At 39.5% G+C, this 144179-nt stretch overlaps 1 protein-coding gene across 1 annotated transcript; it reads left to right on the top strand.

Moving 5' to 3' along the window:
- Positions 1-60682: 60682 nt before the first annotated feature.
- Positions 60683-124076, top strand: RASSF6 (Ras association domain family member 6). The gene is made up of 11 exons (XM_055140015.1): positions 60683-60756; positions 83651-83743; positions 100152-100230; positions 104329-104459; positions 109005-109099; positions 111695-111879; positions 116113-116214; positions 116492-116543; positions 123600-123718; positions 123813-123910; positions 124001-124076. The coding sequence occupies exons 1-11, from the start codon at positions 60683-60685 to the stop codon at positions 124074-124076; spliced, it is 1104 nt and encodes a 367-aa protein (XP_054995990.1).
- The last annotated feature ends 20103 nt before the right edge of the window (positions 124077-144179 follow it).

Here is a 144179-nt window from a genome sequence, read left to right as displayed (position 1 = left end):
GATTTTAAAGGGAATTGTAGACACCAGTCATCGGATAAAAGAAGTTATTTTTGTCATATGGCATCCTCAGTTCTCTCATGGGACATTACAAAGACAATTACATATTTCAATGACTTTTCAGGCCAGGCTTGATTAATCAAATGTTGAATCACAGTGACTCAGAGTAAAAACTTTTAAATAATTCCCCAAAACATGAAGTGAAATCCCAAATGATCAGTCAATAGTAGATCACATCACACACAGTAGAATTCATTGAAACCAATTATTTGGACATAAACTTATGATAGATTAAATTTTATTCTCTAAAATTTTAGGAAACCCACTTGATCCTAAAGAGTTTCACTTTCTGTAGCTATTAAATGAGAATCTTGTGCCATTACAGCACAGAATACTGAAGTATAATATCTATGTGACAAAAATGGTCCTCAGTGCTTTCACGTGCTAAGTTATTCACTCAGTCCTCACAACCCTAAGAAATAATTTTTCTTCAAATTAGGACACTGAATAGAAGAGGTTTAAAAATATTTTAATTAGGGAAATGGCTATTGGGGATTTAATACAAGGCCTAACTATTTGCTATGTTACTGAATCATATTTTGGCCCCAAAACCAGTTTTGTTAACAGTGAATCATGAATTCAAGAGCTTCTTCAGAACTATCAATCTGCAAGTGTCTTCCATTTCTCTCTGATGCACATCTGATTTGAAAGCATTAGCTCATAAAAAGCACCATAATAAAGAAAATAAACAATATACAACACCTGCCTTAATGAAGAAATTATTATTATTATTATTATTATTAATAATATTATTAGTTCTTGGGCCACACATGGCAATGCTCAGGGTGTACTTCTGGCTTTGCACTCAGGAATTACTGAGAGGAGCTCAGGGGACCATACAGGATGCTGGAGATCAAAGCCACACAAGGTAAATGCCCTACTTGCTATACTATCATGCCAGATCTCTAATGAACAAATTATAAAGATGAAAATATGTCTTGTTTGCCCGACTTTCTCATTGTTTTAACAGGTATTTGATGTATATTTTAAACTTTTCTAAACCTACTTTTTCGGGTTTTTTTTTTGTGTGGGGGGCCCACATCTGTTGTTCTTCCTTCCAGATATCTCTCTGGCTTCTAAATCTGTTTTCAGGCATTGTTCAAGTTCTACAGTATTTGGACTCTGGAATGCTGAAAACACTAGTTAATCACCATCAGTGCCTAATTTTTCCCCTGCATTTTTCTAATGCCAGCAAAATAGATACATTGATCATATAGAACCTCATTGCTTAAAAATGGTAACAGTGACTGGCTTACTCACCTTCATAAATTGTTTTGTATCCATAGAAATCATGTAGCCTAGATTCTGTATTATGGACTTTATTTCTCACTTTTAGTTTGGGCAAGGCTTTATTATACATTTGAGGCCAAAAAATGAATCTATAATTCAAAGGGTTCAAAATAGGGGGTTCCTATTTACCAACAGAGGTAAAGACTCTATACAGTAAAAGGGACAACAGTATTAGTGGCATAAGAGCTAAAGTCTATTTTAAGATCTCTATAAATCCTTATCTGGTAACTTGACAGATTTTAATTTTTATCATTAGAATTTAGCAAAATATTTCCTTTCTTTCTCTGTAACTGAGAGTTGGATCACTTTTACACAATAAAATATTTATTGAATTATCCATTTCTAAAATAATCTCACTGCATGCTTATCACACAAAATAATCCTCAGTGATAAACTTCTCTCCTACAATGTTAAAGGTATTAAATATTTTTCTCAAACTGTCCTTTTCATAAAGCACTTTTCAGGATAACTGAAATCTCTTGCCCCCGCGCTTGACTGTCTTCACCAGGGCTCCTCGGAGAAGGGCATGTTGAGTTTCCCTCCCTGCCCCAGGCAAAGCCCCAGTAGCCGAAGACCTCCGGAACCCAGCCACAGCCATGCTCAAGGCCACTCTCCACACTTTCCAACGAATCTCACGCATGAAGGAACCGGCAGAGGAACCAAGGTGTGCCGGACCCAGGGCTGGGATCTCCAAGCCTGCTCAGATTGGGATTGGGCCTCCTCAACCCAGATCCCCCATTTCCCAGTAGCTTGGCAGCCACACCCACAAACTGCCCCTGGTGCCATGTAATCCCATCATCGGCCAACATTCAGAGGCCATAAAACAAAGTTTCTGGAAGTGCATGACCACAAATGCAGCCATGTGAGCTCTTGTAGCCGAGTTCTCCCTCTCAGAGAACCTGGCAAAGTACCGAGAGCATCCTGCCCATATGGCAGAGTCTGGCAAGCTCTCCGTGGCATATTCGATATGCCAAATACAGTAACAATGATGGGTCTCATTCCCCTTAACCTAAAAGAGCCTCCAATGCGGCACCACTGGAAGAAGAAGCTGCTAAAAATCTCAGGGCTAGGATGAATGGAGACATTACTGGTACCCACTTGAGCAAATCGATGATCAACGGGATGACAGTGATACACTGATACAGTGATTTAGTCTCTTTCTCTGTAACTGAGAGTTGGGTCACTTTTACATAATAAAATACTTATAGAATTTTTCAGTTCTAAAATGATCTCACTGCGACTTCCCGCTGCCGTCTGCGTCCCCCGACTTTCTGAAGCCACTCCCCGCCCGCCCTGTGCACCCCGTCTCCCGAACCGGCTTTGTAACTGCGCACGTCCTTCAGGTACGAGGACCATCCCTCGGCCACGCCCTCCCGTCCCCCCCATCAACAGGAAGACACTGGGGGCATGGCCTGTGTCTTTGTGGGCGTGGTCTCAAAGTGGGCGTGGCTTACGTTCGGAGCGGTGGCCGCTAACGCGGCTGCAGTTATCCTTTGCTACCTCAGCTCCATCGGTACTGTGTATTTCTTTGAAAATTCACTTTTGCGATCTCAAACACTTACGCAAAATAGCCATTAGCTTAGGCTGACACTATAAAAGCTATCAGTGAATAAGGGAAGTTTAGCACAATCGGAGCCCCTTCTTCCCACAAAAAGGAAGAGGAATAAATAACTACAAGGTTCCAACTCTATACTTCCCTGACAATATGAAGAAGCAACGAAAATCCCCTCCGTGAAGAGAGGGGGAAGAAAAGATACCAGAAACCTCAACAGGGGCTTCTCACATCTACGACCTCTCAGATAAACAATTCAGAGAGGAAATATGGAGGAGAGTCGACCTACTCCAAGCAAATATGGAACAGACATCCAATAAATTAAGGGAGGAGATGAATCAAGCACTGGAACGGTCTACCAAGAAAATACAGGAAGAAATGAGAGCAGAAATGAGAGCAGAAATTTCAAACCTTCGAACGGAAGTCTCACAAATAAAGGAATTGGTAGATGAAATAAAAATCTCACTAGATGCCCTCAACAGTAGAATGACTGCAGCCGAAGACAGAATCAGTGATCTGGAAGATGAGCTGCAGAAAGCTTATAGACAACAACAAATCATGGCCAAAGACCTCAAAATGGCTATAGAGCGAATCAGAGCCCTGGGGGATGACTTCAAGAGGAACAACATAAGAATCATTGGAGTACCAGAACCGCAGGGAAGTAACCCCAATGAAAAAAACACAGTCAAAGATATCATTGCTAAGAAATTCCCAGAGCTGGAGAAGGCAGGCATCCAGATACAAGGAGTCCGAAGAATACCAGCAAAAAGAGATCCGAATAAAAAGACCCCAAGGCATATCATAGTCAGAATGACGGATACCATGGATAGAGACACAATTCTGCAAGCAGCAAGGTCAAGGAAGGAAATCACATACAAAGGAGCACCCCTCAGATTTACAGCCGATCTGTCAGAAGAAACCCTCCGAGCCCGAAGACAATGGTGGGACATAGTGAAAAAACTCAACGAAATGAATGCCTCACCAAGAATACTTTATCCGGCTAAACTCTCACTCAAACTCGAAGGAACCATACACTATTTCTCGGATAAACAACAGCTCAGGAACTTCATAGACTCAAAATCAATCTTGAAAGAAGGTCTAAAGGGGCTACTGTAAGACAAGGAGGAGCCCCATAAGAACAACAAATCCCACAGAAAGATGACACAAAACCACATCACAATAATCTCTCTCAATGTCAATGGCCTAAATGCACCTATCAAGAGACACAGAGTGGCTAAATGGATCCGGAAATTAAACCCAACATTCTGTTGCCTGCAAGAAACACACCTGAACAAACAGAGTAAACATAGACTCAAAGTCAAAGGATGGAAAACAATCCTCCAAGCAAACAACCCCCTTAAAAAAGCTGGAGTGGCCATCCTGGTATCCGACAACATAGATTTCAGGATGAAAAAGATCAAAAGGGACAGCAAAGGTCATTTTCTGTTTATCAAGGGATATGTACGACAGGAAGAAATCACACTCTTAAACGTATACGCTCCTAACGAACGACCGGTTAAATATTTAAAACAACTCCTAACAGACTTCAAAGAGGACATCACTAACAGCACAATTGTAGTCGGAGACTTCAATACGGCCTTATCGCCTCTAGATAGATCCACAAGAACAAAACTCAACAAGGAAACACTGACTCTGAAAGAAGAAATTGAAGAGAGAGGCCAAATAGACCTATACAGGGCCTTACACCCTAAAAAGAAAGAATACACATTCTTTTCCAGTGCACACGGAACATTTTCTAAAATAGACCATGTACTGGGCCCCAGAACATACCTCAATAGAATCGGAAAAATAGAAATTGTATCAACCATCTTTTCAGACCACGATGCGCTGAAGATAGAAGCTAACCACTCACAAACACGGAAAATCAAATCAAACACCTGGAAATTAAACAATTCAATGTTGAACAATGAGTGGGTCAGGAAGGAAGTCAAGGAAGAAATCAAAAGATACTTAGAAACAAATGAGAATGAAGACACGAGCTACCAAAACCTATGGGACGCAGCTAAAGCCGTGTTAAGGGGAAAATTTATAGCTCTCCAAGCATTCCTCAGGAAGGAAGAAAGGACCCACATAGATAGCTTGACTTCACGACTCAAGACCTTAGAAAAGGACCAGAAAAAGGACTCCAAACCAGACCGAAGGAAAGAAATAATAAAAATTAGAGCAGAAATTAATGACATTGAAACCAAAAAAACAATCCGAAAGATCAATGAAACAAAGAGTTGGTTCTTTGAGAAAATAAATAAGATTGATAAACCGCTAGCAAGACTCACAAAGAAAGAAAGAGAGAAAACTCTAATAAATCGAATCAGAAATGAAAAGGGGGATATCATAACAGAAACCAGTGAGATTCAAAAGATCATTAGAGACTACTTTGAAGGTCTCTACGCCACAAAAAAGGAGAACCTAAAAGAAATGGATGGATTCCTTGATTCCTACAATCTCCCAACACTGAAGAAAGAAGACCTGGAATACCTGAATAGACCCATCAATGTTAAGGAAATTGAAACTGTAATCAAAAACCTCCCCAAAAATAAAAACCCAGGCCCAGATGGTTTCACTGGTGAATTCTTCCAAACATTTAAAGAAGACCTATTGCCTGTTTTCCTCAAACTTTTCCAGGAAATTGAAAAAAACAGGAACTCTCCCAAACAGCTTCTATGAAGCACATATCTCCCTAATACCAAAAGCAAACAAAGACACCACTAAGAAAGAAAATTACAGACCAATTTCCCTGATGAACACCGATGCGAAAATCCTCAACAAAATACTAGCAAATAGGATCCAACAACTCATCAAAAAGATCATACATCACAACCAAGTGGGATTCATCCCAGGGATGCAAGGATGGTTTAACATTCGGAATTCAATCAACATAATCCAGCATATCAACAAAAGTAAAGATAAAAACCATATGATCATATCAATAGATGCAGAGAAAGCATTTGACAAGATCCAACATCCTTTCATGATGAAAACCCTTGCCAAAATGGGGTTTGGAGGAACTTTCCTCAAGATAGTCGAAACCATCTATCACAAGCCTACGGCAAGCATTATCCTCAACGGGGAAAAACCAAGGGCCTTTCCTCTGAGATCAGGCACAAGACAAGGATGCCCACTCTCACCACTCCTCTTCAATATAGTACTGGAAGTACTTGCGATAGCTATTAGACAAGAAAAAGAGATTAAGGGCATCCAGATAGGAAAGGAAGAAATCAAACTGTCACTATTTGCAGACGACATGATACTATATCTAGAGAAGCCTAAAGCCTCTACTAAGAAACTCTTAGAAACAATAGACTTATACAGTAAAGTTGCAGGCTACAAAATCAATACCCAAAAATCCATGGCCTTCATATATGCAAACAATGAGGCAGAGGAAAGGGACATGAAAAAAGCAATCCCATTCACAATCATGCCCCAGAAAATCAAGTACCTCGGAATCAGCTTAACCAAGGAAGTTAAAGACCTTTACAAAGAAAACTACAAAACGCTACTCCATAAAATCAAAGAGGACATGAGGAAATGGAAACATATACCCTGCTCGTGGATAGGGAAAATCAATGTTGTCAAAATGTCAATACTCCCCAAAGCATTATACAGATTCAACGCGATCCCTATAAGTATACCCATGATATTCTTCAAAGAAATGGATCAAGCAATCCTAAAATTCATATGGAATAAGAAACGTCGAAGGATAGCTAAAACAATTCTTGGGAAAAAGATGATGGGAGGCATCACCCTCCCCAACCTCAAACTTTACTACAAAGCAGTAACAATTAAAACAACATGGTACTGGAACAAAGGCAGAGCCGTAGACCAATGGAACAGGGTGGAATATCCCTACACACAACCCCAAATGTATGATCATCTAATCTTTGATAAGGGAGCAAGAGATGTGAAGTGGAGCAAGGAAAGCCTCTTTAACAAATGGTGCTGGCACAACTGGACAACCACATGCAAAAAAATGGGTTTAGACCTTGACCTGACACCATGCACAAAAGTCAGATCAAAATGGATTAAAGACCTCAACATTAGACCACAAACCATAAGGTACATTGAAGACAAGGTCGGCAAAACCCTCCACGATATTGAAGATAAAGGTATCTTCAAAGGTGACACGGAACTAAGCAACCTAGTGAAAACAGAGATCAACAAATGGGACTACATTAAACTAAAAAGCTTCTGCACCGCAAAAGATACAGTGACCAGAATACAAAGACTATCCACAGATTGGGAAAGGATATTCACACAATACCCATCAGATAAGGGGTTGATATCAATGGTACATAAAGCACTGGTTGAACTCTACAAGAAGAAAACATCCAACCCCATCAAAAAATGGGGCGAAGAAATGAACAGAAACTTTACCAAGGAAGAAATACGAATGGCCAAAAGGCACATAAAAAAGTCTCTACATCACTAATCATCAGAGAGATGCAGATCAAAACAACCATGAGATACCACCTCACACCACAGAGACTAGCACACATCCAAAAGAACAAAAGCAACCGCTGATGGAGAGGATGTGGGGAGAAAGGGACCCTTCTTCACTGCTGGTGGGAATGCCGACTGGTTCAGCCCTTCTGGAAAACAATTTGGACGATTCTCAAAAAATTAGATATTGAATTCCCATTTGACCCAGCAATACCACTTCTGGGAATATATCCCAGAGAGGCAAAAAAGTACAATGGAAACAACATCTGCACATGTATGTTCATCGCAGCACTGTTTACAATAGCCAGAATCTGGAAAAAACCCGAATGCCCCAGAACGGATGACTGGTTGAGGAAACTTTGGTACATCTATACAATGGAATACTACGCAGCAGTTAGAAAAAAGGAGGTCAAGAATTTTGTAGTTAAGTGGATGGGCATGAAAAGTTTCATGCTGAGTGAAATGAGTCAGAAAGAGAGAGACAGACATAGAAAGATTGCACTCATCTATGGTATATAGAATAACAGAGTGGGAGACTAACACCCAAGAACTGTAGAAATAAGTACCAGGAGGTTGACTCCATGGCTTCGAGGCTGGCCTCACGTCCTGGGGAAAGGGCAACTCAGAGAAGCAATCACCAACTATATTGTAGTCGAAGGCCATGTGGGGGAAGGGAGTTGCGGGCTGAATGAGGGCTAGAGACTGAGCACAGCGGCCACTCAACACCTTTATTGCGGGCCGTAGAAGCTAAATAGAGAGAGAGAACAGAAGGGAATGCCCTGCCACAGTGGCAGGGTGGGGTGGGGGGGAGATGGGATTGGGGAGGGTGGGAGGGACGCTGGGTTTACGGGTGGTGGAGAATGGGCACTGGTGAAGGGATGGGTTCCCGAACTTTGTATGAGGGATGTATAAGCACAAAAGTGTATAAACCTGTAACTGTACCCTCACGGTGATTCTCTAATTAAAAATAAAAAAAAGAATAGAAAAGGAAACAATATTAAATGTATTCTATACTTTAAAAAAACAAAAAACAAAAAAAAAATAAAATGATCTCACTGCATGCCTAACAGACAAAATAATCCTCAGTGTTAAACCTCTGTCCTACAATGTTAAAGGTATTAAATATTTTTCTCAAACTGTCCTTTTCATAAAGTACTTTTCAGGATATCTAAAATGTCAGGGAGCTCAGGGAATTGAATTCTGGTTTTACTCTCCACTCACCTACTATTTGACATTGTAAGTACCACTCAGTCTCTTAGGACATCAGGTTCTGTATCTACTAAGTTAGAAGTTAGACTCTTCTTCATCATACCTTTCAGGAGATGTCCTAGTGATGAATTTAAATATGGAATCTCAATAGTGTTGATCTCTTTTAAGGGAAATGCCAGAAAAACTTAGTACCTTATCACTATAAATATTAAAGTTCCTCACCAAAAAAAAAATACATTTTTCTCAAAGAATAGCTAAGCAAGAGCATACCATGGCTTGCTTTTGTATCATCTCCTTACATTTTTTGAAGGTTTTTATCACTTGTATCACTTGTCATCCTGTTGATCTTCGATTTGCTCAAGCGGGCACCAGTAACGTCTCCGTTTTTCCCTATTGCTTGCAAGTGTAGCCCAATGATATCTGCTTGCTCAAGGAAGAGGAAGAGCCTCAAATCATTCATTCAGAGTTTTGATGAAGAAGTCTGACCATCTTGTTGGTGGGCGGCCACGTGGTCTTTTGACATCCCGTGGAATCCAGTTGGTAACAGCCCTAGTCCAGGGGTTGTCTCTGAATTACATTACGTGTCTGGCCCATCTGATTTTCGATAACTTGGCAAATCAGACACCGTTCTTTTTTTTTATAATTTATTTATTTTTAATTAGAGAATCACCGTGAGGGTACAGTTACAGATTTATACACTTTTGTGCTTATACGTCCCTCATACAAAGTTCGGGAACCCATCCCTTCACCAGTGCCCATTCTCCACCACCCATAAACCCAGCGTCCCTCCCACCCTCCCCAATCCCATCTCCCCCCCACCCCACCCTGCCACTGTGGCAGGGCATTCCCTTCTGTTCTCTCTCTCTAATTAGCTGTTGTGGTTTGCAATAAAGGTGTTGAGTGGCCGCTGTGCTCAGTCTCTAGCCCTCATTCAGCCCGCAACTCCCTTCCCCCACATGGCCTTCGACTACAATGTAGTTGGTGATCGCTTCTCTGAGTTGCCCTTTCCCCGGAACGTGAGGCCAGCCTCGAAGCCATGGGGTCAACCTCCTGGTACTTATTTCTACAGTTCTTGGGTATTAGTCTCCCACTCTGATATTCTATATACCATAGATGAGTGCAGTCTTTCTATGTCTGTCTCTCTCTTTCTGACTCATTTCACTCAGCATGAAACTTCTCATGCCCATCCACTTAACTACAAAATTCTTGACTTCCTTTTTTAAACAGCTGCATAGTATTCCATTGTATAGATGTACCAAAGTTTCCTCAACCAGTCATCCGTTCTGGGGCATTCGGGTTTTTTCCAGATTCTGGCTATTGTAAACAGTGCTGCGATGAACATACATGTGCAGATGTTGTTTCGATTGTACTTTTTTGCCTCTCTGGGATATATTCCCAGAAGTGGTATTGCTGGGTCAAATGGGAATTCAATATCTAATTTTTTGAGAATCGTCCAAATTGTTTTCCAGAAGGGCTGAACCAGTCGGCATTCCCACCAGCAGTGAAGAAGGGTCCCTTTCTCCCCACATCCTCTCCAACAGCGGTTGCTTTTGTTCTTTTGGATGTGTGCTAGTCTCTGTGGTGTGAGGTGGTATCTCATGGTTGTTTTGATCTGCATCTCTCTGATGATTAGTGATGCAGAGCACTTTTTCATGTGCCTTTTGGCCATTCGTATTTCTTCCTTGGTAAAGTTTCTGTTCATTTCTTCGCCCCATTTTTTGATGGGGTTGGATGTTTTCTTCTTGTAGAGTTCAACCAGTGCTTTATATACCATTGATATCAACCCCTTATCTGATGGGTATTGTGTAAATATCCTTTCCCATTCTGTGGATAGTCTTTGTATTCTGGTCACTGTATCTCTTGCGGTGCAGAAGCTTTTTAGTTTAATGTAGTCCCATTTGTTGATCTCTGTTTTCACTAGGTTGCTTAGTTCCGTGTCACCTTTGAAAATACCTTTATCTTCAATATCGTGGAGGGTTTTGCCGACCTTGTCTTCAATGTACCTTATGGTTTGTGGTCTAATGTTGAGGTCTTTAATCCATTTTGATCTGACTTTTGTGCATGGTGTCAGGTCAAGGTCTAAACCCATTTTTTTGCATGTGGTTGTCCAGTTGTGCCAGCACCATTTGTTAAAGAGGCTTTCCTTGCTCCACTTCACATCTCTTGCTCCCTTATCAAAGATTAGATGATCATACATTTGGGGTTGTGTGTAGGGATATTCCACCCTGTTCCATTGGTCTACGGCTCTGCCTTTGTTCCAGTACCATGTTGTTTTAATTGTTACTGCTTTGTAGTAAAGTTTGAGGTTGGGGATGGTGATGCCTCCCATCATCTTTTTCCCAAGAATTGTTTTAGCTATCCTTCGACGTTTCTTATTCCATATGAATTTTAGGATTGCTTGATCCATTTCTTTGAAGAATGTCATCCTCCAAGCAAACAACCCCCTTAAAAAAGCTGGAGTGGCCATCCTGGTATCCGACAACATAGACTTCAGGATGAAAAAGATCAAAAGGGACAGCAAAGGTCATTTTCTGTTTATCAAGGGATATGTACAACAGGAAGAAATCACACTCTTAAAGGTATATGCTCCTAACGAACGACCGGCTAAATATTTAAAACAACTCCTAACAGACTTCAAAGAGGACATCACTAACAGCACAATTGTAGTCGGAGACTTCAATACGGCCTTATCGCCTCTAGATAGATCCACAAGAACAAAACTCAACAAGGAAACACTGACTCTGAAAGAAGAAATTGAAGAGAGAGGCCAAATAGACCTATACAGGGCCTTACACCCTAAAAAGAAAGAATACACATTCTTTTCCAGTGCACATGGAACATTTTCTAAAATAGACCATGTACTGGGCCCCAGAACATACCTCAATAGAATCGGAAAAATAGAAATTGTATCAACCATCTTTTCAGACCACGATGCGCTGAAGATAGAAGCTAACCACTCACAAACATGGAAAATCAAATCAAACACCTGGAAATTAAACAATTCAATGTTGAACAATGAGTGGGTCAGGAAGGAAGTCAAGGAAGAAATCAAAAGATACTTAGAAACAAATGAGAATGAAGACACGAGCTACCAAAACCTATGGGACGCAGCTAAAGCCGTGTTAAGGGGAAAATTTATAGCTCTCCAAGCATTCCTCAGGAAGGAAGAAAGGACCCACATAGATAGCTTGACTTCACGACTCAAGACCTTAGAAAAGGACCAGAAAAAGGACTCCAAACCAGACCGAAGGAAAGAAATAATAAAAATTAGAGCAGAAATTAATGACATTGAAACCAAAAAAACAATCCGAAAGATCAATGAAACAAAGAGTTGGTTCTTTGAGAAAATAAATAAGATTGATAAACCGCTAGCAAGACTCACAAAGAAAGAAAGAGAGAAAACTCTAATAAATCGAATCAGAAATGAAAAGGGGGACATCATAACAGAAACTAGTGAGATTCAAAAGATCATTAGAGAGACACCGTTCTTAATTCTTAGTCATCAACAGAGGTCGGAACCCCAGATTTCTTCTCTCACTTGAGTGAATGGTGATACTTCTAGCATGGCTCTTTCGATTCCTCTTTGAGATACCCGAATAGCGTTCTCATCCTGTTTACATAGGGCCCAGGTCTCTGAGGCATATGGTAGTGCAGGAAGAGCGGTGGAGTCGAAAAGATGTGCCTGGAGCCGGTGTTTCTTCATCCTCTTAACCACTTCTTTCACACTCTTGAAGGCATTCCACGCTGCTCTCTTCCTCCTGTGCAGTTCTGGCATGAAGTCATTCCTCATGTTGAGTTCTTGACCCAGGTACACATAGCTGCTGCATTCAGAGATGTTTGTTCCATTGAGAGCAAATGGAACATCAAGAACTAGTTTGTTTTTCATGAACACTGTGTTTGTGAGATTCAACTGAAGTTCGACCTTTCCACACTCATGATTGAAGTCGGACAGCATTCTTTCTACTTGGCTAATATTTGGTGTTATTAGAATGATGTCATCAGAGAAGCAGAGGTGGTGTAGTTGCCGACTATCTATCTTTACTCCCATTCCTTCCCATTCCAATCGTCGCATGAAGAGTTTTGTTGAAATGGTATCACCCTGCCTAACACCTCTCTTTACATCGATGATCACTTCCTTGTAGAATGGTGATATCCTGGTGGTGAATCAGTAATACAGTTCGCAGAGGATCTTGATGTATTGAGTTTGAACACCCTGTTTGGCTAGGGCTTCTATGACCGCTTCAGTCTCAACAGAATCGAAGACCTTCTTTAAATCGATGAACGTTAGACAGGATGGCATCTTGAACTCTCCTGAAACTTCAACGAGCTTGGTCACTGTGTGAATATGGTCAATCATGCTGAATCCTTTTCAGAACCTGGCTTGCTAGCAGGGTTGTCCTTCATCTAGTGTTCTGCCTATTCTATTCAGTATGACTCGAGTGAACAACTTGTAGATGACAGATAACAGGCAGATTGGGTGATAGTTGCCGATGTCGTGGATGTCTCCCTTCTTGTACAACAGAACGGTCCTGCTGGTTTTCCACTGGGATGGAAACCCCATTGCATTCGGACAGGTAGCGTGTGAAGAGCCGAGCCAGTGTATTGATAAGTTCTGGCAGCAGATAATTCAAGTGTTTGGGTCTGACCTTGTCTGGACCGTGTGCTGTATGCATCATCATAAAATTTTGAGCATTTGTTAAACAGACAATCAATATAACTGCAAGGTAAATTTTTATGAGTCATGTATTGGTAGCAGTGAAATGTGTTTTCAAAATAGATTTACATTAGCAGTAGCATATTGTTTGAGCACTATCCTTAAGGGAGAGATTAGTTGAAACTTGTAACTCAAACAGCAATCAACTTTGGAGAACATTTGATGAAGAAGGAGGTAATACCAAAAGCATTGCGTGGAAGAAATAAAATGTTTCTTGCTTAGCTATAACAGTTTTTACTTAGTTTCTTTACCTCAAGCTTGAACCCATTCTTGGTAGCTGTTGTTTGTTTTTTGCTGCCACATGACTGCCAAAAGTATGTATGTACCTATGTACCTCATCTTCCCCCTTCAACCTTATGCCCACAGTGACAGTAAAAAGTTGAGAAATCCAGCACCCAGAATCAGAAAGATGTTATTCTGTAAGCCGTGAAATATGTTAATATAAAGGAGCCCCTCATGTTGACTGTGTAATCACAAAAAAAGGCACGCACAGGGCAGCGGTGCTCCATGTCTGCCGCCACCCGCGTTCAGTAGTCTCACACTGCTTCCCCCACCCAGGGGAGGTCGATGGTGTCGGGCAGATGAAGGAATGAGGACCAAGCTGGTTGCTGATTAGTTACCGTTTATTCAATCTTCCATCTCTCTCATCTCTCGCACTCTTCCTTCCTAGATCCTCATTCCTCCATCCGCGCTCTCCGATTCTCCTTTCTCTCTCTCTCTCTCTCTCTGGATTCTGCTTTTCTCCAGTCTCTTCCCCTACTTGTCTCTCTCCATCTCCACCCTGGGCTATGCCCAGTATGGTAGCAAAATCAACATGAGGAAGCCCTTCCTGAGGGCCCACCAGGCTCACAGGAAACCCACCTAGGGGTGTTCCAAAGCCCTTCATGACTGCCTGCAGGCAAAATACCTCTTAAGGTGTTTTTCTCTTTTCCTCAGTCCAAGAACTCCATCAACATCTTAATACTAGTTATTTTGTATGGACATAGTAAGAAATATATTGAGGCTTGTAGAGCAGTTCTCCCGGCAACATCTTGCCACAGACTCGGACTGCAACGCTCAGGCCAGATTAATCATTCCTAACCCTAGCAGGGTCTGAATCTAGTTATTACTTTTTGGTACACGACAGCATTTGTCCATGACCAAGCTCTTAATTTATAGTTAAGCATTAGGCACTTTGGCCAGGCCCATCTCGATGCCAGGGTAGCACACCACTCACCGCTTGCCCTGGGTCCTTCCCATCCCTTGTTGGGACCCTGCCTTTGGGATCCTAGGAAGTAAGGGCAGATGAGGCTTAGGTCGAGAGAATAGATGCCCAGGAGCAAAATATCATCTAGAGTCAAAGGACTCCCAGGTTACAAAAGCATAGCATTTCCTACTATCTTCCTGTGCCCATAAAAAAGGACATGACTCTGGATAAACTATGCAAAGGACTCAAGGAGAAGAGAAAAACTATTTACAAGTCAACAGAACACAAAGAAAGAAGTTACAAATAAACACAGAGAAATGAGGCCACTGTGATGGGAGTAACACAATAAACCTAAACTACCTGAGGCTATGTTATCCTACAGTTGACTTCCATCCTCAAAGGTTTTAAAAATGATTGTACTCCCTGATTCCTAATTAGTGACTCACCAATAAATGAGAGTTAATAATTCTTTTGATTGTTGTTTATAAATATCTGAGTCAAGTGGATTTCATGCCCCAATTCTAACCTTCTAGTGTTTGGGCCTGGGTCACTGTCGCTGTCACTGTCATCCCGTTGCTCATCAATTTGTTCAAATAGGCACTAGTAACGTCTCTCATTGAGAGACTTATTGTTACTGTTTTGGGCATATTCAATACACCATGGGCAGCTTGCCAGTTTCTGCAACATGGGCTTGATACTCTTGGTAGCTTGCCGGGCTCTCCAAGAGAGGTGGAGGAATCGAACACCAATCGGCCGTGTGAAAGGCGAATGCCCTACCACTGTGCTATAGCTCCAGCCTGGGTCATGAAATAAATATGTGTAATAAATATGTGTATAGGTACCTATCTTGCACAGATTCACAGAGAAGCACATACTGTATAGACAGACACACTTGCCTTCCAGTTCTGAGTTTGGCATAGCTACCAATAGTGTCCCTTTGAGGAAATTATTATATAATCAAGTCTCTGGTTCTTGTCCAGATCTGGGAGAATTATAGCAACCTGAAGTATTAGCCAACAGGATTAGTGTTTGCATAGCAATAAACATAATAGGCATTCATTAGATAATGAGATTACTGTTAGTATTATTCACTGAGAGAATTACTCTCAGTATTTTAAAGATATTAGTCAACGAAAACGTAAATCAGCTTCCAATGGGATAAAAGAAACCGAATAAAGAGTTCTGTTTATTGTGGAGGCCAACGAGAGAGAACATGGGGTTAAGATGCATGCCTTGCATGAAGCTGAGCCTAGTTTGATTTATCTCAGCACCAGATGTATCCCTCACCCCAATCAGCATTCAGCACCAATGAGTGTGGACCACCAAGCACTGCCTGGGTGGACAGAGTGGCTCTCATGCTTTGAGTCCCTTGAAGCACTGCATCCTGGGGCCCTGACCTTGAACTTCTGGCCCAGTTGACAGAGATTCAGTAGAAGAGGCCCCCAACCTCCTGAACACTGAACATAAAAATTGCTTCTTACTTGAAAGCATAAGTAATTGCATTTTCCAGGAAGTTGTTGAGGAAATTAGACTGACATGGATGACAACATCTTCTTTTCTCAGCATGTTATTGACACTACATGAGATAGCATTTTTTCCTAATGATTCAGAAAGCTTGCCTCAGGTATGAGAATATATGTATAGTCACTGAGATGTGGCAACCATTCTACCCAGAATTCTATCTAGAAGTGTCACAGTGGCACTTCTAGGTAGAAAATCTACGCTGGCAGGACTCCAACCTTGCAGACTAGCAATGTGCTTACTTTCTTCTTCTACTTTTAACTTTTAGCAATTACGTTAGACATTCTAAAGGGTTGTTTTCTTATTTTATCCTAACAACTCTGGAAAACAGATATGACTATTGCCCATCATTGATGCTAGTTATTGGCTGTTAACCCCTCCTTCCCCCGCCCCATACACACGGAGCTGTGTAAACATCTTTGCTCAGGGATTACTCGTTAACAGATATTCTCAGGCTCTCGGGGCAGCTCTCTCTCACTGCCCGCATTTGGTGCACTCGAACTCCTTCCTCACCAGGGGTGGTTTGTTGCCTTGGATGGATGAAGGAAGAACGAGGGCCAAGCTGGTTGCTGATTAGTTGCCATTTATCCAATCTCATCTCTCCCAGCTCTCTCCAACACTCTCTCTAATTCGCTCTACAATGCTCTCTGTGACTCCTCTCCAATCTCCCCAGCCACTCTTACTCTCAGCTCTCAGCTCTCTCTAACTCACAACTTTCTCTTCTAAGTCTGTGTCTCCTTCAATTTTCTTGCCTCTTCTGTCTTTCTCCTTTGTAACGGTCTCCTCTCTCCCTCTAGCCGCTCCTATTCCTTTCTCTCTCCCCAGGCCTCCCCACTGGAAGCGCAATCAAAACATTTTTCTAGTCTTCCCGACCACCTGCAGCCCTGAGGGCAAAACAGCCCTTAAGGTGTGTTTCTCCTCTCCTTAAACCAACAACTTAAGTAACATCTTTAATTCTACTTCCTAACATTTACTATTCGATATGTACCCAGTAATAGACACTTTTAGGCTTATAGGGTGATTATTCTGGGGACATCGTACCACAAACTCAGACTACAGTGTTCAGGACAGATCCATCATTCCTAACCCCAGCAGGGTCCAAATCTAGTTATTACTTTTTGGATCATGATAGAATTTGTCCATGACCAAACTCTTAACTTATAGTTAAGCATTAGGGCACTTTGCCCATTTCCATTCCAGGGTAGCTCATAACTCACCACTTGCCCTGGGTCCATCCAGTCCCTCATCAGGACCCTGCTTTGGGAGATCTAGGAAGTAAGGGAACTGAGGCTTAAGTTGAGAGAGCAGATGTCCGAGAGATAATATTATCTGGAGTCAATCAACTCCCAAGCCATAGGCTTGTCTTTTTAACCGTCTTCCTATATCCACACAAAAAGCAATTGCTCGGAAATAGCTAACCATGCAAAGGACATTAAGGAGAAGAGAAAGACAATATTTACAAGTCAGAGTCTGATCAGAAGACAAAGGAAATTGACAGGTTGTGGGAGCAATCAACAAACACAAGCTCCCAGCAGCCAGGGAGGCAGGGCAAACCAATGTTATCTTACAGTTGGTTGTGAGCAATCAAGAAGGAGGGGGTGATGTATAGGATCACCACATACAGGAGAATTGCTCCAGGCAGGGAACAGCTAAGAATGACCATTAATTAGCACTCCTGGTGGGTACAAGGTTGATGCACTGCTCTAGGGGGGAGGGGTAGGGAAAAGCACCAGAAGGATCAGTTTTATCCCCATTGTCCAGCAGGGAAGGGGAAATGAGAAAAACAACATCCAAGTGATTTTTTTTATTAAGGTAAATCATTTAGAAAATTATTCATAGTTGAGCTTTAGGGATACAATATCCCAACAGCAATCCCATCACCAGTGTCAGCTTCCCTCTACCATTATTCCCAGCTTCCTGCCAGCCTCCAACCTGCCTCCTTGACAGGCACATTTTCGAGTGTCACTGATGGGGTTTCAATCTCGTGCTTTCAGTTTAGCTGGTCCTGTGGTTCAGATACACAGATAAATCGAACCTCTACTTTGCTAATGTGTCCAAGGCCCTTGACTTCTGCCTGTTAAGAAGAAGTCCAACCATTCACCACCTCTTCTTGATTTCCACCTTCATTTCTTTCGTTTCCTATCATGTTGGGGATGGACTGAGCTATCAGGGCGAGCCCACAGAGACTGTGCTACAGACAGGAATATTTTCCCCCTTCAAGCTGCCTTCAGAAAATAATTTCAGTATATTGAAAGGGGCAGTTTTCCTTTTCTCACAGAAGCCTGGCTGATCTTTGACATGCAGATCTCAGGTGCTAGCCAGGCCTGATCTTTGACATTGTAGACTCTGGGCTCTGGCCCAGCCCAGTCTTTGGGATATAGATTTCAGGTGCTGCCTAGTTTGTAATTGACATGTAGATTTCATGCGGCAGCCCAGCCTTGTCTTTGGGATGTAAATCCAAGTGTTTTTAGCCCAAGAAAGGTTTTGGTTTTGGTTTTGTATCTTCTTTCTGGAGGCCAAGATTACTGGCCTGCAGATGCAAGGAAATAATGCATATTCTACTGCCTCAATGTTCTTCCTGTAACATCTTTTGATGCCTTTGATGATGTCACTGTATTGCGCCCTCTAGAGGTACCATAATCAATAAAAGGAGACTACAGGGCTCTCTACCTTTGTCTAAGAGTCAGAGAGAACCTAGGCCCTCCATGAAATACATTTCTTCCACGTTCCTTGTCTCAGCGCCTCCCGGCTGCACGAATATTCACGCAACACTATCCTCCTCCATTATGTAATCTAAGGACCAAGGAAATCTAGGTATTGTCCTTTGATCACCTTGCACTACTTGGATATTACTCTATATACCCGACAGTTAAGTAAGATAATCCTGTATTTGTCTTGCTTTATCTGACTTACTTTGCTCAGCAGAATATCCTGGCTCTGTACCCTGGAATTATTCCACGTGATGCTTGGGGAAGCACATGGGTGCTGAGGAGCAACCTGGGTCTGCAACATGCAAGGCAATGGCGCTACCACTATCCAATACCTCCAGCCACCTCTATAAGATGACTTTCCTTTCCTCTGTCCTCCCTCCTTCCCTGATATCTTTATTTAGATTACATGAGGGAGCAAACACTTTTCTAAGTGAAAATTTTTATGAAACATAGAGGAAATTCTGACTTACTATAAGCAGTTTGGGCTAAATTTCAGCATTGATTTACTGTGGTTGTTCCTCCAATGACTGGCTTGCTCACATGGCCTCAAGTAACCACCGTCATCTGGCTGTGATTATTATGACACCACTTCAAGACAAGAAAGAAGCTAGTGATCACTATCTGTGTGTTCCCACAGCAATAATGCTTTAAATTAGAAAGGTCACAGAAGATAAACATCCCCAGACTTTCTTAAAACAATGTTGCAGCTGGCTGTTTTCACTGAAACTGGTCTTGTTATGCAATAAAAGTTCAGAAAGGTCATAACAATAATGTGAATGCTGTCTTTCTTGCAATTATTCTCCGGTAATTGTAAAGTACAGGAAAACAACAGAAACTTGTAGGACCAACCAACATCCAGATCAGTGATAGCATGCAGAAAAATGGAATAGTAGAGGATGGGACAGTTAGCAATGATTTGTTGGAGTGAATGCACCTTATTTACAATAATATTAACATTGCAACAACATGAACAAAACAAGCATCGGGTATAGCTAACAATGCACAGAAGCAGAACTTGGGAACTTGACTCTCACCTGCAGTGTTAAAGGCACAATTTCTCTGAACTTCTGTTAGCACATCAGAAAATTACAAGCTTTGGGCTATATTATTCTTTAAATTCTTTATGCTTGAAAATTCTGTATCTCTCTCTCTTCACCTGGGATAACTTAACACACTTATTCTATGTAATGTTTTCTACTTTTCGGTCATTGTTTGGGACATAGTATCTCTCAGCAAAGAGGGAACAAGGGAAAAAGTGTGGGCTCTGGTCTGTTTATTGAGAATTGTTACTTGGGACCCAGAAATTCAGGATGCCTTCCCAGTCCAGGAAAGTTGGAAAGGGATGTCTAACCCATAAGGAATAATTTTTTAATCTCACTTCTATTGGTCATTGTCATTCTATCAACTATTATCGATTTTAGTGTTTTTCAAAAATTTTTTCACACTGTGGCCCCCATTTACTTTGTTTCTTGTGGACCCCCTTTCTTACCAGTTAATCCTAGTCTTGGGCTGTGTTCACCATTAATGTGAGCTCCTTGGAATATCCTGGTGGTCCACAGGAACCCTATGGCCTCCAGGTGAGAAAAACTGGCTCATTTTATTGTTAATTCTTTGATTTCATTGAAAAGAACTTTCCTCAATTGGACCAATGAGGACAAAGTCCTAGGACAAACATTTTCTGGCACTGAGTTCCCTAGGAAAATCTCATAACTGAAGCAGGGAATGGAGCCATTCCTTAAGGACAGGCAGTTGGAGGATCAATTTTGAAGTGGTGAGCGGTGGCTTCGTGTAGTAGGGCAGTGAAATTTCCAGGGACTATAAATGACGTTTGACCATTACTGAGAACCACTAGATCTTATTGGACTGAAGGTGGTAATTCTCTTATTGTAGAATCCTTACTCTTTAAGATATTCATCTTATTTTAATGAAATTCTTCAGATGTATTCATGACCCTGCATTTGTTTGTTTGAGGAGTTGGTGTCATATCCTGTTAGTGAAGAGGAACATGGTTTTCAAGTGGGAGTTTAAATCGAAGTGGTTTTCCCCAGGTCCCAGCCTCCTCTGATCCTTTCCTGCACTCTATCACTCCGGGGCGTGAGGAGGTGTGAGAGAGAGGAGTGAAGAGTCAAGGAAACCACCTGGCTGTCTCACACTCTCAGGCGTCTCACACTCCCAGGCCCTGGTGGTAAAATCCCGCCTTATCCCTTCTTGTAGGAAAACTGGAAGAAATAGACTATAAGGCAAGCTAATGTCATTTATTGTCAAGCCGAAGGAAAGTCAGGAAACTCTTGGATCAAATTGCCTTTGAGTAATTATCTTCATGGCTGACTCTGTTTAAATTTTGCCATGGGCCTGGCATTTGCACGGAAGCCAGGACACAGCTGGACTTGTTTGGATCGGTCAGGCTGTTTCTCTGCTCTGGGAGCAGAGAAGCGGGTGCCCCGGTCAGCTGTGCAGGGGCTCCATGATTCAGAGGTGCTTGGCGGACAGAGCTGTGACAGGAATCTGACCCAGGCCGTCTGCTTGCGATGTTGCTCATGTGATCTGTCTGGGCCCACTTATGTGTACCTCGGAGGACTCAAGATAAAAACCGTCTCAGGCTTGAGATGATTATATTAAAAATTGATTGTGCTATGACAGTCTTGTCTTGTAAAGCATTTCTATTTGGCTAGTATTTCAGTTTCCTGAGTCATAAACCTGACAAGTAGTTACAGCCCATGAGGCAGCATTTGCTGAGTCAGTGTGTGGAAAGAACTTAGAACATTTAAACATTGCAGACAGTTCTGGGAAATGCCACAGTTTTATTCTAGGATACAGATAAGTTTTGTATATATATACACATACATATATATAATATGTGCATATACACTATGTATGTGTCATATATATAAAACCTATATACTAACACATATGTATATGTAACCTGTACAAGCATATATATGTTAATATATGTTATATATAGGCTATTTATATATATTAATGATGACTCCACTTGAATTTTAAGGAGTTAAGTTTCATATCCTGTTATATATAGTGTACATATGCATACACATATGTATATATATATATTTCTATATGGGATATAGAACTTCCCACAGTTTTACTCAAGGATATATATTTCCTCTACTTAGTTCAATAACAGTAATTTCTATAAATTCAGTGTAAACTTCAGACCTTTGAGAACATATCACAAGACACATGATTAACACCACCTCTTAATCAGTCTCTTTGTTCTGTCCTAACTGTGAAAGTCTCCCACAAAACCATCATCATTTCCCATCAGGAAATGATAAAAAAGTTGTCAGCATATTAATTCATAAGCAAGTTGATATCCCTCAAGAGCTTAAGTGTAAGTTGGGAAATGAATTTCCAGCTATTAAAGTTTCAATACTTTAACAAAATTCAATGAACAAATACACTTTTTTTCTTTACATTAATAACGAAAAAAACTTTTAAACCCAAATTGTCTTGTCAAACAACAGTGTAAAGGATTTGGTTTCTAAGCCATCAAGAATCCATCTCATAGTAGTTTTAAGGATTTTTAAAAGACAATATCGTTTCACTTTCTTTATTATGATTCTTGTTTTGTACTATTATAAAATTACTTTATTTAAAAATGTATTCGTGGGTCTGAGAGATGGTACAGTAGGCAGGGCACTAGTCTTGCATGGAGTCGACCTGGGTTCTACCTCTGGCACTCACCTGGTTCAGAAATATGCCTCTGGGCACCACCAGGTGTGGCTCTCCCCACAAAAAAATTATTCCACTATTTCACTTCCCCAAAACACCCATACTTGAAAGAAATATATATGCATTCCTCGGTATACATAAAATGGTACCCAGTAGCACTGTAGCACTGCTGTCTGGTTGTTCATCGATTTGCTTGAGCGGGCACCAGTGACATCTCCATTGTGAGACTTGTTGTTACTGTTTTTGACATACCAAATATGCCACAGGTAGCTTCATTTTTTTAAAAAATTTTTTATTAGTTCATCACCGTGAGGTATAGTTACAGACTTATAAACTTTTATATTTGCATTTCAGTTATACAGTGGTCGAGCACCCATTTCCTTTCCCCAAAATGTTCTCCCTAAGTTAATTATGCCTTTGTTAAGTTCAAGGCACTATATTATCAAAGTTGTGGGGGGAAAATATAAACCATAAAATCACATTTTAATCATAGTAACACTTTAGCACTGTAGCACTGTCGGCCCGTTGTTCATCAATTTGCTCAAGCGGGCACCAGTAACATATCCATTGTGAGACTTGTTGTTACTGTTTTTGGCGTGTCAAATATGCCATGGGTAGCTTGCCAGCTCTGCCATGCTGGCGGGATACTCTTGGTATCTTGCTGGGCTCACTGAGAGGGATTGAGGAATCAAACCCGGGTCAGCCGAGTGCAAGGCAAACGCCCTACCTGCTGTGCTATCAGTCCAGTCCATTGTAACTATTTTAAAATCTTAGTTCTTTCATTTTTTTCATTTAGAATTGTTTTCCGAAATTTTCCTAAAGTATGACACCCACTATCCTGTCCTCATGAAGAATTGTACATAACAGACAATACTATTTCTGTATTGGTTACTTATTTTCAATTTGAGGTACACTCCTTAAACACAGGAGTCATGTTTGCTCTTTTACTTGAAGAGCTTGAGTGAAGTCTGGTACCATTCTTATCTACATCATCCTCTTTCTGTCATGATCTTCTTTATAATGTATATTGACAGACTTCTACTCCTCCATGAACCAGTCTTTATTTTGAGGTCACACCCAGCAATGCTCAGAGTTACTCCTGGCAGTGCATGGGGTGGGGTGGGGGGAACCATATAAGATGCTGGGGATAGAACCCACATCAGACACGTGCAATGCAAACACACCACCTGCTGGACTATCGCTCCAGCCCCCTGTCCTCTTCTTTAGCTGCAGTGTGAGTGTGTTTTTTTAGAGAAGGAAACAATCATCTGTGCCTCTCAGAGCTCTACCCAGAAGAAAGAAGCTTAATAAATGCTTACACGGTGTGGAGATTTACAGAACTATGTACCGAGAACAAGTACAAACAGCAGTCTTTGTCCCACAGTGGCTAAATGTAGTCTGATAAATAGCAGAAAAATTATATAATGAGTGATAGCACAGTGGTTGGGCGTTCACCTTTCACTCAGCCTATCCAAGTTCGATTCCTCCGCCCCTCTCGGAGAGCCCGGCCAGCTACAGAGAGTACTGAGCCCGCATGGCAGAGCCTGGCAAGCTACCCGTGCGTATTGGATATGCCAAAAACAGTAACAATAAGTCTCTCAATGGGAGACGTTACTGGTGCCTGCTAGAACAAATCGATGAGCAACGGGATGACAATGATATGCACACATGTATATGTGCATATATTGTATTTATACACACATATACACAAGGTGGGAATGGCTTCAGGAGCTTCACCTTCTATTCCACTTCCTCGTTACACATTTTCTTACTGTTGCCATGTCACAGTTGTTGACCTTCAGTTTATCTGGCTGATCTTCCCCATGAATTTAATTGAGGAAGCTCAAGTTCAGCATTCTTTGCTTTGTTCTATCTCAGTAATCTTTGGCCTCTACACTTCTTTCTTGGGACATAGAGTGGACCTCTTCTTTTCTCCCTCATTACCTCTCCTTCATCTCCAACTCTTGCTGTGCTAAATGAAAGACATGCCCCCATACATGGAGGAGAATAATCTGTCCAGACAGATTAGGTCATGGGCCTCACCTGTTCAAAGGTATGTACTTTGTCCATTGTTCCATGGATACAGAGGAAAAGACACCAGAACTAGAATCTCTTTGTCTAGACCATGAACCCCAGAGGTCCTTGATCAATAACAACATGAGATTGCATCTCCCAGATGTCACGGATGATGGCTACAAGGCACATTTACATGGAAGTGTGAAATTCTCTGTCTCTGACACCTTGTAGGACTCATCCTTGAGCTCTGTCACTTCCTCTTTCACCATGACTTTCAAACTTGCTGTATTTTAAAATATCTTGGGCAGCGTTAGGCACAAAATAATTGAAGAATATGTATTTATCTTTTAAAATATCACTATAAGTTAACAAACATCCTATGCTCCTAGAGCCTCATTTCCAATTCCAGTCTTGCCCTTAAGTAATTACTTCCTAATTTTTCGGGTAATAATTCCCTTGCCTTTCATCATACCTTTATATATTTCCATTCCTAAACAATATAGCCCATTTTTTTCAGGTTTTGTACTCCACATAAATTAAATCATAACATTCACATTTTGGTGCTCTGTCCCTCTTGCACGGAACATTTGTGTAGTACTAGTTGATTTTTTTTTTATCATTAGTGATTAAGGGCCAGGACTCCACAGCCAGACTGCACTGCATGTTGAAATCACTTTCATTACTTTTCAAATAAGTGAGCTTGTGCAAATTGTCCCATCTCTCTATGTCTTCATCTTATGTTATCTAGACTTGAGTTTGGTGGATAGTACACAGGAGTTTCTCATAGGTAAAGCTCCTTGGGAGATCTTGAGATAGTGATCTATATGCATGCAGTTACTAGTGAATGTTCTCAGATATAATTCCCAGCAGGGAGTGGAGAAAACAGGAGTAGACAGGGGGAGAACTTGCATTTGAATGGTGACTCAGCAGACACCACAGAAGCTGTGGAGCTGGACAATGCTCCCTCATATTGACAGACTTCTACTCCTCCATGAACCAGTCTTTAGAAGGAAATGCCTTAGGAGAAGTGCACAGGCGTGTGCAAGAATTTCCTTAGCCCAAGGGAAATGCCTGAAGAGAAATTCCACGAAGAACTGTCAGCTAGAAATATGCCCTGGGTCCCGGGAAATTCCTAGCATCATTCTAAAAAGGAAGACGCAGGCACCACAGCATCCGATGCACGGCCCACTTTAATATTTTTTCCCATACAGACACTCGTCCAGAGCCTTTCTCCATGAATATGCAATACAACCTTTTTCATATTGAGTAAATTTATGCAGAAATCCATTTTTGAGACTTCTGCTTCCTGGGACAATTATATAATTATAACAGATTGATATCTACACATGTACTGGTAATTGACCACGTAGAGCCAAAACCCGAAGAGATAACTTATTAAATGTTGAGTTTCTATGTTGTTATTGGCCCTTTGATAATCGTTCTTTGTTTCCCATGAATCAGACTAACCTTTTTGTTGATCTGAGTTTTTTAATCATCAAATGATAACAAATTACAGGGTTATTGCAGAGTCATTCCAATAAGACAGACATAAGAAATAGGACCTTCATCCACTCTCCTTTCTCTGGTGGTAGCTACTGCTCAGAGGGTGACAGCATCATTGATTCTTCTACTCTGTATATTTACTAAAGAAGATACTTACATCATTTATTATAATGTTATCATGTCAAGTGTTGATGATAAAAATGTCAAAAATATGTTTTCTAGAATAAGAATGGAATCAACTAATTTTCCTTCTTATTTCCAAAAATGTCCCTGAGAAAGTAGATGTGCGTGGCCAGAGTGATAGCACAGTGGGTAGGATATCTGCCTTGCAATGGCCAGCCTGGTTTTGATCTCTGGCATTCCATATGGTCCACCCATGCACCGCCAAGAGTAATTCCTGAGTGCAGAGCCAGGAGTAACCTCTGAGCATGACCAGGTGTGACACAAAAAGTGAAAAAAGAAGAAAAAGAAAAAGAGAAAAAGAGAAGAAAGTAGATGTGAACTAAAGCCAATAAAAATTGTCTTTTCCTAAGTCCTGGGAAAGGACCTAGAGGAAAAAGTGACTGGTTCGTGGAATAAAATATAATCAAAGAAGTCTAAGAGCCAAGGATATAATAGGCTGTACTCACAAAGGTAAAGAATCTCCTCCCTGTTGTTATGAGTTAGGTTGTGAGTGCCATATTCAGAAATTTTTCTTATCCAGAACTACCTTTGTCTTCATTCAAAATACCATTACACTGAGATCACAACGCAGCTTATTGAAGTAGAGACATGTTTCCTTTGGAGATTAATCTCCTGGCATGCGGTGATTACAGAGATCATATGACACAACTTAGAACCTCAGGAATGTTAGTAGGTTAGTAGGACAGAGTCAAACAGGCCATATTGGAATAGTCAAGTGAAAACATGCTTGGGAGTTCACTATGGCTTCCTCTAGGCTCAAGTGAAGCAGTGCATTATTAATTCTGCCACATGCAAAAGGGAAATATTATGAGCTTCAGTGGCAAAACTCTAATTACGTAAGCTATTGCACAGCCGATAACTAAGGCTATGGAGGACTTTAGTATGAGTTAGATTTACTGAACTCTCTTAGCACAGGACTAAGAGAGAATGTAGGTAGGTCAGAATCAAATTTCCAATTAGCATGGTGAAGGTTTTTTCAAGACTGTTGTGTTACTTATGGGGCTAGTTCTCTATGTTTTATGCTCCCTGCGTCCTTCGTATTATCTGTACCAATGGAACTTCAAAATTATTTGGTCTAAGACAGAAGATATCTATAGAATTGCATTTTCTTCTTTTTGTAAAAGCCTAAAATAATCGAGAACATTACTCTAGGACTGGAACGACAGTACAGCAGGTAGGGCATTTGCCTTGCACACGGCCGACCTGGGTTCGATTCCTCCGTCCCTCTTGGAGAGCCCGGCAAGCTACTGAGAGTATCCTGCCCACATGGCAGAGCCTGGCAAACTCCCGTGGAGTATTCGATATGCCAAAAACAGTAACAATAAGTCTTACAATGGTGACATTACTGGTGTCCGCTCGAGCAAATCGATGAGCAACGGGATGACAGTGACAGTGATGAATTATAAATTAAATTAAATCATATGTGTAAATGTGAATTTTACCGTAAAATTAATCTTTCAGTGTGTGATTCATACTTGCCATATAAAGGCTGAAAATAAAGTCCTAGATTAAGAGCAATAAATGTTTGAGAGACAATTGGTAATAGATGAATTTATTATGAATAAGCTAGTGATTTAGAATTTTAAGCTATACTATTGATTTTACTATGGGTCCTAATTTTAAATGTCAATGAACATGTAAAAGAACTAATGTTTCTTCTTATCATATATATTTATATGTGTGTTAAGATCTTTGTATGTTTTCACAGTGCAAAAAATCAAAGATAGAGAAATTTCCTACATAAGAAAGTATCAGAAAAGACTTGTACTCCAGAAACATATGTAAAAAGTTATTTTAAATCTTAGTAATGAGGGGCTGGAGCGATAGCACAGCGGGTAGGGCGTTTGCCTTGCACGCGGCCGACCCAGGTTCTAATCCCAGCATCCCATATGGTCCCCTGAGCACCGCCAGGGGTAATTCCTGAGTGAAGAGCCAGGAGTAACCCCTGTGCATTGCCGGGTGTGACCCAAAAACCAAAAAAAAAATAAATAAATAAATCTTAGTAATGACCCATTTAAGCAATATAATGTTAATAAAAAAATAATTTATGAAAGGATGTGAATATTCCTTGTTAATATGTAAAACTAATATTTAAAGTATAGGATTTTGACTAAAAACAAGTAAAACCCTTTCAAATGATAAGGCATAGCATGGAATGCTGACTGTCATATGGAAACTAAAGAATAATCATTCTTCTTGTGTTTAATTTTATTTGGGGGTCCTCCAAGTTGTGCTTCGGTGATATTCCTGCCATAGTGCATGGGATCACTTCTACAGGTGCTTGGGAGACCACTTGGTACCAAGGATCAAACCTGAATTCCCACATGCAAAGCAGGTCCTCCAGTCAATCCTTTGAGTCGAGTCTCCAGCCCTCTGTAATTTTCATATTGGATAAAGTTTGTCTGGTGTGGTATACAAATTTTAAATCCCAAACAACCACATAGGAAATGGAGAAAAAATTCCCCAAAACTGTTACAGTAAGAAAAGACAGACTGAAGAAAATTATTGAGGTCTGTTGAGACATTTTTCAAGGCAGCAGCCTCAACCCGTGGAACCACATGATCCTCTGAGCCCTGCTAGGAGCCACATCTAAGCACTTGACTGGCCTAGCCCTTTAGCACCATGTAACAACTTTAAAAATAGGAAGGAAAAATTATGGAGTCATAAATGAAATACCTAAATACCTAGATTTTTATCTTTAAAAGTTCCAATAAGATCATTTAGTCAGTTCTAAATACTATATAGTTTATTGATCTTTAGCCTTTTTTCACTCTTCTTTACTATCTCATTCTCACTTTATTCCTTATCTAGTTTGGAATCCATATGATTTTAATCTTGCTCTGTCTGCCTTTCCTTTTATTAGGTTACCTAACAAAGCTCTAACTCCAGGTAAATTAAACTGCATCTTATTTGGCAGAACTTGAATATATATGGATGAGGAGAAACACAAAACCATGCCAATACTGTTTCTTTAAACTCTAGGCCACTAATTTAATTGAGCATTAGGGAAATATATGCAACTATTCCCTGCTTTCTCCTTCTCTTATACCTCCAATATTGCTCCCATTCTTTCTTATTTTTTTCCCCATGCCTTCTTTTTTTAAAAAAAACTTTTATTTATTTTTATTTATTTATTTATTTTTGGTTTTTGGGTCACACCTGGCGATGCACAGGGGTTACTCCTGGCTCTGCACTCAGGAATTACTCCTGGCAGTGCTCAGGAGACCATATGGGATGCTGGGATTTGAACCCGGGTCAGCCGCGTGCAAGGCAAACGCCCTACCCGCTATGCTATCACTCCAGCCCCTCCCATGCCTTCTTAATGGCCTAGTTTTTTATTTTACTGAACACGAAGAAACAAAAAGGGAAAGTCACCATTAACCCATCTACCAACATACTTTTCACATGCCACAACTTCTTTTTTCTAAGCTATGAATTTGAATCCATAATTTATTATTATTAGAGTTTGTGCAATAATTTGTCAATGTTTATGATTTTTATGTACACAGTTAAAATGCTTCGACAACAAGAGAGGGTTCAAGACCCTCCATCATTGTCCTGGTATACTTTCAGCCCACCTCTGCCGTCTCCCCACCATCTCCTTCTAATCTCAGTTTTTTAATCTGAAAGGATTTGTCATTGCTAGCACTGTCTATTTCCTTGTTTCTCTGTATGCCACAAATAAGTGAGATGATTCAGTATTTAATATTCTCCCTCCTACTTACTTGCTTAAACATCCAAGTGACAGAAACCTGCAAGATTTCATCTTTTCATACAGTCAGCAGTATTTCACTGTGTTTAGATGCTAATACTTATTTATCCATTATCTTTCTTTGGAAGTGTAGGTTGTTTCCAAATCCTTAATTTTCTCTAACTTCTGTTACGATGACTCAGCTGCTCATGCCCATATCCCTGCCAATGGTTTTGCCTCCCTAGTAAGGTCCCATCCACCTTCAGCTACTCAAGTTTCTCACTGTAGCAACTGACCTCTCATTTCACCAATGTTACATGTTCTAGAGCAATGCTGCCCAATTCATTAACTATTAACACTTGTGACCATGTAAATCAAACTCAAATAAAATTTGGAATTCGATTTCTCTTTCACGGTAATCATTCTGAAAGTGTTTCATGGTCACCTGCTACAATTGGTTATAGTATAAGGCAACACAAATCTAGATGATGTAAGTTGTCTATTGGAAGTGCTAGAAGGAAATGCTGTTCTACAAGATCATTCATATCCTCATAGAACATGCAGAAAAGTTACACACTAATAAATAATAATACAGCCTCCCTCCTTCCCCCCTCCCCGCCCCCAGAGCAGAGCAACACTGAAGTGTAGTGCTGGGCTATGGAAAGCGGTGATGCTAACAAGCCCTCGTCAGAAAAAAGTGAACAGAGCAGAACTCAAACTCAGGTCTTGTCAGGTCCCAGTGGTGGGCTGGTAAAAGAATTTCCCAAGAGCTAGTAAAAACAGCATGGTGGAGGCCAAGATCTCCTAGCACAGTCTTAGGCATTCTTTGTGTGAGAAGTTGTTTTCTCTAGATGAGTCAATTTTGGGAATGGAGTGACTTGTATGTAAAAGGTTCTGAGTCAATTATGAGAAGGAAGGAAGGATATATATATATATATATATATATATATATATACATATATATATATATAACTTTTAAGCCAATCCTGGAAGAAAGTGACTGGTCCAATTCCAGAAATTGATGATCAGCAAAATACATAAAGTGTCTTGCCAAGCTAACTTTGGGAAGGGACCACTCTCCATGTGCTTAGACGAGCATCACGCATGAGGGAACCGGCAGAGAAAACCAGGTGTGTGGGACCCGGGACTGAGATCTCCAAGCCTGCTTGGATTAGATCGGATCGAGACTGGGCCTTCTCCACCCAGATCCCCCATTTTCCAATAGCTAGGCAGTCACACCCAGAAACTGCCCCGGTGCCTTGTAATGCCATCAACGGCCAACATCCAGAGACTATAAAACCAAGCTCCTGGAAGCACATGGCCAACATCTTATAGCTTAGTTCTCCCTCTCTGGGAACCTGGTAAGCTATCGAGAGTTTCCTGCCCACCTGGGAGAGCCTGGCAAGATTCCTGTGGAGTATTCATATGCCAAAAACAGTAACAATGATGGATCTCATTCCCCTGACTCTGAAAGTGCCTCCAATGCATCACCGTTGGGAAGGACGAGTAAAGGGAGACTGCTAAAATCTCAGGGCTAGGAGTAATGGAGATGCTACTGGTGCCCGCTCCAGCAAATCAATGAACAAATGAACAACAGGATGACAGTGATACAGTGATGGTGGATGTGTAGACATATCTATCATCTTTCTCTTTCTTTTTTTTTAAATTTACTCACGGTTATATATATTTACAAAGTTTTTATGTACTTATTTCTTTCTTTCCAAAAGTCTGCTCATATTCATTTGGCTCATGTGCATTTGGCCCTGTTGCTGAAAAGAACATTCTTCCTTCACATCTATGTTCAGTGCAGCACTATTTACTATACCCAACTTTAGAAATCAACTCAAGAGTGCAATGACAGCTATTCAAAATAAGCAGTATCTATGCACAATGAGTTACTATTCAGCCATCTGTGAAAATGAAAGATTGCTTTTTGCAATGACATAGGCAGAATTGAGGAGAGACAAATAAGTCAGAAGGAGAAACAAACATCAGCACTCCTATGTGGGATACAGAAAGCAAAGCATCCAAAGAACAAAACCATTGGATGCAGACCTGTGGAATCAGACTACAGAACAGTGGCCAGTGCAGGGAGAGAAGAGAAGGATAAAGCAGATGTTAAGTCCAGTGTGGGCTGGAGCGACAGCACAGCGGTAGGGCATTTGCCTTTCACGTCGCCGACCTGTGTTCAATTCCTTCCACCCCTCTCGGAGAGCCTGGCAAGCTACATGTGGCATATTGGATATGCCAAAAACAGTAACAATAAGTCTCTCAATGAGAGATGTTACTGGTGCCCGCTCGAACAAATCGATGAGCAACAGGATGACAGTGACAGTGACAGTGAAGTCCAGTGTACTTTGGCAGCATATTCTTTGAAGAAGAATGAAATTATACCCCTAAACAGCTTATGCCATCTTGTAGGTAAATGTTATCTCAAAAAGGATGACAAGGCTCTTGTTTTCCCTCACATCACACAATTCTGGTTCCCCTATTTTCTCTGTGGTTCTACCACATCAGTTTGTTTTATAATTTCTTTTTCTCTTTTTCTTCGATGGTTGAAATAGCTGTTTTTCTTTTCTTTCCTTTTTTTCCCTTTGTTTTTGTTATTTACTTTGTAAACTGAGATTCTGTGACTTACAATATCGTTAATGATGGTTTCTCATGCATATAATTCCAACACCACACCCATTACCACTGTACCCACCTCCTGCCCCTCAAACTCAAAGTTCCAATGCCCTTCTTTTCAAACCAACGCCCCAACTTAATTGCTTAGATCAGTTCTTTCAGTGTGTCTTTAAGTTCCACATATGAGAGAGATTGTTCTGTATCTGTCCCTTTCTTTCTGACTGATTTCATGTCTTACCCAAGTAACCATTTTTTGCTGATAGTTCTCAATCTGCATTTTCAGCCTGGGACCTCTATCTCAGTTAAAGAACTTGGTGTTTAATGTTTCCTGGGCACACCCATTTGGACGGCTGTGGTTCAGACTAATGAAGCAAATCCAAAACTAACTCATCACCTCCCTCTTGACTCAGAAGCTCTTCTTTTGCTTCTGAATGGAACGACTAACTTTTTAGCTGTCCAGGCAACTGGACTTTCTTTAGACTTGTCACTCACTTAATCTTTCAAGTCCTTTCAATTACCTAGACAGTCCAATCACTCTTTTCCTGGATTACCAGAAACTCTTATTTCTTCCTTCAAGTCTGGCTATACTCTCCGTACTTCAGGAATGACCATTCTAAGACATAAAAGGGGTGATGCTATTTCCACTAAAATATTGTAATGAATTTTTCATTGACTTTAGAACTTATTCTAACTTAGTCTGGGTTTATAAAGCCTCCTGAGTTCTCCATAGTTTTCTCCCACACTGCCTACTTTTTATCTAAAATCCAATCAAATTGAACCACCTTCACTTTATATTAATTACTAAGCAAGTTTATCTCTCTTCCTAGAATGATCTTTCCTCACCCACACTGGAGATTTTTACATGCAATTTTTCATTGCATTTATCTTAGTTCTTGGGTTACAGTTCTTTATTTCTTTTCTTTTGGGGGGGTGGGGGAGGTTAGACCATACCTAGTTGTGCTCAGGGTTAATCCTAGAGCTCTGGGTTGCTCAAGGGACCATGTGTGCCCTTTAGGACTGAACTCAGGGCTCTCACATGCAAAGCATATGAGAAAAAAAAGCACATGCAAAGCATAGCCCCTTCTTCATTCTTTACTATTTCACTGTCATCCCGTTGCTCATCGATTTGTTTGAGCGGGCACCAGTAATGGCTCTCATTGAGAGTCTTATTGTTACTGTTTTTGGCATATCCAATACGCATGGGTAGCTTGCCAGGCTCTGCCACACGGGCTCAATACTCTCGGTAGCTTGCCGGGCTCTCCTAGAGGGATGGAGGAATCGAACTCCTGTCGGCCACATGAAAGGCTAATGCCCAACCGCTGTGCTATCGCTCCCACCCATCCATTCTTTACTATTGTATTTAAAATGCTATACAAAGAGCATGTTTTATTTTTAAATTAAGGGATCAGAAAGATAGTACAGCAGGTAAGTCACTTGCCTTATGTGCTACTGACTTGAGCTCAATCTCTGGCACCACATATAGTCCCTAAAACACCATCAAAAGAGATCCCTCAACACAGTGCCAGAAGTAAACCCTGAGCACAGCTGGACGTGTACCAAGAAACAAAAGCACATATATAAATATGTATATATACAAAAGTATATGTAGCACTGTAGCACTATCTTCCCATTGTTCATCGATTTGTTGAGCAGTCGCCAGTAACATCTCCATTGTGACACTTGTTACTGGTTTTGGCATATCGAATACACCACAAGTGGCTTGCCAGGCTGTGTCATGCAGGAGGGATACTCTGGGTAGCTCACCGGGATCCCCAAGAGGGATGGAGGAATCGAACCCGGGTGGGCCGTGTGCAAGGCAAATGCCCTACCCGCTATGCTATTGCTAACAAATATATATAAATAAAGTATATTAAAATATATGCTAATCTGTGGCCCAGGTATCTTATTTATATGTATGCAAAAATGTAAATGCATACATTTAATTTACATATATATCTGTCCATACTTTTTATATGTATATACAACATATTCAGTCACTTATAAAAGAATATTTGCTCATTCTGATTAACTAAAGGCAAGTACATATTAGAATTTATCAAACAATAATTACTATGAAGGGTATAGTGAACTTCTCTATAATGTTTGTGTAATTTATTACTAAGCTATTTTATAATAAAAGATTAAAAATATAACATTAATAATTAGTTAAACATTATCTAGCCTAGAATGTATCTTTAATATTCCTCTGAAACCATGAAGCAATGACAAAATCTGTTATCAATGCAAATTACCATTTTAAAAATTTTATCTTAAATGAATCATTTGAGTTATTTGTGATTATTTAAATACAAATGTAAAAGAACATAAGTACTGAACTATTGCACAACATGAATAAATATTTTCTTTTCCTGATTGTTAGAGCTCAGTGAACCCAGAAGTTCATAGATTAGGAAGCATTAACATGACAAGTAGAGAATAGCAAATAAATCTAGAAAAGCCTGATAGAGTTTCAAAGACAATTAAGAATTGCAAAATACAGAATACTTAAGTCAATCACTACTTTGTTTTCTTGGGAACTGCCTCATCTCAGCACCCAGAAGGATGTACTAAAGAAGGCAAGAGAGAGGAAGAAATAACTGAACTTCTCTGAGGCACGATGGCTGGGACAAGACTGCATTACCTATGTGGCAGCAAAAACAGTAGCCACGGGCTAGAGAAATAGTTCACCAGGCGAAGCACATGCTTTGCATGCAGGAGATCTGGGATCAAGCGCCTAATGGTCCCTGAGTCCAAATGGTTGTGGGTCCCATGCCCACCAAACAACAGCAGAAATAGCATCTCATCATCCAGCTCTCTTCCACTCCGTGACCCTCCTCTTTGCACTCAGGCTTCTCCCCATCTGCCCATGCGATCAAATCACTGGCTGTTCAAATAAAACAATGTTGCAGATGTATTATGTACTTTATAAATTGAAAGTACCCTTAGCATTTATGCTCCCTTTGAAAGACTGAAAGAATTTCCTAGGAATTTTAGGTCAAACAGAGCTCTAGATATTTCCTCCCAAACTAGCTCAACCCTAAGACATCCTAAATTTGGTAAATGGTTTCATTATCCACCTCGTTGCTCAACTCAAAAACCAAAAACTCATCTTCAACTCCATTGTCTCTGCAGACTGCTCTTTAATCCCCCAGTTACTTCTCTTAATTGTACGTTGTAATGGGTCTCACACCAGTCAGTTTATATCTTATCTGCTGCTACCTTCGTCCAAAGGTATCTTATCTAGATACAACACCCAACCCGGGGTGATGACTTAAAAAATCTAATCACATCACTTCCTTGCTTAAATTCCGATCATCCCCCATTGTTATTAGGACAAAATGCTGACCACTCCCTCATCCTAGCCTGTTCGGATGCTCAGACTCAGTTCAGCTCTTCCTCCCAGGTGCCACTCATTCTCACTAGGTGGCCCATGTCTTTTTCTGATCCTTAAATGTGCCAAGTTCAGTTCTGGCTTAGGATTTTTGAGTTGTGCCTCTGAAGGTCTCCTGAAACTGTGCAAAGCTACAAATAATTGCTCAAATCTCCTCACTGTCTCACGGAGTCCTTTTCTGAAAACCCAGTAAGATTAACCTTTTCAATGTACAAATTATTCTGTTATGTGCATTTTTTAATTACGTTGTACCTTCCCAATGCCATGCAAGGTCCAGGTGAGCAGAGATCATTGGAATAAGGGACTCATGAAAGTCCCTGTAAAAGAATGTGTTGGTGGTTTTTGGCCTCTTTTCTCTCATCTTTCATCAGAATGACAGAAATATGTGAAAAAGGAGCAGGAAAAGAAGAGGAGGAAAGGAGAGGAAAGTGATCAACAGGTAACAATCTCAAGAGAAGAGTTCCCTCAGATTCAAGTGTTCACAAAATCAAGTGACAGGATATGTACATGACTGAATCAGATTCACGCACATAATGTCCAGCCAAGGTTCAATCGAGTTGCCTGTTGATTATGGCTACCATGACGATTAGGCAAATATTTTTGTTTACTTGGAGTACTGAACATTACTTTCTGCCATTTGCAAAGATAGTCTTGTCTTGAGGTGAAAAAATTATCAAAATATTGTTCACTCTGTACTGTCTTATTCAACATCCCTCGGTTGCTGTAAGTATCAAAACTTCTTTTAATTTAATTTTAAAATTTATTTATTTTTATTTGTTTTGGGACCACACCCAGCAGTGCTTTGGGTTTACTCCTGGCATTTGGCTCAGGGGTCACTCCTGATGGTGGTTGGGGGATCTTATGGGATCCTGAGAATCAAACCTGGATCAGCTGAGTGCAAGACATACAACCTACTAGCTATACTATCTCTCTGACCCCAAAACTTTTAATTTTAAAAGAGAGTATGAGAGAAGGAAATGGGAGGTTTAGATAATCATTCATTGCTTTTGTATGCAAAATAGTGTGCGTATCTTAAACCGAATAATGAACAGCTTTGTAAGGGTATATCTCACAATGATTCAATTAAAAGTAATCGTATCTTTAAAAAAAAGAAATGAATACTAGAAAAAAAAACAGAGTACATATCTTATACGTGTGTATGATCAAGGACCCCTAAGTATGAGGGATTACTCATTCTTATTCTTAATGAATATTTATTCTTTATGCATCAGATTTAGTAAAAGTCACCCATGATAAGGACTCCATTCAAAGTGAATCAAACATTTTTATTTTCTTCCTCCCTCCCTCCCTCCCTCCCTCCCTCCCTTCCTTCCTTCCTTCCTTCCTTCCTTCCTTCCTTCCTTCCTTCCTTCCTTCCTTCCTTCCTTCCTTCCTTCCTTCCTTCCTTCCTTCCTTTTTTTCTTTCTTTCTTTTCTTGCCTAGAGAGGTTTCTGTTTACAAAAGATGTGCCCTTCTGTCATAGATAAGCAACTAACTGACATGAATAACAGCTTGTTAGTTCATAGTCACAGCATGCAAAAAAATAATGAACTCCACCTGAAATCACTCTGTGATGAGAAGGAAGTCAGCTGCTGGGCTTAAGTACTAATTGGTATTATTCTATGATGCCACAGGACTATGAACCAAGTGTTGAAAATCTCCAGTAAGATTATTCTCAAGCTATAAAAAAGTTGATAGAATTTTGCTGACAAAACAAGTTCAATGAAAAAAAAAATGCAGTCATCTTCTCTTTGTCTGAAATGACTATTTGAAATACCAGTATCCATTCTCACATCCAGCCCCAGCCTGGGGCTAAATTATGAACCACAGGCCTAATAGAATTCCCAATTTTCTTGCAGTGCCTTTTATCTCTATATTGGCGGATTGAAAAAAAGGGAAAGACGCTTTAGAATATGAAACAATAATGGCAAACCACAAAGAGCAAAATGTTGCAATAGAAAAGAATATCAAATTGCAAGTCAGAAACCATATTTTAACCCTATATAGTTTTTATGGGTCTCCTATCCCAGAATCTAATATACACATTTTGGTTCTATTAAACTCAAAAACAGTAAGATATTGGATTGAAGCTCTTCTTGTGCAGTAAGATATTGAGATTTTTAACAGCACTAAGCTATCAGTAAGACAAATATTATTAAAGAAAATATTATTAAAGATAATCTCTTTGGAAAAGTCTCCCCTAAAGAAATTTTTATGGAGATATTTATTAGAAATGTTATTTACCAAGGATGATTTTAATGTCATGAGAAGTGTATTTCTCACAAGTTTTCTTAATGAGTTTTTCCTAGTTAGTCTCAACCAATATTTATTGAGTTTCTAATTTGTAGAAAGTATTAGCTTGGTCTTGGACTACATTTATATTTTAAAATATAAATAGAGATTTATATTTCAGCATTGTGAATCTGTACTTTTTAGAAAATTTTATTTTGATGAATCACCGTGAGATATAGTTTTAGACTTACAAACTTTCATGATTACATTTGAGTCATCATGGTAGATGAATTTGTACATTTCACATTGCCTTTTATAAGTAAAGCTTTTTCATGCTTTAGCATGAGTGAAAATGGCGGAACGTTCCATAAGCCACACTTTGCAAATTCTTACCTTGAAGTCAAGAACATAGGCATTCATCAGTTCACTCTTAAGGACACTTACATGTTTAGAACAGGAGGAAGCCCGGGAGAAACAGATGTAGTTCAAGGAGAGAAAGAGAGAGACAGAGACAGACAGACAGACGACAGAGATAGAGAGACAGAGAGAGACAGAAACAGAGAGAAACAGTGAGAGAAACAGAGAGAGAAAGAGACACTGTATCTCTCAACTGAAAGGAAACAGCAACAGAATAGGAATCTGCACCGAAACTAATCAGTGACAATGGGAAATATTTGACTATTATGAAGTAGTCAAAGCATAATTTGAACAGGATCAGATTCTGATCCTCAGAAATCTGATATAGCACAGAAGCTCCCGGTGATGAAGCGAATTGGGGAAATAGCAATTTTGTTGTATTTGCAATTGACCATTCTAAAATTTACATACTTACATTAATTATTTAAAATATCCTAGTTTTTTTTTCTTTTTTATTTCACCTAGGTTTCCGCTCAGTGTCTGCCTTGATAAACTCTGTTCAAAACTCTGAATAATCTCACTAGACTGTCATCAGCCACCACTTCTTAGTAGAAATAAGCCTAATTTCTGGGTTTCACTTTTAAAATCATCTTGAAAAAAGGTCTGAAAGCTCTTGATGTTCACTAGTCAATTTATTCATTTATCTATTATTTACAATAAACTATACCCACCTCTCCATGCTTTCCTTTTCCTTGCCCTCTTCTTTTATTTATAATGTCATGTTTGTCTTTTTATTTTATCCTTTCGTCAGCTTTATATCCTTATATTTCACACACAGGTGATATCACATTATGCATACCTTTTTCCTTTAGACATATATGCTTTGCATAAGTCTCTTGAGCTTCCATTTATTGTCACTTGCCAAGTGACAACAATACTTACAACAGAGTCTAACATATAGTAAGTGCATGTAATAAGTTATTAAATGTGCCCAAAGTATTTCATCATTTTTTAAAACAAGTCAAAAGATTGAACAATTGTACCAAGAAACTTTTGAGATCATTTTCTACCTTCTGTGTTTTCCTCTGTTATGATAACAGCTTTCTCAGAAAACAGAGTAGATCATAGGCAATATGAATAATAATTTGCTTGCCCTTTCTAAATGTGACTATAAAGATGTTCATTTTCCTAAAGGGAATATTTGTGAAACATTTTTATACATCTAATAGCACGGTAGTGGAATAATAGTCAATAGGCCATGGTGAGGATATTACTGATAATATAAGGAAACTTATGCCATATACAAGCATTCTTACTAAAAAATATATTTCCATTCATGGTTTGGCTAATATAGATTAACTTACCAGGTTTGGGAAACTAATTTAACTTACAAGAAAACTTGCTTAAATTAAGATAGAATTAGTACTTTTAAGATACCAATAGCCTCTAGAAATTATTAAAGATGTTTCTCTTTTTCTGTTATTGTTTAGGAAACATCACAATAATATTAATGCCTACAGTTTTGGTGTACATTACTATTACCTTTATCTGGAGGCCACACACACAAAACTGTATCAAGTAATCTGCTAGTTTGACAGATTCTAGAGAGAACAAAGACAGGAAGGAGAAGAAACGTTCACTTTCTCCTTCCCACTTGCATTCAGATGGCCAGACACTCATGTGTAAGAAGCATTTATGAGTTTTAGTTTGCTGAGTGATCGTGGGTAGAAGACATCCTTGAAGGAAGTTTGTCTAGTATTTTATTGAATTCCTGCTTTGCATCAGATAGTATGATCAGTTCAGATGACTCCTCTTATTCCATTACACCTGCAATTTCTAGACAGCCTGTTGGACTTGTCTACTTGAATTTCCCAGGTTGAGAACTCTCTGACCCTGTAGTAAACAACAGTGGAAGTGCACAGGCTTACTGGGTCTCTAGATTAAACAATGCTGGTGCCAAGAGAAACAATGTCTCTTCTTGACCCAGGGAATAATATTAGTTCCTGGAAGTTGAAACCATGAATCAATTAGAGTTTATTCATCAAGACAACAGTTTCTCAGCAAGGATTGCCTTGGAGCAATATTAAGGTGCTTGCCTTGACCTGGATCATGCCTAGTACCTCAGGACCTGACTGGGCACCCTTGGGGAGTACCCCCCAACACTGCAAAAGAACTAGAGTTGCACATCCCTTTCCTTGCTAAGTCTTAAAATTTCTCACTCCAGGATTTGAAATGCTAGAGCTCCTCTGCCTTAACCTAACATTTTGAGATAGCGTGAAAATTGGGTAATATTCTAGTAAATGTAGTATAGCTTTGATCAACAGGTTTCCCTGGAAGCATTTTGGTGACTTCACAGCCAACACCTAAGAGCAATGTTTGTTAACTTGGCCTCACTATTTTCTTTTTATGTTCTTTTTCCTTTGATGACACTAGAATTCGCTCAATATTCTCAGATAGAAACCGAATTACCCTTGTATACTCCCTCTCACTCCTAGTAACAAATCCATTCTAAGTCCTAATAATTCTGTCCCTTAAATATTTCTTCCTTGCACTGCCTCCCCCCTCTTCTAATTCACAGCCTCTGTCTTACCACTCTCTTCCATCTCAACTCTTGATATTCCAAGAAGTCAAATTCACCTATCTGGCCAGAATGGCTGTAGTTTGGCATCATGTATTATGCACCCTAAATCCCACAGCTGCTGTCTAAATCCAATTCTTTCAGGATAAGAGTTTGGAGGAATTTCCATCAGTTTATCTTCTTCTGCAAATCAAAATTTGAGGTCTCTTTTCTAACTAAACAAAGGATCTCCTTTCTTGTATAAGAATATCACCTCACAATTATTATTACTACTGGTTGTTAAATTGATCATAGCACAAGAAATTTTGCCTGAACCATCTTAAAAGAAATATATTTGAAGCTGTGAAGATGATATGGAAGGAAGATGATTTTAGTGGAGAGTGATTTTGTCTTTGAGTCCAGAATTCCTTCGAAGAAAGCAGCAGCTTTTTTCCCCCATGCTATCAGCTCCGTAGTGACGTCCAAAGGACTGAAAAAGGAAGAAGTGATTTGCTCTAGTTATCATTTCCATGTCTCTCCCATTACTTCCTTGACTATAATTTTCCTTTGTTAGTTAAAACTATTTTATTTAAACACTTTATAATGCCGTTAATAATAGAGTTTTAACCATACAATGTTCCAACTTCAAACCTACCACAAATGCCAATGTCCCTCCAACAAAGCTCAAAGCTCTACCCACCACTCATCGGTTGTTCAGAAAACTCACTGTTCTGATTTCATTGTATTTAAATCAAATTTGGGGCCACATGTTTACATTAGTATTTACTCTTATGGTTTTGCTGTGGGCACAGCGGTACGGCGTTCTCTTTTCACGAGGCCGACCGGTGTTCAATTCCTCCGCCCCTCTCAGAGAGCCCGGCAAGCTACGAGAGTATCGCGTTCACACGGCAGAGAGGAGATACAATGAGTTCAAATAACCCATCCTGGGACTGGAGTGACAGCACAGCGGGTAAGGCGTTTGCCTCGCACGTGGCCAACCCAGGTTCGATTCCCAGCATCCCATATTTGGGTCACATTGCCGGGTGTGACCCAAAAAGCAAAAAACAATCAAAAAACTAAATAATCCATCCAAAAATCACATAAAACCTATATGGTAGAGTTTAAACTTTTTCCTAAAGCTATAGGTTTAACCATTTTTATCAGTTTTTCAAAATATGTTCCATAGGAAAGTATTTCCACATGATTCTCTATAATATAAACTAAAGTCATTTAGGCTACTTTAACTGATGCCAATTCATCACAAACATTGTCAAATACAGAAAATAATATTCAGCAAATGTTCATTTTTCCCTTCCAAAAATATATGTATTCTACAGTTTCAGAAGGATAATAAATTTCAGACCTAAATATCTGGTATTCTTCACAGTATAGCATTCAGAACACACCTTGGCACTTGGGAATCGTGGAGATTTGAACAAATTACACACCTCTTTCTTTCTTTCTTTTTATTTATTTATTTATTTACTTATATTGATCACTGTGAGGTACAGGTGCAGACTTACAAACTTTCGTGCTTATGTTTCAGTCATACAATGATCAAGTACCCATCCCTCCACCAGTGCCCATTCTCCACCACTCATGATCCCAATATCCCTCCCACCACCCTTAGCCCCTCCTGCCCACCCCCCACCCCCGCCCCCGTCACTGTGGCAGGCGCATCCCATTTTGCTCTCTCTCTCTCCTTTTGGTGCACACCTCTTTCTTATTTCATTTTCCTCATAAGAAAATGGGATCATTAAAGTCCCATTCCGAAAGGTTGTTAATGTATATTAAGCATTATGATGCAATTAAAGTGCTTACCTAAATGACAGAACAAAGTAGATGCTCGTTAAGATTTATTATTATTTAGACAGCCTCAGTTAGTTCCCCAGAAATATGACCTCAGGGCAAGTCAGTTCCTCCTTCCAGAAAAACTAGTCTCTCTGTTGACAGTTTTCTCATACCTCCTGGGCCCATCGAAAGAGGCGCTGGTAAAGGCTGTCACCTGGAAACAGGTGAAGGATGTAGAAACTGGTTTCATCCTGACTCACAGGTTCTGACAGAAACAGGGTGGGAATCCAATCCCAGAACCTCCTGATCTCACCAGTATTAAAAACATGTATCTATACACATGTTAGAGTTCCCGGAGTATGCAGCTTTCCTACCAATAAGCAAGAGCTTCCTGTTCATATTAAGTACTTGATGCAGAAACAAGACGGGAAGTCTCTTGAAATCCTACTATAAAGGAAATAAAATGCTAAGAGCCCTTGTCATATATTCTCAAATTTGACACAAATCACAGTAATCAAATTATATAGACACTTTTTAAATTAGTTATTGGGGTTTGTGACCACATCCAGCAGTGCTTGGGGCTGACTACTGGTTCTGTGTTCAGGGATCACTCATGGCAGTGCTTGGGGGACAATATGCAGTGCCAGGGACTCAACCCCAGGTCAGTTGCATGCAAAGCAAGTGCCTTACCCTTTGGACTATCTCTCCAAGTGTGTAATTACTATTTTACGGCAATTTATCTAACAGGAAAAGAAATCCTTAGAAAGTTCAAGGAACCAAACTGAGGTCACACATCAGCTAAGTTTGAGGTGACAAATCATACAATCTGCTCTCAGGTGTTCAATTCTTATTTATTTAATTTTTTAAAAAACTGTTTATGAAAGAGCCATGATTTAAAAAGTTACCGATAACTTGAGTTTTAGGCATACAAGAAGTCAACATCAATTTCTCCACCGCTGTCAACTTCCCTTCACCAGAGACAGGGTATTCAATTCTAAAACCAGTACTCTCAACAATTTGAGTGCATGTTTACTTGGGTCAAATCTATTTCCTTGCTTAAATAATCTACATTGCTTATAGGATGCTGTGTGCATGCAATGTCAATGCAGATTCTTAGTGAACAGAGAAATAGCCAAAATGATATGTTTCAGACCAGGACACAGTGTCAAGTTTCCTCAATACTTTGTCCATAGTGTATGGTTTCTGATCATTAGACAAAGTCTTGTGTTACTTGAGTAAGGCCAACTGGATATTTCATTGCCTAAACATCATCCTTGAGCGCATATGACTTGTTCAAGAGTCTTTCTAGTCTCCAAATATGGATGATTCCTCAATACCACAACCTCTGTTTGCAGTTAGGCCATTAATCCTGGCATGCAATCTTCTTGAAGATGAAAGGCGATGATGATATCCAGGTGTCTGAAAGTCATGTGGATATTAGGTGAAAGGTCTTATAATAAAGCAACAGAACCTCATACTGAAAATAAAGAAATCAGTCCTAAAATTTAATTCTTCTGAAATTGGGAGCTGTGTGATTGAATTTCTTAGTTATTTGTTTTGACATTTTAAAGGCTTTCCTCACAATGCATTTTCTTAAATTTTGAAAAGAGTTCATTTTTCTTTTACCATGTAAGTAACACTTCTGCATTATCTTTGTGAAAATACTGATAAATAAAACTCAAGCCCATGAAAAATTTAAATTTTAACATAAGAATACAGAAAATATAAGAAGCATTCTTATGAGATTTTGAAATATTTTTGTTGAAAAATTTGATCACAACTAAGTTGCTATAAAGATTATTTCGACACCTCTATTGCATAGCACTTCATCTCTCAAAGTTGAGTTGCTTGGGATGGGAGATGTGTGTTGAAAGTAAACAAAGGGTCAAACATGACAGCCTCTCAGTATCTATATCGCAAACCATAATGCCCAAACGTAGAGAGAGAAAGAGTGTGGGGGAAATTTTCTGCTCTAGAGGCAGAGGGAGGGTTGGGAAGGGCGGGGTATACTGGGGACATCGGTGGTGGAGAATGTGCACTGGTGGAGGGATAGGTGTTAGATCATTGTATGACTGAGACTCAAACATGAAGATTTTGTGACTGTATCTCACAGTGATTCCGTCAAACAAACAAACAAAAGTTGATTCCAGCCATATGCAGCTTCCATGTAGAATTATTAAAGTTAGTAATAATTTAGTATATATATATATATCTGAATTAAGATGGATATAAATAAGGATAATCTTACTTAACTTCACGGTATTTTCTCTGTGGTAGGCAGTGTTCTCACTTATTGTTCATTGCACATAATCATAGAGTTGAGGAAAGTGAAGCAATAAGGCAAGTAAAGGTACATAAATTCACCTGGGATCATTTAGGCTGCAAGTGCCAGAACTGAGATTTGAACCCGGAAAGTATGGCTCCAGAATCTGAGATCACCACTGCCGTACTCTGACTCAGTGTGACTCCCAACGTGTCAGCCTGAAGCTTAAGCCAACTTCTAGACATAGGAGCCCTTAGTAAGGAAGTTCATGCTCTGGTCTGCTATTCAAGGAGGGTTGCAAGATCTGCAGAGACTATGATGGGAAACAGCCAACTAACTGCGCTAGCCAGGACTGGCAGATAGGAAACCGTCAAAGAGCTGCTTTTTAACAAGGAAGTTCAAGGCCCAGTGACTTCCACAGGCACTGATATATGCAAATCCTGTTGGGCAGGCAGCATCCCTGTTCAGGAGAGAAGGGTCTCTGGCACACAGAAGCCTGAACAGAGTAGAGCATTGAAGACTGAGGAGTTAGTGCCCAGTGCTTTCTGGAAAAGTCCGTTCTAAAATTCTCTATTTGCTTTCTTGTCTCTCACTTCCCTCACATTTTCCTCAGAGAGTTGCTTTGTTTTCAAGAAATGCCTAATGTTCACATTCCTGTCTTTTCCAAACTGAGAGATGAGTCCATGTCGTAGTTCATTGGTCAACTCATGAGAAACAGCCACATAAGGTATAGAGAGTCCTGCATTCTCAAGCCTTACTCTGGTTCAGAGATAGGTATCACTGTGGCTTAGGATGTTCCTCAGATGTGGACTCTGAGACTTAAAGCTTGGGGCAGATGAAGATGTTATGAAAGCACCCTAACTCCCATCTACTCTCTACCTGCCAAGGAATGTCGATGACTGGATTACACTGCTCAGCCACCTGATGCATGCACAATACTGAGAGGTCACTGCCGTACACTGCCCGTTGTATAACAGGGAAATTGGGAGAGATTCATTAATTATAGGACAGTAGCTTTGTATTTCAATACCCAACTGAATGAATTTGTGTTTTTTTAAATATTATTTTCAACAAACTTATTGAACATTTAAAGAGCCAGAAAACCTGTTACCTCAGAATACTAAGATAAATGAGACACAGAAATTTCTAGTGAATTGGTAGTCCTGTGTTGATAGAAGTGACAAATACCTGTCCTATTTGAGAAACAATTTTGACCTCGAGATATTTATTTTGATATTAATATAATGTGCTTGTTTACAAGTATGTAGTCTTTCCTTCGTAGTCCACTGTTTTTTTTCCCCCTATGCAGTACAATAGATTGAACTCAGAGCCTCACAAATGCAAGGTGCATATTCTGACACTAGACCTCACTCCAGGTCCTTTATTTTTAGATTTTTGAATAAGGCAACAAAGATCATATTACTCTCAATTGCTATGTGAAACCTGTTAAAAATTTTCTGATGGTGATGAGGTAAAAATAACTCTTGTTACTAGGAACAAGATTACTGGTACAAATTCAAACACTCTCAAGTAAATAAAAAAATAAGTTGAGTGGCACAATCTGCTGACACTTCTGTGAGGACTCAAGTGCCCAACTGCCTAATTCAAACTTTGAGCTGTGAAGAAGGGCATCTTTTCTAAATGGTGGAGTAGAGATGTGGTAGTTACCACTCCAGTTCCTTGTACCCCTTTTCCCTGCAAAGATCCTGATTTGACCAGGTGTGCTCCACAATGCAATAAAGTGAATTGTCACCTGCTAATGAATTATCACTGACCTAGTCCATCATAATAGCCCCAATCTCTTTGCCAGTGATTGGTTTAGAGGTTAACTTATGACTTATTTCTGGAAAATTAGATGACTGGGAAGTTTGCTGGGGAGTTTCCTGGGCAGGATTTTCTTCCCTGATAAGCTAGAGACACATGACAGGTAGACATGGGCTCTTTCCCCCAATAATATTGTTTCCCACAGCTGAGATGTTTGGTTTTTCCACTGCTATCTTGTATCAGGATGAAATACATAGCTAATGTGATAGCATTGGAAGAACTTTGATAACATGATCAAGCTGTTGAACCACTCTTCAGACTAACCATTTGTGATTCCTTATCATATGAGAGCATAATGAATAATTATTTATGCAAATGAGACAAGTAACTTGTTTCTGGTTTAAAGATAGAAACAGGAACGGTTGAAATTTCAAACTTAGATATGTCTGATTAAAAGAATCAATTAGTTTGGAACCTGATGTGGCTCCCCCAAGCCTGCCCGGAGTGATTCCTGAATGCAAAGCCAAGGCTAAGCACTAAGCATCACCAGTTGTTGCCCACAAACGAACAAATACTTCAAAAAAATAAAGTTTCAAATTTCTTTTTTTGTTGTTTAGAAATCTTTATATAGGGACTGGAGAAATAGTTTCATGGGAAGGGTATTTGTCTTGTACATGGTTGACCTGGATTTGATCCCTGGCATCCTATAAGGTTCCCAGAGCACTGCCAGGGATAATTACTGAACAGAAAACTAGGAATAACCCCTGAGTACCACTGGGTGTGCTGCACAAAATTAATTAATTAACTAATTAATTAAAATCTATATCATTAACTTCCTCTTTTTATTCCCACTGTTAGTGAGGCTTTCCTCTTAGTCTTTCCCAGAATTTATTTATTTTATTAGTTATTTGTTTTATTGATCTTAATTTTCCTGTTTTTTTTTCTGTTTGTCATATTTCCCGCTCCTCAGGAAATATGAAGGTTATGGAGTTGTGGTGTTGCCTTTCTATAATTACCAAGTTAGATAACTAAATGTGTAATCTATTAGTGTGAAATATTAATGTACATACTTAAGGGTATAGATATTCTTTCAAGGATTGTTTTATATGCATTTAGATTCAAAATGTAATATTTTTATTTCCATCCAATTTCAGAATCTCCTGACCCCACACCAGGCTGTCTTCACAGTGGTCCCCTCAAAGGGGTGGGGGTTGAGTTTCCCTCCCTGCCCCAAGCAGAGCCCAGGCAGCCGAAAACCTCCAGAACCCAGCCACAGTCATGCTCAAGGCCACTCTACATGTTCAGAAGAGCCTCACACATGAAGGAACTGGCAGAGTAACCCAAGTATGCGGGACCTGTGGCTGAGAACTCCGAGCCTGCTCAGATAGGGACTGGGCCTCCTCCACCCAGATCCCCAGTTTTCCAGTAACTTAGCAGTCACACCCACAAATTCCCTTGCCCACCCCTACACCCCTTGCTATGTAATCTCATCAACGGCCAAGATCCAGAGACTATAAAATGAAGCTCCCAGAAGAGAACCATGCAGAATCTCGCATGGCAGAGCCTGGCAAGCTCCCCATGGCGTATTTGATATGCCAAAAGCAGTAACAATAATGGACCTCATTCCTCTGACCCTGAACGCCACAGGGACAAAGGAGACTTACTAATATCCGCTCGAGCAAATCAATGAACAACAGGACGACAGTGATACAGTGATACCAATTTCAAATAATTTTTCTTATTAAATACTAAAAGGCATTGTTGTAGTTTTTCTGGATAAAAATAGGTCTAGAAAGGACCAAGCTGATCATATATGACAATTTCCTGCAAAAGTAAAACCTAACGCTTTGTAAAGAAAAATATTCAGATATTCAGATCACAATATTCACTGTAAAATAAAAAAAAATACCAGATTTTTACTGAAAGAAATAAAGAAACTATTCTCCCTTTGTCATAAAATTTGCATTTTGTTCATTTCACATCCAGTTATTGTTTGGTTCCAGTTACTGTTTGGTTCTTTAGTGTTGACCCTTTGTCTTAATATTATACAGTGATGCTGATTCTAGAACTAATAATTAAAACAAATGCAAATACATATACAAAGAAAATTTTCCTGTAACTGATGGTGTGCAAGTCACAAATCAACTCAAGAGTTCCTGCTTCTTACACCATAAGTCAACTGTGGAGTAACAACTATCATTTTGACCTGTGGAGGTTAACCAAGTAAGCCTGCGCAAGACCATTCCTTTTAAAACTGTTTTACAGGTCAGTGAGACAGTACAGAGGTTAAAGCACTGGCCTTACACATGGCCAACCCCGAGTTGACCCCCTGCACCACGTATGGTCCCCTCTCTCCCAAGCAGGAGTGATTCCTGAGCAGAATCAGGAGTAAGCCCCAAACATAGCTGTGTGTGGCCCTCAAACCAAATAAAAAACAACTAATTTTTTTTTAAGAATTCAGATCCAAACATAGACAATTTCTGATCATTTTCAATCTAAACAAGCACTACCTATGCATTCTCTTCAGTTTTTAGACAGACAGCTAGGTAGGCATATCATGGAATATTATTCGGCCACAATAAAGGAGGGCCAAGGATGTGACTCAACAGTAAAGCTCATGTCTAGCACATATGAAACCTGAATTCAATCCTCATCATGACAAAACAAAGGAAATCTTACATCATAGGATATTTCCGTATTTTTTTTTCACTTGTGTGGCAAGTGAAAAAAAAAAAAACAGCTGGGTCTCATTCCCCTGACCTGAAAGAGCCTCCAGAACGGCATCGTTGAAAGGATGAGTAGAGAGAGTCTTCTAAAATCTCAGGGCTTGAACAGATGGAGATGTTTCTGAGACCGCTCGAGAAATTTGATAATCAACTGGATAATGATGATGATGATGATGATGATGATGATGTGGGGCAAGTTAGTTTTTATTTTAGCTTACTTAGAAAGACATGAGAGAAAAAGAGGAAGTTTGTGTTCCTAGGCTTCTCAAGAGTGGAAAAAGCAAAAAGACATAAAGACAAGCAAGTGGCATACTTATTAAAGGGAGAACATGGGCTTGAATTGCGTGTTCAAGAATGTTTTTTAAATGACTTTCCTCACCATTTTCCATAAATGTCATGATATATCTTAAATGTATAAAGTGCTATGTGTCAAGTGTATCCTTAAGAAACTGAAAAGAATATGCCTGGAGAAAACAAATACCTTCTATCAGATTTTGACTCTTTTTTTCCCCTATCCAAATAAAAATGAATAAAAATATGGGTGGTAAAGGGTAAGAGATAACTAAGTACTTAAGAACTTGGCTATATCCAAAGTATGTTCCAGGGGGCTGGAGTGATAGTACAGCGGGTAGGGTGTTTGCCTTGCATGCAGCCAACCTGGGATCAATTCCCAGCATCCCATATGGTCCCTGAGCACCACCAGGAGTAATTCCTGAGTGCAAAGCCAGAAGTAACCCCAGTGCATTGAGGGTGTGACCCCCAAAGCAAAAAAAAAAAAGTATGTTTTAGAAACCAAATTTTTAAAGTATGTTCTAGAAACCAATTAAGAGCATGTTGGAAATGCAGACACTTTGGCCCCATCCTAATCCATCAGGCTCAAAACCTGCAAAGCAATCAGATCTCTGGGTTATTAGGATGTGCAGTATTTGAAAAGGAAGGCAGAGCAGTGATTTTTCTATCTTGGCTACACTTGACTTTTCTGCAGAGCTAACAAAAACGCCGAGACCTGAATCTATCCCTCGGACTTTGATTTAATTACTCTGGGGGTATTCTCAGTTAGGGCACTGAGACTTTTTAAAGTCCCCCAAGTGATTCCAAGTTGTAGTGCTGGGTGAGATTGAGATAGATTGAGCTGGTGGTGGCAGTTCTGGTTTACCTGTTTTAAGTGATAAGGTCATTTCTCAGTTTTAAACAGGAAGTCATGAAATCTTCTCGTTAGGAAAGGGACAGGCTGAAACGTGCTCTCGGGGCTCATGAGAAAAGAATTTATAAACTCAAGTCATCACACAATCACTCAACATGAGTGAGTTGGTTGAAATGAGGAGAAACACTCCATGGCCTCAGGATAGGCAACTGCAGAAGATGGTGGCTTCTCCCTGTCCTTTCCCTCCGTAAGGAAAAGGTGGCCTAGTTGGTTTAAGGGGTGGTTTGTTGGTCTTTCTCTGGAAAGCTCCACCCCCTCTCTGTTTTATCGCGAATACAGAACTGTCCTGGTATTCTGTACTACCTCCAGAAAAGGGGCAGGGCTGTGTCCTTCCCCTGGCTGAGGCCTGGGAGCAGGAAAGATTCACAGTGGGGGATCTGGGTGGAAGAAGCCCAGTCCTGATCCGAGCAGGCTTGGAGATTTCAGCCCCAGGTCCCACACACCTGGGTTCCTCTGCCAGTTCCTTCATGCGTGAGGCTTGTCCGAGTAATGTATGTGAAGTAATATAGTATTTGCCAATGTATATGTATATATAGTATATTTGTAAAGAAAGCATCATTGAATGGATTATCTAGGCACCCTTTCTACTTGCTTGGATATTTGAGTGCAGCACAATATGTTCTGGAGGCTGTCTCCCTTCTTGGGGGAATTTTCGCCAGTTATCCATTTCATTTTATGCAGAGTCAGTATTTGATCCAGAAGACCATGCTCTGATATTGAAGAAGTGACATACCATGGCACATTATATACAAATGTTCAAAATAAATCTATTATGCTTTCCTACTGAAAAATTTTATTTGCGGTATGAATGCCAGTAAGTGGTCTGAGAAGAGTGTGCTCACAGCATCTTACCTGGCATCCACCATCTCCTGTTAGGAAAATTATACTGCAAGACCTACATAAAGGATATGCAGACTGCTATGGGCTTGATTATTATTTACTTACTTCTTTTAGTTTAAATAGTTGGGAAATTGAATATACCTATGTGCCCATAGTGAAGTGGTTTTCCTTTTGGCCTGTAACTCTTGTATTTCATTGTAATTCTTGTATTTCATTGTTTGGGTTTTATCTGCAAAATATGTAAAGGGGACAAGAGACAGAGTGTGGGAAGGAATCAAGGAGAATAATTCACTCTCGTTATTTTATTTTATTTTTTTTGCTTTTTGGGTCACACCCAGCGATGCTCAGAGGTTACTCCTGGCTTTGCACTCAGGAATTACTCTTGGCAGTTCTTCGGGGACCATATGGGATGCCGGGGATTGAACCCAGGTCGGCCAAGTGCAAGGCAAATGCCCTACCCGCTGTGCTATCACTCCGGCCCCTTCACTCTTGTTATTTTTAAAATTCAAATGAGTCCTTGTGAGGACTATCATTGAAGCTTGAATTATACTCCTTTCAGAAAATTTAAGTAAACTTTCATAATATCTACAGTAAATAATTTAGGGAGATTGCATTAACTTTTTAAAAAGTGGCTTAACTTCTTTGCAAAAATGATGAAATTGGTGAATTTGAAATATGATTTTTGTTTCTAGAGAAGCAATCAGATAGGGGAAAGAACATCCACTTGGAGACAGAAAGACTTTCCTTCCAAGCCTGGCATCACTGCACAGTGTCCATGCAACCCTGGAAGAAATCTCATCCTCTCTGGGCCTCAGTTTTCAAACCCATGAAAGAAGAATAGTGATACTTCCTTTGTGCAACTTATGAAAATATTAGAAAAATTATACCATTATTGAAGAGGTCAACACTATTCTTAATTGTAAAGGTTCATGGAATATTGATAATTATTAAGATGAGTCTATTTTGTTATTTAACGTTTTTCTTTTCATCTGGGAGAAGCCCTGCTGGCAATGCTTGGGCTGAAGCTCCCTGCGGGGCCGTATTCAGGGCTGCCATGCTCTCTGCGGAGATTACTGGAGATGGTTTTGGCCGCCCCAGGAGTGCTTGGAGGCTTTCAGGGTCACACCAGATTGTGCCAGAGCACCATGTGGTATCACAGGGAACTGAATCCGGGCTGCCCACACGCCAGGCAATCTCCTCCACCCCGCTGCCATCTCTCCGTTCCTCCCGGGACTACAGCACACCGACTTTATCAAACTTGCTTCCGTCAGAGACAAGGACAGAGAAGTCTTGTTCAGCGAAAAAGGCACCGAGCCATTTAGTCACGGAGAGGCTACAGGGTCTATCTCCAGCAAAATGCTAAGTAGCAAAAGCACCAATAGGATCAAAGGCCCAGGTTCTCCTGGCCCCGACCAAGCTGCTCAGGACCAAGGTCAGCTGTTCCGACCAAGGTCAGGAACACAATGAAGCTCCCGACGTCTTCTAGCCTAGTTCTCCCCTAGGAGAACCTGGCAAGCTATCGAGAGTTTCCTGCCCGCATGGGAGAATCTGGCAAGCTCCCCATGGCGTATTCATATGCCAAAACCAGTAACAATGATGGGTCTCAGTCCCCTGACCCTGAAAGAGCCTCTAATGCGGCACTAGTGGGAAGGACAAGTAAAGAGAGGCTTCTAAAATCTCAGGGCTAGGACGAATGGAGACGTTACTGAGACCTCTAGAGAAAATTCATGGGATGATGATGATGATGATGATGACGATGATGATGATGATGATGACATCATTCCTCTGAATCCTCAGAATGTCTTTACTGGGAAGATTCTCGTTCTAGTTCAGTGAATTTTACAAATGCTGTCATGAAGAAGTTAAATGATTTCCATGTAAGCATGCTACTTGTAATTAGCATAACGAAGAATTAACCATGTTCTTAGCTCAATACTGCCACTTAATGGTCAAATGTGATATAACATCCCATAACGACTGCTGAAGTGGCCGGATCTGGACAGGACTGGCTAGCATGCTGAAACAGTTCCTCTGTAGTCTGCCCCCAACGGATCACAGACATTTTATTGTTGCTATTTATTCTGGGTCACACATAGTGTTGTGGCTTATATATGCAGAGGATGCGCTTCAGTCCTTGAATATAGGACTGAATATGGGACAATACCTTGTCCCATAAAAATACTTTTTTCTTTTCTTTTTTTGTTAGCTTTTGGTGATGCTAAAACTTGAACCCAGAGCGCCCATAAAACCCATTCACAATCATGCTATAGAAAATCAAGCATCTAGGAATCAGTTTAATTAAAGAGGTGAAGGACCGATACAAAGAAAACTACAAAACACTACTTCAAGTAATAAAAAGGACATGAGAAAATGGAAACACATCCCCTGCTCATGGATTGGCAGGACTGACATTATCAAAATAGCAATACTTCCCAAGCATTATACAGATTCAATGTAGTCTCTTTTAAGATACCCATGACATTTTTCAGAGGAATAGATTAAAGATTCCTGAAATTCGTACAGAACAATAAACCCCCACAAATAGCTAAAGCAATAGTTGGGAAAGAAGATCTGAGGCATCACCTTCCCCAACTTCAAATTGGGCTACAAAGCAGTAGCAATTAGTACAGCATGCTAGTGGAATAAAGACAGACCCGCAGATCAGTGGAATAGAGTTGAATATCCTGGCACCGACCTTCAGATATATGATCACCTAATCTTTGATAAGGGAGCAAAAAGTATAAAGCAGAGCAAGAAAATCCTCTTCAACAAGTGGTGCTGGGAAAACTGGACAGCTACAAATTAAAAAATGAACTCAGACATCTATCTAACTCAAGGCACAAAATTCAGATTAAAATGGATTAAAGATCTCAATATCAGACCTGAATCCTTAAGGTACATGAGGAAAACATTGGCAAAACCCTCCATGACACTGAAGCTAAAGGCATCTTCAAATGCCTTTAAAACATCACTGACCAAGCAAGTAAGAAGCAAAGATAAACAAATGGGATTACAATAAACTAAGAAACTTCTCCACCTCAAAGGAAATAGTGATTAAGATACAAAGGACACTAATAAGTTTTTTTAAAAAAAGATACAAAGGACATTCCACAGACTGGGGAAAATTTTTTACCCAATACCCATCTTATAAGGGGTTAATGTCCAAGATATATAAGACATTGGTAGAATTTTACAAGAAAAAAACCTTCAACTCCATCAGAAAACTCCATCAAAAAACAAAACAAAACAAAACAAAAAATCCTCCATCAAAACACTCCAAAAAAAAAGAGGAGAAGAAATCAATAGAAACTTCCTCAAAGAATAAATACAAATGGCCAAAAGACTCATGAAACATTGATCTCCATGGTTAATCATCAGGGAGATGCAAATCAAAACAACAATTAGATATTGTCTCATGTCATGGAGACTGGCACATATCCAAAAGAATAAGAGTAACCAGTGCTGGCGTGGATGCAGGTTGAAAGGGACTCTCCTTCATTGTTGGTGGGAATAATGACTGGTCCAGCCTTTCTGGAAAACTATATGGCCATTTCTCTAAAAGCTAGAAAGCATCCATACGATCCTGCAATACCAGTTCTGGGAATATACCCCGGAGACCAAAAAAATGCACAGTAGAAATGCCATCTGCATTTCTATGTTTATTGCAGCACAATTCACAATAGCCAGAATCTGGAAATAATACTAATTATTTCAATCTCTGAACACAATATCTTGCCATTCCTTTGTGTCTTCTTCCTTTCAACAGTGATAAATTTCACATGGTTCCACGTTAAATTGATAATATTCTCTCACCTCCTTTTCTTAAGTATCCTGCCAGTTATTTTTCCAGTCTTTTGTTGATATTATAAATGAGATCTCACTTATCTGTACTAAGAGGGAAAAACTGGACGAGGGAATACAAGGCAGGAAAGAGCGAGATGCCTCAATTACCCCTGACCCCACAGAATATGAAGGAGAAGGGCAGAAAAGGAAGGAAATTGAAAGGGGTGTAAAAAGATGAGAAAGGGAAGTTAACGAAGGTGCAGAAGTTGGGGCCCTGAGTTGCACTGGTAATGTGGGGACGTGGTGCAGTGAGATATCCAACCCCTAGAGCCAACAGCACTGAACATGAATCCAAGCTTCTATGATCAAACTTACAAATGTGCCTGTCAAGGTGGCAGGCGGGACACACAGGAGGGAACCTGGGAACACGGGTGGAGGGCAGTTGGCGTGGTGGTGGCATTGGTGCTAGAACATTTATGTGTATAAATAACTCAGCTATCAGGGCTGGAGCGATAGCACAGCGGGTAGGGCACTTGCCTTGCACGCGGCTGACCCGGGTTCGATTCCCAGGATCCCATATGGTCCCCTGAGCACTGCCAGGAGTAATTCCTGAGTGCAGAGTCAGGAGTAACCCCTGTGCATCGCCAGGTGTGACCCAAAAAGCAAAAACAAACAAAAAACCCTCAACTATCATTAACTTTATCAATCACTATTCCTTAATACAATTTTTAAAACTAAAAAAAAAAAGTATAAAGGGATTGGAGCAATAGCACAGTGGGTAGGGTGTTTGCCTTGCACGCGAACAATCCGGGTTTGATTCCCAGCATCCCATATGGTCCTCTGAGCACCGCCAGGAGTAATTGCTGAGTGCAGAGCCAGGAGTAACCTCAGTGCATTGCCAGGTGTGATCCAAAAAGAAAAGAAAGAATACAATGAAATAAAGTAAAATAAAACAGTGGGTTGGACCTCCCTTCTTTCCATTTAATACATGGGAAAGCGCGGTGGAGTCGTCACCAAAAAAAAAAAAAAAAAAAGAGTGGGTTCGTTATCTACCACAGGAGGGCGCCAAAACCCCACACCTGAAATGAGGTTGTCGTTCACCCTCCGCACTGCAGCTGCAGAGACCACGTTGCATTGCACTGCGTTTCTGTTTGCTCCTTTTGTTTTGTTGTTTTGTGGTATTGAGTTACATTAGACTAAATAATGGTGCGTGAGATGGATCAGTATGTTTCTAATTGGATTGACGAAAATGTTCTGTATCTGCTGTTAGATTTGAATTGATGCCTATAATTCTGCATTAGTCATTTTCTTAAAGTAACAGTAGCTGAAACTTAGAAAATCCCCAAGACTCCACAAATAAAGCTCCTAGAAACAATCTTGTACTTTAAAGTGGCAGGTTACAAAATCAATACCAATACTGTTCACAATTTGGCCTCAGAATATCAAGCCATGCAATCACCTTAACAAAGTAAAAGATTTATACAAAGAAAACTATAAAACACTACTAAAAGAAATAAAAGAGGACACAAGGAAATGGAAACACATCCCCTGTTCATGGATTGGAGTGACTAATATTGTCAAAATGACAATTTTTACCCAAAGAGCCATACGAATTCAATGTAAAATGCCCATGACATTTTAAAGTAGATCAAATGTTCTAAGTTTTACATAAAAATAATAACGATCATAACTCCCCACTACCTAACCCCAACAGCAATTCTAGGGATAAAAAGAACATGAGAGGTTTCTCTTTCTGCAAATTCAAACTATAAAGCTGTGATAATCAAAACAGTGTGAAATAAAGATAGACTTTCAGACCAATGGAATAGAATTGAAAGCCCATAGTCACTTCCCCAAATATACAGGCAGTTAATCTTTGATAAAGGAGCAAAAAACTATAAGTGGAATGATGTAGTCTCTTCAACAAATGGTGCTAGGAAAATTGGTCAAAAAAGAAATTAGATCCCTTTCCAACACATTGTACAATAGTCAAATAAAAACAGATAGAAGACCTCGATATCAGACCTGAATCCATAAATGATAACATGATGTGGGAGAACAGAATATAAGTCCCCGGGGAAATCTAGAATATCTCAGAAAGAATTTTGCTGGAACCAAATTCCACGGCTACAGAGTTCAGAAGCAAATGTGAGTGACACAGGGCAGTTTCCACTTGTCCCAGGTTGAGCCAAGTTCCATGGCCACATGAGAGGCCACCTCTCCTTCTCCAGTAGTTTCTGGGTCAAATCAACTGATCAGAGCAAAGAAAGTGAGGAACATGGCAACCGTGGGTGGCAGCAGAGCAAACGTGTTGATGTTTGCATCGTGAGGAGCCATGTTCGGGGCAAACAGTGATGAAACACCTGTGACCAGCTCCAGATCTGCAGTTTCACCTGCACCGGGCAGGGTTTCGGCAGGCGCCGAGTTCCCCGGCTTCATAAAGTGGCCAAAGGAACCAGAGACTGGGGGGAAGTTGGAAGGCCAAGGGAATCCTGTGACGATAAAACCGCAGGGAAATATAAGCCTTGTATGGAAAAAGTTTCTGTGGAGCTTGGTGGGAAGTCAGACGTATGCCTTTCCGGTTTTGCGCAGGGTGGGCTTGCCGTAGGACCCACCTCAATGCCAGACCAAAAGGAGCTGTTCGATGTTCAACCTGGTCAACGTGTTGGTGTGAGATTGGTGCAGTGTCTTCCAAGTTCAGCACACGGTAGACTAGAAGCCCCTAGCGCTTCCAGGCACTGGTCCCTAGCAGAAGCCTGAAGTTGAGATGACCTGGTTGAGGTTTGGGAAGAGGGTAGGGCCTCAGAGGGACGGCGGGCTTGGAATGACGTGGGAAACTGTGACGGAAGCTGTTGGGCGTTTTAGGACGTGCAATTACTTTGTACATCAAGAGCATAGACATTAATATTCCTGTAAGCCATGTTGCCTTAACCAGTTTTAAAAAAATAATTTTTAAAAAAGTCACCAGACTGCTTCTGAGGAAATGGAGCTTGGAGGAAAGATGCTGATTGTTACAAAACTCCCTTTCTGTGAAATGGAAATATGGAATTTTGGCATTATAATTTGGGAATTTAGATATCAAGTTTCTTGGACTTTATCCTTCCCTCCTTCCTTCCCACTACACCTTTCCATCATTTCTTTTCTCACTAACAGGCTTCTTTGTCGTCCAAGTTTTGAAATTGTATCCCTGCCTATTTGGGGTATTTTCTATGTTTTAGCTAATGTTACTTTTTTTTTAAATTTTGTTTTGATAAAAATTAGTGGTTTTAACTAAATCCTTCTGAAACACAGGGCAGCTTGGGATCGCATCCTGATTTCCCACACTGAGGAACTCAGTCTTTTGTGAGCAAGTTGATCGTTGGAAACGGTTCTGGACTCAGGAAGCTCAACTGTTTGCGGAGTGAGGCAATAGGTTCTCAGCCCCCATCCCTGCTGTCTACCTCTTCACTTCCTCCTTAGAGCTTAATTTCACTGCGGTGGTTGCCAGGAGATGGGCTGGCTGCTGGGAAGATTGATGGTTACACTTGAAATTAGGAAGGAAAAAAAGAGCTGTCCAAAAGGCAGTCTTCTAACACTTCTTTCTGTCTCATGCGCCAACAATTAGGAAAACAAAACACTACTCCCTGGAAAGATGGGGGCGGGAGGGGGGTACAAATTAAAGCATTCTTCCTTTCATGCCTTTAATAGTTACAGTATTTAAAAACTCATCAAATTTAAACCACTTCCTATTGTCTGCAGCACCCTGAGAAGTTTATATACATTTTGACAGCAAGATACCAAAGACCCTGTATGTGTTTGTTTATACACGTAGATGAATGTTCATAAATGTTTGTGCTTTATTCTGTTTGATTCAATAATCCATTTTAGGGGCCAGATGGACAGTACAGGGTTAAGGTATTGCCTTGCACGCAGCCAACTTGGGGTTTGACCCTGGTCTCCTGAGTACCTCCAGAAGCAACCCCTGAGCACTTTCAAGTGTGGCCCCAAATCCCCACCTTCAAAAGAATCCATTCTGGGAACCAGAGAGATAGTATAGCAGGTAGGGTGCTTGCGTTGCACATGGCTGACCTGGGTTCAAACCCAACTTCCTCTATGGTCCCCCAAGAATCATCTAGGGTGATCCCTGAACATGGTGTGGGCCAAAAAAAAAAATTGAAGAATACATTTAATCCTTTCCATGTGTGTGAATATGAATAATTCTATATATATATGCATGATTTTTTCATATAATATAGATATATGTATAGCATAATGGTATATCTTTGTATAATGGCATAGCTTTATATATATATGTAGAAAGAGAGAGAAATAGTGATAGCCAGAGAGACAGTAGAGCAATTAAGGCGCTTGTCCTGAATGCAGTTCACCCTGGTTTGGTCCTCAGCATATCAGATGGTCCTCTGAGCACCACTGGGGGTGATTCCTGAGCACAGAGCAAGGAGTAAGTCCTGAGCATTGCCAGATGTGACTCCCTAAACCAAAATAATAATAATAATAACAATACAATAACATATAGTATAACATAGTAAATAGAGAGAGCGCAGAGGAAGAGACGAAATCACAAACACTTTCAGGCACTGAAATGAAAACCAACACACATGCTTACTTTGGCTTAGAGTCAAGAACTATTCCGAAGACTTTGTCCATCTACTGTTTACTTATTTAATCCTAACAACACTGCCTATGAAGTACTGCATACTCTGCTCCCCAACAGACCTGTTCATGGAAAAACTACAACACCGAGAAGTGAGGGGTAGGACCCAGGAGTTGAAGCTATTAGTACTACAGGCCCTGCACCGCATAGGATCTCTCTCTCTCTCTCTCTCTCTCCCTCTCACTCTTTATCCCCCTCTCTCTTTCCTTCCTCTCACTCTCCCTCTCTCCCTCTCTTTCTCTCCCTCCCTCTTTCTCTGTTTCCTCTCTCTCTCCCCCTTCCTCTCTCTCTTTCTTTCCCCCATCTCTCATTCTTTCTCTCTCTCCCTCTCTCTCTCTCTCTCTTTCTCTCTCTCTCTCTCTCTCTCTCTCTCTCTCTCTTTCTCTACAGTTCATTTAAAAGGCACTGGGTGGGTAGGGCTGCCAGATTCTGCAGTTCAATTCAATTCTGCTGATGCCACTCAAAGAATTTCTCTATCGTAGCTGCTTTGTTCAAACCTTTGCTTGCAGGAACATGTCAGAAAGTTGGAACTTTTGCCTGTAAGATATAAAATGATGGATTAAGGACATGGAATGCTACATTTTAAGACATGTCTGGGAGGGAATTTAGACATCACATTTCTTTGACTTTATTCTTCCTTCCTTGCCACCACACCTTTCCAGCATTCCTTTTCACACCAGCGGGCTCCTTTCCAGTCCACGACCAAAGGCAAACATGCTGCTTCCTCTGAGCGCAGGCCGGCTGCTCATTGCAGGAACCGAGACCCACTCGCCTGCCAGCTCCCGATGGTAAAGGGCCATGGCTTTTCCAGTGTTAAAAGGAAAGTTGATCTTTATGCACTTCACGTAGCCTCTTTGTCTTTGCAGAAATTATATAATGATAATTCTGGCAAGCTTCAGAGGAGCAGCCACTATTGGTGAGACAGCTCCTGCTTCCAGTATTCCAGATGATCACCCTACATTGCATTTTCCTCAATTCACAAACAAAGAAGCTACGGCTTCTGCATTCTCTCTTGGCTCTCTTCAGCTCAGCAGATGTTCAGTTCCGACAGGATATTTCTGTCTTAGATTTTCCTGATCTCTCCTGCCACAGATCTTTTGCATATGCCATTTCTTCTGATTATCACGCTTTTCCTCACTGACTTACAATACAACTAAAGATTCATCTGGATGTGACTCACTAATGTCTTTTGGGGGGATGCTTAGGGGTGCACCTCCAATCAGTGCTCAGATTAATTTCTGGGGCCCACTCCTGGCTGCCCTCAGCCTAATGAAGTGGGCCTGATGGTGTAGTGTGTGGGCCTGTCCTTGTGGCACTGCTCAGCTCCACAGACGAAGCCACCAGGCTACAGCTGGCAGTGCTCAGTGAGGCAGAAATGTATAGGGCCAGGGGTAGAACCAGGGGCCTAGAACATGCAAAACTTGCACTCCAGCCCTAGGAATTATCCTCCCAGCCCTCATTAAAGTCATTTTTATATAATGTCTGTCTCCCACTTGATACTGTGAGGAACTATGGGTATTTATTCTATTAAATCATTAACAATTAATGCAATAATTAAGGATGGGGGGATGCAGTAGTATTTTTTTCTTTAATTAATTTGCCCAAAACAGAGCTGTTAAGTGTCAAACTTAGTTCTACCTGGCTCCAAAGCCAAAAATTTTGTCTACTGGGCTGTGATGCCAATATATTGGTGAGACCTGAGGGAAGTGAATAAATTATAATTTAATAATCAGTGGGACCAGAGAGACAGTACAACAGGTGGAGCACTTGCCTTTCATGCAACCGACGTGGATTTGATTCCCAGTGCCATGTATGGCTCCCGAAGAACTGCCAGGTGTGACCCCTGAGTGCAGAGCCAAGGTTAAGCCCTGAGTACCGCCAGGTGTGGATCAAAGACAAAATAAAATTATTGAATTAATAACCTGTAAATATTTGCCAGAGGAACAAAGACTTCCAGATCAGTGCACAGCCTCAGTTTTGGGTCATAGACCTTAGTCTGAATAAAATTGCAATCTTTTGATTTCTAAATTCACGGAGATGCCTTGTCCTGTCTACTTAGCGTTGCGCCATCTGCCTGTGTGGAAAAGTCTGATATGGCTATGACTACTCTTTCTCTGTCCCATTCTGGGTTTCCCTTGCTTTCACGGATGTGTACCACTTATATCAAGGTCATATAGCTGTAGACGCATGCCTATACTTTTAGGAAGCATTCCTATACTTAAGTCAAAGAAAACTTTAAACAATGTCTTTTTCTAAAATAATTTCTAATTTTCAATACTTTAAAGTCTATTTCCTTTCCCTTTAGTTCGTTTCTCAGTGATATCATAACTTCAGAATTGGAAAGATCAGTTTCCTGCTTTTGGAGTATTTTCCCCCTCCTACTTACACCTCAGTAAATTAATAGCAATGCTTAGGTTCATGTTGCCTTTTGCTTCAGCTAGACCTTGTTATATAGCATGAATCCCTATCTATATGCTCTACGGGGACCTTATTTTGTGGATGAGGACACTAAGACTCCAAGTGTCTTCATGCATAAAATGATCTGAGTAACACATCCAGTATGGATTCAAGTCACATCTCATTCCTACGTTTGTTTTTACTGTCCCACTACAAAATGGACTAAAGTGTTTGAATTCAATTTAAAAGAATCAAACTAACCACCTCAACAGCACGGTCTACTCGAACCATCTGGGGACTCAGTGGGCAGAGCCAGGTTCTACTTACCTTTTCCTTCATGGTATTTATCAAAATTCTGTCCCCTCTCCTTTTCCTCTCTGCTTGCTTCGGCATAAAGAAAACTATACACATCTGACACGTGTCTAGGGCTCCAATTTTATATCATTTTTCAGAAGAAAAACAAATGTTAAATAATATTTAACGAATGCATCCTTTCTGCACCATACTCTCCAAATGCTAAACCAGTTACAAAAATGCATCGAGTAGGCCCAGGGTGACGGCTGGTCACAGGGTACGTGCTTTGCATGCAGGAGCCCTGGGTTTGATCCTTGACACCACATGATTTCCAAGCACTGTGTGGGATGTAGCTTCCAGGACACTGTTGAGTGACCCCAAAAAGAAGGAAAATGCATAGAATATTATTCACATTTTGTAGGAAAGGGGAAACTTGAGCAGGTTAAGACGCTGAATCTCAAGGTTTAATTATGGATCTTTCCTTTTTGCTTTTTAAAGCAGTTTTCTGGCCAAGTTCACAGATAAGCATACTTAATTAATACTCAAAATTCGGCTCACCTATGAATCTAGGTCTCACATATTTATGCTCCAGTATTTCTCTTTTGTTTGTTTGTTTTTAGTTTCCAGACCATCTTTATACTCTTCAAAATTATTCAGAACTTAAGGAAATATCTGCTTACGTGTATTATTTTTGTCAACATTTTCTGTCAGAAATTAAAACTTAGAAAACAACAATGTCCTTTGTTAACTTATTCTTTAAATATTTAATGTATATTAATTATATACTTTTAAAAGAAATCACTCCATTTTCCAAACCAAAAACACATACTAATTGGATTGCCATTGTTTTAGAGTTTTCAGATTTCTTTGATATGTAATAGAACAGAAATATCTAAGTTCTGCATTCTATATACTATATTATTGACAAAGGTGGTGTCAGAGACATATGCAGTTGAAAAGAAGAATTAAGGGCCAGAGTGATAGTACAGCAGGCAAGTGATAGTAAAGCCTTGCATGCGATCGACCTAGGTTCAACACCCCCCACATCCCACGTGGTCCCAAGAGCACCATGAGGAGTAATTTCTGAGTGCAGAGCCAGGAGTAACCCCTGACATTGTCAGGTGTGATCCAAAAAGCTAAAAAGTAAAAATAAATAAATTTTTTAAAAAGAAAAATTTTTGTTTTTCCCCTTTGATTTGTAACATCACAGAATTTACCTCAGGAAATCCTTTAGTGTAAATAAACATGCTCCAACACTGCATACTGTGGTTATAATCAACACAAACTCAACTCAATCATATTTTCTAAAATGATATGTACATAGTTATCACTTCTTTATAGCTATAATTATTAAGAATAGAACAGAAAGTAACTATGGAACCTTGTAATAGTTCATAACATGGCTGAAGTCTGTCATTATAGATAAAAACTTTTCAATTAAAAACTAATTTTTTAATTATTTTTAACCCACCGCCAACCCCCTCAAGAATGGCTACAGAGTCAAGGTGAGTCAGTGGAAGTGATCCAGCATGAAATCCTTCAGCACAGGTAAACACAAGGAATCAAGTAGGGTGTATCTAATATATAGTCTCCAGTAATTATAAGTGTGTTATTTGTTTATACTATTCATATGCCAGTTTCTTAAAGAATTCCTATTTTTTTATATTATGTCTAGGTATGACTGGAGTGATAGCACAGCTGGTAGGGCGTTTGCCTTGCACGTGGCCGACCCAGGTTTGATTCCTCCATCCCTCGGAGAATCTGGTAAGCTACCGAGAGTATCCCAACTGCATAGCAGAACCTGGCAAGCTCCCTGTTGCTGCGTATTCATATGCCAAAAACAGTGACAGCAAGTCTCACAATGGAGACATTACTGGTGCTCTCTCGAGCAAATCGATGAACAAGGGAACGACAGTGTTACAGTGTTATGTCTAGGTATCATACCAAATATTCAGTTACTATTCCAGTATAAAATGTAGTTGCTATTACAGTACATCCCGAAAGAATATCTAGGTTACAACCTGAATTTAGTACCCTTAAGTCACCATTATTGGTGTTTAAGGACACTCATCTTAATTGTTTGCCAACTGTTATCACTAATTTCCTTTATATAACACAGTATAACACACACTATAACATATTTATTATTACTGTTCTATTCATTTTTTTCATTGTATCCATTCTTTCCAAAGCTTGAAGGCATGACATATTCTATTAAGGAGAGTGTGCATTGGGGGAAAATGAGTGGAACAGCAGAATGGAATGCAAAACAAATTTGCTAAATTTTATTTTCAAAAACTATCACATCCCATTGGATTTTTATTGTCCATGTTTAATATATGATTGCTATTTCAAAAGAGAAAGTTTGAAGTGGGTTAATAGTTACTTATATTTTATTTATTTGAAAATGTCTCTTCACTTAAAAAGTTATATTTTTTAAAAAAAATTCACCTCCTACCTTTTCAACTATGTCAAAATATCATTCTACACTGTTTCTGCCACAGAAATTTGAAAGCATGTATGTTACTAAACCTCTTCCCAACTGTGTCAGAAATTAAACAGAGTCTATCTGGATGTTAAAGATTTGTTAACTCTGGAACATAGAATTTTCTATTCCTTTGAAGGAAGAAAAGGAAGGAAGGAAGGAAGGAAGGAAGGAAGGAAGGAAGGAAGGAAGGAAGGAAGGAAGGAAGGAAGGAAGGAAGGAAGGAAGGAAGGAAGGAAGGAAGGAAGGAAGGAAGGAAGGAAGGAAGGAAGGAGCCATTATGTTTGGTCTTTTGGCATAATGAGAGACCATTATGTTTGGTCTTTTACCCACTTTCAGCACACATCTCTCATCCAAAGTGATTCCTTCCAACCATCATTGTCATAGTGGTCCCTTCTCTATCCCATCTGCCCTCCTCCAGCCCTTGAGGCAGGCAGGCTTCCAACCATGGACCAATTCTCCTGGCCCTTGTTTCTACTGTCCTTGGGTGTTAGTCTTTTTCACTTCTGCTGCCTAGCCCTTGGACACAGCCTCAGAAACAAAATAAGGGGCAATGAAACAAACTGGTATATGTGACCCATGGCAATAGTGCTAGGTCCAGCGTCTACGTGTTCCAATCATTTTTAAATGTTTTTCAAGATTGGTTCAGGTCAATAGAAATGGCCTAATCTAATAACTAATATTCCTTTCCTTCTTTTCTGTTTTATTTCTATGTGTTATTGCATCCCTGCATTCTAAGTTTAGTAGGAACGCACTATAATCCAAACATTCTACTTTCAGTTAAAGTATATTGGTGTCCATTGATTGTATGCACAGTTAGGTGGTCAGTCAGTTAGCTTGTGCCCTAGAGCACACCACCCCCGCTGGCTTAACTACAGCTCAGAGTTTTGTGAGCTGGCATTTTGGCTGGGGTACTTTGCTTTTTCCGGGCTGGACTCAACGCTGGAGCTTCATCAGTTTAGAGACTCTACTAAAGGCTGTTAGGTTGTGAGCTGGTGAAATGAAACTACTGCACCCACCTTCTCTATCACCACACAAGCAAGTCTAGGCTTGTTCATATAGTGCTTCAGGGCTCTAGAGCAAAAAGAGAGAAGTGTACAAACAATTTTCTGCTTATGTCAAGTCACATGACCAAGCCTGAACCAGCGTAAGGAAAATGTCATGGGGATGTCTGCTTCTAGGAGTCTTTCTTCCTCCGATTTGAAGCTGTCAGTTGTTGATATGGATTAGCTTCCTAACCAAGGAGAAATAGCTAAGTGCTATCATGTTAAAATTAGTAAATAAAAAATAAATGATCATTGTTCCATCATAAGAAGATATTTAGGGTATGGCAAGGTTAGAAAAAATGAAGAAAATTTTAGAAAAATGATTATTAAATTAGAACCTGGCTAGCTACTGAGAGTTTCCTGCCCATGGGAGAGCCTGGAAAGCTCCCTGTGGCGTATTCATATGCCAAAATCAGTAACAATGATGGGTCTCATTCCTCTGACCCTGAAAGAGCCTCCAATGTGGCACCGTTGGGAAGGACGAGTAAAGAAAGGCTTCTAAAATCTCAGGGCTAAGACAAATGGAGACATTACTAAGACCGCTCGAGAAAATCAACGATCAATGGGATGATGATGATGATGACGGCCAAATATTAAACTATAGTATTAAGCTATTATAATAATAGGGAATTGATGCCAGTATAGCTGTAAGTAACTGTAATCAAGTATAAATTCTAGGATCATGTTTATAAATATATATATATATATGCTTTTAGTACTTGATATAACTTTCAGTTCAAATCAGAAAAATACTATTATTAATGTGTATTTATGGAACATACACTAAGCCACCATTATTCATGAATAATTTTTTTAACAGATTCCTTTTTCCCCATTTTTGTTGAGGTGCTGTGATTTACAATATTCTTAGAGGAACTTTAATGCATACTTTGTCCCAGCACCACACCCATTACTTTCCATTTACCAATGTCCCAAGGACCCCACCCTTCTGTCCTTCTAGCCTGCCACCCCCAGGTAAGTTCAGTGAAGATTATTTTTGAAGTAGCATTTCCTTATACTATTATATGCTTCAGGTGTACATCTTTGAAAATAACATATGTATGTAATATTTAGTATATGTGCTGCCAAAGTGAACACAAAGCGAGCAGAGGAACCCAGGTGTGTGGGACCAGGGGCTGAGATCTTCAAGCCTGCTCGGACCGGGACTGAGCCTCTTCCACCCAGATCCCCCATTTTCCAGTAGCTAGCCAGTCACACCCAGAAATTGCCCCCTTCCCCCCAGTGCCGTGTAATCCCATCAATGGCCAACACCCAGAGACTATAAAACCAAGCTCCCAGAAGCAACATCTTATAGCCTAGTTCTCCCTCTTGGAGAATCTGGCAAGCTACTGAGAGTTTCCTGCTCGCATGGGAGAGCCTGGCAAACTCCCAGTGGTGTATTCATATGCCAAAACCAGTAACAATGATGGGTCTCATTCCTCTGACCCTGAAAGAGCCTCCAGTGAGGCACCATTGGAAGGACAAGTAAAGAGAGGCTTCTAAAATCCTAAAATCTCAGGGCTAGGATGAATGAAGACGTTACTGAGACCACTCTAGAAAATTGACAATCAACGGGGTGATGAAATGAGATTAATTGAAAGATGTACTATCTAAATTCCGCAACAAAATGCAATATTAGCTTTTGCCATCATTCTGTCTTCTTTGTCCAGATTCACCCACCACCTTCCACTTTTATTTTATTTTTTGGGTCACACCCGGCAATGCTCAGGGGTTACTCCTGGCTCTGCGCTCAGGAATAATTCCTGGCAGTGCTGGGGGACCATATGGGATGCCAGAGATCAAACCGGAATCAGCCATATGCAAGGCAAATGCCCTATCCACTGGACTATCACTCCAGCCCCACACCTTCCACTTTTTTTTTCTGGCAATCATTAAATGGTTTTATAGTCCAAAATGAATTAGTGTTTTTTTAATCATCTGAGGTGGGTCTGGGATTGTTTCAGGCATTAAGGCTAAAGCAATAAACCTAGAAATCAAAGTTCTTGTTTTCTTAAAGCTTATATTTCAATGAGACAAGACAGAAAATAAATTAATAACAGTAAATATATATTCAAGAATAGACAAAACAGTAAAGTAAATTCAGATTGTGATAATTGCTTTTCATACAATATAGATGCCCGGGACAGAGCAAGATTGGAGTTCTCCTTCAGATAGAGCAATTCCGGAAGGCCTCTCTGGAGAGGTCAAACTTGGGAGAAATAGAAAAAGGAAATGAAGAGCAGAACATTTTGGGGCAGAGAGGAGACCCAGTGCATGGGCAGGGAGGCAGGAGCCAGCTTACTGTTTTCTAAGAACAAATGTCACCCCAGAAGCAGCAAGTAGTAGTGGGAAGCGAGAACTGTTGAGATCAAAAAAGGATGGAACAAGGTCACGTTGGTCTTGGGAAGCAAGACAGAAATTTCGTATTTTGATAGAGGAGGAAACCAGCATCATGGTTGTCAGCAAAGGAAACCAGAGTGGTACTGTGAACTTATTTTGATTATAGAAGATTATACCGTCTGCAGGACAAGCAGGGAGGCAGAGAGACTAGTTAAGAAGCCTTTAATAAAGCCTGAGTAAGAAGCGATGCCGGCCCGTCTAGGGATAGAGGACGTGCAGAGACAAAGTCAGCATCAGGATCTGTCAGGAGTAGAAGGGAAGAAAGGAATCACAGCGACTATGAAGCCTTTGGCTGGAGAAACCATGCGTCTGCCAGTCCCTGAGCAAAACTATGGCATGAAGTTCTATTGTTATTTAATAAATACTATTACAATAGTAGGCCAATAATTTAGAAAAAATAGATTAAAAGAAAAATTTTTACCATAGTAAAGTACAGATAGATAGCCATGTTAAATTAACTAATGTCTACATACACCAGTAACGTCTCCATCTGGTGCCCACTTGAGCAAATCTATGAAAATGGGACGACAGTGCTACAGTACTAATGTCTACATAAATAATGCCTAAGTAATATCTTTACTTGCAGAAAATCTAAAATGAATGAGAAAGCTTTTTAATTGTGAGGTTTAAGAAATTAAAAAAAATTATTAATAGATTGCCCTTTTAAAAGTTGGGATTTTGTATGTAAAATTTCTGCCAAACAAAATTACAGGCAAACAATAATGGGAACTACACCAGCATGTTTGACAGTCAATTTTCTTACTATATAAAGAAATCTAAATCATACAGGAAAGATAGTAAAACAGAAGCAAAATTATAAGATAAATCTAAACCAAGTTCAATTTTAGAAGTAATCAACAATGTGCATATTTAAAACAGAATATGATTATCTTGCATTTCAAACTGACATCACTTGTATCACTTGTGTTACTTCTCATCCTGTTGCTCATCGATTTGCTTGAGCGGGTGCCAGTAAAGTCTCCATTCGTCCCTGTCAAGTGCTAGTGTAGCCCAATGGCATCTGCTCCAGGAACATGAAGAGCCTCAAATTCAGGGTCTTGACAAAAAAGTCTGACCATCTCGTAGTGGGCGGCCACGCAGTCTTTTGATGTCCCGTGGAGTCCAGTCCATAACAGCTCTAGTCCACTGGTTGTCTCTAAATCGAGTTACGTGTCCAGCCCATCTGATTTTTGACGCCTTGGCAAACGAGGCAGCATCCCTGATTCTTGATCCTCGATGGAGGTTAGAACTCAGGATTCGTTCATTCTCTCACTTGAGTGAAACATGATAATCCAAGCATGGCTCTTTCGATTCCTCTTTGGGAGACCCAAATAGCGTTCTCATCCTGTTTGCATAGGGCCCAGGCCTCTGTTAGTGCAGGAAGAACGGTGGAGTCGAAAAGATGTGCCTGGAGCCAGAGGTTCTTTGTCCTCTTAACCACTTCTTTGATGCTCTTGAAGGCATTCCATGCTGCTCGCCTCCTCCTGCACGGTTCTGGCGTCAAGTCATTCGTGATGTTGAGTTCTCGACCCACATACACACAGCTGCTGCATTCGGAGATGTTTGTTCCATTGAAAGCAAATGGAACGTCAAGAACTAGTTCGTTTTTCATGAACATTGTCTTCCTGAGATTCAGCTGCAGTCCAACCTTTCCACATTCACGATTAAAGTCAGACAGCATTTGTTCAACTTGCTAATGTTTGGTGTTATTAGAATGATGTCATCAGTGAAGCAGAGGTGGTGTAGTTACCGACCGTCTAACTTCACTCCCATTCCTTCCCATTCCAGTGGTCACATGATGTTCTTGAAGGCGGCACTGAAGAGTTTTGGTGAAATGGTATCACTCTGCCGAACCCCTCTCTTTACGTTAATGATCACTTCCTTGTAGAATGGTGAGATCCTGGTGGTGAATCTGTAATACAGCTCTCAGAGGATCCTGTTGTACTGAGTTTGAACGCCCTGTTTGGCTAGGGCTTCAATGACTGCTTCAGACTCAACAGAATCAAGGCCATCTTTAAATCAAACTGACATATAAATAATAATGACCCAATGTTACCTTAGAACTATAAAATTTACTACTTTTTGAGAGAACTAAAAATAAAATTACTAGACTAAAGGAAATATACATTTATTTTAAATACATTTTAAAGAAACTTATATTGAACCTGCAGAGATAGTACACTGGGTAGAGCACTTTCCTTGCACGTGACCTAAGTGGGTTTGATCCTGGGCATCCCAAGTGGTCCTCTGTGCACTGCCAGGAGTAATTCCTGAGTACACAGGCAGGAGTAGTCCCTGAGCATTTCTGTGTTTGACCCAAAAATCAAAGAAAAAAAATATATATATATTTCCTTTTATCTGGCAATTTTACTTTTAAAATGTTTCTAAAAGGCAAACTTATGGATATGTGCAGTTAAATATCAATAATTTTGTACACAGTAATATAAATTGAAGTTTTATATTTAGTAATATAAATGTCTCAGAAGGAGGAACTAATTAAATAATGACATATCCATATGGTGTTGTTAGTTTGTTATATTACAGAAAAAGCATTAATTAACTGACATATGGCAAATTGTTCCTAATGTTTTTCTTGATCAAACCAGGTTATAAAAAAATAAGTCAATTATAATAGAGTTGGTAGCATTGCACTGTAGCACTATTGTCCCGTTCATCGATTTGCTTGACCGGGCACCACTAACATCTCCATTGTGAGACTTGTTACTCTTAGTAGCTTGCTGGGCTCTCTGAGAGGGATGGAGGAATCAAACCACGGTCGGCTGCGTGCAGGGCAAATGCCCTACCCGCTGTGCTATCGCTCCACTATGTCAATAAAGACAATTCCCAAATTGTTTAAGTTCTCAAACTGTAGGTGACTTTTTTTTTTTTTTTTTTGGTTTTAGTGTCCCACAGCTCAGGGCATGCTCCTGACTCTGTGCTCAGACATCACTCCTAGCAGTGCCAGGGATTGAACACAGATCAGCTATGTGCAAGGCAGACACCCTGCCCGCCACATATGACTGTGGACTGGATGGGTAGCACAGCGGGTAGGGTGTTTGCCTTGCATGCGGCCTACCTGGGTTCGATTCCTCCGTCTCTCTTGAAGAGCCTGGCAAGCTACCAAGAGTATCCCGCCCGCGATTCAGAGCCTGGTAAGCTACCCATGGTGTATTCGATATGCCATAAACAATAACAACAAATCTCACATGGAGACGTTACTGGTGCCCGCTGGACTGCATTTTCCAAAATTTTTACATTACACATGTAATTATGTATTTCATACTGCAAATAAAAAATATATGATGCTGAAAAGGAAATAGAGAGCAAGAGAGAGGAAAAGAAAAGTGCCTACCATAGAGGGAGACCGTGGGGTGGGGGTGACTGAAAGGAAACTAGGGACATTGGTGGTGGGAAATGTACACTGGTGTTAGAACATTGTGTGACTGAAACCCAATCACGAACAACTTTGTAACTATGTATCAATAAAAATTAAAAATAAAGACCTATGCTTATAAAAGTATAAGTACTCAAAACCAAAAGGAGTTACTAAACTACTCACAAAAGTCAGCTGGAAACCAGTAATCAGAACGAGGATTTTCAAAGATGCCCTCAGATAAAAAGAAAATGTAAAACCAGACTATCCTGATCCTGATACTGATAAAACACAACTGAGTCCCAGAGGGTGCAGACAATGGAGGCAGAACAAGGATCTCAGAAAGGCATTGTGGGGCCTAGAGCTGTAAACGCTGCAGGTCCTGTTAGTCATCAGTCAAAGGTCAAGTCACAAACAGGGGCCACAGGGAAAACCTGGAAACTAAACAAAAATCCACAAGTAATGTCCAGCTCCACTATTCTCGTATGTGAGGCTCTGAAGCTTTGTTTATTAGCCAATAGACCCATTGTGGTTCAATTTATTAAAATTTAAAGAATGATAAATTCAGGGATTCAGGGGCTGGAGCGTAGGAGTGTTTGCCTTGCAGACGCAGCCAACCCAGGTTCGATTCCCAGCATCCCATATGGTCCCCCGAGTACTGCCAGGAGTAATTGCTGAGTGCAGAGCCAGGAGTAACCCTTGCACATCACCGGGTGTGACCCAAAAAGCAAAAAGAAAAAAAAAGAATAATAAATTCAGCAGTTCTTGATCTTCACATTGAAGTCAAACAGAAAAATTGCCTGAAATGTTTTAAAGTAGAATTCTTATCTATCCGTGAGCCTACAAATATAGAGTGAAAGTCAGTCTGTTAATTAGATGTTTGGACACGTTGGGTACCAAAAATAAACTCTACTCACTGGACCATTGTAGAAATTTTACTTTCTTTGAATTTTTAAGTATTTTAAGGTTTACATTTATAAAACAAAGTTCAAAAGATTATCAATAGTTGGTTTACATAGGAGGGCTGGAGTGATAGTACAGCCATTTGGGTGCTTGCCTTACACAAGGTCAACCTGGGTTTGATCCCTGGCATCCTGTGTGGTCAAGTACTGCCAGGAATAGTTCCTGAGTGCAGAGCCAGGAGTAACTCCTGAGCACTGCCAGGTGTGACCCCAAAGAACAAATAAACTAATAAATAAAAAAACTTCAAAATAATTGTTAGTTTGGTGCTGATACTAGAAAGTGTGTGTGTGTGTGTGTGTGTGTGTGTAAATTGTGTGTGTGTGTAAATAGAAGCACTTTGTATTTCCACAGCACCTGTGATCAGAGGGTGTTATTTTTTTTTTAAACTTTTCTTCCTTTTTTATTAGGCATGTCATAATGAAAGACTGGAGAGATAGCACAGCAGGTAGGGCGTTTGCCTTGCACATGGGCGACCAGGTTTGATTCCTCCATCCCTCTCAGAGAGCCTGGCAAGTTACCAAGAGCATCCCGCCCACATGGCAGAGCCTGGCAAGCTCCTCATAGCGTATTCAGTGTGCCAAAAACAGTAACAAGTCTCACAATGGAGACGTTACTGGTGCCGGCTTGAACAAATTGATGAACAGCTGGATGACAGTGCTACAGTGCTACAGTCATAATGGAGAAAATTTGATAGTTGCTATATTGTCTTAGCAAATAGTGGGAAGATACGGAAGATAATAAAATAGCACTCATAAAGATTTAAGTACGAATTATTTGATATAAATAGTGAGGGTCTGTCTTTGGTGCCTCTTTTTTTTTAAAAATTAACAAATTTACTTTTAAATCAAAGTAAAACAGCTTTGGAATTTTTGTGGTTTTGAAAGGGAAAGTTGTTTGGTTTGGTTTTTCAGTTGAAATCTTTATCCATTCTGTGTGTGTGAGTGAGAGAGAGAAAGAGAGAGAGAGAGAAGAGAGAATTAAGGTATACTTAGCATATTCCTTTCTGACATACAACATAATTATTCAACATTTATGGAAATAGCAAAATGATCACAATCACTAGATCTTGGAGCCCTCTTTAAAAATTGGAGGTATCGAGGAAAAGCAAATTTCCCAAATCCAATTCCGTAGGTAGTAACTTATTACAATCATTTTCCAATGTCGAAATCTACCGGATTCTTCTGAGGGCTTCTTTGAAAAACACTGCAGGTGCCGGTAGCCCAGCCCAGACCTGACCCGTCTCCTTGGTGCTAAGGTCCACTGCGTGCTGGTTTAGCAAGTTCCAGGGGTGGTTCTTGTGCCCTGAGCTCTGGCAACCACTGTTCTGTAGGGAAAGAAAGCTGCAGGCAGGGGAAAGGGTGGGGCAAAAAAAAAAAAAAAAGAACAAGGAAAGGAAAAAAGAAATCTCTAAGCAGAAAAATCTGAAAAGAAAAACATTTGAATGGTGACGCCCAGTCCAAGTCTCTGTCATCTCTCACAGGCGCGTTTGTCCATACCCCGATGGACCAGAACAGGGACTAGATTCAGCCCTACGTGGGGGGGTCCAGCATTGGGCAGGATGCACATCCCCTTCTCAAGATGCGTGACCCGGAGCAAAGGAGTGTCCCTACCACCTGCCCCCAGGAAAGTAAACACTCCCAACATGCACTGAGGCGCAAGGGAGGGGCTCAGGTTTCCAACACTTCCCTGCTGTGGCGAGGAGGAGTAATAATTAACAGCTTCTGGGGCTTGAGGATCCTGCAGCCCAGCGCAGCCCAGAGCAGCCCTGGGCAGCCCCTCCCCCGCTGCCGCCTCCCACCCGCCCGCGTGCAGGTGAGTGAGCACTGCCGTCCCACAGTCAGAGCTGGTGATCACCAGGAGGAAACTGCCGGAGAAGCTCAGCTGACAGCCAAGGTAAAACAAAATAGAAAAAGAAGACGAAGTGGACGGGGGTGTACTTTCTGTTCACTATGTGAACAACAGGCAAAAACAGGGGAACCCCTCTACTCCGCACCCGGGGTCAAGTTGAGGGCATATTATTAGAAAGCAGAATCCGTGGGCCACCGGAGTTGATTGTGCATGCCTCACCTGCATATTACTTTATTTTCAAATATGTTCCAGACTTGCCTTTTCTGGCCCTGGTAAGCGAGAGAGGGGCGGAAATTTGGGGGGACGTGGAGTGGAACAGGGAAGGGGCTTGGGGCGCTTGCTGAGGCCACTGACCTCCTCCTTCCGTTTCTCAAGGGAAATAGCTCAGTGAGCACTTTACCTGGAACTTGCTTCCTGGCAAATATGCCAGAGTCCTCTGTGACACCCCCTTTTTTTTTCTCCGTAATTCTTAGGGTTGCAAAATTGTGTTGGCTCAGCAGACTTGAAAGACCTTCCTAATTGAGGGTTCCGCTAAACTTCTGTTTCCACAACAGGGCAGAGAAGTCTTCCACCCCGGCACAGAAGTTGGCAAGGCTTTCTGGTAGAATTCGGGGGCTCTCCAGTCAATGAAAGAAGGGTCACAAATGATTGCCTAGGACCCCATGAGTTAAGAATACAAATTCTGGAGCGGGAGAGTCGTAGGCTCAAATCCCAACGTTGCCACTTAGGGGTTTTCCCCACAGCGAGTGATTAACCTCGCCCAGAGTCAGGTTGGCATCTATAAAATAAGCATCTTAACAGGATCCGACAAAAGGACTTTGGCAGTAATTAAACGACCGTTCTATAAACGGTACCTTCTGTTTGCATTACGATATAAGCAAGGCTGCCAAGAGGAGGTGATTGGGGAGGGCGAGTTGAGGGAGGCAGGGCAGCATGGAAGAACTTGAGTCAATCGATTTTCAGAGCACGGGGCCGGGGGAGCGGTTTGGGAGCCGGTGGCGAAGCACCGCTTCTCCGGGGCGCACTGAAATTGCCTGGCTCCTTGCTAATTTTTCAAACATTTTTCAAATGGTCAATTCTAACATGTCCTGCTCAAGGGCTTTTATTTGTTTGTGTGTGTGCACCAGGGACGGAACCCAGGGTCTTATACATCAATTACTTTTATTTTGAGAAACTCACACTCATAATTGTTATTTCTATTAATCAGAATTACAGTAGGAGAGTAATTTTGACAGACATTCCATATTGTGGAAGCCAAGACTGTTTTAGAAGAGAGATTGCCCTTGAATAACTTGGATCACACTAAACCATGTTCTTAAATAATGGCATATCTATCGTTTGTACTGAAGTGGTAGATTACGATCTGCATTTATTTTCTGTTGGCTCTCACACGCCAAATTACAGAAAGTGATTCGTCTTGTAAAGTCTTATTTAAACTGCTCTTTCTTTTGTCAATGTCACTGTTGGTCTTATTAATGTTGGCGATTTTCATAAAGAAACGAACATAGCTGTGATGAGAAAAATGTTTCTCTTGATGAGATTGTATCTTCTTACTTTAGTTAGGAGCATAAGATATTTAAAATAGTTAATCCACAGTGTCATCGTTATTTCAAAGTATTGAGTTGAAATTCCCCAACATACTTGGAACTGCTATGATGGTGACTGGAGTATTGTGGATAGAATTCTAAAAGCTAGTCAAACTAAACATTACTATGTAACTGTACTCTAGATCTGATTCTGTAATCAAAAAGTTAGAAATAAAGCAATCCATTTAAAATTTAAAAATTTTAAGGTCTAATTTAGAGTGTGTATCTTTTCTACTACTTTGTTCAACCAAAACAGAATAGATATAATTCTAAAAAATTGTTTCCAGTTGTGTTCAAAATAATGGATATATAAGAATATACACTCAATATATAACTACATATATAATAATGTGTATATGACATATTCTTTTAATATGAAGAGGTTTATCTGATATTTGCTTTAACTACATCAAGTAAGGATGATCCTTGTATTCTAAATTTATTTTCACTGAGGTGATTTTGGGCTGGCACGATAGCACAGCGGGTAGGGCGTTTGACTTGCACATGGCTGACCCAGGTTCGATTCCTCCGCCCCTCTCCGAGAGCCCGGCAAGCTACCAAGAGTATCTCACCCACATGGTAGAGCCTGGCAAACTACCCCTGGCGTATTCGATATGCCCAAAGCAGTAACAAAAAGTCTCACAATGGAGACATTACTGATGCCCACTTGAGCAAATCAATGAAGAACGGGATGACAGTGACAGTGAGATGATTTTGGTTTATATGACTTTAAGTATTTCTATTTTTAACTTAATTTAACTTTTTTGGTATTTTGGGCCACAGCTGGCAATATTCAAGGTTACTCCTGGCTCTGCACTCAGGAATTACTCCTTATGGTGCAATGGGGTTCATATGGAGTGCCAGGGACCGAATTTACGTCGGCCTCATGCAAGGCTGTACTATCTCTCCAACCCTGTATTGATATATTTTAGAGGTACAGTGTTTTTCCACCTTGTCCATGTCATACTGGATATTTTCAGCCCACTCCACACCTCCTTGGCAATAGAAATTCTTTTCTTAGAGTCTAAGTGTCTTAATTAGACATTTTGTCTACCCTTATTGTGTTAATTTGTATCAAACCTTTGAGTGAGATCATATGGTATTTGCCCTTTTCCTTCTATTTTGCTTAGCTTGACCAACTCCAGTTTTATCTATATTGTTGCAAAGGGCAAACTTTCATTTTTAATAATTGAGTGGTGTTTCTCTGTGTTTGTATATTACATTTGGCCCATTTGTCTGTTTTTACACACTTGGCTTGTTTCTAGATAGCGTCCATTGTAAACAGGCTGCAGTGAGCATGGGTGCGCACATATCTTCAATTGAGTTTTTCTGCTCCTTGATCAGATACTTACGAGCGGAATTGCTGGGTTCTATGGTAGTACTAGTTTCAATTCTTTGAGAAGTCTTTATACTGTTTACCACAGTATCTGGAATAATTTACATTCCCACCAATTGTGAATGATTTTTTTCACATCCCTACTTGTTCTTGGTCTTTTCAATAAAGATCATTCTCATAGGTGTAAGGTGGTACCTCATTGCAGTTTTGATTTGAGTTTCCTGATAATAAATGATAATGAGATTTTATGTCCTTGTGTATGTCTTTTGGGGGTTATGGGAGATGGAAGGCATCCTGTAGTGCTCAGGGCTCACTCCTGGCTTTGTGCTCAGAGATAACTCCTGGCAGTGCTCAAGGTACCATGTGCAATGCCAGGGATGGGACCGAGTCAGGTGCATGCAAGGAAAGTACCTTAATCCCCGTATTATCGCTTTGACTCATATATTTCTTCTATGATAAATTATCTGTTTAGATTAACTCCTTGTTTTTTCTTTTTCAGGGGGTTGTTGTTTATTATTGTTAGTTCTTTTTATATCTTAGACATTTTGGCACTTTTTATATCTTAGTCACTTAGGCACTTTGACAGACATATAAAATTTGAATATTTTCTCCCATTTAGCAGACTGCCACTTTGTTTTAATTATAGTTTATTTACCTGGACAGAAACTCTTTAGGTTGTTGTAAATACATTTGTTGATTTTATTTTAGTTGTTAATGGAGTTGAATTACTGGAGTCATACTGGATATGGAGTTTTTACCTATGTTCACTTCTATGAGTGTTATGGTTTCGGGCTTAGTTTTGGTTAACTTTTCTGCTTGGTGTGAGATAGTGTCCCAGTTTTATCCATTTGCATGGGGCTATCCAGTTTTCTCACCACCATTTGTTAAAGTGACATTTCTTTCCCCATTTCACCCACTTGCCATAAATATTTATATATCTGAACATTTATCTTTGGATTCTCAATTCTAGTCCAATGTTTAGTTTTTCTGCTTTCATTCTAGTTTGAACCACTTTCTTCTTTTATGCGTGTGTGTACGTGGTGTGTGTGTGTGTGTGTGTGTGTGTGTGTGTGTGTGTGTGTGTGTGTAATATGTTGGGAATCTAACTCAGGGCTTCACCCATCTGCTGCTCTCACACTGTTCTGATTACTAAAGATTTGTAGTAGAGGTTATGGTTGGGACAGTGATGCCGTCCAAGGTTTACTTTTGTGGGAATTGCTTTGACTCTTTGAGGTCATTTATGGTTCTAAATAAATGTTAGTAGGTTCGATTCTTATGAAGAATGCCATTGGATTTTTTTCTAGCGACTGCATTGAATCTGCATAATAGTTGGGTAGGATGATCATTTAACAAAGTTAATTCTCCCAGTCCATAAATATTGAATTTATTTCTTCCTTGTGTTTTCTTCCATTTATTTTTAACAACTAGTTTTCAGTATAGAAGCCTTTCACCTTCTTTATTAAGTTGATTTCTTGGTACTTCTATTATTGTTTAGGTGATTGCAAACAGGATTTTTTTCTCTTCTTTCCCTACACGGTTGCTTTTTGCATACCATAATACAATAGATTTTGCATATTGATTTGGCAACTGGTCACTACTTTGATGTCTTTTTCTTCCTTAATTCCTGTGACTAGGATCACTAATACTAATACTGTGTTGGATAATAGTGGGGAAAGTGAAATCCTTATCTCCTTATCTTCTGCCTGTACTTAGTTTTCAGCATTTTATATTAAATATATTAGCTGTGGGATACTATACATGGCTTTTACTATAATGCAGTATGTTCCTTATGGCCTCCATTTTATTGAAGAGGGTTTTTTTTTATCATTAGTTTATGTTGGATCTTTCCAAAACACCTAACAGTATAACAGAATAACCATATGATTTTTGTTGCTTGGCAAGATCAGGGGTTGTGCTTTTTTTTTTTCCAGGTCCCCCCTCTCCCCAGTTTCCAGGTCAAGAGTTTAAAGAAAACTACTCTATTTTAGAACTAAACACATATTTCTAATTTAATATATATTTCTAACTTTCCATTGATTCTTAAGTCTTTAACAGTAAGTTAAAGAGAATTTATTTTGTACCATATAGTGAACTCAATGAGCTTGGTTACATGATTTGCATGCAGCAAGTCTGGATTCTATCCCCGGCACCCTGTGCTCACTCAAGCAACAACAAATCCAGCCCCAAGGCTACACCCAACATTGCTGGGGGGGTTACTGGGTTAGCTCCGGTCCTAGTCCATGTAAAGATGTGATCCTGGGGGTTTAACTCTGTTCCTACTACAGGTAAAGATACACTCCTGACCCCAAGCTAGCTCCTTGACTCCCTTCCCTATTTTCATAAACAATAACTTGTTTAAAATTTTTCTCTTCATCTGCCCTTTTTATTATGGTTTTTATCTCTTGTTTTCATATAGTCTTGAACGACAAATAAAATATTTGAATTTTTATAAAACTAAATGACTAGAATATATTATACTTAAAATCTCTGGTCACACCCTAATGCCATTTTCATGAAAGCATGAAGGAGATTATTATTTACATCTGACCACAGTTTCTCAAGCCTGAAGGAGACTGGCAAGATGTTATGTCACACTTAATCAACCCTTCAAGTCAAAACTTGATTTTAGCTGCCTGGAAACTTAAAATTGCATGTGGGACTGGAACAGGGTTCATCAAGTTTGAGCTGAGTTGCTGCAACAGAAGAAATATGTTCCCTTTGCACAGAATCATACAGGAAAGATTCTTTCTAGGATGAGTACAGAAATTTACCAAGTTAATCAGTTGTTCCTTGTCACGGATTTGTTTTGTAGTTTTTTACTGTACAGAGTACATTTTTCTCTTTTCTATGTACCATCAAACATTGCCCTTATCTACTCCAGCTATCTTATATTGCCATATTGCCAAAAGAATTTCAATGATTTCAAAATATCTCTTGGGACCATAGAAGCCTTGAAAATTGAACAAGATATAAAAAATGTTCATAGGTTTCTGGCAATGTTATTATTAGATATAAAACCAGTTAGATTTCAGAAACATTATTTCAGACAGGCAGAATTCCTTATGTGCATTTTTTTATTTTAATGCTTCTAAATAAAAAGTAAGTCCTGTACCAATAAATTAAAGTTTCAAGCACCCCAAGTACATCTGTACATTTAGAAAAAGATGGAATAGGATGATAACTTAAATACTAAAACCTGGCAGTATCAGAACTGTGATAAATTGAAAACTTTAGAAGTTCTTAGAATGTGTGCCAAAAAAATACCAAAGCTTCATAAACAGGATTTCTCTTAATGGTTTGATGCCAAATTTGTACATACATTCATTCTTATGTACATACATTAATTTGTATTGATTTGTATATGCATTAATATATAATTGTACATACACATTACCAAAATATAACTAATATTTCCATCAACTGTAAATAGATTATTAGTACAACTTTGATTTAAGATTTTATTCTTAAATTTGTGTATCAGGGGCTGGAGCATTAGCACAGCGGGTAGGCATTTGCCTTGCATGCAGCCGACCCAGGTTCAATTCCTAGCATCCTATACGGTCCCCTGAACACTGCCAGGAGCAACTCCTGAGTGCAGAGCCAGGAGTAACTCCTGTGCATTGCCGGGTTTGACCCAAAAAGAAAAAAAAATATTTTCAAATCATTAGCACTGGGGAAGCATAGTGGTTTGTAAGGTAATTTCTTACTGCTTCACCGCTGTCTGCCTTTTTCTTTATGTCTATTCGTCACACAGCTGTTACTCTCTCAAATTGATTACGAAGAGGAATACATAACATCAACTTATATGCCTTCTCACTCTAGTATTTATTCATGTTCTCTTTAACATATATCTTTAGAGATTTATTAAATTATATATTCTTTTTCCTTTCTATTTATTTTCCCTAAATTCTGCTTAGAATATAATTTTCAGTTTAAAACAGGAAACTTCTATAAATGAAAAATAAAGTATATTTTCCCCAAAGTATATATTAAGTAGTATATTAAGTATATTAACAGTGGAGTATATTAAGTAGTGTATTAAGTATATTAACAGAGGAGAACACTTTAAACTTTATGTGGAGCCTCAGGTAATAGAAAAAAACACCATCTTATTACTTGTTAAAGAAAAAAAACCCTGTTATGTGAACACTCATGGAAAGAAGGTTTAAACCACAGATTTTCAGTTGTTCTCACAAGTTGTAGTGGTAAAATGTTTGAAAACAATGGTTTTAGTGATGTCATTTATGAGCTCCCTGAAAGTGAGTTGTAGTTAAAACTCTCAACTCTAAAAATTAAACAAAACTAAAATTACTCTTTACTCTAAGATTATTTTCCATTTTTTTTTTTTTTTTGCTTTTTGGGTCACACCCGGTGATGCACAGGGGTTACTCCTGGCTCTGCACTCAAGAATTACTCCTGGCGGTGCTCAGGGGACCATATGGGATGCTGGGAATCGAACCCGGGTTGGCCGTGTGCAAGGCAAACGCCCTATCGGCTGTACTATTGCTCCAGCCCCTAAGATTATTTTCTTACAAGTGAAAATTTTGGAGGTGATTTTACACCTCACTATCAATTCTCTAAGACACAGAAAAATATCTTAGAATGGACCAATTCATAAAATAATTAAATTATTATAATTATTATCAATTATAGTTTAGGTAACATGGTTGCAATTTATGTTATCATTTACACTTTTGATGTTTAAAGTAATTGTATGACACTACAACCCTCCACCATGGTCGTCATGTTATTTCGAATCACTCTTTCTTTCTTTCTTTCTTTCTTTCTTTCTTTCTTTCTTTCTCTCTCTCTCTCTCTCTCTTTCTTTCTTTCTTTCTTTCTTTCTTTCTTTCTTTCTCTCTCTCTCTCTCTCTTTCTTTCTTTCTTTCTTTCTTTCTTTCTTTCTTTCTTTCTTTCTTTCTTTCTTTCTTTCTTTCTCCTCCCATCATTGCTTGCTAATCTTAGTTTTATAATCCAAGGCCAAGGATTTGTCATCAATCAAAACTGTTTTGGTTTTTTCCCTTAATTTGTTTCTCTATATATGAGTGAAATCATCTGGTATGTGTCATTCTCGCACTGACTAACTTCCCTTAACATGAAATCCTACGGTTCCATCCAAGTTGTGGTAAACTGTAAGATTTCATCCTATTTATGCTCCGTAATATTCCATTTTTGTATATGTACCATAACTTCTTTATCCGTTTATCTGTTATTAGAAATTTGAGTTGTTTCCATATCCTGCTATTGTACTAAGCACTATTATAATCAGGTGTTCATATATCTTTTCTAATTAATATTTTTGTGTTTGGTGGAGGGAGGGTAGATGTCAAAAGTAGAAATAGCTGTGTGGAACGGTTGACACTTCTTTTCACAAATTTTTTTCACAATTCATACTTTTTTCAGAAACTCCTATACTGTTTTCCACAAAGGTTAAGCAAGACAACATTCCCACCAGCTGTGAATGAGGTTCTTTTTCCACCACATTCTTCCCAAAACTAGCTGTTTCCAGTCTTTTTCATATATGCAATTCTCATTCATGTGACAAGTATTGTATTCATATATTGTATTCATGTAAACTTTCCCAAATTATAGAACGAATCTGGTGAAAAGAAAATTGTAGAAGCTTTGAGATATTTAAAACTGACTTCAAATTAGATTTTCCTCTACTTAGTAAAAGTATTTGAAATGGAGAGAATAACATCTGTGACTTCTGGAATAACATCTGTGCCTGAGGATTCAATGATATGGCATCTGTATAATGGTTTATAGAATATAAGTACACAGCACAAGGTTAAAAATCCTCTTTCCTCCTACTGTAACCCAAATCATATTTCCACAAGTGAAACACTACTTGAAAACTCTCTCTAAATATTATATATATATAAATTCAAGTCAGAAATTAATCTATGATTGTATCACAGGAACCTATAATTAATAGTTTTCCAATGTTTTAGGATATCCTCAGATGATCTCAATAAGGAGAAGTTTACTCTGATGGCTCACCAATCTTCTTGGATCTTCATCAATGAGAGGACATTCATCACCAAGTAACTATACCTGCATTAAATGTCATTCTACTCAACCAGTCATCAATAGTATAGCCATGTAGTTAGACTAAGGGTCAAAAATAGCTTTTTCCTCTCTGTTCCCTCTTTCTTTGCTTCTTAGAACACTTTCTTATTAACATTAGATTATATTTTATCTGCTCAGCATCCAGCAACTTAGTTTGGGAATGAAAAAGAAAGTATTTGAAAACTCTTAGAGAAAAGATGAGGACAAAGTCTAGCTGAACTAGAGCAGAAGTTGAGGGTGGGAAAGATTAAACAGTAAAATAATAATACCTGTGGCACCAGAACATGACCCAAGCAAAGAAGGGAAACAAAGCCAAGTAAATGACAGAAGGAAGTAGATGTAAATAATACAGGATTGGGTAACAAGAAAGCAGAGCAAATAAAAATGCCATAAACAGGATTAAAAACACAATTAGAGACTAAGTGTGAAATATAAGAGGTGAGAAGAAGACATGCAGCGAAAGATAGAGGCTTCAAGTATTTATTCCTCAAATACGTATTGACTGCTTACGCTTTGCACCCTGAGTATTCAGCCATGAACCAAACAAAACACTAGCCTTCATGGGGTTAGCTCATGAAAGGTGGATACAATTCATATATATATAATTAGTAAGTATTTATGCACTACTAGAACTCAAAAAGTATTAAAAAATTAAACAGTGAGGGGGCTGGAGCGATAGCACAGTGGGTAGGGCATTTGCCTTGCACGTGGCTGACCCGAGTTCTATTCCCAGCATTCCATTTGGTCCCCCGAGCACTGCCAGGAGTAATTCCTGAGTGCAGAGCCTGGAGTAAGCCCTGGGCATTGCCAGGTGTGACCCAAAAAGCAAATAAATAAATAAATAAATGAATAATTAAATAAAACAGTGAAAGAAATAATGCGTGCTGCTTGTGCACAATAGGAAGGGCTATGGTTCCATATAAAATAGCCCAGGGAAGGCCTCAGACAGAGGTAGTGTTAAAAAAAAAAAGAAGATGGAAGTTTTGAAAAAAGAGAATGCAAGAAAAGCAAGAGATTTTCTTGTAGAAGTAGAGAGATTATAAAATAGATTATAAACAAAACAGGAGAGGTGATGAGGAAAATGGTAAGGAACCTGGAACCTACAAGAGAGGGAGAGAAGGTGAAGAACAGGGTCTTACTAAGAATATTTTGCGCTAATATTTTGATTGTATTTGCTGCCTCCTAACGACAATTATGAAGAGAGGTCAGTATGTTGAAAGGTAGTAACAGGTAGTAACCCTGAATCTATACAGCATTCTCTTTTACCTATGCATCTTCTGAACAGTATAATATAAGTTTGTCCAACCAGGAAAACAAATTTATCACATGGACTGGAAGTCCAGAGAAGAAATAGTACAGGCATGGGAGAAGCATGTGCGAATGTATTTGTATATTTTCCTGTTACCAGCTCTGGACTCATTTCAGCTCATGAAATGAAGATTCTCATCTGCCCAGGCTGTTACGTTACTAAATGACTCCTGGGCCTCACTTCTCAGCGGGAGGTCAGATAATTTTTTTTTTCCCTTCATTTACTTCAGCTGTGACACAACCGCTCTTGACTTCCTGGATTCCGGAGGAAGCCAAGACCTTTCTCCCAAAAACCATTAGACTGTACCCTTAAGAGCACCTCCAACTCACATAGGGCGGCCCATCTGCTGTCTGCACTCGCTGGCTTCTTCATGAACTAAGATCTTATCCTCTGACAAAAACTCAAGTCAAAAGTCACAGAAGAGCCGCCATGCCCTCCCAATTCTTTTGCTTGTTTGTTTTGCTTTTGGGCTACTCCTGGTAGTGCTTAAGGCTGACTCCTGGTTCTGTGCTCAGAGATCACTCCTGGTGGGACGCTGGAGACCTTATGCAGTGCTGGGGATCAAACCAAGGCCCTCAGCATGCAAGGCAAGCAAACACCTTACCCACTGCACTATTTCTCTGGCCCACTAGTGTATCTTTTCCCCTCGAGATTCTCCCATCCCTAAACCCTCAATTTCTCTAGAACAGGTTTCTTACTGGTTCTATTCTAAATGGATTCATGTTGATTTCTGGTAGCCATAACCAAAGGATAGTAACTCCCTGACCTCACATTCTTTACTTTTGCTTGCGTGTGTATTCATAGTATAAGAAAAATCAGGAATTGCCACTGAAATAACCATTTATTTCATACATGAGTGATTGCAAAATAATTTTTGTTTCCTTTGTAATACTTCATCCTTTTTCTTTCTCAATTTATTTTTCCATAAAATTGCCCCCAAATTACAGAAAGAGCTTAATTGATCCATGATAATCACTTACACATTTGTTGTTTAAATAATTTGCTTCCTATGCAAGTATAATTATTTTAACAAGTATATTTTTAAATTTGAATTACTATAAGATATGTCACTCTCAAATATTTGTAGAAGTATAAAACTTTTCCTGATACTATCAGTGAACTTTTGTGGTTGTTGCATTTATTTAGTTTTTGGGGCCACACCCAACCAATATATGCTCAGTTTTTACAACTACACTTCCGGATCACTGCTGGAGGAGTCAGGGGACCATAGCTGGCCCCAGGGATGGAACCAGGTTTGACTGGACAAAGCAAATACCTTCCTCTTTACTATCTCAGGTGTCCATTGTGTTTATTTTATTTATTTTTTATTTTTTTTGCTTTTTGGGTCACACCTGGTGATGCTTAGGGGTTACTCCTGGCTTATACGCTCAGGAATTATTCCTGGTGGTGCTCAGGGGACCACATGGGACGCTGGGAATCGAACCCGGGTTGGCCGCGTGGAAGGCAAACACCTTACCCGCTGTGCTATCACTGCAGCCCCCATTGTGTTTATTTTTATTTGTTTATTTTTGTTTGGGAGCCACACTCAGCAGTGCTCAGGACTTACTTCGGACTTAGTGCCGAGGTCTTACTCCTGGTGGTGTTCAGGGGACTGGGTGAGACGGCAGGGACTGAGCCAGGCTCTGGAGAACACGAAGCCAGGACTTGAATCCTTGTTCTCTCTCTCAGGCCCCACGTTGTTCATTTTTAAAGGCCAAAATATTCCTGCTTTCAAAACAATTTTAAGTCTGGGATTGAAATCAGGGCACTTCAGAGATGAGTAAATGGCAAGCCTGTATTTAAAAAAAGAAAAAGAGGGGGGGCAAAGCGATAGTACAGTGGACTGGGCATTTGCTTTGCACATGACCAACCCGGATTGGATCCCCAACATCCTATATGGTCCCCCAAGCACCTCCAGGAGTGAGGAGTGATTCCTGACTGCAGAGCCAGGAGTAACCTTTGAACCGATATCTCCAGGTGTGACCCAAAAATCAAGAAGAAGAAAAAAAAGTATAAATCCAGTTTTAGAGAACTTGTTAGACTCTTTTACTTGAGGAACTTAGTCTAACCCTTGCAGCCTGTAACTCTTCTCCCTGTAGTCAAAAAAAAAAAAAAAATTAACTAACTAAAAAATATGTGTGCATTGTTCTTGCTAGCAAAATCTTTTCACCCAATATGCCTTATTCCTTTTTCCAGACATGGTCCTTGGTACTTTTTTCTGAAACAAAGGAGGCATCCACCTGTTGGTTTTCTTACAAAGAGCCAGTGTTCCAGAGGGGCTCCTGTCTGCCTGCCGGCAGAGTTAGCTGGACACCGTTGGCCTGAGTTCCTGGACCAGGGTCTTCTCTTGATGATCAGAACAAACACTGTTCCCCAGAGAGTCCTGGCACAGCAGGTCTATAGACAGAAGAGGGCAATAGTTTCTGATGGACTTTAATCTTAATTAAAGCATAAGGCGTCTCCTCCGACATGATTACTTAGAAATCAGAACTTTTATTTTTATTTCAATTTTAAAATTATTTTTCTCATAAGTTAGATGACATGGTCACTAGTACAATTGGGTTACATAGAAAATATTAACATTTTTGTTAATTTGAGATGCAAAATTAGCACACCCCATCAGCTCCAAAGTACCTAAAACCCTCCACTGCTGTCCCTATGCAAAGAAGCAGAATTTTTTTGAGCAACAGGCAAAAGTTTGGACCAACTTATTTAAAAAATGAGAAATATTTTCTACATGTGGATTCTTTGTTGCTTATTTTTAAATCCCCATTATTCATATTTGATTACCTGGCAAAAATAAATTTTTATGATGACAATAAATTGGATATATCATATGTTTTCATGTTATAAAAAGCCCCAGAGATGTGAAAAAGATAATTTGTTAAACTTTCTTGTATTATATCTTCTATAAGCATATATTGACAACCATCAGGAAGCATATAATGTGTTATTCCTAATAAGTTTGTCTAATTTTTTCTATTTCTTGTAGGTTTAATCATTTCAGTTTTAAGCAATAAGTATCAAATCCACTGAAAATGCTCCAATGAGAGTCTGAGAGAGGCCAAGGTTGTAGCTCAGTGGTGCAGTGCGCATCTGAATAGATGAGGCCTCGGGCCCGGTCCCTGGCACCTCAACACAAAATAAAATACACTAACTCCCAATTACTGCCTCCCCAGGCCCTGGTAACTAAAACATTTTTTTTAATATAAATTAAAGAAGAAAGTCTGGTGAACTCAAAATTTGAAGACTAAATGATAGATTGCACTTATGGAGTTTACTTAAATTTCTGATTATATTAGCCAAACCAGTGTAAGATTATTTTCTCCTCTAAAAGTAAGCCAGGGAGCTCAAGAGACAATACAGTGTATAGTGCTTGCCTTGCATGTAGTCAACCTTGGTCAAATCTCTAGCACCATACATGGTCTCCTGAGCATCACCGGGAGTGATTCCTGAACAAAAGAGTCAAGAGTAAGCTCTGAGCACTGCTAGATGTGGCCTCAAATCAGGAAGAAAGGAAGGAAGGGAGAAAAAAAAGAAAGGAAGGAATTATGGGAAGGAGGGAGGAAGGAAGGAAGGAGAGAGGGAGGGAGGGAGGGAGGGAGGGAGGGAGGGAAGAAGTGAAAGAAAGAAGAAAGTTTGGGGACCAGAGAGATAATACAGGGGTTAAATCGCTTGCCTTGCATTGGCCTACCTTGGTTCTAAACCCTAGCGCCACATATAGTCTCCTGAGCACTGTCATTCCTGAGAACAGAGCCAGGTATAGCCCCTAAGCACCCCTGAAGGTGACTCAAAAAGTAGGCAAAAATAAATAAATAAAAATAGACTAGGATTTAATTTTTTGTTATCATCACTCTTAGTGTGCTCTCATGAATCACTGATTACCAGAACAAGATGCTGAGGTATAGAATTTTGAGCAACAGACAAAAGACCTGCTCGTATAGTCTGAAGCCACAAATCTCTAATTTGAGCTTTTCTCATTGCCTGGAGGGCTTATTAAAAGATTTCTGGGCTCTGATCCTGGAACTCTGATTCAGTGCATCTGGGCGGGTGGTGCTGTTGTTACTGGTTTAAGAAAGTATTCTGAAGGAAAGAAAAATCAGTTCGATAGGAGAATAAGAACTCAGCCTGAACAGAAGGCCCCAGAGATCGAAATGAGGAGGGGGCTAACATAGTTCAGGGTTATGGGCAGGAAAGTATTCCAGGGACCGGAAGTAAGCCTGAAAGCCTCATGGTGAGAAGGAACACATGATTCCATCAGCTGGAAAGCACCCAGTTGTGGCTGGGGTGCAGGGCACGAAGAAAAGCTTTTCTTTAAAGGATTTCTTTAAAGGGCCAAGCAGGACTTTCCCTGTACTGGCACAAGAGACTTGGAGTAAAGTGTAGAGAATAAGTAGAGGATGCATATAATAGAAACAAGGAGGTTTCTTGATATATATTTTTTTAATTAAGGTGATTCAGTGGTCAAAGTCACGGCCGCATTGCAGAATCCTGACAATCCCACATGTCCATCTCTAACTCCCGCCCATCCTTACACTCTGGCTCCCCAGTGGCTGACGCTAGTAACAGTCTCAGTGCTCCACAAGGCTTATCTTTAAAGCTGTTGAAGGCTTCTTTAGAGAATTGACTGATGTATCAAGAGAACAAAGACCCTCTTTGTTCTCAGACTGCGAAGTCCAGGCAGTCCTCACCCTGCACCCGCCAAAGTCCTCAGCCCTTCCTACACTAAGGGCGTCCTCTGACAGTCTCCATCTGCTCCAGGGGTGACCGGTGCTGTGGAGCACACTTGTGTTTACTTTTCAAGTGGGGAAAAAAAACCAAAACTATAAGACTTATGTTAGGAAAACCAGAAAACAAATCTGAAGTCCTGGAAGAATGAGGAGCAAGAACCCCCTATGGGCTGACAAGGACCTACTAGCTCCTTTCTCTCAGCTCTGTCCCCAGCAAGTGTGATTCGCTGTACCTCCCAAATCCAGTCACTTAACATCTTTTCCAAGGGGCTACAATCTGGTGTCTTGCCCAGACTCCTGCAATTTCCTCTGAGTTGGACTGTTTGTACAGTCCATTCCTCAGCATCCCGAATGTTCCTCTGCAATGTCCATCACGATATCCTCTTTGAATCCTCTAAAATTTTCTACTTCAAATTCCCTCCCATATGGAGTTTCTAAGGCCAACTGTAATCGACTTCGAAGGCCTCTGGAGCCACTAGGGTTTCTAAGGTTTACCCAGACCAGTTTCTAAGGCCATCTAGTTCCATTCCATTTTCCCTCTTCTAGTACTTTACTGAAAACACAGCCCTCCAACTCCTACACGACAGCCAGTGGGAACTGTCTTATAATATACAGAACTTTAAATAATTTGTGATGACAAAACCCAGTAAGTCTGTGAATTATTAAGGCAATAATAGGAAAATTATTTTATTAAGGCAATATTAGGAAAAAGCCCCTCTCAAGAAATGTCTGATGGAACAATATTACCTCTGCATCTGCAGAAGGAGCAGACATGTTGGTGGCCAACTGTGTGCATTTCTTTCCTTCCTTCCTTCCTTCCTTCCTTCCTTCCTTCCTTCCTTCCTTCCTTCCTTCCTTCCTTCCTTCCTTCCTTCCTTCCTTCCTTCCTTCCTTCTTTCTTTCTTTCTTTCTTTCCTTCTTTCTTTCCTTCTTTCCTCCTTTCTTTCTTTCTTTCTTTCTTTCTTTCTTTCTTTCTTTCTTTCTTTCTTTCTTTCTTTCTTTCTTTCTTTCTTTCTTTCTTTCTTTCTTTCTTTCTTTCATTCTTCCTTTCTTCCTTTCTTCCTTTCTTCCCATTTTACTTATTTTATTAATTTTTTTGTTTAGGGGCTATCCCTGCTGGTGCTCAGGGCTAACTCCTTGCTGGCTCAGGGGACCATATGGGATACTGGGAACTGAACCTGGGTCAGTTGCATGCAAGGCAAGTCCTTACCCACTGTACCATTGCCCCAGCCCCACACATTTCTTGCCGTTCTAAGTGGAATGGCCACTTATGTCGGACTGCAATCTGCCAGTAGAAGACATCACTTCCCCTAAGAGTAACAGCACCTCCATTCTCAGCATCCCATCATTTATAATTACAGATATTAAAGTGTGTGTTTCCTGAACTAGCAATCTGCTCTCAGAATAACCCAAGAAATGCAAACTTCAAGGATCCATCTCAGATTTTCTGAGTAAGGAAATTCAGGGGTGCCACTCCCAAGTTTTGTCATAATAAATCTGCAGCCAAGCTTACTGCTAGCTCCAGTTTCAGAACTCCCTGTGTGTTGACCTCGGTGTGTTGTGTTACCACAATTATAGAAGCACACAATTTTTCTGTAACTCTCAAATAGTACTTTCTTGGGTACTAAATGTTTCCTTGTTCTCTCAAAAACAATTGGTTACAATAACAACAAACGATTTTATTTAATAGTAGATCTGGTTTCAAAGGCTTATTTTGAATAGAAAAATAACCAGGAGTCCTGACTTTCAAATAGTATTAGGGTGACCAATGAATATGTCCTATGCAATTCTGTAATAAAAGGGAGAAGGTAAAGTTTAGATTTCTTTCTTCCATATCCACAAGTAGAACTCAGCTGCATGTGATAACAAGGTGGATGTGAAAACTGCTCTTTGCAGACCCAGTTGTAATAATAGGTTGTGAATTACTCTCTTCATCTGAGTTTTTTACAAAACATATTAGTGTGCTTAAATTAGTTGGTGTGTTTAAATTAAAAATACTGACATTTACCCTTATAAAGGAATTCTCAAAAATTAGATGTTAGATCTAACACATAGCCCAGTTTTCTTCATAAACACTCTTACTCTAAAAAAGAATACAACTCAACCCTCTTCTCTCTTTTATCAACATCTGATGCTATTGGTCTAAGTCAATAAAGTCCATTCCCTAAATGGTGAAATTTTCATAATTAAGAAAATGTTTCAAGTGTTTTTCTTTGTTTTGTACTCCTGACTAGCCTTCACTTCTACTGTCTTTTCATTACTGTGAAATTATCTTTTAATCTTGAATCCATTTGCCTTCCCTGAGACCTAGTATTTAAGGACCCTCGAGAAAACCACCACTTCTCTCCATGAATGGCTCTGGACTATTTTTTTAATGGAGTAATCCTAACAAAATAAATGACCCCCAAATCTGAATGCTACCATGCTACCAAAAGATCAAAGTGGATAGAGATTGATTAAGTGTTGGCTTTATGCAAATCTGTTTCTATTACTTTCTTGGTTCTGTTACTGGTAGATTATATGGACTCTCGGATCCTTTTCCTTATTAGTTGTTAATCCTAAAGAGGGAGTTAAGAATATCAGGAAGAACTTCGGGGAAGAACAGAGCAAAGGTGCCACCATCCCAATGACCATCAATGATCTGGTGAAGTTGCTAGAAAAGTTAGTAGCTACTCCAAAGAAAGCTGGGAGACAAAGATTTAGAACTCCCGAATCATTTAGTTTTTTACTAAATGCAGTATTACTTCACTTAAGACAGTCCTCTTCTCTTCCTTATTTCTCAGTTTCCAAACAGTGGAACCTAATCCTGTCATTCCCAATGGAAATGTAAACGCCCCATTTTACAAGTTGAGGAAGATCTTTCTGCACAGGTTGAAAGGCATTCTTGCCTAATCCTGCTCTGGAGAAGAGGCCAAAGGCAAAAAGACATGAAGCTGTGTCTGGAAATGAAAGAGGGGCTGAGGAAACTGTCAATTTTAATTCCAGAAATCAAGTTGAGAGTAACAAAGGATAAAGTGAATTAGGCGAATTTTGCTGCGGCTGGCACATGCCAGTAACATAAAATGGTGGTTTTTCTTGGCAGAGTCATGTGATAAAGTTTGCTTCTTCTTTTATGTTGTCTTCATATTTCCTAGTTCTATCTTCCCACAGACACACAGGAGTTTGTGGTATGCTTTTGGGGAGCAGGGAGGCACACTTGGCACCTGGCAGTACTTGGGATTACTTGCAGTTCTGCTCTCGAGGATCCTTTCTTTTCTTTTTTTTCCTTTTTTTTTGGTTTTTGGGTCACACCTAGCGATGCACAGGGGTTACTCCTGGCTCTGCACTCAGGAATTACTCCTGGCGGTGCTCAGGGGACCATATGGGATGCTGGGATTTGAACCCGGGTCGGGAGTGTGCAAGGCAAACGCCCTACCCGCTATGCTATCACTCCAGCCCCACGAGGATCCTTTCATGGCAGTGCTCAGGGGACCACGTGGTGCTGGCCACTACATCCCCAGGGATCAACTACTGTCACTATCACTGTCACTGTCATCCCATTGCTCATTTGAGTTACTTGAGCTGGCCCCAGTTAAATCTCCATCTTGAGACTTGTTGTTACTGATTTTGGCATATCGAATATGCCATGGGTAGCTTGCCAGCCTCTGCCATGTGGGCAAGATACTCTCGGTAGCTTGCCGGGCTCTCCGAAAGGGGCAGAGGAATCGAACCCGCGTCGGCCGTGTGCAAGGCAAATGCCCTACCACTGTGCTATTGCTCCAGCCCAGGGGTCAACTACAAGCAAGGTAAATGCTGCAATCCCTGTACCATCTCTCAGACCCCTATTTTATGCTTTTATGGGAACAAAATGGTTTGTGCAAAAGTGGATTTATTCCTGAGTTCTTAAATCCTTGAGTATGAAAGAACTGCATACAAAACTCAGATGCTGAAGAAGTTAGTTTATGTAAGTGTTTAATTAAGTGAGTCTGGTTCCTCCCTAATGCCCAGGCCTCTCCTTTCCCCCGTGTACAGCACCACATGTCCTGTCCCCCATCGCTCCGTCCAGACAATAGCCTGGTCCTGTCTCCGCTTCCAGGGCATCACGGCCTGTTCCTGTCCCACAGTGCTCGCATTCCTTATCTGAACTCAGCAGCTGGAACCATGTCACCTATGTCCCCTGCCTGGGTCTTGCTGCTCTGTCACATGGCCCTGGGCCTCCATGAGCCTGTACCCCAGTGGATGCAAATCCCCTTGCCTTTCTTTGGTCTCTGGCCACAGCCACATGCACGAGACCCTCTTGCTGCACTGCCATCTGTCTACCATCTGTCTGCCATCTGTCCGGGTAGAGGTGAAGGAGTAAGGAGAGAGTTGCCTTGTGGAGGCTTCCTTTTATCTCCACTATCACCCACCCCAGCTCTCTCATTATCTTTGGCTGGATGCCTTGTCAGTAGGCAAGGTTTTAAATAGCCACTGAAATGAACTCGCTTACCTGACACCCCTCCTTCCTACTCTCACCGTAGCAGTAAATTAGGAACACACTATAACTGAACACTTCTTATATAATGTTTAGAAAGTACATATAATTACAGCCTATGAAATGAAAATTCATTCTCAGCCAATAATCAATTTATTTTTTTATGTGCTTAATTTATATTAACTGCATTAAAAGATACCTTTAGTTTTTTTCTTTAACTTAACATATACAACTGGGGGCTGGAGCGATAGCACAACACAGTGGGTAGGGCGTTTGCCCTGCACATGGCCAACCCGGGTTCGACTCCCAGCATCCCATATGGTCCTCCAAGTACTACCAGGAGTAATTCCTGAGTGCATGAGCCAGGAGTAACCCCTGTGCATCACCAGGTGTGACGGTGTGACCCAAAAAGCAAAATTTGTATATATTTTATATAAAATATATGCAACTACTAACTAAAACTATTATCTAACTTATTGCTGAAGTTTAACATTCTGAGCAGAATAGGTTGTTAGTGTGAAAGTGGGAAGATGGAAGGAGGGAATAAATATATGAGAACTAGTTCGTGTTTTTATTATGCCTAGGCCTTCCTGTATTTGTAGAAAGGTAAGACATTCTTGAAGTTCCTGTTCTTTTTGTTTGTTTATGGATTTGGAGGTTCAGGGCCACACTAGGCAATGGCTACTCGCAGCTCTGTGCTTGGGGGTTGCTCCTGGTGGTGCTCAGGGGATCACGCTGTGCTGGGAAACATTCCCTCCACCCTGTTTCTATTCTTAAATGTGACACGTGTATAACAGAATTTTGCATGTGATGCTGCTTCCCCGATGCCCATCAGTGGCCGCCTAACCTAGCCTTGGACACTTCCCAGCAAGTCTCTGGGAGGAGAAACACCAGCCCAGGAAGCGCGACCATTGCCCAAATGCCTCTTGCGTGGCTCACTGAGTTCTATTTTTCTCTGAAGTTTATGTTGTCACATAGGAATCTGAAGTTTGTGTTCAGTTATATGTTATTTTTTTCCATTTATTTTAGTGGGTCTAAATGGTCATGATTTCTTATTGAAGAATAGGACAGGTTTTTTTTCTTTAAATTTCTAGGAAGGGGATTGAATACCCATTAAACTGTGCTGTAAATAATTACTGAAACCAAAGAGAGGGTTGGAGATATGGTTCAGTGGTAAGGCACATATCTTGCATGCATGAGACCTGGGTTTAATTCCTGGCATTGCAAATATCAAAAACAAAAACAAGAGAGAGAGCTTGTATTTGATATTCATTCTATCCATAGATGCAGAATATCACTTGCTTCCATCTCGTCTGCTAGCCAATATCCATATGTATTGTAGCTTTATAAAATTAGAGGGGAAAAATGGTTTCTTCCAAGGGACATGGATATGGCTTAAAGGGGTGAAGTGCATAATCAGCATCTGCAAAGCCCCCAATTCTATTTCTGGTACCACATGAACCTCGAATGCCTTGTTAGCCCCCAAGTTCAAGCACTGCTAGACCCAAGAGAACTGAGCCAGGTCCTCACTTCTTGTCCCACACCCTCTACACCACTTTCTGAGCCACGGCTCAACACCGCCCAACACACACACACACACACACACACACACAAGCACACACCTGCATTTCCCACCTCCATGCTGCAGGCATCACTGGGTATGGCCCTTTTTTTTTTTTTAAATGTTTTCAATGTCTCCCAGACACTAACTAATATAAGATTGAGGAACTCATTTCTTTTTTTTTTTGCTTTTTGGGTCACACCTGGCGATGCACAAGGGTCACTCCTGGCTCTGCACTCAGGAATTACCCCCTGGCGGTGCTCAGGGGACCATATGGGATGCTGGGAATCGAACCCGGGTCGGCCGCGTGCAAGGCAAACGCCCTACCCGCTGTGCTATCACTCCAGCCCCAGAGGAACTCATTTCTTACAAGTTCATTATTCATTCATCAGAGTGTGGGCAATTCCCATCTGCTGAGCAGCTGAAATTCGGGCCACAGAGTCCAAAGTACACCTGAGCATTTTGCAGTTAGCTCCAGATCCAGTCTGACTCACTCAACCCAAGACTTAAAGAAACAGGAACCCTGAGCTCTCCTCTGCATCCTTCTCCACCTTGGCCACCTGCGTGTTAAGTCACTCACCGCTTAGTACTCCTGTAGGAGCTGCAGTGACTAATTCTGGGTGTGCAGCAGCTGTGACAAATAGCCTCTCTCTGCACTGCTAGTGCCAAGTGCCAGTTTCCGTCCCAGGAAACTTATGAGTGTAGGCATCACTATATTAATCTCCAGTTTTTATGTCTGTTTTTTCATTCCTTAGTTTTATAAATACTAGCCCTGCTATACACTTTGATAATTTTTTAAAAATTTGTTCTACACTGTTTTTTTTTTTTTATTTCACATTCATTTTTTTTTTTTAAATTTTAGAAAAATCTGCTTCTTAGGTGCCACCTAGAAAATGTTTAGGTTCTTTGCATCTTCTGTCTACTGCTGGGTATATCTCTACTTAGACTTCCAAGCATCACAGATTTGTAAACTGAGAAGATTGGATGTGGAATCCATTTTAAGTGACTATTTTATGATTTCTTGGGCTGAGCAATAGCACAGCGGGTAGAGTGTTTGTCTTGCACACGGCTGACCAGGGTTCAATTCTTCTGTCCCTCTCGGAGAGCTCGGCAAGCTACCGAGAGTATCCCGCCTACACAGCAGAGCCTGGCAAGCTCCCCATGGTGTATTCAACATGCCAAAAACATTAACAACAAGTCTCACAATGGAGACGTTACTGGTGCCCGCTCGAGCAAATCAATGAGCAATGGGATGACAGTGATACAGTGATTTTATAATTTCTTTTTTTTTTCTTTTTGGGTCACACCCGGCGATGCACAGGGGTTACTCCTGGCTCTGCACTCAGGAATTACTCCTGGCAGTGCTCAGGGGACCATATGGGATGCTGGGGTTTGAACCCGGGTCAGCCGCGTGCAAGGCAAACGCCCTACCCACTGTGCTATCACTCCAGCCCCGATTTTATAATTTCTTAGGGAAATTAACAGCTATGCTAAGAAAAATTATTGGAATGGGTGGGGATATCCTTGTGGTCTTAGAGGAAAAGATGAACAGATTTCTTATTTTTGGTGGGAGTGGGTTGGAATTGGAAGTGATGTCTATTTGCAACATTTAAGAGACTATTATAATTACCATAGATAAGTCACAGCGTGTATAAAATTGGTGTCCCTTTTCTTTTTGGGTAAGGAAAGGGTACAGCCAGCAGTCGGGGTTTATTCCGGCCTCTGAACACAGAGATAATTCTTGGCAATTTGGTGGGCGAGGGGGAACATATGTGGAGCTGGAGATAACTCCTGGTGGGCTGCATGCAAGACAAGCATCTTACTCGCTGAACTATCACTCCGGCCCCTAGAGTCCCCCTCCCTTGGCTAACATCTGCCCAGGTAGCACTTTAGTTATTTCTGTATTTCCCTAACTCTATAATGTGTATGCTTGTGTTGTATCTCATCTAGGCTTTAGATCTCTCCATGTCTAACACTTGATCCCCAATCCACAGACCATTCTCTGGTTCCTACACCTTCACCTCAGTGCTATTGCAATTGCCCCATTCTCTTTCTGCTTCAATCTTGTCTTATCCTGAAACGTCTTCCAGAATCTCAGAATTTGGTCTTTTTCTTGCCTGGATTCTAATACTCACAAGCCACTGCCTACACGGTGAATTCTAAGCTTCTTAGGATGCTTACTGCTTCTTCAGCTTGCCCTTACTGCTTCTTCAGCTTATTGTAGCAGCCACGTACATGGTATGTCCTTAGAATCCCAACTCAGTTTCTTCCACCAAAATCAAGGAAATGGATACATATCCTTGTTAATGTTTTCTTTGCTTGATAAATACTTGCTTAATTTTCCCCTTCAAAGTACCATCTGTTTCTTGAATCTCTCTGCCAGTAGAAAGATTCTGCTTATAGTGGGGAAAAAAATTATGGACTATCTCTATGGTATTCAGTTATTTTATGTGATATGCGGTTTATAGGTCAACTAACTTTATATGAAAAGGGCCAGGTAAATATTTCAGGCTTTGTGAGCTGTGTGGTTTTTATCACAACTTTAACTCTACTGTTATAGTAAGAAAAAAGCTACAGATAATAAGCAAACAAATTAGTGTGACTATATTCCAATGAAACAGTGTTTATAAAGATAGGTGATTTGGGACTACAGTTTTTCAACTCCCTGGGTCATTTGAAGACTTGTTTCCATGAAGGAAGGTTAGTAAAATTCAGGTACAAAAGCATTTTCCAAGCAATTTCTTCCCAGAGAGTGAGCTTTGTAATTAGACATGGTCCCAAGTTAACCACTTTGGAGGATACTTGTACTAAACTTTATCAAGATGTTTTATCAGAGGGAATAGATTATGTAAAAAGTCATTTGCTTTACTGACAACTCTTAAACTCAGCACATCAGAAGTTTTATCCCAGTGGAAACAAAACTGTGTCTGCTGTCCTTACACTCAATAATAAGAGCTACAAACACGGTGATGCTCTTCACCAGTACTCCGATTTGTAAGAAATAATCCTCAGCGCTGATGTTTGGGTGCAAATAATAGTCTTCCAGGTAAAACCTGAAGCTGGTCCCCAGGTGAAGAAGAATCAAAAAATAGAAGCTACTTACTAGTTCTAGATTAGCAGGTAGCTTTATTTATTTGCTTGTTTGTGGCTTTGGAGACACAGCTGGTCTACCCTCAGGGTAGGGGGCTCACTCCTGCATGATTGGGGCATCATGGAGTGCCAAGGACCAAATCCACTCCCCCTGTGTGCATGGAATGCACTCCACCCTCTGAGCTATCTCTCCAGCATTTGGTAGCACTTTTAAAAACAAAGAAACTTTTTTAACGAACATTATCATGTTGACTGCAAGAGAAGCAATTTTTTGCATCTTGCCAATAAATCTCAAAGTTTATAGATGCTGGAACCAGGGAGCTTGTTCAAAGGGCTAAAGCATGTTCTTACATAAGGTGTCCCAAGTTCAGTTGCTGGCAAATGAGCACCACCAAGAGTGACCTACAATTCTTTTTTTCTTTTTTAATTGGATCACTGCGAGATAATTACAAGCTTTCATGTTCGAGTTACAATCACACAATGACCAAACACCAATCCCTCCACCAGAGTACATTCCCCTCCACCAGTGTAACATTCCCCAGTTATGCTCCCCTTTTCCCACCCTCCCACTGCCTCAGAAAATAGAGAGAGAGAGAGTGTACGGGACCTCCAATTCTAAGCAAGCCAGGAATAGCCCCCAAGTACTGCCAGATGGCATCCCAAAACAAAAGTGTTTTATAGCTGCTTCAACTATTAAGTCACATAAACAACCCAACACACCACAGCCCCCCAAGAAAAGCTGTATGTTTGGAGCAGTTTCTGGGAATATGCATTCTCAGGTGTGTGGCCTGAGAAGACTGAGGTTGCCTGGGGTTCTGTCAGCAAGTCCTTTCAGTCCTATTCTTTTTTTTTTTTTTTGCTTTTTGGGTCACACCCGGCGATGCACAGGGGTTGCTGCTCCTGGCTCTGCACTCAGGAATTACCCCTGGCGGTGCTCAGGGGACCATATGGGATGCTGGGAATAGAACCCGGGTTGGCCGCGTGCAAGGCAAACGCCCTACCCGCTGTGCTATTGCTCCAGCCCCTCAGTCCTATTCTTTTTCTTTTGTTGGACTTCAACAAATGACTTTTAGGCAATACAGTCACTGCACATTGAGTCACTGCCATTTCATTTCTTTATAAACTGAAAACAATACTACTGGGTTGTTTTTTGGTTTTGTTTTATTGCTGTTTAAGAACCTAAAACTGATTTGCTTATAACAGAATGCAATACTTTCTTTTCTTTCTTTTTTTTTTTTAGGGAACAGCTTGATTCTTTATTGAAGAATTATAATATTTTTTATGAAAATCAGAAAAATCTTCACATTTTATATGGACAGGTAAGCCCATGAAATAAATGCAATAGAGTTTGATTTATAAGGGAGAAAAATTCATAAAAGTACACCAAATTTGGGATGAGTTGTAAGGAATTTGGAGAAAAGAAAAGAGTTAAAAATAATCGTAGCGGGCCAGGGCAGTAATACAGCAGTGCCTTGTACAACCCAGGTCTATCCCGGCATCCCAGACGGTTCCCAAGCTCAGCAGCTGAGGTCAGAGCCGGGAGACATCCCTGCACACTGCTGGGTGTGGTCCCCCAAAACAAATATTTTAATGACTCATTTGCTTTGTGCTTTCTTAAAAGTCCACACACAAATGTCCTTTTTAGTAGCAGATTCACTTGAAACTTATCCCAATATTTTCTTATAAAGCACTGGGATGCATATAGAAGACGAGATACTGATGTCCTTTGTAATGGAGCAATTTAAAGATATCTCGAGTCTCTACAGAGGAAAATTGTTTACCTTTGACTTGTCTGTAACATAGTTTGATTTTTTTTTTAAATGAATGAGTTTGATTTCAATGAATGTTTACTATATCATGATAACACATTTTTAAATGTTAAGGAAATAACTTAGAAAAGTCCTGGGATTAAATTTTGGTTTTGTTTTTAGGTGTATATATTTTAATTCTTTAATTTTTTATTTTAATAAGAAGAGTCACCAGGCACCAGTTGGAGGTCCCCCAACCCCAAATAATGCTGTGATGAACATGAGGATACATGTCTATATGCATGTGTGTGTGTGTGTGTGTGTGTGTGTGTGTGTGTGTGTGAGTGTGAGTGATTGCCAGGGATCAAACCCAGGGCTTTATACATATGAACAGGCACTATAACACCCAGCTTCATGAGTGGCCAATTTCTTTCATTCTTTCCTATTTATGCGACAGCGGGCGGCAGCTGGGGGCCAGGTGAGGGGGCCGCTGGAGCAGGGTGGGGGGCTGTGTCCTGGCTGCCTGGCTGTTGTCCTCTGACAGACGGAGCTGACTCCGGGCAAGTGAGGCAAAACCGCTTCTTACCTCAGTTTCCCCACCTGCAAAAGCCAGGGCGGCCTAGCTTATTCCAGAGCACCGGCCCCTGTGAACTTGGGCCCTTGCCTTGATCTCCAGCATGGATGCCTGAGTGTTTCCCCTGGGCATCCCTGAACACAGAGCCAGGAGTGCCCCCGAGCACTGCCGAGTGGGACCCCAAGCAAGCCCCCCAAATATACTACATATATACAGAGATATAGCACAGTGGGTAGAGTGTTTATCTTGCATGCAGCCAACCTGGGTTCGATTCCTCAGTCCCTCTCCGAGAGTCTGGCAAGCTACTGAGAGTATCCCAGCCTCAGGGCAGAGCCTGGCAAGCTACCCCTGGTGTATTTCATATGCCAAAAACAGTTAACAACAAGTCTCAAAAGGACACGTTACTGGTGCCCTGTGTAAAAACACAAAAAAGAAAAATGGGGTGAGAGCCATGCGGGGCACCACACCACACCGGGCACAGGGCACAGGGCAGCGGGGCTGTCTCTCCCGCCGCCTGTGTTTGGTAGTCTCCAGCTGCTTCCCCTACCCCAGGGAGGTTGATGGCGATGATGAGGCAGGCAAAGGAAGGAACGGAGCCAGGCTGGTTGGTGTCCGTGCAGTTTATTCCATTCCCATCTGCATTCTCCTCTGATTCTCCTCCTGCTTCTTCCTCCCCCATCCTACTTCATACTCCTCCTCTGGATCTTGGTCTATCTTCTCCAGATCTGGCTCTGGGATTGGCCCCGGGACAGGCCCCCACCCCACTCTCAAAGCCTAGTTAAATCCCCCAGCATGAGGGGTTGGGGCTTACACATAGGTGTGGTCACAATCAATGGGGTAAAGTTCTTTCCCTCAGGGGATGCTGCTTCTAGGACAGATACTCTTTCAGCAGGACACCCGCCCAAGAGCGGAATCCCATGGGTGTGTTTCTTCTCTCCTTGTCCAACTAACATATAAGCATTCATAATATTAATCATTTTGTATGGACATAGTAAGAGATGCATTAAGCTTATAGATTTGCTCTCCTGGGGTCATCTTGATCCCAGACTACAGTGCTCAGGCCAGATTAGTCTTTCCTATCCCTAGCAGGGTCCTAGTCTCATTGTTGCTTTTGGATCATGACATGACATGTCCATGACCAAGCTCTTAACATATAGTTAAGCATTAGGCACCTTGGCCAGGCCCATCTCGATGCCAGGGTAGCACATAACTCACCATTTGCCCTGGTTTCGTCCCGTCTCCGTTGGGACCCTGCTTTCGGGGGTGCTAGGAAGTAAGGGCAGCTGAGGCTTAAGTTGAGAAAGCAGATGCCCGGGAGTGAATAATATTCGAAGCCAATTAAATCCCACGTCACCAAAGCATATTAACAACTGTCTTTCTTTGTCCATACAAAAAGGACATTATTTTAAAGTAAACTATTCAAAAGACATAACGAGAGGAGAAAGGCAATATTAACTTACAATACAAGTTCACTATCCTAGCAAGGTTTGACCTTACAAATTAACAGTCTGATTAGGGGAAGAGCTGATTAACTAGTTGGGGAAGGGAGCATAGAAGCGATTACATATAGACAAAGGAGTGGGAGTGACTCGGGAGCACCTTGATGGGCGTGACAAATATGCCTAAGCTCCTAGTGGCAAGGGGAGCAGGACATACCAATGTAGTCTAGAATTGTTTAGAGATTATTACCAGATAAACCCAAACTCTGTGGCAAGGGAGAAAGGACAAACCAATGATATCCTACAGTGCCTGCTTGATCAAATCGATGAACAATGGGAAGACAGTGCTACAGTGCTTTCCTATTTATTTATTTTTTTATATAACTCTTTGAAGTAGTGTTTTTTAATTTTCAGGCAAATACCCAGAAGTGGGATAACTAAATAATTGGGAATTCCAATTTAAATTCTTATAAGGGGCCCAGGAGAACCCAAGCAGGACCCAGGAGACCTGGAGCTCTTCCTTGAGACTCTGGGCCAACAGGGAACAAGGGTTTCCATTCCCTCCACATCTTCTCCAACTGTTATTTCTTGGTTTTGGACAAACATCCTCCTTGCAGGTCCAAGATGACATCTCATTGTGTGGTTTTTATTTGCATTTCCCTTTTATGTGTAGTTATGCAGTATTTCTAGCACCATTTATTAAAGAGGCTTTGCTTGCTCTGTTGGTTGCTCTTGACTCCTTTGTTGTAAATCAGTTGACCATATTCATGTGGACTTTTTTTCCGGGTTTTTAGTTCTGATTTCTTTATTTGCTCAATTTTCTATTAGGAAAATAACACTGGGTTTCATAACAGAAAAAGACCTTCACATATGGCAGAAAAATTGATTAGAAAATAAGTTCTGTTTGGAAAATGCTTTGCTATTAATATTTGTAGTCATAGATTAAGTGTTTAATATGTTTAATAATTTTGCTTTGTATGAAATTTTCCTTTGTCATAATGTTTATAAAAGTCATCAAATACTATTGACATTTGCAAAATTATTATTTACATTTCATACTGTGTTTTCACAAGTCATTTCATTCCTCCTACATAATAATTTTATGAGCTAATATTTTTCCTATTTAAAAATGAGAAAAGTCAGGGAATCCTTCAATAGGTGTTCTTCTAATTTTGAAGTTCATCTTTAATTCTACTTTAATGTTAAAAGTTAAACAGAATTAGACAATTGAACTTTCACTTAATTGAAAGATCGATGTTAAGAGAGCATATTAGTTTCCTATGCCTCACTGCAATGTAGTGAGTTATTTTGCTGATTACAACTATTTTCAAGAAACAAAAAACATGCTTCAAAAGTAGAATTATTTTGTGAATAAATTGAAAAATTAAATGATCTAAACTGAAATTTAATATTTTTATATATTGTTATGTCTTGCAGACTAATTTCCATCTTTAATTTCAGTTAACACATTTACCTTCATTAATTAATATAAAACCAATGCAGTTTTGAAACCCAGCACTGCATGGTGTTTTGAGCACCAACCGGGAACAGCCCAGGAGTGTAGGACTGAGTGTCGAGCCCAGCACAGCAGTGCTGTGACATTGGCCCCTTCCAAAATTATGAAACAATGATCAAGACTATTGATTTCTTCCCTAGACAGAAGATGATAACCTCATTGTTGAAGGAATGCTGGACATTTCTTGGGGAGTGAAACGGCCTATTCAGCTGAAAATACAAGATGAGAAGCAAATCCCTATGATGAAGTCACCCGATGTCTTTTCCAAAGGGTAAGCATATCTTTCATGATTTTTATTCTTTAAACAATGACCATCATCTTTCTCACTCTCTTTTTTAAATTTTTTTTTTTTTTGCTTTTTGGGTCACACCCTGCGATGCACAGGGGTTACTCCTGGCTTTGCACTCAGGAATTACTTCTGGCGGTGCTCAGGGGACCATATAGGATGCTGGGAATTGAACCCAGGTTGGCTGCGTGCAAGGCAAATGCCCTACCTGCTATACTATGCTCCAACACATCCCCCCTCTTTTTATATGCACTCTCAAAGATGGGAGCTCTGCTAAGTGAATATACATGATCCCTTTTAATCCCCCATTAAGCCTCAGAAGAAGGGCTCTGAGAATTTAGGGACTTTGTGCAAGATCTCCAACTCACATTGGCAGAATTGAACTGAGGTTCACTTTTTGGATCCCAAAGTCTATTTCATTCTTGACCTCTCTGCTTTACGGTTTCTCTACTCCTCTGTGTACTCTGACACAGGAAGACAACATTTCTGTTAGAAGAGAAAATCTAAATGCAAGAATTTATTAATTTTGTCTTGATCACCAGAAAGGAGGGATAAAATTGCAATTTCTTCACTCTTCAGATATGGGCAAATAAAGAAACCAGAATTGCAAACTTGGAATGGTGCTTTTGAGAGACTTACCCAATTATCATGATCCTGTGCAGTAGGGCACAGCAATAGATAATTTAAACTTAATAAGTGCACACAACTGTTCTCTCTGAGATTGAGGTCATTTTGTTTCATTATTCTTCACAATTTTGAGAAAACAATAAAATTCTAAACAGAAATAATACATAAAACTTTTGTTTTGGTTTTTGTTTTCACCTTCACTTTTTTTCTACTCAAATCCTTGTTAGTTCTTTGTGCATATGATGCAGTTCCTTACTTCATTTGTGTTCTCTTCAAAACCTACCTGCTTCTTGACTTTTATTTTGTTGACTCTCTTTCTAGTTCTTCAAAGTTGGGTTAAGTAACGTGCTCTCCAGAAAATCTAAACATAAGCTACTAACAAATTTTCTTTATATCTAACAGAATACTTACCAAGTCACATTAATGTGTTAAATCATTTTTGCTCTAAAGTGACAACACTCTTTCCATCATCTACTACTTTTGACCATCTCCAAAAAGGGACTCCCATACAGTTGCCTACATCACGGATGACTTACCTCCATCCAAGTTAAAGAATACTGATGACTTAAGTGGGACCCAGGACATATGGAAGAGGAAATCATAGACCTAGGCAGCCTAATAAAGCCCTGTGTCTCTCATCTTCAGTGCTAGTTGACTAACGAAATATGATTCAAAGTGCTGAGAGTATCATTTAAAAGAATAAATTACACAAGTCCTTTTTTTTTTAATTATACAATCAATGAGTTTAGCAAACTTTCCTATCCTTCATACTATTTATGAACTCATTACAGAGTTTTTTGAATAGGCAGTTGCTTTTGATGCATCTTAATTATTTGGTTAACAAAAGCTTGATAAATATGGAACAGTATGAGAAGTCAAGAGATGCATAAAGGTCTTATATAATTACATAAATCCATAATTATTTGAATGGCTATTCAAATCCTCATTTGAATTTTAAGAGACCAGGTGGACAAGGTAATATTGATGCCTTTCCATATGCTGAAACAGATTATAAATTAACATCATCATGATACACATTCTATAGAATCCAGTTTGTTATTTATCACAATATTATAAACAAAACAGTAATTTTCTCCTTTAAATTAATAAAAAATCTCCTAGTGAACTTTGCTTGCCTTTTAACATAGTAACAAGAGCTATTGAGAAAGCATTTAAAGGGCCACTTACAGTTTACCAGATATTTCTGATATTAAGAATTGTCAAAAGCAGTTCCTGTACCCCCTCCCTACCTGCTACTTCCTTCTGACAAGGTGAGATTCAATTTCTCAATTATTAAATAATTCTTTGTGGGAAACAGCTGAAATTTTCAGCAGAAAGATGGAACATCATCATGTTTGCTTCTTCTTTTGGTTCCTAGTAAGGTTCATAGCCACCTAAGGTAGAATTGTTTGTCTCAGTACAATAGCAGGCAATTATTCTGGTTGCCAACTATCTTGTTTGTTTGATGTTTGATGTTTGTTTATGAGCCACACCAGGTGATGTCATGGGTTACTTCTTGCTCTGCACTCAGGAATCACTCCTGATAGTGCTCAGGAGACAATATGAGATGCCAGGGATGGATCCAGCTAAGTCATATGCAAGGCAAAGTGCCCTATCCATTGTCACTGCAGTCCATTTGGTTGCCATCTTTAAGGTTATATAAATGCTGAGCCTGATATAAAATTGAATAGCAAATGGACTATCCCCTCTCCTTGCAAAACGCTTCAGGCTGCCTTTCCTACAGTGGGTTTCCATGGGCAGACCTTACGCTTACGTTTTCTTGGGATTATAGACTTCATGTCTGGTGGCCACATAAAGTAAAGGATGTGGTAGCTGTGTGCTCAGCTGCAGAAGAAATGCGATCTTGTGTTTTTGTTTCTCCTTTGAGAGAATCATCAGCCTATCCTGTAAGATTTTTTTTAAAATGATTATCATTGAAGTGAGTCATAGTGAGTCAACTTAATGGGCTTGACAGAATCTTAACGGAGTCAAACTGAGCTTTGCCCGCTTGTGAGCCTTTAGGTCACCAATTTTATGGGCAATACTTTGATCTCTCATATATGATCTCTATTTTGTTTTGGGAACATTTTTTTAAATGTATTGAGGTTCTGTTTGCTTGCCCCAGACTGGTTTTTCTTTCTGTTTGTAATGTCTTTCGAAAGTCAACTTTGGCATGTTTTAGCCAGTGGCAGAAGAGCAGGGATGGAAAGGTGTATTAGAATTAACATCAATAGTGGTTTTCCATCTAACAACATAGGTAGATAATCAAATTTCTACTTCCTTTGTAGTTTGCCTTAGAAAATATAGAAAGCCTTCCCTCTGTGTAAACCAATTTGTGTAAATCCTAATGGTACATGTCCTAAAACTTGGTGAGAGAAACACAAACAATTCCATGCTTGAACACATTAAACTAATTGACATTTCTGCAGTTCAGGTCAGTTTTTTTTAGAAAATTATTGGTAGCCAAGGTATGCCTTGTTGTGTGTATATTTGTATAATGTAACACTTCAAATTTCATGATCTAGAACTAAAAATTGGTGTTTTCTGATAAGATCCTAGGAAGGTTTCAGACACTGCATACACTGAGTAATGTTTGTCTCCCTGTACTTGCATAATACAATTAAAGCGTCAGATAATGAAGGCAGATGTCGAGTCTAGTAGGCTTACTAATAAATTATATTACCTGCCTGGCATCTTTGAGCATACTTTTCTGTATGAAGAAAGCATTAGATGGCTCTTTTTTCTTTGTATTCTATCTTTTCCATTGCTAATTCTCTTCCTACGATAAATATAACTGTCTCCATTGGTTACTCTCCTATAGTTTGGGGAAAAAGATGTTTATCTGCTGAGAATAATTAAATTAGGGATCTGAAGAAATTGTACAGGGGCTAAAGTGCTTGCTTTGCACACAGCTAACCCGGGTTTGATCCTGGCACCACATACGGTCCCCTGAATGATTCCTGAACAGGAGTAAGACCTAAGCACTGCTGGGTATGACCCACATGCCTCAAAACAAAAGAATAATTAAATTCTGAGCCACAACCTGAATTATTCTGTTGTGTTAGATTTATATTTACTTTGATAGTTATGCTCTATAAAGCAGAGATCACTAAAAATTTAATGAATGCATATGTTAGGATGATCTTATCCACTTAAAAAAAAACTACTGCAAGCTTAAAATGATATAAAGTTGTGGAAAAAATGTAAGAGAATTTAGTGATCAAGGAAGCAAAGTATCTTGTCTATTCATATTAATTTTCACTACTCTTAATATTTTTGTTGCTATCACTAGTGACATCTGAGTCGAGTTGAAACCAAAAATCCCCTATGGACAAAATATTTTAGTCATAAGAAAAACAGATTATATAAATACACATAAGAGAATTGAACTGATTTTAGCAGTAATATCACCTATTAGTCTAGGGAGATCGGGAATATACTGGATTCCTAATGGTTCCTGGGACACTATAATTTATATACAAATTATGGTGACTGCTGTCTCAGAAACTATACTTTAATTGAAACAGTTTGCCAACAAGAAACTCAGTATATGTTGCTAGACTGAGCATTTTTGTACTCAAGGCACTGTGAGATATCTATGCAAAAATGGAATATGTTGGTTGCTGCTAATACCATTTTGCACATTTTGTAGAACCTATATCACCTTGTGCTTCCATTTCTGACTTAAATTTTTGTGTCAAGATGCTCAAAATAAATACAGGAAGTATTTAAAATAAATACTGAAAGCTAATGTAAAAACCATTTTAATTATTATCATTTAAGATGTTCTAGCTACCTATTGAAGTGGGAACTATTGATTCTAATACTGAAATATGGAAAAACATCATTTGGGTGCTCATCACAAATAGAATTGCTGTGATAAGATTTATTACTTTTCAGAAGAATGACACGCTGGGGAGAATTTGATGACCTTTATCATATTGGTGAGCTGGACAGGAACCAGATTCCAGAGTCTGAAGCAATGAGTTCTGAGGAAGGTTGGTATGAAACAGTAATTAATGGAAAGACTCTTTTTCTAAAACTACTGTAAAGCGTAAGTCCTACATTTTTCTCTGAAATATAATATTATATACTGATAATAAATACTAATTTTATATGTTGAAAAATTCTCTTCAAAACATATAAACTTAGCACTACAGGGATTATATGATGTTTAAGAACTTTGCTTCAAAAATATGATTAATTAAAACTATATTAAGTTACTTAGATTTATTAGAGAGAGCTAATAATTTGAATAAAACATTCATGCATAAAATCAACAGTTTCCTGAAGGATTAGAATCATTTTACTCAGTGCTTTCTTATGTTAGACCAAGAATCTCAAACTCAACTGTGCATTTTATTTCTTGTTCATTTTAAGCAAAGCAAGACTTTTTAGGCAGAGTGAACGACTTTTTACTTAGCTAAATTTTTTCTATAATTATAGGGGATTCTTTATCATAATTCAAGTTCCCGAATATTGTATAAGGGTCAAAGAGCAAATTTTGCAAATAGTCTTTATTCCCCTACTGAGAACCCAGCACATAAAATGTATTCAAAATTATTAGTGTAAACTATACTAAATGAGCCAAACCCTTTAATGAAACAGTATTAACAATAATAAGTAAAATAAACCCAACTTTCAAATTTCATATAACTTCATACAACTACACTTCCAGGTACATATGAATGCACATATAAATATTAATCTAGTAAATGTTTCTGTAGATGTTAATACTGTACTATGGATAGTTTTCAGTACTACATACACAAAGATTGGTAAAACATGCTCTATTATTAAGTGGGTTAATTCAGGCGATAGAGTCATACATATAAATAAATTTTTTATCACTAACTGCACTAGTATGCAATATATAATTATAAAAATATTGACGATAACAATAAAATATAACTCTTTTATGTTTTATTATTCTTAGAAGTGTAACTAATGTCAAAAATAACAATATAGTCCAAAATTTTATTTGTGATTTCTCTCCTGAAAAATAGTCTGAAGTCACAAAAGACAGGATTCAAAATAAAACACTTGTGATTTTCAGAAGTTAAGGGTAAGAAGTAGAGATAGTCATAAAGTTGAGCAAACACACAATAAAGCTCTGAAAATAGGATAGAAAACTTGAGTTAAGGGGCTGGAGCAATAGCACAACGGGTAAGGTGTTTGCCTTGCATGCGGCCGATCCAGGTTCAATTCCCAGCATCCCATATGGTCCCCTGAGCACCGCCAGGGGTGATTCCTGAGTGCAGAGCCAGGAGTAACTCCTGTGCATCACCAGGTATGACACACAAAGCAAAAAAGAAAAAAGAAAAAAAAGAAAACTTGAGTTGAAAGCAAGTATTAAAGCTGGATTTGATCTTCAGCTAATGCTGGTCTCAGAAATGAATGGAGGTATTTTTGGGGCCACCACAAAGTAGGAGAATTCAGTGGGAGCTGGTAGGAGAATGTGGAGGGTGATGTGTCTGGAATGACAAAATGGGAGGAAAAGAGAGGCTCCACCGCAATCATTAGCTTCCCAATGCAGTCTATTTCAACATATCAAGACTCACTGAGCTAGATATTTAAAGTTCCTCTGAATGGGTTTGGAGAACCAGGGGAGCGGGGAGAGGGCAGGGCATGGCAGGGGAGAGAAGCAGATTCTCTGGTGAAGGGTATGTGCTGCTGGAATGTTTTATGCACAAAACCCTTCTTCTATCAGTATTGCAGATCATCAGGTTTAAAGCAAAATTGAAAGCATCAATAAGAGTAAGTAAAATAAAGAGACTAATATGAGAACTTAGGTGTTAGATTGTCAAATCCTTCTCTCAAAGTACCAGAGCACTGAGAAGGAATCATTCCAAGTTCTGAGAGAAAATCTCACCATATTTGAAAGATGTCAGTATTCCACACTGGGAACTGCAAATATCTGCTAGGTGATAGTTTTTCAAAACAATTTTAGGGGCTGGAAAGACAGTACAGTGGGGAAGGGTTTTGCCTTGCACGTGGTTTTCTGGGTTCAATCCCCAGCACCACATATGCTACCTGGAGTCTGTCAGAAGTGATCCCTGAGCTCAGAGCCTGGAGTAAGCCCTGAGCCCCGCTGAGTGTGGTCCCCAAACAAACAAAAAACAGTGAGAAGAAACTTTTATATGTGGATATAGCAAGTATCAGTATCCTGGTTCTACTTCAATTAACTAGATTGTATTTGATAATTTTGAGTAATCATAATAACCTTCACATTCCCATTCTGAATCTTTGAAGAATAACAGATTTTTGTCGATAGATATCAGGCAGGGGCTGTGACTCAGTGGTAGAGGAACTGTGTGGCCTATGTGAGGCCTTGGGTTCCATCCCCAGTACAGCAAAATAAATAAATATAGTCAATAGATATTTCCTTAACAGTGATTGTCATAAAGAGGACAAAGTTGCTGTGATCATTATTTAAATGTGATGAAGTTGCATCACATTTCTTCAAAGATAGAAATCTATGTAAACATTGCATGAGTTCGTATTGAATTTGACCAACTAAAAGCTTCCGTAGCATGTGACATCAAGAACTGAGCAGCTAAATGATCCAGGTTTATAATCTTTGTTCTTTCCAGATTATTTACCTTATCACAGCAACACTCTGAAGCCTCATGCAATGGAAGAGCCAGAATCCCCCTTGCTCTATCGGACCATGAGTGAAGCAGCGCTAGTGAGGAAAAGGATGAAGCCTCCAATGACGGACAGAAAAGACAGACAGAACCACAGAGCTTCCATTAATGGACACTTTTACAACCACAGAGTCAGTATGAGTTTCCGTGATCATTTCAAACATTGTCTCTTGTGCTAAGGATACTGTTCACTTAAAATGCAGTTAAAACTAGTAACTGTAGTAGGACGAGTCTCTGTATTGAGTGCTCTTTGGGGGTGATTTTAGATCAATTTTTGATTCATGTCTCCTTAATTACTAAAATAATCCATGAAGTAGCTACCTTTACCCCCTGTATTTTATATATAAATTAATTGAGGTTCTCAGAGGCTAGGCAACAATGTTTATAAGTAGCAAGTCTGAATTCAAACTCACATTTGGCTGACTCCATAATCCAACTCTAAACTATCACTGAGTGAATTTTTTCTGGCAGGAACTGAGCCAAGCACAGGAAAGATAAAGATATGGAACTCAGGGCTGAGGCAAAGAAGCCAAAGCATCAACAAATGTCTTTAGAATATTATATTACCATTGGCTCAAAGTACCTTTAACATCAATATTTAAATAAAAAACTGCGGACCTATTAATTCCAATGAATTAATTTTCTCATTTTATCATATTCTCTTTTAGTTCTTGATACTATAAATATATTTTTATAGAACTATGATTGTATGGTAGATATAATTTGTATAAAATTACATATTAATTATAAGCAATTTATAATTTATAGTAGTAGATGTTACAAGTTCTTTCTCACAATATCTCTAAGTTATTTTACTTTGCTACAATACCATTTTTAGAGCTGAAAAATCATTTATTCTAGAACTCAATGGTTTTTTTTATAAGGTACATGAGCAGTCCTTCACCCATTCACTTCATAAACACTTAAAAGACCAACTCTCCCCAAATACCATCCTAAGACCTTTAACCCAAAGTATAAAATAGAAGTTCTTATAATATGCCTTTCAACAGTGGTTGGAACAAACATCTCTTCTGCATTACTTGTTAAAATTCAACATTTTTCTAGTATAAAAATTTTCTCCTGAACATAAAGTAACACTGACAGTGCTACACAGATTTGCCACTGCCAATTGTTCTGGTTTCTTCTCAGAATTGCCAACATATGTCATTGTCTTGTGGGGAGTTTTGTGTCACAGAAGACATTGTTCCAAAGGAGGAGCTTCCCGATGGTATCGTAGTGCTAAGAAGGAAATTGGCACAAAGTCAGTCGTGAAGCACAGCAGTTAAATGGTTAAGTGCTTGAAGGTTGCAGCTTGACAATCTGATTAAAATTCTTACTGAGCAGAGTTTAAAAATGTTTATATTGAGGGAAAGGTGACTTGTTATTTTTGTTATTTTTGTCATTCTGGATCAAATATAAGTCTCTTACAGGCAAAGCTGTATCTCCAACACCCTAGTCAATCTTTCAGTCTTAGCTCATTCATCCTTCCTGCTGTGTAAGGTTGTTGGTGGGATAAAATCAAGTAAGCCCTTAGCAACATTCCTAGCAAAAAGGAAGAACTCAACTTACTGTAGTTTTATTGTAGATTGAAAGAGATTAAGCTGTGACTATAGATATTTCAAACAGATATAACTCACTACAATTTAATAACTAGTAGAAAGCAAAACAAAGAAAAGCCCAAAACCTCAAGTGGGAACGTAATGATGGGCATGTGTAAATGTATGTGCATCCACCCAGAAGGTACATTTTTATTTCATTAAAACCCATACAGCTATATTGTTAGCTGTGGATAACACTAATATTAAAGAGATTATAATCATTGTAGATAAAATATGAATATAACTTGACCTATAGTATGTTTAAAAGTATGCAATAGTACATAATTTTATATAATTTGAGTCATATTATGTGCTTTGGTCAACAAAGTTGACATAAAACATATGATTTGAGAGCTGGGTAGGAAGGAAGGGAGAAAGGGAGAAGAGTCAAGGCATGTCCTGGACATAAAGTAACACTACCAGTCCTACAAAGATATGCTGCTGCCAATATCCAATTGTCCTGGTTTCCTGAACCCAGTGCAATCCTTGGCATCACATGGTCCCTTAAACATTTTCACGTATAACTGTGAAGCCCCCTAGAACCATTCAGAATCAGCATACCATCCTCTGGCCTAGCACTGAGCCCTCTAGCTCGGTTGGCTGAGAATTGTTGGGAGTGACCTCTGAATCCCTGAGATCCTCTTGGAATTTTCCCTCAGGAATATGCTTTTTAAAGAAAGCTAAAATAGTACGATCCTAAATGAATTGTATGTTGACTCTTTAGAACAGGTCTTGGCTGCCATCAATACCCCTCTTCTATGGTACATTGGACACTCCATCCTTTGACTTTATCCAACTCTGGAAATCTTAGTTCTGCTATTCAGATTCTAGGATTAGTTTTATAGTACTTTGTCTGTTTACTTTTGTTATTTCTAATATGCTCCATATGAGTGTGAGCATTAGACATTAGTCTTCTCTTTATGACTTATCTTACTTAGCACCTTCCAACTCTGTTTATGTTGAAAATGAAAAACTAATATTTTCTTATAGAAGTCTCCTGTTGTGTCCAGGAGATACGTTGCAGCAAGGAGAGAATTTGCCAAGTGTCCAGCACCTCATGTTGTCCCCTGAGCCTCACCAGAAGTGACCCTTGAAATCAGAGCAGGAGTAAGCCCTGCTTACTTCCAGGTGTGACCAAAAAGCAAAAACAAAACAAAAAGTTTTCCACTGTGTACATATACCACATCTCCTTGTTTTCGTATCTTGTTTTCCTTTGGTGTTATCTGGTCCCTTATTTTAGGGCATGTGATTTTTTTGTTTGCTTGTTTGATTGGTTTGGGGCCACACATAGCAGTTAGGGATCATTTCTTTCAACCATATGTGGTTCTGGGGATCAAACCTGGGTCAGCTGCATGCATGGCAAGTGCTCTATCTACTGTACTATCTTTGGGCACCCTATGAGAGATTTTTCTTAAGTGTTTTTACTTTTTACTTGTTTTAAGTTACAATAGTCTACTTTTAAATATTAAACCACGCTGAAGAATGTATGTGTGATTTGTAAATTATCTTGTGATAATACAGTGAAAGTGTTTGGAACATTCTCAAATCACTTTAAATATTTTAACTGAAATAACATTGATAGAAACTTCAGATACACAGCCTTACAATTTTGACATCTATATTATGATCCCTATCAAAAAGTCTAGTTTTCTAAAAGCACTATAAACTACTTTTAGCCTAAGTTTTCTCTCTCACTGCCTTTCTGGTACCCCACATTTTGTTTCTTAAATCTAAGAGTTTTTCTTTTGATTTTGTTTTTGTATTTTTAGGCCACATCTAACAATACTGTAGGGACTTTGTGGTGCCAGAAACTAAGCTATTTCTCTGCCTCTTTGTTTTGATTTTAATTTTCCAGTGTGCAGTTTTTAACTTTTATGTCTCTATATATTACATAATGATCAACTCTGAAAGTCTAGTTTCTTCCAGTCTCATAAAATTACCCCTCTTCTACCTCCCATCATCCCCTTGCCCGTTTGGTAACTACAGTTATGCTGTCAGGATCAGAATCTGAGGGTATTTGTTTCTTTTGACTCACTTCATTTAGTATAATTCCCTCACGGTCCATCTGCATTGTTGCAAATGGCAAGAGTTTGTCTTTTCTTACTGCAGAGCAGTATTCCAAAATTGTGGATATGGATTACATCTCCTTTACCTGATAGTCATCAATTTTGGGACACTTGGGTTGTTTCCATATTTAGACTATTGTGACTCGTACCACAGTGAATAAATAAAGAGTACATTATTTTTTGAATTAGTGTTTATTTTTATAAATACCCAGAAAACTTTAAAAGATTCACCATATTTCTAATCTTATGTTCCTTTCTTTCTTTTTTAAAAATAAATCTCAGTATTGCTTTATCTAACAGTTGCACCAATTTATATTTCCAGCCAAGAGTAAACATCAATTCCATTTTCTCTGCTTTTTGTCAATGCTTGCTACTGGTCTTTTTGATAAGTCATTCTAACTAATGTGAGGTATTTTTATTTGTGGTTTATTTTATTGGGTTTTGATGTACATTTACCAAATAATAAATGCTGAGAAATATCTTCTCATTAGTCTCTTGCATCTGTTTCTCTGGTGAAATGTCTATTCAGTGATATTTTGCCTACCTTAATTATCTAGAAAAAATAAATGCTACTTTAAAAGCATATTTACTGATAATTACAACAAAAAGAAACAAGAAAAAAATTTTGACTGGCAATCTTACTGATTCTTATTAGTCTCATGTAATTTTAATAATTATATGATAATGCTTTTTTTCCTAGACATCAATATTCACACCAGCCTTTGGATCAGAGACTAAAGTCAGAATAAATAGTAGTATGAGTACTGAGGAAGTAATAAAGCAACTTCTCAAAAAATTTAAGGTAATTTTTATCACTAAGCATTATATCTTGTGTATAATTTAACTGTAGACACTTAAGTAAGTGCAGATTTCTGAAAAAAAGTATAAATATAAATATTAATTTTGAAAAAATTTCCTATTTGTAATATTTTTCCATAATTATGCCCTGAAAATTACATAATTTCTGGGAGCAGAGCAAATTTTATATCTAAGAATAAAATTTGGAAATGAGGAACGTACGATATTGGGTCAGGTTGTCTTAGAATTTTTAAATATACTCATTTTTTTTCCATTGACAGATTGAAAATAGTGCCCAAGATTTTGCACTGTATATTATTTTTTCAACGGGAGGTAAGAGTGTTTAATCATAATTTTTATGTTATTCTGGTTTTAATCCCGCACCCAAGGAAAGAATAGTTTGTCTCAATTTGTAGAAGGAAGGGAGGAAAGGGTTGAGGAGCACTGTAAAGGAGCATGTGTTAGACGAACCAAGAACAAGGCATCCTGGAAAAGTACATTATCGAAAAGTTTGGTGACCAGACATTCTGTTTCTGAATGGAGATCAGAATGCGAAAATCCAGTGAAGATAACCGATAATTATTCGGAACATAAGTTGCTAATTGGCACCATACTTTTTCATTGTTGTAATTTTGTTTTGGAGTTACACCCAACAATCCTTAGGGGTTACTCCTGGCTCAGTACTCAGGTTATTCTTGGCAGGCTCAGGCATCATTACGCAGTGCTGGGGACTGACTCAGGTCAACTGCGCGCGAGGAAAGTGCCCTACCCACTGCGTCATCCCTCCACCCCCCTTGTTGCCTTAGCTCTTATTGGAGTTATCATAACATACTATTTCTCACTACTCCTAGTGTAATATCTATTTTATTTTGAGAGTATTACCTCTTACTACACTAAGAACTTGATGGGAAGAGATAAAAGGTTAGAAATAGGGCTTGAGGGGCTGGAGCGATAGCACAGCGGGTAGGGCGTTTGCCTTGCATGCGACCAACCCAGGTTTGAATCCCAGCATCCCATATGGTCCCCCAAGCACCGCCAGGAGTAATTCCTGAGTGCAGAGCCAGGAGTAACCCCTGTGCATTGCTGGGTGTGACCAAAACAAAAAAAAAAAAAAAGAAAGAAATAGGACTTCGGGAAGGTGTAAGTGAACCACAAAGGTCTGGCCCACCACCAATCCAGAGAGCCAATTAGTCAAGAAATAAGAAAATCAGCCTATGAAAGAGCTTGATTCCCACAGAGAGTAGTTGAAATTCGGCAAACTCACATCCTAGAGAACCATCTTGTCTCTAAGATCACAAAAAGCAGTTTACACAGGAAAAAAAAAAAAGGAAGGACATTTTAGTAGGGGTGATTGCAATCATTGAGTGCCAGGAAGATTAATAAATTCCCTTGTGTGCTAATGGTTAAAGGCATGAGTTTAGCCTGTACATTGTCTTCCTTGTAGAGGCTTTTGAGGGAAGGACCAGATAAGGGAACATTCTTTTTTTTGAAAAATATTCTTATTTATTTATTATTTATTTATTTATTTATTTATTTATTTATTTATTTATTTATTTATATTGTCACAAGCTTCCATATGGCTCAGAAGTAATTCTTCTGGGAATATACCCTGGGCACAAAAACACATAGCAGAAACACCATCTGCACTTCTATGTTCACTGCGGCACTATTCGCAGTACAACCTGGAAATAACCAAGTGACCGGGAAGGGAAACATTTTTTATGTTCTCAACAACCCTGCCCAGAAGAGTTTGCTGGCATTTAATTTTTAAATTCTTTTGGGCCAGTTTCACAGGGAGTGATAAATTAGAATAAAACCTAGACCAACTTAAATAAAATTTTTGAATATGCCCATACTGAAAGTTTTTAAATGTTCATTTGTAGAAAAATCACATACCAGCAAAACCAAGTTGTATCAGTTGTCACACAGACAGCCAAACACCGTCAGTGAAGTAAGTGGTTTTTGTTAAGAAAATTTGTTTTGAAAGGAACCAACTTGGGAGAATGGCAGAGTCTTAATTCAATGAATTATTTCCCCGAGTACAGGATGAGAAATTCAAAAGGATGTGGAGACTGTGAGGATGCGGGTTCCATGTATCCCTAGTAAAATTTCCTTCAGGTTATCTTACTCAGTTGTTTTAATTCCTGTTCATTTGGAATAGACTAGATTACTGATGCTATCCGTTCCAGAAACCTACAGAGGGACCTTGAAAGAAATTAAGAAAAATAACAAACTGCCTGAAACACTGAGTTATATGATGACTATATGTCAAAAATATTATGTTCAATAAAATTAGTGTAAAAAGTTGGTTTTTTCTGGCTTCAGGCAAGGGGCAGCAAAATGCCAAGTCCTAGTGGGCTAGTCTCCAAGTTCCCCTAATAGATTATTTGACTAAGAATTTGAATAAAATAAATGAATACATTTGATGCAAGAGCAACAATAAGAAATAAAAGCTGGATTCCAAGCATATTTAAAATTAAGATACTTGGGGGGCTGGAGTGATTTCACAGTGGGTAGGGAGTTTGCCTTGCATGCAGCTGACCCGGGTTCGATTCCCACATCCCATATGGTCCCCTGAGCACCACCAGGGGTAGTTCTTGAGTGCAGAGCCAGGAATAACCCCTATGCATTGCTGGGTGTGACCCAAAGAGAATAAAAAACCAAAAAAACATTAATATACTTGTAAAGTGAAAGTTGAAAGGGCCAGGAGAAAAGCACTTCCCTTACATGTGGCTGCCCCCATTCAATGCCCATTCCATACCGTATATGGATCCCTGAGCACTGCATGTGTCATTCTCCAGCACAAAGCCATGAGTAGTCCCTGAGCACCACTAGGTGTGGCTCAAAAAACAAGATAAAAGCTTAAATAAAAGATATGTATATATAACATATAAGATATGCAATACACACCTGTAGCACTGTAGCACTGTTGTCCTGTTGCTCATCGATTTGCTCGCACGGGCACCAGTAACGTCTCCATTATGAGACTTGTTGTTACTGCTTTTGGCATTCAAATACACCGCAGGTAGCTTGCCAGGCTCTGCCTGTATCTACAAAAAATAGATATAATAAATATATATGAAATATTAATACCCCAATATTAAAGAGCTCTTGCATCTCTTTTTACCAAAAGGTAAATCTTCCAAAAGGTAAAAAACAAATAAAAATAGAAAGATGAGAAAAATTTTAAAATAAAAAATTTAGATAGTAAAGATTTTTAGGAAAGCTTAAATTTAAGGACAAGAAGCAGTCAGGGAAGCAGATGGAAGAATAAGCCATAATGCAGTATTATCTCACAATTTTATTGGCAAAATATTTAGAAATAATTCTACCTATGCCTATTATAGATAAGAGTTAAAGGATATTTTCCTTCAATAATACATAAATACGTGATTGTCTTTACATTTTTTGGTAATTCATTGTAACAATATTCATAATAATTTAAAAGAATACAGTTACTTTAACCCAAGCAATCCTGCTGGTAAGATTCTATTTCACAAAAAATAAACTAAAATGTTCAAATCTTTCTGCAAGACTATTCATAATAAGCTAAAAGCAAAGTCACCAACCTAGAGGAATGACTAAATAACAGTTATTACAATGTCACTAAATGTAATGAGTCAGATTTATACCAAATGGAGGAAATTCTATAATAATAAAGATATTAAGTGAAAAATGCAAGCTGATTAAAATGCATCTAATATAATTCATTTTTTAAAGAACTGTAAATTCCTTTTTAAATGTGTTGTGTAGAATTATACAACCAGGGAGACAGGTACAGAATGATAAATACCAAGCCATTAATATGAATTAGCTGGTTTGTAATATAGAAAAGTGAACAGTAATAGAGGAATGTAGAAGCCTAATAAAAATAAATAAATAAATTATGATTTTTAATATGGTGAATTTACAATTAAAAATGGATATATTAGTTCCTTTATACACCAAGTTTGTGGTGATAGGATGCTGCTTAGAAGATAATGCTGATTTTCTCAGCATAAGGGATCCCACTCGTTATCATTTTTGCCTTGTATTTTTTCTTCATTGTTTTCATTGTAATATAAAAAAACATTTATTGAAGGCTAATTAAAATACATAATTGTGCATGCTTAAAGTATAGAATGTGATGATTTGCTACATTTATATATAGTGCAATCAAGATAATTTACATATCCATCTCCTCACATAATTAACTTTTTCTTGCAGTGAGGATGCTTAATACCTATTATTAACAACTTTAAAATATATTAGCAGTTTTTAAATGTACAATACCATATCTTTAGTTGTAGCCAATGTGCTATTCAAAGTTTATTCCTCTTTAGCTTTTTAGAATTTATTCCTCTCACAATTAAAAATGTGTATTCTATAGTCTATATCACCCCACTTCCTTCCCCCATAACATGTGTAATTTTTATAATCAAAAAATGTACATTTTTACAGTAAAAAATGTACTTTAAAAATTATCCATGAGGGGCCGGAGCTATAGCACAGCGGGTAGGGCGTTTGCCTTGCACGCGGCCAACCCGGGTTCGATCTCCGGCATCCCATATGGTCCCCCAAGCACCGCCAGGAGTAATTCCTGAGTGCAAAGCCAGGAGTAACCCCTGAGCATCGCTGGGTGTGACCCAAAAAGCAAAAAAAAAAAAAAAATCCATGAAAATCATGTCATGTTTTATCTTTTGTACCAAAATATTTTATGCATGAAGTTCAGAAATGAAGATAATCATAACTAGAACCCTTTAGGAACCAGTGGCAAAGGAAGTTAAAGGAACAGTTTAATAGAGCACCAGTTCTGGGCAATAATATGGAAAATAAAGACAGGTAGATTTTAGCATCTGTAACTGCTAAATCTGTATAAATGTATTTCGAATTATTGTGTGCTTCAGAATTACCTGGAAAATGAATTTAAATGCCAGCCCTTTCCAGATTGGGGAACAGTGTGAGACTTTGTATTTCTAATGATTATCCCATATTACCAGGGAACAGAGCCATCATGCAAGAAAACTTACTCTGTAATATCAAAAATGACTTGAACAGAAAATGCAAAACCAGTTAAGTTTAAAAAGCAGAAGTCAAAAGAAGATTATGTGGGTTAGTGACGGGCTGTAAATTAACAGGAGTGCTTCAGAAATGGTAGAGGAATTCAATCTGTGAACTCTGTATCTATGGAAACAGGGTAGATTAAGTCGCTTTAATAGAGTAGAAGCTGGACTTTTGTTTTCTAGTCACCTTTTAAACTTTTTTCCTGCCCAGGGACTAAGAACACTCTGACTTCTGGAACATCCAGGGCCCAGGGGAATTCTTTCATGAGTAAACAATGTAGAAAGGAATCAACTGGTCTACCCTTTCCCCTTGAGTCTATTTCAACATAGGACCCAGATTGTTTTTAATGATATGAAAGCCAGACCATGACAGGCTTCTCAAATCCCCTAAAGCCTTGCTTCTCAAAGTAAGGCCAGTCTTCACAATGGCTTCATTCTCTGTCATTTACTAGCCTTGCTCTCATATTCACCAGGCCAGTCACCTTGGCCCCTTGTAGATTTCGATTGAGTTAGCTTTGTACTAGCCCCAGGTATATTACTTGTTTATTTTGCTTGGAACTTATATTATCCAGATCATTTCAGATTCCTTCTCTCATGTCCGTGTGGTCTTCATTCAAATGTTATTTATTCAGTAAAGTCTCCTGTAACTGTATAATTAATAGTTGCAAACTTTTCCCATGAGCACATATTTATATACAGACATATGTGTCTATATATAATATCACTATATACGTTACATACATTATCACTATATTTTTCTTCTAAATACTTACCACTGATATTTATTGGTTGTTATCTCTCTCCCACATCAAAATGTGAAAAGGCAGTTATTTTACTCTGTTTTGCTCTATAATGCATCCAATATTGTACAATAATGCCTAGAACATAGTAGGAACTCAAAAATATTTTAGGCAGGAAGAAGAGGATTCAATTCCTTCTTCATTCTGATAAAAACTGAAATCACACAAGAGAATCACGTTTGATAGAAAGCTTGAAGTGCTTTTGTGGTAGGAGTATTTATATTATAAAAATATAAATAATTAAAATTCTGGGAATATACCAAATTGGAAGACTTTTTAAAAAATCTAATTATATGACTAAGTGAATAAATACTACAGATAAATGAACTAGTAAAAATAGTGGTCTTTAAAAAACATTTTGGATTTATATTTTTAGGATGAATCTCAGGATTTTTAAAAAAGACATGGAAAGTATCATGTTAAGTGAAATGAGTGAGAAAGAGAGGGACATACATAGAAAGATTGCACTCATCTCTGGAATATAAAGTAACAGAATGGGAGACTAACACCCAAGAATAGTAGAGAATAGTAGAGATAAGTACCAGGAGGTTTGCTCCATGGCTTGGAAGCCGGCCTCACATGCTGGGGGGAAATGCAGCTCAGATAGAGAAGGGAACAGCAAGTAAAGGGTGTTTGAAGGACCTGCTCGGGACCTGCAGAAAGTAGACTATACACCAAACACGATGGCCACTCAATACCTCTATTGCAAACCACAACACCCAAAAGGAGAGAGAGAACAAAAGGGAATGCCGTGCCACAGAGGTGGTGGGGTGGGGGCATTGGGGTAGGGGTGGTGAGAGGGATACTGGGATCATTGGTGGTGGAGAGTGGGCACTGATGGAGGGATGGGTACTCGATCCTTGTATGACTGAAATGCAAGCACAAAAGTTTGTAAGTCTGTAACTGTACCTCACAGTGATTCACTAATAAAATTTTTTTAAAAAATAAAGAAGAAAGAACTTAGGATAATTACAAATTTTAAATGAAACCAACTTAAAAGAGAAAATTCTTTGGAGCCAGAGAGATAGTACAGTGAGTAGGGCACTTACCTTACATGCAGCTGACCTGGGTTTTATCCCAGGCATCCCAGTTGGTTCTCTGAGCACACCAGGAATTACCAGGAGTAATTCCTGAGTGCAGGGCCAGGACAAACCTCTGAGTATCACCAGGTGTGTTCCATCACTCTCTAACCCCCTGCCCCACCAAAAAAGAAAAATTAGGAAAAAAATAGAATTCTGTTAACTTAAGTAGTAAAAAATGCATAGGCTGGAGACTTGTTTGAATATCTTATTCAAGGGGAAAGTGAAATTCAGCAAGACATAAAGTCAAGCCTTATAGCAAACAAAAGAATTGCCTATTTACTTCGTTTAAACAATTTAATTCTGATTTACTTTTTAAAGTTAATGCTTCTGGGTTTTGTTTTCATTTTGATTTTTTAGGTATCCTTCCAGATTGCACTAAAGAAAGAAAATAAATGTATAAATTATTTTTCTTCCTGTTTCTAAGATGAACTTCTAACAATAATTTATTCTTGTTTTCACTTGCAGAGCAGAAACGACTAAAGAAGACAGACATACCGCTGCTGCACAGGCTTATACAGGGACCTTCCAAAATGAATGCTCGCATTTTCCTCATGGATAAAGACACAGAAGAAATTAGCAGTGATGTATGGATACCATCACCCTGAATATGTCTTTGCTCCTTCCTGACTCGTTAACTCTCACACAAATGTTCTTTCTTTTTTCTCTTTCCCTTTTCAGGTTGCTCAGTATATTAACTTTCATTTTTCTCTACTGGAATCCATCCTTCAAAGATTAGATGAAGAAGAGACAAGAGAGATTGAAAGAACAAAAACAAAGTAAGTAGAAAGAACTTACTCTGGATTCCTCATCTTTTAATGCACAAGTGTGCCCCATTTTTAATACCCTATTTCTTTTCTTATTTTCAGATTCACAAAAGAGAAGGCTTACATACTGAATTATATTAGAAGTAAACGGATAGTAAAAACAGAGACAACAGTTTAGTTGTATGGGCCACTATTGTTGAAGCCCATTAGGATTAGAGAGTTGTTACTATTGATGAGAGCAATAAATTCTTTATTTGCATTTATACAAATATATTTGTAAAGTTGAATCTATAAAAAATGCAAAAGGCAAAAACGTGTTTCTCTCTGACGTGATAAAGTTAAGGTTCACAGTTGGACTGAAATGAGCAGGAATTTAGTTCAGTAACTGAAAAAAAAACTTGGATACTGTGTATTCCAAATAGAATTTTTAGTAAAATGAATTTAAATGTTATCTTCAGATATCATGAAGTTTAAATTTCTTTTAACTTGAACTGTCAAGAGAACTGAAATAATATCAGCCATCTCTCAGAAATTTTTCAGAAAAAAGCTGCCAAGTCTTGAAATAAAAAGTACATCTCATCTCACCAAGAATTTGATGATGACAAGTTTTTCACAGCTCCTTGAAAACTCTGGCATTTTTATAAATCTAGGGCTATCTTTGCATGGAGAGTAGGGTATTGGCTATCTATAATGTCAGAGCTATCTGCTCTTTGGGATGAAATAAATTATATTCTTAAAAAAATCAAAACTGGAATTTTTTTCAGTTTGAATCCCAGTTTTATCAAGTTATCTAATTTCAGGTTTTTTGCTTATTTGTTTATCAGTTGAGCGTTTTTTTTCCCTAACAAATACACGACAGAGATCATCAATTTTATCAGCTACAGCAAGACTTAACCCATAGTAACTCTTGCTACTGAATTATTACAAAAGATAATGCAAAAGTATTGTAGCAAAAGTTAGGCAAGAAATCCAGAGCTTGATCTTTTTCTGAAGGAAAATTGATTCTACAATTCTCAAGATACTTAGAAGTCTACTATCAAATTTGAAAAAAAAACACACTAAGAATGCCACAAGCATATATTATTTTAGTTACAAGTTCTTTATTAAAATGGAGTTTTATGCAAAATTTTAATTCTCTTTTTGAATTCTTAAATGTGATATTAAGTTGTTTATTAAGTGATAAGGCTATATGTAATAAACCAATTTAGAAGACTATTTAAAATTAAAATATAAAGTCTACTTATGACAAAGGTATTACTTTTCCGTACTATCAAACTCAAAATTGGATCAAAGTGAAATAAAGTATGTTATGATCCTTTCAACCCGAGAAAATGTATCCTACTGAGTAAAACATGCTTGCATGTTTATTCTTTAATTATCAAGTAATAGAGTATCATCTTGTCAAAATAAGACAAATGAAATAGCTAAAATTCAGCAAACCTATAGAAAGTAGAAGTAGTCTATAAATTCCATAAACATATTAATCTATAATACATTGAAAGTTTATATAGTGCATAAAAAAACTACCAAGATTTGAGGGGGGAAAAATAAAAACCAAAGGGCATGAAAATAAAATCACAGAAGAAATAAAAAAGCTACTAAGTTGAGGGTTGGGATGACTTAACACTGATCAACTGCATTGATCTGTGTTCAGTCAGGAGACAGAAACCTCAGAGTAATTGGAACAAGAAATTTAATAAAAAGCATAATGAAGTTGTGATAGAATACTTTCAAAGATGGAAAGAGACATCTAAACAGTGAAAGATTATACCCCAAGAGAAAAACCTTGGGATGAAGTTTTAGAATTTCCTGGAGAAGGGGTGGGGTGGCTGTAGCCCAGTGAAGGGAGTTTTCCTGGGAGGAGGAAGGTCACAGTCGCTGAGCAAACAGGACAACCTCTAGGGTGTGAACTGAGGTAGGTATGTCCGAGAGACTCAGGCTTTGCTCAGATGTAAGGTCCAGATCTCAGTGTCTGTCTAGAGGGTCTAGGAAATAAAGGGGACACAGATTAGGCAAGGCTGGAAGTGGGCACCAAGCTGGGCTAGGAGCAGAGGGACTTCATTTGTTGGAACCGTTCTGTGTAGATTCTTAACTGTGTCAGCTTGGAAGCTGTGGGACAAAGGTTGAGCCAATGACGCTGAGTTGAGAAAGTCGGTACAGCAGTCACTTGATTTAGGGCACAGGTCTGCACTGGCCATTAGGGTCCTGCCTTCACAAGTCAAATTAAAGGTCGAAGAAGGGAGATAGGGGGCAAATTCGAGAGGAAACTGCATTTCACAGGCAAGTATCTCTGGAGAGACCACTCTGAGGTAAACAGTGAAGACAAAAGTCAGCTTGCCAGAGGCTTGGCCAGCCTGCACCTCTCGCGTAGGGAAGGAATGTCTTCCTGCGGTGTGTCTCCAGCGCCCTCTACCAACAGAGCAGGTTATCACAAGCTGCGAAAAAAACTCCATTTTCAGTCAAGCAACAAAAAATGTATTTGGAGCCAAGGCAATTAAGCAGCTGGTATGTCAGCTGAACACATCAAATGAAATATGCAATTTTGTCTATCAAATTATAAAATATTAATACATATGATATTAAATAATCTAATTGCAATGAGATGGGCAACCAAACTACAAACACACAATCTACAAACATACAAATAATACAAATGGATGTAACTTCTTGAAAGAAATTAGTAAGTAGAAATACAAAAATATTATGAAAATATATTTATTGTGTTCAACTGTTCTTAACATAATGTTAATTCTTTTTCTCTATTTTCTTATGAGGTAAATGTTCAAAAATATGAAGAAAATTTAAAATGTTAACACAGGAAAGAAACATTTACCCAAAAGATGTTATGATCCTATCAAAATGTTTCCAAAAATTTAATCACAGGAGTAAAATTTACTTACATATAAAAATCACAAATTTTCAAAACAGTTCTTCATAAAATGTTTTATCTGTGTGTTTATGCCAAAATTTATATATATGAATATATATATTCAAAAACAAAACTTGCTAAATGTGGGTATGTCTAGATGTTAAAATTGTGGGTGATTTTTTTCTATGTTTAGTAAATGTTGAGATGAGGCATAATTACATGTCAGAAGCATTTTTATCTGAAGAAGTAATTCTAACAAATTTTCATTAGCATGATACATTCTTCAAATAGCTTCTGATTTCTCTAATTTGAAAAGAAATCTAAAAAAACACTAAAAGGAAAGAGGAGGAAAGGGAAAATATTTGGGCTTCTCCACCATTAAGTTAAATTTTTCTATTAGGGGGAAAACACACAGAAATCTTCCTGTAGTTTTCATTCTATCTCTCTCATATGTGGGATCCAAAAGCACATGAAGAGGGAGTAGCAAATACCCAAAGACAGCAAAACTTGAGAACTGCTCTACAGACAACAGAACAGAGGTGTTTCTGGGGCGTTATGGGGACGGGGACATTGAGTGAGGGAACACTGGTGAAGGATGTGGTGTAGAAGCATTGTGTGCACAAATCCCTACCATAAACAGTATTGCAAATCAAATATAAAATTAAAAGCTGTGATGGGTCTGGAGCAATAGCACAGTGGGTAGGGCATTTGCCTTGCATGTGGCCAACCCAGGTTCGATTCCCAGGATCCCATATGGTCCCCTGAGCACCGCCAGGGGTAATTCCTGAGTGCAGAGCCAGGAGTGACCCCTGTGCATCACCAGGTGTGACCCAAAAAGCAAAAAAATAAAATAAAATAAAAGGTGTGAACAGCAGTAGAAACAAAATTTGAAATTAAGAATAATATAAATCAAAATAGAATTGCAAATCAAATTTAAAAATAACTAGTTTACATAGTAGTCATACTTTCATACTCAAGAGCAAAAATACCTTAACAAAGCTCCCTTGAAAATTTATAGGCTGCTACCTATGTGACTATGGATTTCGTTCAGATAGAAACAGATGTTCTAAATGCACTACAAAATGTTTTTTAAAAACATGAAATAAGTAGGTTCTAATAAAGATGATTATTTCCATCATGGATAGTCTGAGGGTCAGCAAACTTATCTGGGGTGGGGAAGTATTTAGCCTACACTGTGGGGGAGATGTTCAGGGGCTATTCTTGGTTTTCTACTCAGGAATGACCCCTAGCGGTGCTCGTGGAACCAAGGATGGAATCAGCTGCATAAATTAGCCCCTGTACTATCTCTGGCCCCAGGCAAACTTACTCTGTGAATGACCAGATAGTAAGTAAATACTGGATTCTGAGGTTTATAAATCTATTAAGATTCAATTCTGTACTCAATCCTGTGCTCAATCGTCTACTCATTCAGTAATTGATTTAATCTCCTAATAAAGGAATGTAGCACTGTAGCACTGTAGTCCCGTTGCTCATCGATTTGTTCGAGCAGGCACCAGTAACGTCTCCATTGTGAGACTTGTTGTTACTGTTTTTGGCATATGGAATACATCATGGATAGCTTGCCAGTCTCTGCTGTGCGGGCGGGATACTCTCAGTAATTTGCTGGGCTCTCCGAGAGAGACGGAGGAATCGAACCCGGGTGGGCTATGTGCAAGGCAAACACCCTACCGCTGTGCTATAGCCAACCCCGGTTCAATTCCTCTGTCCTTCTCAGAGAGCTCGGGAAGCTACTGAGAGTATCCTGCCTGCATGGCAGAACCTGGCAAGCTCCCCAAGAAGTATTCGATATGCCAAAAATAGTAACAACAAGTCTCACAATGGAGACGTTACTGGTGCCCCACTCAAGCAAATCGATGAGCAGCGGGATGACTGTGACAGTGAAGTGCAATAAAGGAGTGAGGCTGTGTGTTAATAAAATCTTATTTACAAGGGGCCCAAAGAAGGTGCTTACTTAGCATGTTGCCGAACTTATATTGTTCCTGGCTGCCCGTCTGATGTTCCAGCCCCACCAGGAGTGATCCCAGAGTGCAGAGCCAGAGTAAGTAAGCCCTGAGCACCAATTGGTGTAGCCCCCTCAAAAAAGCGAAAACACACAATTATTTATTAGCAAAAAGTAGGTTAGATTTAGCTTTAAGGCCATAGTTTTCCTGCCCTTGACTAAACTATAGATTGTTGATTTAACATAAACCTTATACAGTGTAGCTGAATAGGTTAAAAGGAGCCCATTGAGGGGAATTAAGGCATTCTTGAGAATAACGTGTGAATAAATTTCCCAGAACCGTTGCTAACCTTAACCCCTATCCTGACCAGCCCCAGACTAGTTTAACTGGAAAGGCTGCTTTACTGGTTAACTACTGCTGAAATTTCTTTACTCAGGCACAGATACTCTACAGTATCTGAGTTTCTGCTCCTCCTATCTCTGGCCATGGACAGTAATTCCCAGGTCTCCTCTATGAGGATATACAAATTTTTGTGCCATATTTTGTTCTACCATGATAGTCATAGCAATTTATGTCACATAACCTAACCTTCTTGTAAAAATAATTTACTTGTTAACAACATACAATTAATTACAGAAAATATTTTGGTGTATATGTGCTTCTCTGGTTATTGTTCTAGCCTCTATTCTTTAATCCTAATCTAAAGACCTTTTCAAAATCCTTTTCAGCTCATTACATGGTTAAGCTCCAAACTACATAGGGGAGCCCTGAGTGTCTCTGTGTGTCCAGAAATTTCTAAAACAATCCTTCATTTTGTCCAGAAAAGTCTCTAAATTGTTATTTCTTTAAAATTTCTCTAAATTCACAATTTGTAGTAATTTTTATTGCAATTATTGAATATTTTTCAGTTCATCCTATATCATCACTCTTATTAGTCTTTGTTCATCTCTAAGATTTCAAGCATTTTTAGCTCAGCGTGACTATTATATATCTGAAGTCTAAATACAGCCAATTGCAACAGGACTGTGATTTTCTCCTAATCCACTCATGGAATGGGTTTAATCTTTCAATAACCTTTTAAAAAGACAAAAAGTCTTGAATGAAGAGTGCTAATAGAACAGAAAAATTGGAATACTTCTTCCTGAAACTACATGTCACCTTTCCATCAGGTAAGTGAAATCCACAATTAATTGGAACTACGTCTCTGTTGTATGTGGTTTCTGCTTCAGACGGTCCCTGGAGATCCTGCAATAGAAACAAGTAGCAAAAACAGAAGTACTTCTTGAGTTCTATAAAGACCAATTCCACCTATAAGCCTGCTCGACTTCAGAGCTGCCTTCCCCAGTGCCTTTGTTTCGCAGCCGCACTTGGCAGCACTCAGGCCCACTCCAGGCTCTGTGCCCAGGTAAACCATGGTCAGCTTATCTGCTGCACTAGCTCTTATGTTTAAAGGTCCTGAAAAGTGCCCAGATGTGTTCAGAACATTCCCACTTTCACCTCCAGCTTCATGCTTTATTTAATATACTTTTCTTCAAGCCTACCTCTTCACTACAATTTTTTTTTAAAGAAATATTTTATTGAACCACCGTGAAAACAAGAAAAAAATACAAAGCTTTCAGGTTTAAGTCACAGTCAAATACTGATTAAACCACCATCCCTTCACCAGTGCACCCGTTCCACCACCAAGAACCCCAATACACCCCCCTCCCACCCCACCCCATCTAAGTAGCTAATGATATTCCCATTATTCTCTATATATATTGAGTACATTTCATATTTCCATACAGAACTCACTATTATTGATTGGAAATTTTCCCCAACAATCAGGCCTGCCGAATAGGCATCGTCTAATAATTTCTCTTCATTGGTAAGAGTGAAGACTTTGAGTCCGCGCGGCCGCGATAGCGGCCACGCGGTTTTGGGTTTCTAATATTTTAGCTCAGTTCACAGTCAAAATGCATGGCTCAAGCATCCGCTCTGGTGCCAAAATGGGTTAGGAGACCTCAGGATCACAGTCAATAGGCGTGGAGGCTCTGCTTCTCGTGCCGCGGCTCTCGGTTCATCTCTGGGCGGAAGGCGCGCCGGGAACACCCCCCCCCCCTCACTACAATTAATATCAATGTATCACTATCATCCCGTTGCTCATCGATTTGCTCAGGCAGGCACCAGTAACGTCTCCATTGTGGACTTGTTGTTACTGTTTTTGGCATATCGAATACATCACGGGGAGCTTGCCAGGCTCTGCCGTGCAGGCGGGATACTCTCGGTAGCTTGCCGGGCTCTCGGAGAGGGACAGAGGAGTCGAACCCAGGTCCGCTGCGTGCAAGGCAAACGCCCTACGTGCTGTGCTATTAAACTTAATTATTCATGTGTAATTGTTATCAGGGTAAACTTCTTTGTTTTTACATCTGTGCCCTTGGCTACAAAGAGCACCTTGGCTCATGGGAAGTAGAGGTGAGTAGTGGGAGCAAAATAGGGTGGAGGTGTGACGCTGACTCTTGCTCTTTGTGGCTCCTAAGGTCCCCTACTCTATCAATGCCCACAGATCCTATGAAATCTGTAAAAACAAACAAAACCAGCCAATCACTGCTGGGCCCCAGTGTGTCAATTCCTTTTAACAATAAAATAGGACACTCAGCTGATGGGAGCAGCTGGGCATGCCTTTGAATTTCCCAATTTGTTCCACCCTACCTTGAGGGTACACTAAGCTGAAACAAAACCATGATTGAAAATTCATCAGGAAGCAGTCACTAATTTCTTTTCACTAGCTACCAAAATAATGGGCCTGGGTTAAGAAGCATGTTATTGCTATATCTTCTAGTAATAGGCTACAAGAGTAAGCATTTTATTGTTCTTGTAATTGCAAAACAGACTAGAAAGAAGCTGGCTATTTTCACTTAGTCCCAGCTGGTTCCAAAGTTTGTGTCCTAGCAGTGCTGCTGGTTTAGTGAGCACCATGGAAATCCACATCCTAGAAAAATACATCAGAAGTAAGAAAAAGCATTTATGTAGAAAATATTGTGGCAATTTATTACAATTCTAAATTAGAAACTATTTTCCTGCTCAATAATAGAGAATTAAATTCATTACAGAACAATATGCAGTGCATTATTATAAAGCTATTAATCTGCTGTTTTGAAAAATAGTCACAAAAATACTCTAGAATTTTTTGTAGCTTTTTTATGCTATTCATATATTTGCTTAGCATATAATTGATGAACATATTTATAATTTCTCTAAGTTCAAGAACATTCAACAATAGCAAGGAAACTTAACGAGGACACTCACTCAGATATAATCTCTATTTTCACACTTGCACAGTTGTGGGATTCCTAGTGCTTTCCAAGTTTGCCCCAGTCCATTCCGACTGATCACCAAAAGCTTTTATATGCTCTCACCTCTGAAGAATGCTGCTTTTTCTTTCTGTGCTGGGTAAATTGATTTTTGCATACACTTCCCCAAAAGAACCAGTACAGGGCAACTTCCAGATCAACCAGCACCTGATTATTTAAATAAGGAAAGGGTAAGAAGGTAGGGCGGTTACCTTGCACGCTGCCGATCCAGGTTCGATTCCCAGCATCCCATATGGTCCCCGAGCACAGCCAGGAGTAAATGCTGAGTGCATGAGCCAGGAGTAAGCCCTGTGCATTGCCGGGTATGACCCAAAAAAGCAAAAAAAAAAAAAAAAAAAAAAAAAAGAAGAATAAGAAGTAGGACCAAGACGGTAAAAGAGGAGCTTTCTCGCTGCGTTCCCAAGAACAGGTCGTTATTAGCCAGAAGAATGAGCCCCGGCAGTTCATGGTGAGAGAGGCGTTCCATGCACCTCCGGAACCAACACTCATGCGGGAGCGGGGGGGGGGGGGGGGGGGGGAGTCACACTTCATTGGCCAGGCATGTGGAAGAACACTCCAAGTGGTCCCAGTTTAGGTGACAGGACAGCCACTCTGTGTAACTCTGGGGAGGGAATACAGAAAGGACATGAACAGACGTGCCCGAGGCTTGCAGTTTATACACGGAAACTGGACTGTTTCACGCAGGTCAAGACCCTTCTAAGGAGGGAGTTCTAGGTGGCATACCCTATCGCCCCCTTATCTCAGGACTGTGCTTAGCCCCCTGAACGATGCTGACAGAGGTCATCCAAGCCGCAAATCTGGGATTCCATAGAGGAGGGATAGCCATGAGGCCACAGAAACAAACCTTCCCTCTCGGTAGTGCTAACCAAGTCTGAATGCCTCCACACTCCGCCCAACCGTACTAACACAGGACTCTCAAAAGCTAAAGTGCCTTGGTGCATTAATGCCACTTACCTAGACCCCAAACCTCTAATCTAGTTTAGTGCAGTTCTTTCTGCTGTTAGAGAAAGTGTAGTTCCGCAGTCTAAGTGTAGTCCCAGCAGATATGAATGAATGAGTAAATATACATATGTAAAATGAGAATTTACTGTAAAAATGGGTAGGTAAAGAAATGTAACATGTCAAGACTGAAACAAGATGACCAAAGTAGGATTATATGAGAGTGTCCTTGGGACACCAGTTCCAAACCTGTTCAAAATCAGAATTGAATACCAAAGCCCACAGGAACCCTTCAGAGAAATGTCACTAGAGAAACCAGTCACTATCTCCAGAGATAGAATAAGGAGCAGAGTCCAATTAAAACGCTGAGGGGCTGAAGCAATAGTACAATGGGTAGAGAATTTGCCTTATATGCTGCCCGACCTGAGTTTGATCCCCGGCATCCCATATGGTCCCCTAAGCAATGCCAGGAGTGAGTCCTCAGTGCAGAGCCAGGAGTAACCCCTGATCATCACTGAGTGTGCCCCCACAACACACACCCACCCCCATACACACAAGCTAAGGTGTTCTTCGCTGGGTAGGGGAAAAGTAGAGCGGAGGTGGTTCCAGTGCATAGAACTTTGTCTTAGCAAAAGGAAAGAGAGATATATTAGCCTGAAAAGAAGAAATGAGAAATCTGAACTTTGTGAACATGTATAGAGCACGAAACCTCAAACATATGTCTTCAGTGTGCAAAGGACATTTACCAGATAGAACAAATGTTGGGGCACAAAACAGCTGCCCATAAAATCACAAAAATGAAAATCATTCCAAGTCTCCTTTTAGGTCACAGTGCTGTGAGATCAGCCAGAATCATATGCTAGTAAAAGTCATGTAACCACCGTCCAAGAAAGATGAAAGGCTTTGCACCTGTCTTTGATGCCCAGTCTGGACTCACCATGAATATTCTAGAAATCCCTGTACAGAGACTACAGAGAATTCACCAGAATAGGCATGCTTTCCCAAGCCCTTGCTTTTTGTTGCTAGCCCTAATACTAATACCATGTACTTAAAATTATAACCAGCATAATAACCCCCTAATTGGGGCGGATTAACAACCAAATATTGCTAGTTATGCTAACGAACTTTGAACCAGAAGACTTCAATGCAAATTCTACTTAAACAACATCACTATCTGCTACATAATCTCATATCATTTTTTTTCTGCCTCCATTCCTTTATTATTTAAACGGAGTAATGGTGTCACTTACTTCATGTACTTGTAAGAATTTGATGGGGTGACCAAATTTGTGGCTATATAACTCATAAGACCATCTCAAGAGAATCAAAGCCATCACTCTACAAATGAAATTGACCTTTTGTGCCAGGTATAGCTCAGTCCTAAGGGGTACATGTCTGGCATGTGCCAGGACCTGAGTTTGAACCCTGGCACAAAATGGTGCCCTAAGCACCATCTACAGCCTTAAGGCCCCCAAACCCTAACAGGCCACCTTGCTGGCCTGAACATTAAACCATCCAGTGCAGTTGTCCACGTAGCACTAAAAGTGGCCTTTGGGTCACCTGCAAGCAGCCTGGGAGGTACCTCCAGTGAAAGGCTTTTCTTCCTTACATTTTCACATCAGGCCTGGACAAACCAGCTACTAAATGTCACAGTGGTCTCTGGGCTTATTGGAAAGCTCATTTGTGGTCTGCTCACCATAAGAAATGAAGAAAGGATTTCAAAGGTCAGCTGGCGTATGATTAGCAAGTACGGTGATAAAACAGAACAAGCATCAACTTTGTGCTCACTATCCACAAAAATGTGATTATACCTAAACGCTGCCTCACTTGGCAAACTGGTATAGCTGAGCTAATAACTACCATATTTTTGGAAGAGAAGGCGCAATGGGAATCAGGGCCTGTTTTCCCTGGGGACAAGATAAGGGACAGATTCTGAGAGGGAATCAGGAGGGGAGCGGACACTCCAAGGAAGTCGCTCCATTGTAGGACTTTCAGTGCACACTGCTGGTTCAGGAAAACAAATTACACCCTTTGGCTTTTCCCTGAACAGCCACTTTTGGTTAACTTCACAGGAGCGTCTGTTGGTGCATCAATTACCAGAAGAATTGATCTCCGAAAGAAGAATTTATTTCAAGGGAGAGTGTCAAGGGAATCTGATCTTAGGAGTAGAGGTGGAGGCGGGGGGACGTTGAGGGGGAGGCGGTGAAGAGATGGATGGTTAATGCAGGTGAGAAATGCATTCCTTTATTTGCAGCACCAGACAAGCAGCCTCTTCCCTACGGTCTGACAATTAGTGTTTCATTTAATCCATCTAGCGGTTGGGAGACAGACAACTGAGAGAAACACCAAACACTGTGAGATCTGAAGTGGTCTGTGTTCTCATCAACCAAGGGCAAGGCGAACTGCCATGAAGCGGAGTGTGCTGCATATGCCGTTCTCAAAGTCAAATGCATCTTGCCTCAGCCACTCCGAGGGAGAAATCCAAATAAGGCAGAGCATCTGTTCTCACACAGATGTTCCACACCCCTTAGCTGATCCACCTACCTCTTTCTCCTCTCTTAACTCTCCCCCATCACCTTTGTAATTGGAGTCTTCTTGTTGGAAAATGTGTCTATGTCGACAGTCTCTTCTCTGAAATTCTTTGCTTTAGATCTGAAGACACGAGGCTTCCCAGGAGACACCACATCCCTCAAGCCTCTCAGGCGTTTGGATGTTGTTTGGATGCCATTTGGTTCCCTTTCACTGCTTTTGCTCCTTTCAATAGGGGTCATCAAACCCCCAAATCTCCTCTATTGCCACACCACTGGATACTGAAATTCTAGCCGTGTCTTCTTATTCTTGATGACTTAAGAACTATAGTTTGAACAACTAACTATATTAATGATCAATATAAAGGGGATACTTTATAAGTGTTTAACCTTCTCTGTAACTGCATCCTTTGGGTGTGTTTTCTAAGAAATGAAATTCATTCAAATTTCCTCTTAATCTTGACTGATCCTACTGTCAGCAGAATTGGCATTGCGTGATTCCAAACCTGAGCCTCTTAAGGCCTTGGCATTTTTTTTTCCTGTTTAGTTTTGGTTTGGTTTGGGGTTTTGCTGTTGTTGTTTTTAACACCCCTTCCTCTCTTTCCTTCTACTGGTAATAAACTTTCCATCCAACATAAGACTCAAACCCCACAACTCTGGGATTAAAGTTTCATGTTCTATGTAATCTGGCCAGAAATGCCCACAGCAGTCTTCAACTTCTTCCTCTATGCCTTTATGGGATCATTTATGGTCACATTTACACAACTGTGACCACATGTCCAAGTCTGAGTTAGAAGGAGGTGTACACTTGATACATTAAAAGACTAACTGAATGTCAATGAAATGTGTACTCAACTACTTTTCTCTAATTGTTAATAAGAAATGAGACAGTTATATTGCTTTTTTACAGAAGAAAATACTGGCACTGTATCTATGCATCTATGCTCCTCATAGTCTCTCTTGCCAGGTGACCTTTCCCTTGTCCATTTAACACAAAAGGTCATGTGTGTTTAATGTTAGACCAGCCAGGACTCAACCGCAGAAAACTGGAAGAACAACCACCAGGTCCTCCTGCTGGGATCTCCGAAGGCTGTCACACGGGCCTCTGGAAGCCCGGGGCTTATTTCAAAGCCTTTATCACATAAATATCACATCATATTTAGAGGACAAAGGCCAACCACACAATTGTATGGGTGATCCCTTCTCATGATCCACTGTCCCATACTCTACATTCACCCCTATTACCACAAGCCCCAGTCTGAGTATATGATGGTTTGGGTGGACAGTAAGTCAGCTACTTCTTGGGTTGCTATTACTCAAGTAAAACTGTTTTTCTTGCATCAACCATTTTCTCACAATAATTGTGGTGCTTTCTTAGTATAAAGGGATATGAGCCAGAAAGAATTGCTTCTCTGATTCCTTGCAACTGCTATAGGCTCCCCAAATGAGGAATTCTATAGCTTCCTCAACATCTGACATTGTTTCAGATAAAGGCTCTGGTATTATTTCTGAATAAGTATGATTATGTCATCAAATGAAGCTTAATTATATTATTTTAGTTCTGGTTTCAATGATTTATCATTGGGTGTATCACTGTATCACGGTCATCCAGTTGTTCATCGATTTGCTCAAGCAGGCACCAGTAATGTCTCTATTCCTCCCAGCCCTGAGATTTTAGCAGCCTCTCCTTACTTGTCTTTCCCAATGACTGGAGGCTCTTTCAGGGTCAGGGGAATGAGACCTATCATTACTGTTTTGGGCATATCGAATACGCCATGGATATTGGTGTATTCAATATGCCAGGTTCTGCCTGTGTGGGCAAGATACTCTCAGTAGCTTGCCAGGATCTCTGAGAGATATACATTGGTATACATTTTTACATTGACAATGTAAAAATAAGTAAAATTGAGACCTAGAGTAAATACCTTCTGAAATAAATATATGTATATGCTGATTAATGTTTTCCTGGATTGTCTACAAGGTAATGGGATAAAGACCACTGTAGTACCCAGCAAACAGTGTCTTCTATCATGGGTTGCACCCTCATCAATAGATAGGTGCAGTTGCCGCTGTGAGAGTGTATGGAATTCAATAGTGGTACATAGGATGATATTAACAGCACCAAAAATATGTCACGTGAAGGGAAAGAAAGTAGGAGGGCATTTGGAGAGCCCCTGAACATGGTTTTTCTCTCTTAATTAGAGGAATTGGACATTGAAACAGGGAAGAAAGTTTAGTTACAGAACCAGATTTATATTAGTCGAAATATGATTATTGGCACTATATAAAGAATGGATTAAAGGTAGCTGAGAGGCATCAGAGAGGAAAGAAAAAGTTTAACAGCCATTATGGTAACCAAGGTGAGAGCCTGCAATGACTTAAATGAAGAGAGTAATGGTGCAAATTAAGAGGGAATGAAAGTGTTATTTTGTTTGTCTTTTGGGTCTCACCTGGTGGTGCTCAGGGCTCACTCCTGGCTCTGCACTCAAGGATCATTCCTGACTGTGCTCTGGGGACTGTATGTGGGAGCAGGATCAAACCCTTCGAGCTTTTACTAGAATCAAAAAACCAGTCTAGAAATTAACTAAAAGCACCCAAGTTTACATTGCTCTCTCTTACCATCAGAAGGATATCTAGGTTAAATTTATACTAGCTTTTCCCTTAGTTTCTAAATTCCTTAAGGTTATATGTAGACTCTCAGAAAGTCTGTGTCAAGTTTACAAAATTTCACTGTCATCCTGTTCATCAATTTACTCGAGTGGGCACCAGTAATGTCTCTAATACACTTAGCCCTGAGATTTTAGCATCCTCTCCTTACTGGTCTTTCCCAACGATTGGAGGCTCTTTCAGAGTCAAGGGAATGAGACCTATCATTACTGTTTTTGGCATATCGAATACATCACGGGTAGCTTGCCAGGCTCTGCCATACAGGCAGGATACTCTTGTTAGCTTGCCGGGCTCTCCAAGAGGTATGTATATCTTTTACTGTATGTGGGATATGAATTCGCCACGGAGAGCTTGCCAGGCTCTTCCATGCGGGCAATAATCTCACTAACAAATACAAATTAATTTAGTTTTTATCTCCACGAACTACTCTGCAATTTTTTTTTATGAAAAGTAAATGATTATCAGTGCTTATCTCTCATTGTAACAATGTCTCTTGACGGAAAATTGGAAAACTATCTTTTGTAATAGCTCAATGTACCTACACCAAAAGCTTTATTACTCAGTGCCTTTTGAAACGTGATTTGCTAAAACAGAAAAGACCATGCAGGAGAGACGGTTCAAAAGGCTAAGCTCATATTCATTATGCAAGAGGCCCAGTTCATTCCCAGCACTACTTCAGTGAGACCACTGAAAGACTCCTGAGCACAGAGCCAGGAGTACTTTGGAGCACTATTGAGTGTGACTTTGAAATAAATAGAACAAAGAAAAAAAATCAAGAGCAAAAAGTCCAGGAAAGGCCACGTATTTTTTGGAGAAAAAAAGTGTTGTTTGGGGCAGCAAGACTGATTTTAAATTTATGTGTAAGCACAGCTGTGACATGCTTTACAAGCATAAAGTAAATAACTTACCAAGTCATAAAGAGATACTTAAATGTAGATTATATGTCTAGTATAATTGGTCAGTATGTGTGTATGTACGCGTATTTTTGAGAATATATTTTATATATAAATACCACAGATATATAGATATAGAATTATAGATATACATGACACAGCATAGATTATTAAACACACATACCAGCTCTAACTACAGTAAAGCACTTCCAAACTAAAGTGCATCAAATAGGAGAATTCTCAGAGTTAATGCGAATTGAGAGCTTTGGAAACATGCAAGTACAATTCCAGTGGGAAGGTCAATTGACCTTGCAGGCATTACCCTGTTAAAGCATTGATTATCATCTTAACTAATGAGATCCAGTTCTCCTTATCTTATTCGGCAGTGTTTATGATAAGGAAATGTTATCAGATTTGTTAACTATTTTCCTGAATTTAATTCTTCACTTTGTTCTTTATCTTTACTCTTTATGCTGTTGAGCAAGTTATTTGAGTCATTTAAAAATCAGTATTTGCATTTCTTTTCATCCATGAAGCAGTCATATTAAATTTTATTTAACAATTGTGAAACTTGTGAGGATGACAGAGAGGATTTGCTACATTCTGAGAGAAGAAAACCAAATTCAATAAAATTACTTGATTTTTCCAAAGTCTAACAGTAGTGAGTAGCCAATCTAAAACTGGAACCTAAAAAGGGACCTAAAGCATCCTGATTAGCAAATAGTTCCTACTCCAGAAGCTATATTTACTTTTACTAGAAATTAATTTGAAGTATTGAATTTGAACCTAGCAATGCTAGGAAGGAAGGAAGGAAGGAAGGAAGGAAGGAAGGAAGGAAGGAAGGAAGGAAGGAAGGAAGGAAGGAAGGAAGGAAGGGAGGGAGGGAGGGAGGGAGGGAGGGAGGAAGGAAGGAAGGAAGGAAGGAAGGAAGGAAGGAAGGAAGGAAGGAAGGAAGGAAGGAAGGAAGGAAGGAAGGAAGGAAGGAAGGAAGGAAGATGGTATATGAGTTAAGCAAGAGAGGAGGGAGTGACACTATTTTTATTCTATTAGTAACAGAGAAATGATAATTATCTTTTTGACTACAGTATGTATCACTATCACTGTTAAGATTTACTTTTATATTTTAAATTTATTTATTTATTTATTTATTTATTTTTGGTGTTGGAGCCACACCTAGCACGGCTCATGGGCTCATTCTTGCCTCTGTGTTCAAGGATCACTCCTGGCAGGGCTTAAGAGACCATAACGGGCTCTAGGGGCTGAACCTGGCTCAGTTGTGTGCAAGACAAGTGCTCTGCCAGCTATATGATATCCCTGGGTTCTTTATTTTTACATTTTAAGGCTTAGGTAAATTTTAAGAAAAAAAAACCCTGAAAAACCACACACACTGTGTCTCCTTTACAATATGTCTGGTGAATATTTTTAACAAATAATGGATAAAATAAGTAAATACAGAAAAATAAGTTTGGAGTTGCTTTTCAGTTCAGAGAACCTCTCCAAAGAAAAACATATACATGTAGTTCAACTTAATTTTATTTAATTTTGGGTTTTGAGCACAAGTACTTTTCGAACAATATCTTTATTACTTCTTTCTAACATTAGTTCTACCTTATTATTTACTCGAAAATAAATTTGAAACACATTTCAAGTGTTGAGTAAGGAAAATATATTATAAATGCTTCTATTTATTTAATGATACTGCCAAAAATCACAGTAAGATCTAAGTCAGAAAACTAACATAATTCAATCCATAATTCTGCTAAATAAGGGATTTTTTTTCTTTTTCTTTTTTCTTTTTTTTTTTGGAGGGGTACTGGGAAACACAAGTGGTGCCCAGGGCTTACTCCTGACTCTGCACTCCAGGATCACTCTTAGTGGTGCTAAGGAAACCATATGTGGTGCTGGGGATCAAACCAGAATCTGCCACATGCAGAAGACATGTACTTCCACTGTACTCCATCTCTAATCATGGTTATTTCCATCACTTATATTAACAGCAAGAAATTAAATTGCTTTAAAAGGCAATGAGATTTTTTTTAAGAGTTCCTAAACCTTAAAAGTTTATCTGATAGAGAAGGGAGCATCAAGTAGAGGATGTTGGGAGGACCCACTCGGGTTGAAAGATGCGAGCTGAAAGTAGACTGTAGACCAAACGTGATGGCCACTCACTACCACTACTGCAAACTACAACACCCCAAAGGGAATGCCCTGCCTCAGAGGTGGGGTGGAGTGGTGGGGGATGGGGTGAGGATGGTGGGAGGGATACTGGGAACATTGGTGGAGGAGAATGGGCACTGGTGGAGGGATGGGTAAACGATCACTGTATGACTGAAATGCAAACACAAAAGTTCATAAGTTTGTAACTGTACCTCACGGTGATTCACTAATAAAAAAATTTTATTTATTTTTTATTTTTTTAATTTAATTTTATTTTATTAAATCACCATGTGGAAGATTACAATGCTTTCGGGCTTAGGTCTCAGTTATACAATGCTGAAACAACCATCCCTTCACCAGTGCCCATATACCACCACCAAAAAAAAAACCCCCACACAGTACACCTCCCATCCCGCCCTCCCACCCCCTACCTTGTAACTGATAAGTTTCATTTTACATTCCGTTTACTTTGGTTACATTCAATATTTCAACACAAACCTCATTATTGTTGTTAGGAGTACCCCACTAGATTCAGACCTACTGTGAAGACAAATAAGGTCTTGAATTTCTGTACTTTAACAAGAAGTCCAGGGAGATTTCTTCCAGATATTAGATAATTGCAGGCTTGAAAACCCAATCTGTGGTCGTCTTAATATGGCGGCCACCGCGCCCTTCATCCCCGGAGAGAAAGAGGCGAGAGAGAGAAATACCTTTCCCCTCCCGGGCGGGCACGGGGCCGAGGCTTAGTTCTCAGGCTGGAGACATTCTGCGAGGAGTTGCTCACGCCGAAAGAGGCTTTGCTGGGTCTGGATTCACGCTTGTACAGCTGCGGAGAGGCCGCACATGCGTGCGGCCCCCGGGATCACATCTCGGCGGTAATAAAAAAATTTTAATAAAAATAAATTTAAAAAATTTAAAAAAGGTTATCTGATCTGATTTCCCTAGGTAAGACTTTCCATAATAGAGATAAGTACAGAATGTTCATTTTCCTACGTGGCATATAAAGAAACAGTAAGGGATTAACAATTGCCCAACGGTAACAGACCCTAAGAGTCAGACTACAGACTTGAGCTGCCCACGGAGGGGCGGTAGGGGGGTAGTGTAGGGGCCTGAGGGGGCCTTGAGACATAGTATAGGGAAACTGACATTCTTTTGGTGGGTACTATGTAGGAACAGTCTATTAGTAATTTTATTATCATATTACACATATAATAATACATTTATATTATATTATAAATATCACTTGTATCACTTGTCATCCCGTTGATCTTCAATTTGTTTGAGCAGGCGCCAGTAACGTCTCCATTCGTCCCTGTCATGTGCTAGTGTAGCCCAATGATATCTACTCGCTCCAGGAACAGAAAGAGCCTCAAACCATTCGCTCAGGGTTTTGACAAAGAAATCTGAACATCTCATTGGTAGGCAGCCACGCACGCATTATATTTATATTATAAATATAATCAGTATTATAAATACAGTGCCTAAATAAAAATTGAGTGAAAATTAATGCTGTAAACCACTAATAAAATCTAAGTATGCCAAAATCTCTACTGAAAAACATATCTAGAATGTGATCACAACACTACCTGTGAATGAAAAACAGATTAAAGAAGATATGCCAAAATTAATATATCTGTGTGGCAAAAAGCCTATGATATTGCTTTAAATTTTCAAAAGTTCGAAGTTTTCACTTAAAATAGCCTTTTGGATATGTATTCTTTTTACTTACATAACTTACCTTATACTGTAATTTTAAAGAACAATTTAAAATATATATGTGAAAGCAATATTTGAGACTCAAAATAGGCATAGCAATAATAGTTCTATTTTTAAAAATTATTGAATAAATCTTATCGTTATTGTATTGTAGTCCTTTGAACTGAATACAAATAAGCTCGACTACTTCATTAGAAAGTCTCTAAGGACATAAAACTCATAAAGTTTTGTCATCATGGATCAAATTTTCACACAACCGATTATGTAATTACTGAGAAAGAAGAAAGAGACACTAAGAATAGGTATTCTGGGAACAGCGAGCTGGGAAACATCACAGAGCAAGACTGAGGCAGGAGAAAACTCCTTAAGCATCTGCTATATTACCTTTGTAGGGGCATTCTGTGCACTGCACTGTCGCACCGTAGTCCTGTTGTTCATTTATTTGCTCAAGCGGGCACCAGTAACGTCTCCATTGTGAGATTTATTGTTACTGTTTGTGGCATATCGAATATGCCACAGGTAGCTGGCCAGGCTCTGCCGTGCAGGCAGGATACTCTCGGTAGCTTGCCGGGCTCTCCGAGAGCAATGGAGGAATCGAACCCAGGTCGGCTGCATGCAAGGCAAACGCCCTACCCTCTATGCTATCACTCCAGTGATTGACATTAAGAAAACTTGGTAGAGTAAAGCATATGGCGTAGTGGCCAAGTGCATGAGGCTTCAGTCTCAATCCTACTGAGATTTAAAGAACAAAGGAAAAAAAAAACATTATAATTTAAAGTGCTAACCATCTCTCAGAGAGTCCAGCAAGCTACCAAGAGTATCCCGCCTGCACGGCAGAGGCTGGCAAGCTACCTGTGGCGTATTCGATATGCCAAAAACAGTAACAACAAGTCTCACAATGGAGACGTTACCGGTGCCCATTCAAGCAAATTGATGAACAACAGGACGACAGTGCTACAGTGCTACTGAAATAAAAACTCACCTGTGTAGAAAAAAACTCACTCTTCAGAGAAAAATACCAAGTAATAAAATATAAATCATTATAATCACTTGCTTTTAGTTTCTAATTTATATGAAGTTTAAAGGGGAAAAATATGGCACCCTGCTTAGGAATTGTGCTGGACTTCTGAAGCAATTGGGAGTTCACTGGGAGAAGAACAGCAAGAAAGGCAAAATGTATATTACATATACGTAAAAA

Source organism: Sorex araneus, chromosome 5 (genome assembly GCF_027595985.1).
Source record: "Sorex araneus isolate mSorAra2 chromosome 5, mSorAra2.pri, whole genome shotgun sequence".
In the NCBI taxonomy this organism is placed as follows: Eukaryota; Metazoa; Chordata; class Mammalia; order Eulipotyphla; family Soricidae; genus Sorex; species Sorex araneus.
The sequence above is the reverse complement of the archived record's forward strand: the minus strand, read 5'-3'. Positions and strand labels throughout refer to the sequence as shown.

Bases quoted from the DNA above. Each gene is read 5' to 3' on its own strand.
- RASSF6 (XM_055140015.1), top strand. From the start codon at position 60,683: ATGCTGCTTCCTCTGAGCGCAGGCCGGCTGCTCATTGCAGGAACCGAG. The intron at 111,880-116,112 runs GTCAGTATGAGT...TTTTTTTCCTAG, and splicing joins GACACTTTTACAACCACAGA to ACATCAATATTCACACCAGC. The intron at 123,719-123,812 runs GTATGGATACCA...TTCCCTTTTCAG, and splicing joins CAGAAGAAATTAGCAGTGAT to GTTGCTCAGTATATTAACTT.